This window comes from Pseudopodoces humilis, chromosome 3, assembly GCF_049639895.1.
Source record: "Pseudopodoces humilis isolate 2021_Gansu_Grassland_sample_001 chromosome 3, ASM4963989v1, whole genome shotgun sequence".
NCBI lineage: Eukaryota > Metazoa > Chordata > Aves > Passeriformes > Paridae > Pseudopodoces > Pseudopodoces humilis.
Genome location: NC_142202.1, coordinates 58,334,646 through 58,463,665, shown reverse-complemented (window position 1 = coordinate 58,463,665; position 129,020 = coordinate 58,334,646). Strand labels below are relative to the sequence as shown.

General features: G+C 41.4%; 2 protein-coding genes across 3 annotated transcripts; both read right to left on the bottom strand.

The window, feature by feature from the left end:
* Positions 1-16,028: 16,028 nt before the first annotated feature.
* On the bottom strand, positions 16,029-24,420 carry LOC102101880 (serine/threonine-protein kinase Sgk1). Of its 2 annotated transcripts, none has more exons than XM_014263530.2 (12): positions 24,116-24,420; positions 21,445-21,520; positions 20,937-21,012; positions 20,391-20,495; positions 19,877-19,960; positions 19,644-19,775; positions 19,246-19,358; positions 18,915-19,038; positions 18,477-18,572; positions 18,207-18,362; positions 18,010-18,099; positions 16,029-17,281 (listed from the first exon to the last, which is right to left on the bottom strand). In XM_014263530.2, exons 1-12 carry the CDS (start codon positions 24,351-24,353, stop codon positions 17,114-17,116), a joined length of 1,458 nt encoding a protein of 485 aa, XP_014119005.1. In that variant the 5' UTR covers positions 24,354-24,420; the 3' UTR covers positions 16,029-17,113. The 2 variants fall into 2 exon arrangements, with proteins under 2 accessions (XP_014119005.1, XP_005518422.1); XM_005518365.3 differs by lacking the exon at positions 24,116-24,420 and adding an exon at positions 21,621-21,775.
* Positions 24,421-24,658: 238 nt separating this feature from the next.
* On the bottom strand, positions 24,659-86,253 carry LOC148184658 (uncharacterized). Its single transcript, XM_088052619.1, has 4 exons — positions 86,129-86,253; positions 62,555-62,770; positions 39,664-39,739; positions 24,659-24,945 (listed from the first exon to the last, which is right to left on the bottom strand). Exons 1-4 carry the CDS (start codon positions 86,195-86,197, stop codon positions 24,659-24,661), a joined length of 648 nt encoding a protein of 215 aa, XP_087908745.1. The 5' UTR covers positions 86,198-86,253.
* Between the last annotated feature and the right edge of the window lie 42,767 nt (positions 86,254-129,020).

The window sequence follows — 129,020 nt, the reverse complement described above, 5'->3', positions numbered from 1 at the left end:
TCCTCCCTAGGGAAACACCCGTGCCAGTGGCAAGCTAGAGCAGTGAAGGTTGGGCAACACAGCTGCAGTGGAATTCCCCTTAATTATTTGCCTATGTATTTTTGCAGATGTTGGGAGGTCAGGGCAGGAGCAGAGTAATTTATCAAAATCTTCACCTCTTTATTGGATCCTGGCTCCTCAGAGATAATGAGTGTCATGGAGCAAGTGGGATTTGGAGGGAATGTTTTGGAGAAGCAGAAGTGCTATTGCTGTGCATGGTGACTGCAGCTAGCCAGGTGCTCGCAGCCAACAGATGGGTTTGCACCTCCTGCATGGACTCTGCAGTCTGCTGGAGCTGCACAGGCTGCTCTCAGATTTGGCATGTCTGCTTTCAGGGACTTCCCACATCATTCCAACACTCCAGCTTCATTTCCAAGTCACTGCCAGATCAAACTGAGGTTTGATCTCTGTAGGTTTCTGTGAGTTTAGACAGGAAAGATTTCTGGGCTGCCCAAAAGGCCAGGGACCATTTGGTTCCCTGTAGATGGGGCTCCTGCCTGGACTGTGCCACTCTGGGAAAGAGGAAGCTAGGGAGCAACTCACAACTATCTCAGCAACAGCTTGTGTTGTGCCTCCCTGCTTAACTGAGCAAGGAAAGACACCAAACAGCTTCTTGAAGACAATATAAGATCACAGATATATCACAGTCATATCACAGATAATAAAATATTCTGAGTTGAAAGGAACCCACAAGGATCATCAAGTCCAACTCTAAAGTAAATGGGAGGTATGGGGATCAAACCCAACACTGTGGTGTTAATTTCATCATACTCTGACCCGCTGAGCCAATCTCAGGATCCTATAAATTTGGTTCTTCATGTTTGAGTACTCCATAGGTTGATTTCATGCAAGGGGGCACCTGGAAACACTATTAAAAAAAGGCAGCTATGCACAAGCTGGTAAATCCCAGAAGCAGAGAGTATTCATGCTTCTGTTACTCTGCACCTTTGTGCACATGTACAACAGATTGTTTAAAATCTGTGCAGCGTACAGGTTTTTTCACACACACTCACCTTGTTCAGTACACAAAGAAGAAAATTATTAGCTAATAATATGGTGGAGGTCTGTGGTACATCAGAACTCAATCTGCAAAACCACAGCCATTGCTGCTTCCTTTATAACTTAAAGTGATAGTGAGCATTATGATGTTTGTTTTTCTTCCAGTCTGTGGTACTAACCTTGGAAATGGAGATAATCCTTCATGGAAATATAGCTAACAGTTTCCCCATAAAATGCTAGATGGTACAGTAATATATAAAAATTTCATAAGACTGAATTAATCCACCTTTACAACATGACAAAAAAGATGAATGGATAGCATTAACTCTACATTGGAGTTGAGGAACTAAGATGTGTCATTTTAAAGCCCAAAACATCCTTTATATTTGGATACCCAGTTTGGGAAATCTAGGCTCTGTCCTTGTGATTTAGTAATATCATATTAAAATATATAAAGGCAGTTGCCGTTGACTTTGTTCACACTTGGGAGTCTGGAACACAGATGAAAATGAAGCTTAAGCATTTCAGATCATGCCTAGGGGAAAAACAAGTCTGACAGCGTCCCCTGTAGGCCATCTAGTCCATCGTCCTGCCCTTAGCAAAAGGTCAGCTACCTCGATCTTCGCTGGTTATCTTTATTGCTAATTTTTTCCTGTCTAACCTGCTCTTTAAAAATGCCTGCACACAGAGATTTCACTGTCTTCTGAGGCAGGTCTCTTCCAGTGCCTAATTATGCTCGTTGTTTGACTCATGTTTATCTTAAAGCCTCTGTACAAGTGCTAGTCCATCTTCCCTTGCTTTGTCCCCAGGGGACATGAAGAACTGTGTATTTCTCTGCTCCTTGAAGACGTTGGATGTCTGCTGCTGACTCTGACAAGATTCCTCACTGAATCACACCCTCTTTGGGGAATGTTGCCCAGAATGGGACATGAAGCACCAGTGGATGCCTCAGGGCTGCTGAGTAAGGCAGAAAAATTTCTTCATGACCCTTAAGTGTTACTTTTTCTGCTTATATGTCACAGATGTGATCCTCACATTTCTGCCCCACAGTGTCAACATTATTGCTCATTAATAACATGGGGTATGCTACAACCTCAACTCCCCTTCTGAAGAACTATTAGCCAGCTTGCCACATCCCATTTCAGAATTCTGTAGTAAATTACTCTTACTTAAATGTATAATTTTGTGGTCTAAGTGACTTTTTACCCACACTTTTTTTATTCTCTGCACTAATTTTTCAGTCTTCTGCCCTCCTGTGTGCCTGCAGCTCCCCTCCCAGCTGTGTGTTGTTTGTGGTCTCCCACACAAAGTTAATACACATCTGCTAATGACATGAGGAAGAGGAACCAAGAGAAAATAAGTAAACCCAGGAGAGACCACTGTGGAAGCAATGACAGATTTTTCTCCAACTTGACAATTATTTGTTATTAATTCTTAATATTTATTAAGAATTAGTAACAAATAATTGTAGTGTCCCTAGTGCAATTATTTTCCACACATTTAAGAAACAAGGCATGTACCAATGAACAAACTTGGAGAAGTCAATGACTTGACTTGGAAAGTCTGGTGCAAATTACTTCCCTAAGAATCAGGCACCAAATAGGCAGAGGTTGGAGCTCTACTTTCATCTACCTCCACCATGGGACAATTTCCTTCATGCCGTTCAGTTCAAAACTCCCTGGGGTGGCTGGATAGGGGTAACTCTCTCTTCTTGAGGACAGTGAAGGGCAAGGCACAGCTTCTTGAGCATCAAGAGCTGGGAAGCAAGGACATGACACACTCCCTGAAGATAGCAGCTTCAGAAGATTGCAGCTTTTAAGCTCTAGCAGGCCTGAACATGCCCTAACTCCTGATTTAACCCAATCTAGGGTTTTTTCAGGAAGAGAAAAACATTCTTGGCACAAAGACTAACTGTTAAACTCATTGAGTGTCCACTGAGGGTTGCTCTTAAGAAACCAATTGCCTTTAATACTCTTCACCCTCTGGTGACAGGAAGAACAACAGGAGAGCTGACATGGAATTCATAACCGGTTTGGAGGGAATTATCCATTACAGGTTCCTCGCCTTTTCTCAAAATTCACAGCTAAGTGCATTACACCAATGTCATGTGCCTTCTTTATCAGAATCATATCATAATATTTGCTTTACATAAATCCATCAGAACCGTGAGCTCACAGAAGCAGATTTTGTATGGTTGCTTTCAGCTTTTTGAACACAGACAAGCAAAATAAGCTTCTGCTTTATGGGCTTCAGTTTAATACAGTTTGGAGGGGAGAAAATCCACTGCTTTTAAAGGGCAATTTTTGAATGATCGTTAAAAAAAAAAAAAAAAAAAAGGTCTATTTTTTATTCCACTAGGGGTCACCAGCACTATATTATTCAAGGAATACTGCAGGCAAGAACAAGCAAATTTTACTTCAAGAACTTCACTTGGGACTTAACAATGTGATCTATTTGACCAGCTAATCATTCCAGATTAACTGTACCAAACTACTTTTGAGAAGCATCTCACACAGACTTCTGCTTTGGTAGCTGATAATTTTTCTGGGGAAGAAAAACCCAAACCAACCACCAAAAAAAAAAAAAAAAAAAAAAAATTAAAAAACCACCACCATGCCCCAGCCAACCAAAGAAACCCCAGCACTTTAATTTTGTACTAGCTTGTAGCTTAGAAAAATTAGATCATACCACAATAAGTGCACTGAGTTATTTTGAAGTGCTGAGACCACAACTAAAGACTATTCACTAACAGCAGAGTAAATGAAAATAAGGATTTGAAGTTAGATTCTGTGTTCCTCCTTTCCTGTAGCCAGCTCAGTAAATGAGGACCAGAGAGGATGTTCTATGTCAAGATTCATTAACCCAGACTTGAGACTAGCCCTGTGCTTACTCCAAAGTCTGTAACACTTCACAGCAGGCTGGCTGATACCCCTATCTGTGGCACTTCTGCTGCTTCCTCACTGCAGCCGTACAGGGACCTAGTCTGGGGTCACAGCAATAATTTAACTCATGAGAGACACAGGTCAGACACTGCTTTTGCTGCAGTACTGTGCTCTCAGCTACCTTGCCTCTTCCTGGGGGCTTAGAGCTGAGCTCAACAAGTGGTTGTCACATCTCCATTGTGAGTGGAATCACAGCTGGCTAATATCAAATTTGTTGTGATAAGTTATACAACACCCTCATCAGATCCAAGGGTGGCAGCAACAGTTATTAAATTGTTTCCCAGTCCCTTTTATATCTGGACATAGGAGTAACCCAAAGGGAGCACCCAAACTGCCCTTCGGCTGCAGCAATCTGAGGCTTCTTACAGCTCCCCTCTTGCTTCCCTGCAGCAATCTTGCATCCACTTTTCTTCCCCCTGAGCTGCACTGTGCAGTTTTCTCTCTCCATGTTGTTGCAGCAGTGTCAAATTGAAGCCCTACTTAACCTGTTATCCTAAGGCCTTGGCATGGCCTTGCCTTGACACCTCATCCTTTAAAAAGGGTCAGTCCTACAGCAGAGCCACAGCCTATCTATATTGGTCCACGTTGTATTTTTCCATGGATAATGCAATCACAGGCCTCAGCATGCTTTTCCAGAGGGGAGTAGGGCCATCACACATCCTGCTGCTCCAGGAGATAAGGGTGCACAATAGCCCAGTTCATGGTGCACAGCCCATAGCACACCAAGAGGAACTTCACCTTTGCTGACAGACCAGGTCAAGGGCCAGGCAACGGGAAACAAAAAAAGTCTCTTCCCAGAAAGTCATGCCTTGCTCATGAATCAACAGATATCAATGGCAAATACAGCTGCCAAATACTGTGCAGCTCCATGAGCAGTGGCTTACACATAAACCATTTAATGAGTTCACATGTACCTTTGCAGAAGTCTTTCCTTTCTATGTTCTGCCCACGACATTTTTCAAAGCCTTACCCCGTTATCTCCTTGTTCTCTTGTCCACTTTTGGGTCTACCCACATTCCTAACCTCACCCCTCCATGGACATCACCTTGCCTGTGCTCCACCAAAAGAGGTTGGAGACAAGGGACCATCCTCCTGTGTGAAACTCAGAGCCCCCACAGTCCCATCAGCAATGGAGAAGTTCAACCTCTGCTTGTGAGAGAGCAGCAGGTGTCAGGCAGGGAGCAATTCATGATAGAGCACTAAATGTGTTGGCTGTATTGTTTCTGGGCTTCTTGAGTGCTTGCCAAAACGTGACTCCTTGCAACACCCAGCTGTGGGAGGAACACGGCAGAGAGATAGGGAATGTAGCTGCAGCCTCCTAGTGTTTCTGGCAGAAAGGAGTGGTGTAGAGGTATCAGAGACAGCAAAACCCTCACCTGCTTAGCTTGACCACTTATGTTTGGGATGGCTGGAGCAGGAACTGAAGCAGATCCTTTCCAGTGCTCCACTGTGAACTATGATTTTGGAAGGAACAGCTAAGCCACTGCATATGTAACCAATTTTATTCCACACTTACACCAACATCAGTTGTCTTTATTTCATGGCAGCTACTGCCTCTCAGTAGCATTGTCACCGCAATGAAGTCTGTGTGATTTAAGAAGAACACGGTGCTTCTCCTCTTGGCTAACATCAATTTTGCCCTTTCTTGTTTAGGGTCAAAAAACCAATATGCACAGCTTAAATAAGGCTCTTGGATGGAATAAAATTAGCCTTTCACTAAATTGTGTATGTTCACCTCCCTTACTTTTGCTCTCCTTGAGCTCAGTTATAAATCACAAGTGGCATGGACAGGGTGAACAGGGATTGATCATTCACTGTCCTCTTAACACAGTAATTCTAGGTCATTGGGGAAAAGAGAGGTGGAAGAGAGATCTGGGAGAAGAGATAGTTCACAGCCTCAGTCAAGCACCACAGCTCTTCTCCCACTGCAGAAACTGGCAGGCAAGACATGACCTGTGATGTTTAACTGGACACATTTCTCTCACATCAGGAAATGTGGGAAATCTGTTGCCACGAGAAGGTGTGATGACAGGACAGGAAAATACACTTTGTTGAAACTTCATCTGGTGAGCTGGAATACAAGCGGTAGGGAAGAACATCTTCTGTGGTTTCTGCACAAGCTCTCTGCTGAAGTGAGCACCGTGTGTCCCCTGTGGGCCTGAGAGCCGAGACTGAAAGCCTGGCTGTCTCACCTTGCTCGCTGTTGCTGTCAGAGTTGACCAGGGTAAACATTGATCAAGCTAACGATGTCCCTGCAGCAGAATTGAGTGCAGGCTGTCAAAAGCAGCTAAGAAGCACAGTAAGTACTTGACCTGTCAAGCTCCCTGCTAGCAGCCCCCTGCCTAGGGTTAGGGGTGTTCACGTCATCTTTGCCAGAGCAGCTTACAGGTACCTTAAATTTAGTTGAAAGCTGCCTGTGCATTCATGCAGGCACGCTCTGGTTGCAGGGTGTACGCCCTCCCAAGGCCGGGTTCAACCTAGAGTTTGGGAAAGAGGATTTCCTACTGCTGACATGCAATACCATGCCTCCTCCTAAGCGTGGCAAAATGGTATTTTTGTCATGTGGTTTTGGATTAACCCAAATGGGAAAAGCTTCTTATATCACTTACCTGGAGGTAGAAAACCTGACCTACTGTGCTCTTCATGCTATTGAGGTAAAAAGGATTAAGACAGAAGTAGTATACGTGGAGTGAGAAAATACCAGGATATACCTCTGCTGCTATCAGTGCTTGGGCTTGTGCTTTTACACCTTCTCTTTTGTTATATTTGGAGTGTAAATTAACTTGTCAGGCAAGTCATTAAGGAGATGTCATTAACAAGTTTATTTGCAGAAAATCAGTACAGAATATTTTAAATAAATGCAGTTAAAATGCTCTTTGATGAAGAGTTAGAGAAGTTCTATAATCCTAGCTCTGAAAGATACATTGGCAAACTGACATATTCAAAGGAGTGGAGGGGATTAGATTTTGCACTTGATGTGATCAGCTAGGTTCTGAATTGATTCTTCATTTTAGTAACGGTGCTTTTCCAGCTGCCTTTTCAAAGTGCAGATTTCAATAATAAAAAAAATTTAAATAAAAAAGCCACATTTATAGAGGACTAAGCTTCCTGGAAATAACACAATTGAACTCACAAGCTTCTTAACATCCTTTTTATATCCTGATGGTGTAATCAGTGTATTTTTGTCTTTAGCCAGCAAGTAATTTGGCATTAGCGCTTCACCTTATTTAGGTCAGTTGAAAAAGGCTCCTGATTTATGGTGAACACAAATCTAAAATTGTAAAGACCAATGGCCTAAATTTAGGAAAGGTAACAGAAAGCATTTTACTCAGAGCTAATAGCATTGTGGGAACAGGGTACTGTCAGACGTTTCAGTTCTTAAGTAGGACTCCCCTATTTTGTGATGATAACAACCATGATGGCCAAATTTTGCTTTCAGTTTCAGCTATGAAAACCCATAGGACTCTTCGGCCTTACAGTAACTTATGTTGACATAAATAGCAGCAGATTTTAATCTTTTTTTGTTTTTTTATTATTTAAAATTTTGCCTTCTTTGAAAAGTAGCCTGTTAAAAAAAAAATAAAAATATTTAAACAACATTTTCAGTCTTTCAGATAGAAATAAATTTCTTTTTGGATTTAGAGCCTCCAAGACTAATTTGGAACCTAATTATTCTGCAACAAGTTGTGAGTCTATGAATTAAAAATTTCAGTTAGAATGAAACTTTTCCTGGTAATAAAAAGTGGTCGATAGAGTCAGGAAAAGCTGAAATGTGCAAGGCCTTACTTTTTCGATCTGATAGGATATTGTTAGAGATGTTTATAACTTTAAAAATATTTGGGTCAGTTTGTAGAGGCTTGCTATGCCATGATCAGGGCAGAACCTGAATCAAAAGACCCAGAAAGAAAGCCGTCAAAGGTGCACTACAGAAAATTAAGCTACTATCTATAGAGGGAAAAGGGAAGGTGTGAGATCTCTTTGTTGCAGAGAAAATGTGTCTGAATCTGACAAGGACTCAGAGATGAGGGTGTGACAAAGGGGAGACAAAAAGAGAGGGGTCACAGGCAACTGGGTGAATTTCCACCTGTCATCTTTGTGAAACCGAATCCTAATTACAATTTGCTACTCAGTGGTGGATAAATAGAGAAGTATAATAGATTTATTCTACTTTTAATATGTGGTTACACAAGTAGCTGCAGGATTCTAAACTGTAAGCAATGTGTATCTTATCTCCACGTGTCATGGGTTTGGGTACTGCACGTGGCTGTATGACTAATACAGTGTACCCAAGTGTCATCCATCAGCAGTGAACACTGTGCCAGAAGAATAAGAGCACTGAAAACTGAGTTCTTGAATTCTCATCCAGGGAAGGGTATTGATATCTCTTTTTAAATAGTCTATTCAAAAAGGCAATTCTGGAACTGATGCAGCACTTTCCTTTTTTTTTTTTTTTTTCCCTTTCTCTACTTGAAGAGGACTCTCAGGATGATATGATAACACAAAGGTATATTTGCTGCAAACACATGAAAGAGCTTAGCTGAAATGGAAAAACTGAATAGAGACCATATATTTGGCTACACATGGGAAAAATAGTCACTGCTTGGTTCACGTGCATCCATAAAATGCTAGAGGATAGATGCAAGTAATCTGTTTCCAATTCCTCACGCTTGATAGATATTTGTGGTTTGTCGAATTTAGAACTGTTTTATAAAACTGTCCCTAACAGAAAATGGTAAGTACATATTGCCAAAAAATATTTTATAAAAACCTGCTTGTAATTTTCAAGTGGTCATGGGACTAAATTTTTTAATTGCGCAGGAAGCTCGGACTGATTTCCATAAAGCCAATCTTGGGCCAGAACCAAACTGACAGAAAGAGAGGTAAAAATCAAACTCACTCTGTTTTTTCTTACTTCACAATCAGTGATGTTCCCAAAATAATTTTAGCAATTTATATTTATCAAACTTATCAAGTTAAAAATGGGAGGGGCATTCAGACAGTCAAAATGAGCATTCTTGGATTGCTGAAATGAATACCTGACTACATAATGGGAAGAAGGAAAACTTGGATGCATGAACATCTTTAGAAGATTATCTTCCATCTAAGCTTATGTGGAAGATGACACTGCTTGTCTCAGAGCCTTCATATACACTATATGATATACACTTCATATACGCTATAGTTGAAACATAGGAACTATTTCAAATGGTTGTACAATCCATGAGCATTCCAAGTGTATGCCAGAGCATGGCTGTTGTGGTCCATAGCCTCGGGCCCTCACACACAGGGTTTACACAGACGAAACAGCAACAAAGGTCCTGCTGCCAACTGCCAAAAGCCTGCAGCCTCGGGTCAGCATCTCTAACCTCCAGCTGCAATCACATGACTCAAAGGGATTGATTTTCCATAGCCCAGCTGGGTGACCATCAGTGGCTTTAACACATTTGTGAGAGTGTTGAGACAGTCTCACTTCTGCAAAAATATTGCTGTTCTGCTCCCCTTTACAACTCCACTGCTGTGCTGGACCATTATTCAATGCCTTAATAAGGAAAAGGAGGGGTGTTATGGCACCCTTCTCTTTTGGTTAAATGAAATGCTTTTTCAGCCCAGTGGTCTGTGGAAACACATCGGCATTGTCGGTCTAACCCAGATGTGAAGTAAAACAGCACCTAAGCATCTTGACCTTGTTTTACTTTACAGCCCCCAGCAGGGACAAAAGCCACCTCAGCAAGGTCTCCATAAGGCAAGGGAGGGAATTCACAAGCGCTGTTAGCAGTTTTTGTTACCAGGCTGTTCCAGTCAAGGTGACATGGAAACCAATAAACATTGTACATCTGGCCTGTCCACTGCAACAGAAGCTGCACAGTTGGAGTGAAGGAAAAAAGTAAATACAAAACTCTTTACTATGAGGGTGGCAAGGCACTGGAGGAAGTTGCCCAGAGAAGCTGTGGATGTACCATCCCTGAAAGTGTTCACAGCCAGGTTGGATGGGGCCCAGAGCAACCTGGTCTAGTGGAAGGTGCCCCTGCCCATGGCAGGGGAGTTGGAACTAGATGATCTTTAAGTTCCATTCCAACCCAAAGCATTCTGTGATTCTATGATTATATGAAAAATACACATCAGAATGTATCAGCAAGAGCTATAGTACACACAGCAGTAGAGCAGGTATTTACCAGAATTAACTTTTTTCATGTAAATAGTCCCAATGGAGTGAATATGCTGTGGGCTTTGTGTGTTGCAAGGCTCTAAAATCTGGCTCAGAGTGACTAACTGCAGTATTTTAGCATGAACAGTTGGTGAATTATTTTTGACCCAGATGGTAAAAGGCCCCCATCAAATGTTTTCTTTGATTCATGCCAGCTGAATGGCTCTGTTAATGAAGCTCTCATGTTATATGAAAAAATGGCTTACAGGTTTACATGATTTAGTATAACTCCCTGTAGATCTTGGCAGCATTTCACACACTCTGCTGATTTTCTAATGGAGTATTTCAGTGTCTTATCTATTTTCAGCTCTTTGCCATTACCTGTCATAATATGGTGCATGATGGCAACATGCCAAGAGATGCAATGTCACATTCATAATTTTTAATATATAACAGGGCAGATATCCAAAGTGATAAATATTTTAGAAATAATAAAACTTTTTTTTGTTTTGTTTTGCTTTTCATCTTTCTTTTCCAGCACTTTCCATTTTATAGGCTGCTTGTTCTACTTCTCATGTCCTTGTTGTCAGTTGCTGAAATACTTCTTTGTAGTGGCCACAAAATCAGGAGCAGTATATCATTTGTCATCTGTAAATCTTAATTTAAAAATCCATGCTTTGGAAGCTGTTTGTCAAATCTGCTAAGCCTTCTTCTAGCTTGCAGTCATGTTTTAAACAAATGCAGTTTTTCTCCACTAAATGTTTTTAATTGCTTACAGGGCTTATCAGCATCTGCAGAGGTAAAATACTTCAACTCCCTAGTGAGCTGCATCATTTCCAGTTAGTTCTATGTCTTTTGATATCAATCCCATGTGCCTAGGATGTGATCTGCAAAACACACATAGATGGTGAGCAAAATATGCACATGCTGAATGATCATCTGAGAGGGAGGAGGAATCTGTTTTAAGCAACTGCATTTACAAGTCAGTGAAAACTCCATTTATAGGCAATGGAAAGAAACCATCCCCTCCAGAGCACCCAACATGTCTGTTTAAGACAAGTGAAATCACTTTTTCTCTCTGGGTACCTGGAAAGTTGATGTAAAGAGAGACTAGGTTGCATGCTCAGGTCTGACTCAAACTGATCAAGAGGTATGATTTCATTAACTTAGCCACACACTGTAAACTGACATGTGGCCCAATGTTTCTCAGTCAGATGATATTCCATACTCAGAGTTGAAAAATTAATAACTCAATAATCTCTTATTAAGCAAGAATGGCTCTTACAAGTCTGCGAATTTATCATTCGCAGCACACCAGTAAAATACAACCTTAGTACCAATCTGATGACTGGAAGCCAAAATAATCATGGAATACAAAGAAACTTTGGACCCAAATCTGGAAGGAAACGTAAGTCATATTTGAGACCCTTTTTCACATTAGCCAATTAAGCACATCCCATAGTCTCACGGTCATTACTTAAAAGAAGTATATGGATTATTTTGTCCCTTCAGAAAAGCTAGGTTCCTGTATACCCATACATCATTCTTATTATTTATTTCAATGTTCACTTCATCACAATCAGTCACTAATTGCAGTTGTATGGTATGTATTACTTTTATTCAAATCCATACAAAGGCTATTTTTTGCATCTATAATTGAGTTGATGCAGAGCAGTTCTTAGGAGGAAGCTTCTCTGTATGGCATATATTTTGTACTTAGGGAGACATTAGCTGTGCAGCTGTCTTCAGAGCAGTATGTGCAATTTACCTGAACTAATAAATTTCTTTCCCTGAGAAAAACAAAAATGGTAACTGGCTGACTTAAAATATATTTTTGAATATATTGTTCCAGTCAGGGTGACAAGGAAACCAAACTATAAAGAATATTACTTCTTTACAAAAGTAAAGATGTATTTCTATACGTTTCAGAAGTAAGCATACAGATTTTCTATACCAGTGTAGAAAATCTTAATACCAAACCACTAGAGACCAATCATAAGTATAGACTCTAAAGTGCAGAGGGAAGGGCATTTACAAAAACTGAGAAAGCAGAATTAAGTCTAACAAGGCTTGGGCCTCTCCTCCTCATCAACATGTGAGAGACCATCCACAGTACCAAGCTCTTCACATCCTCAGCCACCAGGAGAGAGAATTCAGTGAACAGATCCCTAACAAATAAACAGGCCAAGGTTGTGGATCGTTTCCTAAATAGTCCAACCTTTCCAAATAAGGAACTGCATGGACACACTGCAGTGTTGGCCTTGCCTGCTGCTGCTGATCCCTCCTGCTGGAGGAGGAGGAGGAGAGAGGCAGCATCCATAGCAGCAGATGGCAATCTAGGCCCCAAAAAATACTCAGGAGGGAGCTCCTGTGTCAGCCTGGTGCTTCTCAGACGCAGATGAGTCCAGACGGGGATGTTACAGGGAAGACTGAATCTGACAAAGAAACCTGGGCTTAATAAGGCCTGCACAACTCCAGGCACGCAACCCCTCTATCACCACGGGCTGACGCCTGTCTGCAAGAGGAACCGGAGCTGTGACATGGCTCCTGCCCTCTCTCAGCATCAGCTTGAACCGCTGGCTCATGCAGGTGCGGGGGGAGGGCACCATTTCCCAGAGGCTCCGTCTCCCACGCCCTGAGCCGGCACAGGCCCCCTCACCGCAGCCTCTCGGTCCCCGACGGAGCCGAGCGCTGCCCGGCGGCACCACAGGGCGTCACCCTCGGCCCGGGCCCAGGGCACCGCGGGCACCGCGGGCAGACAGCGCCGCGGCCGCCGCAGCAGCTCCGCCTGAGGCTCCCGGCCAGCCCGGGCTGCGGCCCTGACCCGCACGGCTGCAGGGCACCGCACACACACGCGTGGGGAGCACACGCTGGCACCGCGGTGCCCCCCGAAACTGAGCTGGGGGGCCAGGAGCTGCCACATTACACTCTCTCAAAGAAGAGGCCTTTCTTTCAGAGCCTGACCTGACTTTCAAGCAATTGCTGGACAAATTGTGGCTGTGCTTATCTGTGTCGTTTGCAACTTTCTTCTTCAGGCTTTTTTTTTTTTTTTTTTTTTTTTCCCTCCCCATTTTTGGAATGTTTTGGAAGCATTTTTGCAGAAATTTTCCATAATCAGGCCTAGCCAGCATGGAAAATTTTATCCTGATCTTGAAATGTAGGCCTTCATAGCAGAAATTACAACTGTGGGGAGCATCAGAAAGCATAAGAAAGCATCTTTACTGTAAGCTGTCATACCTACTAGGGTAACTACAGCCACATGGTATCACATAAACATCTGTAGATCTGGTACTGCAGTTAAATAGGAGCATAATATTGTGCAATATTTTGTTTTTCTTCTTAAAAGAGTCCAGATGGGCCTGGATTCATCTCAGCTACCTTTAGGTACCCCTGGTAAGATGCTGAATTAGGGCCACTAGCCAAAGCTCTTTTCTGAGCAGCATCCCTCATTTTTAGCACCTACCTGTAGAAATGTTTCACTAGAGATGCAAGGCTGTATTAGAATCTTGGGTTTTTTTCCATTAATTTAATTAACTTTCATTAATTTCTCCAAGCTTGTTGTAAGTCTGACACATAGGGTGGCATAAACTACCTTTTAAGAATTTTTGGGGGGAGAGACAAGAACCTTAATTTCCTTATGATCCAGTCTGTCCTCCAGTCCACTGAGTATAAGGAGAACAAGAAAAATAGTTCCTAAGAAGTTTCTCTTATCTCTCTAAGGCTCATGAAACAGTTCATAGGTTTTGGTACACGGAGATAAGTAGCACATACTAAACCACGTGAGATGTCTGCATTTACGTGTTTAAATTTTTTTTGCATGCATTATCAATACACTCCACTCAAAGAGTATATGAAAGCCCAAGCATGCTCGCTATGCAGAGTACAATATCGTGTTTGAAGTTTAGTTGCATTGACCATTTTGCTGAATAAAGCTATCCAAGCTGCTGGTGGTTACAACACTGCCACCAGCAGAAAGTGTGGATGACTACTTCTATTTTACAAATGAGTGAAATTAAACTACAGATCCAGGTCTTAGTCAAAGTAGTTCATAACACCTATGTCACCTGTGATTTCAGGAATCCTAGCCTTTTGCTTCTCAGTGCAGAGACTTTTCTCTTAAGGAAATACAGACCTTATAGACATGGAATTCCACAAAACAAACAAAACAAGAAACCCAGCTGACTTTCACAGATTCCTCCTACAGGCATGACTGCAATACATCAAAATCAGCGAGATTAAAATCATGGACAACTTTTTCTCCTTTTCTACACCAAACAATTGAGGCGGCATGTGTTGAATATTCATTGCTAGCAGTTGCAGACTTCTGCAGAAAGCAGGAACAGCATAATAAGCCTACGCATGGTAGAACAGTTAGAATTACAATCAGACATTGTTTTTTAAAAGGAACCCATTAAAATAATACCCTACATCTTGGCACACATGAAAAGCACACGATGTACACCTTTGAGTTGCTGAAGTTTTATACTTCTTCGTTATTAATTACTCCAGCAGGGTTTTTTTTCCCTATAAAACGAAAGGCGGCATTTAATGTTCTGTTACCCCGGGGCTGCAGTTCTCTGCTCGTGTATCTGCACGCAGCACCTTGCTCATGACTGGGAAATGTGAGGCAAAGATAATGTGTATGCACAGCTTTGTTGCTTGGCAAGTTGTTTCATTTTCTCTAGAGACAGATTAGCACTATGTATTTTAACATCTCTGGCCTACCAAGTCATCGACACAAAAGATGTTTCAGGAGCATTATAGCAGTGGAAGACTTTGCAGAGCCTGTCAGTGCACTATTCAAAGAGTTATTGAATGCATGAATTTGGGAGTTTGTTGGGAGTTTGAGGGGGAGGTGACTGCATCTCTTTCAGATAATAACGAGATCTGAAAGGTTTCTCAGCTGCTATGAATTAGCATTTTCAGCTCTGAGTGTGGTCTCCCAGAAACAGTTTATAGCTAAAGCCATACACGTTTTTCTGTTCCTACATCGAATGGATAATAAAAGCTAGAAAATTACTGCAGGCTTTTATCTCAGAAATGTAATGAACAGAAATACCACCCCTGTTAGAGATTTGCTTACACTGCTGATATCATTGCAGCCTGAGCAACGTTTGACTGTCCAACTTTTCTCAGCAACTGCTCATCTGGATTCCCAGAATTGCTAAGACCACCAACTGAACTACCTGATGGATAATGGGAGCTGTGAAGGAGGTGCAGATGCTCCATTCCTCAGAGAAAAAAAAACATCCATCACCACAGAAGGCTCACCCCAGAAGTGGTTATCTTACTTGGCCAGGAATGCCTCTTGCAGGCCTTCTCAGTAGTACTCAGTAATAAAAAACTATTTAACAGTTTTAGATATATAGGCAGTTTTACCCCAGCTGCAAGCATAGGATCAGTGAGTGAAACCTAGCTCCTGAATCGGAGCACTGAATTTGGAACACTGATAAACTCGGGGTACAGTGCACTGTCCCACATCACAGCAGCAAGATCAGAGCCTCCAGGATGGACTCCCAATAGGGGCTGTTTCCATCAGTCCCGTGATAGCCTGGTTCAAGTGTCTGCAATGCTGTGCTAAAATAGCTCCTGACATAATTCAAGTGTAGCTGTGCTTTGTCCACACCAGAGAGCAGTATCTTCACTTGGCTTGTGGCAGAGAAACTCATTTTGGGGAAATGGGAGCATTTGTACCACAAAAGAACACCCACACTGATACACAGCCACAGTTGGAAGACCAAGTTGTATCCATGGTAAGATTTCTATGGGTGGAGTTTGATGGAATAACCATCACACACCTAGCAAAATTATCTTAGCCGATTGGCAGCTTGGATTTGTTTCTAATTGTTTTTTTTTTTAATCTTGCTAAAACCTTTGTTTTAAAAGAAGACAGTTTATGGAAGTATTTTTCAAGATTTTACTGCAAACCTACAGGTCTGGTCACAGAAAAATATGATACATATAACCATGTTAATTATATTACATTACAATGATGGTATACATTACAAGTAAGTCTGTAAGTTTAAATATACATCTAGAGTTACAACTGAATGTACAGATCTTTTTTACAATACATACAGTCAGGAATGAAAATCCCTCAAACCCCAAGACCATAAATAATGCCCATTTTATAGATGATATCTTTAAAACTAAAAGAGAAAAAAAAAGAAAAAAAAAAAAGAAAAAAAAAGAAACCAACAGCTTTGACCGACTGCAGCTGGGGCATTTTGGTCCATAAAAACCCTTTCTAAAAATAGAAATCTTTTTTCATAGCAGCAATGCTTTCTTCAAGCATTTGGATACAAGTAATTGTGAGCCCATTTCAATAATTTTAGTTGACAGTATAGATTTACAAAAGAAATTTCAAAATTACACTTAATTTATCTTCCAAATATGGAAGAAACAAACAATGCCCCACATTGTGGTATCCTGCAAGTGTCACACTGATGCTTTAAACTAAGTCCATCTGTAGTACGCAGACCACACGCATACCATTTGTTCACATAGTAAACCCACGTAAATGAACTGAGAAACACACTCTGCAACAGGGAAAGCTTTGGAGCTCACAAGATCTCATCAGAATAAAGGCACATTTCATAAAATCCTTATCACGTTCAGATAGATCTTCAGGCAAGGCTTTTCGAGCACGATTACAAAACAGCTTGTTCTTACTCCTATGATCTGCCAGAGCAGTCAATGGCAGCAGTCACTCTGTTTTTTCTTTCCCAAGGAGACAGCACCACTTTGGGGGAAGAACAAATGTAAATGAAAAGCCTGTAAAGCTCATTTAGAGAGTGATGTGCTCTTCAAAAAAGCTTCCAGCAAACAGTGTAGTTGAAATTAAGGCTGCAAAGCTGCCATGGTGGAAATGTGCAAATTCTCTTTCAAGGTGACTGGTCAACTGGCAGTTCCACCAGAAGGCCAAACAAAACAAAACAAAACAAATAATAGTTGTTATTATTATTAAAAAAGAATAAAAGAAAAATGTTCACAAGAAAGAGTCCACGGGTGGGGCATATGAGAAGCCCAAAAAAGCCTCAGCAGCTTCTTTGACACTGGCAGTGATGAGGATGCTGTCTGGGGACTGGCCGATGGAGTTAGGGACTGGCTCATCTGTAAACTCCGGATCAAAGTGTCGCAGATCACTGGGGCCGCTCTGTGGAAAGGGTGGAAAAAAAAATTTAGACCCAAGTATTTTGTGAGTGTGCAATTCAATTCAATATGGAGACAAGCACCCTTGTACGGAGACTCACAGTGTTATCACCTCAGGCCCGCTGTTTAGCAGCCTTTGACAGTTTTAGTTTGACCTTTTTTGTATCCTGTTGCACATTGTCTCACTAAAAACAAGATGATTCAATTTAGTATGGCTACACTCCCACTAAGCTCATGCAACAGAAGCTAAATGCAAACATGCCACTCTGCCACACAACAGCAGTTTGCAGGGGAGGACTTTGATCTTCTTGTTATCAAATAAAGCTTATAAAATGTTCAGGAAATGATAGAGAACAACCTCCAAAACCTAATCCCTCACTTTACATGTTAGTAGTATCTGACAAGCCAATTGTAACTCTGTCCTAGGGAAGCTACTTGTTCTTACACCTTAACTTCCCCTTTGGTAAAATGGGGAAGGCTGGGGATTATTTTTAAATTGCCAAGCAAATGAAGCATGTGAGACAATGAAAAAAAACAGCTCCATTTAGATAGATCATCAGCAAAAAGTCAAATTACCGCCTATTTTAACTTTGTTTGGACAGACAGGGAAGGAAAGCTGCATTTCCCAAACACAGCCATCCGGCCACTTGCCCCTGGCTCCTGGGCACACCACACAAAGAGGAGAGGCAAAAAGGCACTCTCATGCACTCTATAATTAGAAGTGATACGTACCACATTTGGGTTAAAAGGGGGTGTAATCTTCTTATTAATGAGATCATCCCAGTTAATTGGGGAGAAGAAGATGTGATTCTTAATCTCCATCTGTTAAGAGAGAGAAAAATAGATTAATTCAGACCCGAGCTAATGTAAACAGTATGGCCCAGTCATCTTCCCACACTGCATGTGGGCACTGGCCAGTTTGCACTTACAAAGTCCTCCTTGGCACCAAGTCTCTTTGTCCTGTCCTTCTGCAAGAGGCCTTCCAGCAGATGTCTAGCTGAGTTGGTAATATTTGGCTTCAGCTGCAAGGGTTTGTTCAAGATATTGTCATACATTTCTGCGGTGTTCCTGCTGTAGAAGGGTGGCTGTGGGAAGCAGAAAAAGGAGGAGTTAATGAGGCTGACAGGCAGGCATGGGGTTTCTTGTGGGAAAAGGTCAAGTAAGCTAGTTTGGTCTGTCACAAAGGATTTGTTGCTTACCAAGCCATAAAGCATCTCATACAGGACTGCTCCAAGGCACCACCAGTCCACAGTCCGATCATAGGGCTGCTTATGGAGAACTTCAGGAGCAAGATACTGTGTAAGAGAAGAGAAAGAGCCATGTGAGCCATAGGGATTTTTACAATCGAGAAAAAGAAAGCCTCCCCATTCATGGATGAAAGCAGCTTACTGAATCCCAGCAATATCTAAGCTAAAGGAAAGGTACAATGCTTTGTACCAGGCAGATGGCTTGAGAGCTCTCTCTCCTGCTCAGCAAGCTCCATGTGTCCTACATGTCCTCACTGACAGCCCTATATTAGAAGGCCATAATGCCCCCTCTGCTCATGTAACCAGCTTTACATACACATGGGAGAAGTCAGTTTTCACTGATGAAAACAGCTCTTGCTTTGAGAGTGGGGGGCTGAGGGCTAGCCGTACCTCTGGTGTGCCGCAGAAGGTGGAGGTCGTGCCATTGTGCTCTATGTTTTCTTTGCAGAGTCCAAAGTCAGTCAAGACAATGTGCCCCTGTGAATCAAGCAGGATGTTCTCTGGTTTCAAGTCTCTGTAGGACAAGATGAAAGAAGATAAATGTTAGTTTGAGGAGGTACAGTAAGAATATTTTAGGTGCAGCTGTTTACAGAACTGCACTAAGCCACCACAAAATAATACAAGCAATTTCAAGCTCCTACTGAGCTGAACTTCTCAATGCTTATTTAACAAAGCACATGGGGTTTTTTTTCTGTACAGCAAACTGAGTAAGGCTGCTCACCGATAAACGATGTTCAGGGAGTGCAGATAGCCCAGTGCACTGGCAATTTCAGCAGCGTAAAATCGGGCTCTCGGCTCCAGGAAGCAACGCTCCCTCTGGAGATGGTAGAACAACTACAGGAGACAGAGGGAACAAAGTTGTGTAAACACTGCCAAAGCCTGTTAACAATGCACTTAATTAGACTCAATATATATAGCAAGGGAGAACAATAGCAGGAAATGGCCTAACGATCCTTTGGTAGTTCAAAACTTGGCAGGCAGAAACATTCAATCTAGTAACCTCTCCCCCATGACTTTTCCCCTTGCAACTTTTTTTTGTATTTAAAAGGAAGGGTGAAAATGTCTACCCTACCACCATGCACATGACAGGAAATACTATTTAATTTTTTTACTGCATACCTCTCCGCCATTGATGTAGTCCAGGACAAAATACAATTTGTCTGCAGTTTGGAAGGAAAAGTGAAGCCCGACCAGGAAGGGGTGTTTCACATTCTTCAGCAAGACATTACGTTCTGACATAATGTGCTTCTCCTGAAAACATCAGAAATTAATATTCAGTAAGCTTGCTCAATAGTAGTAAAAAAAAACCTGTTTTGATGGACAATGCAATGGCAATGTGAAGGTAAGCTTACCTCCTTTTTCTTCAGGATTGCTTTTTTCTGCAGGACTTTAACAGCATAGAACTGCTCTTCTGCCTTATGCCGTGCAAGGAGGACCTGAAAGTGCACAAAATTCCAGAACTGAGCAATACTGAAATATAACAACTCATAACACAACCAGCAACAAGCCTTTACATTAGCTGCTGAGCACTGCCACATCTCTCTCGTTCAGTGTGCAAGCCCTTCACTGGAAATGCCTGGCACTGTTACCATTTGGGCAGATTAATCTAGCCCAAAGATATCACCTCTAGTTCCCTTCTCTTCCAAAAGCAAAGTATATCCTTCACAGCACTAGTGAACTGAATTTCCTGGCTCTTCTATGACTCATTCAAATGCAGCCTCCCAGCTCCGTTCTCCCTGCACTGGTCAGCAGAATGTGCTCAGGTTTGGTGTAAGTGACCATGGTTCACCAAAGGCAGAACAAACCCCACTCTCCAGAAGAGCTGAAGAGTAAATAAATTTAAATGAAAGAAAAAGTTACACTTACCTTCCCAAAACTGCCTTTTCCAATCACTTTTAAGAAATGGAAGTCTGATGGTTTGGCATGTGGGTTGGATGATGGGCCGAGATTGATCTGCTGTGAAGGACTGGGCTATAAAAATACACAGAAACCACTTTCATTAAAACGGTTCAGCAGTGCAAGTCCCAGCAGATTCTCTTTTAAAAAAACACAAATGAAGTGACCTTGAAAATAAAGATTAACACTCTTACTGCCACTAAAACTTGACCTCTAAGAGATATCTTAAACAAATAGGTACTGCCTAAGAAGAGTCTAACAACTACAGGTTACTTAGAAGTGCTTGTTGAAGTCTTAAGACACATTCCATAATGAAATAACCAGAACACTTTTTAAACATTTCTTCTTCATATTTGAAACATCAGAAATTTTAGTCTAACCCAATTACTCTTTCTTGTTTACATTAGTGTGCTACAAGATGGACTAATGCAATACGCACAATGCTAATTTTGCTACACTTCTATTAGTGGCTGAATTGATGTTCTAAAAACGTCACACTGACTAAAATCTACTTACCGGAGGAGAAGGATTAGCATTCATAAGTTCAGGCTCTTGAGGCTGAGAGATTTTCAAGATAGACTGAACTTCAGGGCTGCAAGGATAAGAGCACACACGATTAGGAGAGTTACCAGGAGCAACAGGCAGATCTTTCCGCCAGAGGGCAAGCATGTAACGCGGAAGAGGAGTTCTGGTTGAGCCCACTACAGAAGGCAACCAAAACAATCTGTTCGATTTATGGAGTAAAAATTTTCTAGGGGCATGGGTTCCGTCTTACAAAGAAACTTATTTATATTCTAAGTACAGCACATAATAGGGACTGGTCACTAGAAATCTCCGACTTATTTGTCCCAAAGCCAGCTCACACAGATCGTTGCGAAGTGAGTAATACCTCAACAAGACAAATAAACTCTTCCGTAACAGTAATGCCGGAGGAATTACAGTAAACAAACATTATTTTTAAACTAGATCTCGCAATATCTAGTGATATTTGTGACTGAAATCCACCCCAAAATTTGATACTTACTGCTTGCATGCATAGGAGTTGGTGGCTATCTTCTGAATGAAGTCGTTTAGTCCCATTCTCCTCTGCTTCATGAAAGCTATAAAGTAAAAGGAAAGGAGAAACAAAATCGTTAAGCCACCCTGACAGAAAAAACACAGCCCCTTGAGCATCTTCAAAGAAGTCCCCACGCCGCTCACCGATGAGGATGGCCACCATCCCCCTCATCTTCGAGTAAGTCAAGGTAGGACCAGACCCCTCAGCTGCCTTCACGGTCATTTTGAAGCGAGAGGGGGATACACAACAAGCGCACAGTACCACCAGCTCCTAGCACCGCACTGACTTGGCGAAGCACCCGACGGCGTTTAAGTGGCGGCGGCGATGGGCGGGACCGGGGCGGGGCGGCCACGATCGCACCCCCCTCGACTTCCTTTGGGGGGCGACCAGTGGCCGCCTCGAGGGTGGGAGGGGAAGGCAATCGTCGCTGCCTTTTCCAGCGCCCAACCTTGGGCGCAACTCTCAGGGGAGCCCCCCCACAGTACCCCCGCAGCACCTTGCCTCAGGATGCGGAGCTTCCACAGGCAAATGCATCAAATCACTTTTTTTTTTTTTTTCTTGGCAGCAAACTCCTGTAACCCCGGCTCTCTCTCTCCCCCTCCCCCCTTTTTTTATCCGGTGCCTTCTTATTTTACGGTTATATAAAGTTGAAATCTATCTCTGTCTTTAGGACGACCACCTCTTCCGAAAGTGTGGGCGTCCCCCCACCACCCCGCAACCTGCGTCCGCTCTCGGTCCCGCAGCACCGGGTGAGCGGCGATAAGGGACGCTGACGTTTCCCTGAAGGAGCCGCAGTGACTCAGAAGAACAAAATTTCCTGCCCGGTTTTCAATAAAACAAACAAATGGCCCTTCTGTGCACTGCCCGGATCCTGGCTGGGACATAACGAAAAGGAAAAAAAAAATGGGGTTTTTTGTTATTTTTTTTTAATACCAATAAGGGAAACAAGGGGGGGAAAAGATAATCCGTTCCCTGAAGCTGGAGGAGAGCAGAAATCTGCTTTTAGAAAAGGTGGGGAGATGACCGAGGGCTGGATAAGTGCCGTAACGGAGGGGGGAAGAAAAAAGAGGGGGGGAGACAGCCCCGCTCTGCAGATTTTGTTTTTACTGTACACGGTCATTTGTGAACACGGTGTACCCGGGATTTAACGGCTCAGTCGCTTCCTTGCGGGCGCGCCGGGGACACACCAGGAGCGCCGGTGCATGCACGAAGCCCAAGGTGAAAGGATGCAGCCGGGGCCCTGCTGCCAGGGGCCGCGGGAAGGCTCGGCGAGGGGTACCACGGCCTCCCGCCAGGCTCCCCCGCCGGGGCGCATCCCCGCTCGCAGCCCTGGCACGGGTCAGGCGCGTCCGGGGGACGCCGAGCTCCTGCGCCCTGCAGGCGGCTGGAACTTTCCACCCGACGGGGTGTTATTCATGCGCATGTTTCGCCTCGCTGTCTGTACGAACGGCGCTGGGTTGCGGCCAGCGGCTCCAGCTGCAACCTGCCCCCGTCCTCCCCCCGCCCGGAGACCGTCTTTTTACTCTTTTTACTCTTTATTTTTTTTCTCTGTACCCGCTGTTGCTGCCTCCCCCCACAACCACTGCCGGCCGCTGGGCGGCATCCCTTGGCAGCTGTCCTGTACCCTCCGCCTCGGGGAGGGGGGGATGGCGAGCGCTGCAGCACAGCAGCCGTCAAAGGCAGCAGCTCACCTTGAGCAGCAAGACGGATGACCCGGAGAAGAGACCCCTGCGAGCTGGGCACAGGTCTTTAAAAAGCGCTGCAAAGGCTTTATAGGGAAAAAGCAAAGAGGGAGGATTGCCGGCTGCGTTCCGAGCCTCCGGTGTCCTTCCCGGAGCAAGGGGCCCTTGCCCGGCCCCGCTGTCCCGGGGAAGTGGAAGGGAGCCGGCGCCAGGGAAGGAAGCGGCGACGGGAGAAGCAAGGAAATGCAGACTGCAGCTGGCGGGGCTCTAGGTTCTCCCACTTGTAGCTTTCCTCACTCTGTTGCACACAGAAATTGCCACTCTCATTAATGTAAGCGGAGAAAAAAAAAATCCCACAATAAAGTATGGGATTTAAAACTATCCTCAAAAAACCCCGCTTGACAGATTGAAAGAGACGCAGTTTTCTCTGCCCCTTCGTACTGCTTTCAGAGTACTGTTGTTAAAAACCATGCGAGTTCCACAGTTTGGAGGGTCACCAGAGTCCCCGTCCCCTGTCCGCTGCCCCCTGGCATCTCTAGGCTACACGACAATGCCCACCGGCACGTTCCTACCAGCTGTGCACAGAGGCAAGCGGCTGCCAGCCCCCGGGCAGTCTCCGGCACAACCCACACGCAGTTCTGCACAGCTTGCCAGAGGCTGCCACCCACTGCCTTTCTCCCGGCTCTGCCTCGGCCTCCCACGCCGCCCGCAAGCGCCCCCGCTCCAGCCGGCTACACCGGCACCCTCGCCCCCGCTCTGAGTCGGTCTTTTTGCAAGGGCTCCGCTGCTCTCGCCAAGTCACCTGGCCTCTACTCGTGCCAAGCGCTGCCTCGGCTGTCCCCCGCACGCACCCGCCTGTATCCTCCGCTGCATCCCTGCTCGGGGACCCCGCTGCTGGGAGGGTTCTTTTCCCAGCGGAGAACAGTTCTCCTGCCAGGGCGGAGCGGCGAACCCACCTTTCAGCGACGACTTCTCCTCTTTGCCCCTCATCTTGCTGCCTGCCGAGACCCCGGGCGCGGCGCGGTGGCGCGGAGGCTGTGCCTGGGCTCCCGCTCCCGGCCGCTGCTGCAATCCCGAATAACTCCCCTTCCTGGCCGGGCGGCCCGCGGGCAGGAGGGAGGCGGCGAGGGCGGCGAGGCCGGCCGGTGCTCCGGCTGACCCCTTTATGGACGCAATATCGAGGGCGGCTGACATGCGGGAGCGTTATAAAGTTCAGCACGGGCCGCCCCGCACACTCTGCCCCGTTGCAACATCACCCTGAAAATTACTGTAATCAGCGCGCACACAAACACACGCACGGGCGGAGCGGGGCGGGGGGGGCGCTCCGGCCCTCCCTGACCTGCCGGCCGCGGCCGGCCCTGCCCCACGGAAGCTTGCGCTGCCCACGCTCCCCCGGCCAGGGCGCGCACCCGCGGCGCGGGTCCTGCGCCCCCTCCCCTCCGGGACGGGCAGAGGCGGGGCGGGAGATGCTGCTGTCCGCGGGGGGCGCGGGGCTGCGGCTACCGGCCGGGCTTCCCCGCCGGCCGGATAGCGCCGGGGCGGGACCGGCGTCCCGCTCCCACCTGGCACCCCGCGCCTTCCGCCGGCAGCGCCCCGGCGGCGCCCCCCGCCCGCGCGGCACCGCTCCCCCGCCGCCCGCCACCGCCCGGCCCGGCGCCGAGCACCCTCGGCCGCGCCCCGCCCGGGAAGCCGCTCTCCCTCCGTCCGGCACCCACCTGCCCGCTCCCGCAGCCGGCAGGACCCTCGCCCCATCCCCGCCTTCGAGGTGCTTCGCAGCAGCGACGTTCTTAACGCGGAAGGGAGGAATGGCACCCAAGGACGAATTATTATTACTTTATTAGTTAAAATTAATGCAGCGTTTTAAGCTGACGGACCGGGTTCTCCAAAGCCCGGGGTGTCCTAAAGTTGCATTTTAAAAACTTTTCCTTAAAATGACGCGGCAAGCTTCAACAGTTGAAAGGCATGAGAGAAAGCAAGACAGGAATAAGTAATCAAAGATCCCGTTTCTCAGATGCCAAGTCTTGCAGGAAAGCATCAGACAACTGTGAATATCTCAGTAAATTGCATCAAAAATTTGTAAAGACGATGGCTTTGGGCTGAATAGCTAAAAAGTAAATACAGGAAAATAATCAGAGAATTCCAGTGATGTTCCACACTCGCATTACTCTTCTACCTCAGCCTAAAAATTGACAAAATACCCTGAAATTCTAAATTGAGAGTTTTTCAAAGCAAAATTAATAGTAGTAAAGAAGGTAGATACTGAAAATAAAAAGGAAAGGGAGACTACACCAGCAGAATATCAAAAGTTTATAAAACTCTTTGCCCCAGGATGTGCACAGTCCTCCAACAGAATGGATGAGTTCAAGAACAGATGGACGAATCAGTAGGAAAAAAATGCCCAAGATTAAACTACACAGGTAGCATGTCTGACCTGAAATGTTTCTGTGCCACAAGTTCCTGTAAACTAGGCATGGGTTGGAGCATAGCACTGAATAGTTGCCTGTTCTTTCCCTCTCATGTAATAATGCAATGTTAGATAATGATAACTGACCAGCTAACCCAGTAACCCAGGCTGACCTGCGTGGACCTTGGGCCCGTACTGACCTTCTGACAATCTTATACTGCACTTCTGAGTGGCATGGTACTGTTTTATTAGTACCGGAGTTTAATCAACTCAGAAAACTCCAGGAGCTGGTTCTCACTGGCAAGAAGGAAGAGAACTGATTTGATTTGCAACTTAATGTTATTAGGCATTTGGCTCTGCCAAGCAGCTGTATTCCATGTAAAAGTAGCACTAGGTAAAGAGGTGCTCATCAATCTTTTCTCCGTGGCAGCATCCAAAGCAGGGCCCCGCATCCAGGCTGTGAGAGATGTAGAAAGATACAGACTCTGTTGGAACCATAAGAGACTTAGGCAGAGACCAGAGCACACACAGCATGCTGGCTTACTGCTGTGGGTCACCCCAGGGTCCTGCTGACACAGAGATTGGGACATACCTGAAGTAAAGCCAGGAGGAATTGTGTACTGATTTATCTTAAAGAACGAACATTAGCTCATCATCAGTGTGGGCCTGTATTGCTCAAAGCAGTTCAAAGCACATTCAGCAGTAGCTGAGCAGTGTAAATTTGTCTCCCTAGAAAAGTTTCACTGTTTGGAGGGTTTATTCATCTGTGGTGGGCGTGGGCAGGCAGAGGTTAGTCCTGGGTGACACTGCTTTCAGGGCACACAGAAACTTCTCCCTCTTGACCTTCAGGAAGGTCACAGGCTTCAGCAGCCCACATGATAACCGGAACCTGTGAGTTCTCATCTGATTTTGTCCTGGTCCTCATTGTCTGATGTGGAATTCAGTGGTTCAGTCCTTCAGGAATTCAATTCTCTGATAGCTTCTGAACTTGAGTTTGGCAATGGATTCAATGCTGAATAAATGAATTCCTGATTACTTATCTTGCTGAATCAAGACCTTAGGATGCAGCAGGTTCCTAGAATTACTTGGCTGACTTTGGAAGGAAATTTCAAATCTTCAAATTCTGCACATATTTTCAGCAGCATTTGGCTTTGGGTTAATTAAACAAAGATGAAGATCAGGCTTTGGACTGCAGGAATGACACAGCCCCCAACTACAGACTAAAGACAATGGTACTTCTTAATAGCATCTGTCTTCTGAAGCAAAATCTCAGAAGCTTTTATTTTTCTCCTGTAAATCCTGAACAAACAAGTCTCCGACCTTGTAATTAAGTTTCATTTGGCTGTTCAATATCCAAAACTTTCAGTCAAGACCTTCAGGCTGCCCCCACAAATGAAGTCTAGGAGTAGCAGCAAACAGATAAGAAACTGAGTAACAGCTTTAATACCAACCCGAACAGAGATTTTAAATCAGGAGCTTTCGAATGCTGTCAACAGGTCTGCTAGACATTATGTTGACAGGAGGTTTATTGACTGAAGCCCCTATTGATCTGGAAACATCTAATTGATTTCAGCATCATATTTTGTCAAATACAAATTTGAAACATCTTTTATTTCTCTTTTCTGATGCTTACAGAGCAGGTTTACTGCATTGTCAATAAGAGGCTTTAGTGCCAAGGGATTATGCTCACAGGATCACAGACTGATGCAGGGCTGTGCTGAGAAAAAAAAATCCCATCCTTGTAGAAACCAGGAAACCAGTGGAAAATTACAGCATTCTTTAGATGAACTGACCTCTAGTTAAAATAGCTGATAAAAAACGCCCTAACCCCCATTTTATTTCCAGCACATGGATTTTAGTCTCACGCAGTTGTTGTCACTGTGACTTTATGAATAAATGTTGCAGGTATTTCTGCCCGTAGCAGCCAGAGAGGGATGACTGCAGAAAAACCGTATTTGTGTGCCTTCCTCTGAGTGTGTCCTCCTGGGAGCGTGCCACCCCAAGGTTAGTAAAAGTCCTTGCAATATTGTGTAGTCTGTCTATCTTAGAGCTCTCGTAAAAACGCATTGGATGACAGATACTTAAATTCATTATTGATATTATGAACTTTAATGTGCCGTGACTGCACAGAATCTGGTCTTATCAGAACTGAATAGGGTTAATATGGAAAAGGAGGTGAAAACATACAATGGAAAAGTGATGAAAAATGAGTCATGAGAAAAATTAACATTCTTAGTGATGCTATGAGCTCAGTCTACAGGTTTCCTTTGGTCACAAGGCAGCCTTATGTGAGGAGCTCCAGAATGAATACTGTAAGCATGTACTGTCAGCTGACTATTGCACTCAGACTTTTTCTTCTAAAACTTTAGTTTTTACAGGATAATAACAACAGGGCATTTAAGCATTTTCTATCAAGGGCATAATCTGAACAAGTTTCCTTGCACGTCTTGCATGAGATAGGTGTACTGAAATATAAATGTCAGCTGAACTAACCTTGCTATAGGGTCATTTATTTTTCCCTTATCTCTTCATCTAGTGTTCCACTAGGTGTTGGCTACCATGATATCTCAGTGTCCTTTATCTGTATAGAAAACCCCCATCATCATGATTGTCATCATCATCAGTTCATTATCTTAAAAGAAAAGATTTCTTTAAGCCTGTAAGTCCTCCAGCTACCTCGGAGATAAAGTACTAAGTGATGTAAATAATGAGAGAATTTGTCAAAGAGAAGAATTTTTGCTAGAGAAAAGTTCAGCTGGGTCCTAACTCAAAACAAGTTCGATTCTTGGCGATGTGAAAACAGAGGCCTGATAAAGATGCACACTTCCAGGCATCAATGCTTTTCTTCTTGATGATACCATTGTGTCTCTTGCGGGTACATTGAGTTTCAATATTCCTTATTATCTGTAGGTTTTCTTTCAGTAAGTGTTAGGTGTCCCAGGCAGAAGGATGCAAAATATGCATGCTGAACAGGGCTTTATCTATAGTGATTTGTGTTTAGTGATTTATAATTTTAGGAGATACTGGGTCCCTTGCAGAGCCCAGATAAATGTGGGGTTATTACAGTATTTCTGAGTGTAGATTAATTAGTCTAAGCTAGAGAGCAAGGGAAGAAGATTTAATTTTGCCCTAGGTAACTGTTCCAAAATAGAGTAAAAATATTTATATATTCATTCATAATATGTTTACCTTCCTTAGGTTTTGGTACTCAAGTTAGGCACAGAGTCACCAAATGTACCCTCCTTGGTCAGAAGAGACAAATAAGCATCCTGAAGGCAACTCATTGCATCTGTGGCCTCAATCAGGCAGTGTCTACTGTTTAGTTGGTCCTGAAACCCACAGATAAGTAGAGGGTGATTTAAATTGCATTTTAAATTGCAATTTAAATTTAAATTATTTTTTTTTCTTATTTCTGAAGCTTTGCATGTAAAAGATGTGGAATCACTTTAGAGAATCATTTTGTCAACATACACTGAGAGAGCTGGTAATTTTATTCCTGATCTATATATATTTACATAAAAGAAAAAAATCCTGTGGCAAGTATAAACACCATATATGTTAGCCAGAGATTCACAGCCTTAGTTCAGTTTAGTTATGGACCTGAAAGAATATTTGTAACATTGTTATAAATCTCAAGTTATAAGTTTGTTCTCCTCAAGGTTGAATTATACACCTTGTCTTCCAGCTAGCAGCCCTGTGTGGTTGTGTGTTGCAGTGGATATACAAGACATACCAGTTTTCTTGAAATTAATTGACATTATCTTGCCTTGCACTGTGCCTGATAGAATCTCAGAGAGATGTGAAAATATTAGTTCTTTTACAAAGGTGGGAATTGAACCACAAGGTAGACAATATGTCTCATCTGAGGGAGATCTGTGGCAGAACCAAAAATTAAATGCAGAACTAACTTTCTCCCGTTCTAGTGTCTGGATTAAGATTACTGTACAGCAATATATATTCCATATCTGCCGACCTTATTTGTGTAATGACATGCATTGTATACAGACAGTTTTGGATGGCAAGAGCTGGATGGAGCAGACACTGCAGGCATTTGCTGTACCTTGGAGGAATGCTACTGAGATATCTGATATTCCTGTAGCCCTGGTTCCCTTCCCAGCAGGATCCACTCATCACAGTGAAAAATGAGGGACTTGGAACACTGGCACCTAAAAGGCTGTTATTCCAGGAATGACCTGAAGCTAGATTTGTGGGGAAGGAAGGAAGTATAACCATACTCACACTGAACTGGCAACTGGTAGCATCACCTGCCACTACACAACATGTTGGAAATGCCAGGAAAGTGCTTTTCCTACAGCACATGATCGCCACAAGGAATATTTCAGTAAGACAAGGTCCCTCACTGCTGTTTCATAGGCTGACGCGGAAAGAAAAAGCCACAAAGATTCCCAGCATTCATTTCTCTTTTTCAATTTCAGATGCCATTTTCAAACCTGTTCAGTCATTCACTGCTCTGTGAATCTCCTTGTCAAATTTTTTAACACCTCAAGCCCTAAAGTGATTTGGAAACCTTTGATACAGCTTTTATTTACTTTGCTAGAAGTTACCTTTAGTTTTTTGTAAATGCTTTGTGTGACTCCACAAAGAAAAGTTCAAGTGTTTTCTCCATAGGTATACTAGACTCCAAGACCAAAGGAAGATGCTGGAACATATAACCTGGCTGTCTGCATAACAGCTCTTGCATTTGCTGCTGTGTAGATCAGGTCCAACCACTTTACCTCTGAGGTTTCTTGTCTCTTCCTCTTAACTCATATTTGACTATCTCCAAATTTTCATCCAATTCAAGGATAAGTATCAGGAGGTTTGACAAGCACAGACACTCACCCATGCACAGTCATGCAGTGGACCACAGGCTGTGAGTATATGACCTTTCCAGCCTTCAGCAAAGGCTTCCTCGCCCCTGTGCATCTGCATCTGCTCATCAGCACCCACATGGTGGGTGTTACCAACCCTTGGACCAGCTGGCAGATCTCCATGTGGGAGCTCCCACTGTCTAGCATTAGTCAGCCAGGTGATGAGCAGCTGGGTACAGCCTCTCCAGTTGGCACAGCTGAAGCTGGAGGCAGACATGTCCCAGCCCACTTAGTGGGCAAGGCATAGTGTCATTGATCTTACACACCTTCACTGCATTGTTCTTTTAAACTTGTGAAAAAAAGAGAAAAAAAAGGAATGCAGATGTGTAGGTGTGCCATGCTCCAAGCAGTTACTTCTGTAATGCTCCTGTCAGAACCTTAAAATATTACATTTTCTTTCAGAAAATGCTTGCATGCAGGAATGGGAAGAGCAGGTCTAGTTTATTGGATTGCTGGTGAATGCAGTGTGGTTGGTACATAATTCTCAGCGTGACACTAATCTCTGTACTCTCAGTGAGTTGACCACAGCACCTCTCTGCCTAGCTGAATATAATGCCTCCATCTTTCACACAAGACAGGCTTAATAACACTATAGAATTTTATTTTAGGGATTTTTTTTTTTTTTATAAAAGAAAGAACATGAGAAAGAGAATAAACCATCTCTATGTATTTTTAATAGAGCATCAGAAAAATTGAGTCCTGGAACCCTGACTTGTTCTGAATGTGCCTTAGCTTGCCACAATATAGGAAACATTACCAAGCAGCTTGTATTTTGTTGACAGTGGAGTTCTTTAGAAAAACAGATAAAGTGCCAGGTGAAGAAATAAAAGCATAAAGAGATTAAGCAAAGTACTGTCCAATGAGATAGAAGGTTGAAAACAGAACTGTCTGCCACTGGTGTTCTAGCACTATGAGGCACTGAGGGCAAATTTAAAGCTTGAATGCAGAAAGGCTAAGCATAATTTAGCTGCCAATGGCAGCATTTAGTCATTTGCAAAGCATAGCGCTGTGGATTTCTCTATAGTTGTAGGGAACTCTCTTACCATTGCTGTTATTCATGATTTTCACTCAGGAAAGATTTTCACTTATGCACACTTTTGTCCTGAGTCCCTTAAACCTTCAAACAGTGACATTTTAAAGAATGAGGAGATGAGGAAGTTGGATGACTTGGGTCACTATCATATGATGAGCTTGAAATAGAATAAACATTTTGTGAGGCTTGTGACTTTCAATCCCATGCTCAACTCATTGGACATATATCCCACCTCCTACAAAGCAAAACTAGACAACAGTTTTGCTCCTTTGGTCATTCACCCAGACTGACTGACTCAAAAGAGTGTTTTAAATCACAACCATTGGAATCAAGATCGAAGTCAAATGCTGTCTTCTCTCAAGTTTCATGAGGTTTGAAAGCAGCACTCTGTGTTTGACCTGATCCATGGTTTTGAGTTCCTTAGTGCTTAGTGGCAGACAAGGGCCACAGAAAGGAAAGACATTCCGCAGAAAAGAAGAAGGTGTTAGTGCCAGTGTTTGAGATGTGAAAATATGAACTACTCAATGATCTGCATACACTAGATTCAGCTGAGTAGTAACTCTGCTCCTATGCCTAATCCCATTTTGATTTCACTGTATCTGTTTCAAAATGGATAGTACAGGGTAGTAAAATATGCTCTGGAGATTGTGAATTTTTTCAGACCACAGTTTTCTCATATTTATTATTATGTATAAATATATATATATATATATATTACATGTTTATTCTATCTTCTTTAACTCTTCTGTGCTGAACAGTATACACAGAACTTAAAACTCTTTCATCTAGTCTCAGGTCACACTGATGAAAAGTCTGTAAGTACTGAAACCCCAGAGCATATGCCTTGATTATTTCAAGTATATTTGTCTTCACGTTCTGCAACCACAACTAGTGAACTTCCAAGCCACTTTGTCTGTGTGAGTTGAATCATAGAATAATACAAAGTTACTCCTATTCATACATTTGTGCTTACTGAAACATACTTACATGTACAGTAGTGACTAATGATCTAGTGAACATATTTGTTAAAAATGTTAATAGGAATGTTAACAGCTAATGTAAATGTTAACAGCTATTAAGCTGTTAACAGCTTAATAGGAAAATGTGTTTTGGTCTTGCAGTGGGAGGAAGTTTATTATGAGGTTAAAAACTGTGAGAACCAACATTATTTCATTAATATAATTAATGTTTTCTCTTTATACACATTTTTATTCTCAGATGTGGTGTTTTTAAATATTGAAGAATATTATGAGACTGATACATCAGGTCCCAGTTTGTTGTATAAGCCTATTTATGGCTGCCAAGAAAAGGCATAAACTCCTTTGAACAATTCTCAGAATCTTGTGCTTTTAATAGTGTTTCTCAAGTCCTGTTAATTCAGGGATTACTTAGTTTTTTTGAAAACTATCAATGGATCACCTTGTGCAGCACAGCTATAAGATTCAAATTCATAAAACACCCTATAATGAAGCTAAGCTTTGGGCGTTCACTTGTCTTTATCAAGAGTGTTTTGAGAAAAAATAATTTCTGTGTTTCTTTTGCTTTTGTGATTATTTAGAAAAATTTTGCAGCTATTGTTTTTGGTCACCAACCAATGTTCAATGGACTTCTAGTACTTTCAAAGACTGTGAGACATCTCTGAATGATATCTAATGTGGACCATTACTGGAGATAAGATCCTGGACCATGAGAACCTTTGCTTGGAACAAGGAGGCAATTTAAATGCTCTTTAAGCAATTTAAGAATGCTAAACTGATTAAAAACTATTTTATCCATATATTACATCTATTGACTTGAAAAAGTCCTGTTTTGTAAGACACCATTATTTTCACAGGAGATCTTAAAATAGATTTCAAAATCACATTTTACTCTGAATTGGCTCCACGGGAAGAAATGCAGGCTTCCAGGATATATGCCATCATCCATGAGCATGGCTCAGCATCCTGACACTTCTGTGGGGCCAGCTTACAAGAAATGTGGAACTGCTGAGATGCTGAATTCTTTTCACAGTGCGAAATGTTTAGACTGCTAAGAAAGGAAAAAAAAAAACGGAACTAATGTGGGAGTGTGTGGGGAACTCCATATAGAAAGAGGAAGTATCGTGTGACTGATCAGGAAATGGGTACAAAGCATGTGTTTTGGTAGTATTTTCACTTGTTTTGGGGGCATTTCCATAGAGAACTGGAATCTGGCCCTGCATTTAGGTATTACTTCACTCCGGAGTGAAAGGCAGGCACTAATTTGGAGCGAAACACACCAGCTGTCAGCCTTTGCACATAGCAACACAGCACAACAGCTGAAGGCAGGTCGCACAAACACAACATCCCACGGAAATAGCAGTGTTGTCGAGCCATTCTGGGCTGCAAGAATCAACAAACAATGCTTTGACTTCTATTAGAACAGAAAGCTATTTTCCAGGCTGTATTTTCCGAGAGGAATTTGTTTTCTTTTACCTCCAAAAGCATTGGGATACATCTGTGCTACAAAAACTCCAGGGAAAGATGCACGGCAGCAAGGTGCGAACATGATGAAAGCCCTTTCTGATCCTGCCTGCCAAGGCATTTCTTTACCATGCACAGCTTTGACAGGATAGAAATTTAGCCTTCATCTTTCCATAAACATTATCTAGTCTGGTGTACACTGCCAACCCTCGTGATATCAGGGCTGTTCGCTCCTTCGGTTTTGTCATGTGATTTTTTTCTTTCCAGAACCAAGAAAAAAGTCCAAAAATGTGACAGTTCTTCATGTGTAAATTTCTGCTTATTCATTTTCTCTTGAACAACTTGCTGTTAGTCAGATGTTTGCAGAGTTGTGGGGAGAGTAGTGTACTGCCCTCAATGCAATGAAGTAATTTTTAGAGGAAGTCCTTGTATGGACAGTTTGTTCATTGTTTTGGAAGACTTCAAATAGCATTTCCAGTAGGGCCAATTCAAATTCCAGATTTGATTCCCCTTATTAAGTCATTCCTCAGTCAGCTGGGAGGCAAAGGCGAGCTTGGGTATGCTGGTGCAAGTGAGCAGAAAGCAGAGACAAAATCCCTGACAGATATTTTGGACCTTCCACTCCAGAACAGAAATGTAATTCTCCTGCAGAGTTATAAAGGGACTGAAATAAATGAAAGATATTTTTCAAGGGCTGTCATCCTAAAGCTCCTGAGCAACATGCTCAGTGATGCAAGACAATTAATTGGAGGATTCTTTCTGCCATTGGCTTTGCCCTCTCTGGAGAATGAAACTTTTTAGTTTAAATGATTTCAAACTTGACCCATCCCCATTTGCTAAGTAGATCATATTAATCTACATTTGTCTGGATCACAGCATAACACACAACAAAAGTGTCATGGTGTAATTTCCTACTGCTCCCTTAGTCTTTGTCATGTCTTCTTTTTCAGCTTTGTTTTTTTTTTTCCTCTGTCTTCTTTACAACCTTTCCATTACTCCTTGGAGTGTTATTTTTACCTTAATCTGCTTCTTCATTTCACCTTTCTTTCTTCCTAGCTGCTTCAAGTTGAAGCCAGCCCTCTAAAAGCAATATCATCAGGGAATTCTGATACATCTATTACATACTAACCGACCTAGGAGGAAAAAGTTTTTGTGCATGGAGAAATATCTCTGTTCCCCAAACAGGCTTGGTCTTGAGCTTAAAGGGTACCTATAGAGCCCAGGCTGTGGTAGGTCACTCTGTATTAGAATGTATACTCTCAATTCTACAAACCAGTACAGACACTGGTTTTTATTTTTAGGTGGACAAGTAGCCTTCTTAATTTTAGTGGGATGATTCACATCCACGTAGTGATGTATATGAATGAACATTCTTTATTTGTTGTTTCAATAGTTGTGTCTTTTCTATGAGTTATTCTAATGAAATCTTTGTTGAATTATATTTTTTTTTTTCACCTGGGGCTGTCTGCAGGCATCCACCACTTTTTATGGAGATGGGTTTCTTTTAAAGTTTCTAATTCCTTGGTATGAATAAAGTCACTTATTTTTACTGGGATGCTGTAAATATTTTGTTTAGGACAGGTTGTAAGCCACAGTCTTGCATTTTCTTTTAACATATTTGCAATCTTATTTTTTCTCCAGCCGTATTAAAAGCAACAGCAATTTTGCATCTGTTTTAATTTGCAGTAAATGAGTTTATGCTTCTGTGTTTTACACAGACAAGGGCTTGTCTTCATCAGTAATTATTTCAAGACAAAGCTGTTCAAATGATATGATAGCCTAAATGAAAATGATGGCATATCTCATGTAAACTAAGCAATTTTGCTAGACCATATTAAGTTCTGATTACAATAAAAGGTTTTAAATTAATTCCCCTCACCACTGAACAGATTTACAAATCACCTCCTGAGAAGTACAGTGACAAGACATATATAAGTATCTGCTTGAGACTACAGAGGGTACCAAAGAGCATTGTGATTGCTGTCATAATTTAATCTCTGCCAGTGACTGAAATCACACCCCTTAGTCCACAAATTCCTGAGAAGTGGGAAGATTCCTGAGGTTTTCCAGCAGTCTTAGACATCAGTCATTACTACAGTTTATGTGGAAAAGTTTAAAACACAGTTTCTTCTCCACATGAACAGAAATGTCTCATCTCCTGTGCAGGAGCTGAAGAAGCAGGTGTCCTTGAAGAGGTTTTCATCTCTTCCCTGAGGCAATCGTCTGGGGACACCTGCTCTCTGCCTAGGGCCTTGAAAGGGAATTAGGGGGTAGTGCTTAGCAAGCCTTAGGTAGCCCTTCTCTCTTCTGAAACAGAGCATTTGCATTGGTGTGGAAAGAATTAAAAGTCTTCTTAGTCTGGCTGTTCTGTTGCTGGATCTGTTTGTGCTGTGTGCTGGGAAAGGCTGATAGATTCCAGCATGCTGCTACATTATATTCTGCCTTGGATAGGGTTCCTCTTTCCTGGACAAACCTCACCCTTTGAGAAGTGCAGTCACACAAATTTCTCTTGCAAAATGTATTGAAGAAAAATATAATACAGAGAAACCTTGGGCTGCCACTACTAAAGAAAAAGTTAGTGGTTTTTCCATGTAAGGAAGCAAAATAAGCACATGCCCACTGTCAAGGTCACTTTTGCAAGCAACATAAAAAAATTAGAAAATTATAACAACTTTTCCTGTGGGATCTTCATTCAGTATGACCTTTTTAATTAGCTGATTTCAATGTCTGTAAAAACCAAAGCAATAGTTCTCCTTGGGCAGGAGCCAATCAATAGAAACGAACAACCAGGAGACCCCAATGCTCAGCTTCTGTTCTGTGCCACTTTTTCCTAGAGCTTTACCCTATCAATCTTGCAACAGCCCATCCAGTTGTTATTTATTGCTTAGCTGTGTCCATAACACACAAAAAGCTTGTAGATGATGGCCCCTGGACTGCTTTTCAAGCATATGATACTCTCTTTTAAGGCCTGGAGGTCTTGCTAAAATGCATGTCCCTGATGGGGAGACAGGACCTCAAACATAATAAAGCCACAGTTTGGATACTGTCTGGAAGGGATACTGTGAAGGAAGTGTTAGGGCAAGAGAAAAGGTCAGATCTGGATATGGTACCTCCTCATCACCTTGCTATTTTCTCCAGTGATGTCTTTTTCATCCTCTTACCTTCCCTTGCCTTCATCCCCCACAACTTTCTAGATCCTCTAGAAACCTCATCTTAACACTCTGGACAAAATCATCCAGAGCTCTGGTCTGGTCAGTTTGGTGCTGATCTCCTTCACCATATGGTATGGTAGGTCAGGTGTCAGATTTATCAATTTCCCATTAACCAATGGGAAAATACGCAATTTAAAAACAAAGTATTAAACCCCACAAGTACTTAGTTCCACGTTATATCCACATGGGCTGCCCAAGAAAATAGACATCGAGGATTCCCCTGACTATCTCCCAGAATAAGTTAAACCCAGCTCATCCAGCCTTTCTTCAGGATCAAGGAAGAGAAGAGGACACAGATAGGGACTGATTCTTTTCCTCCTCAGCCAGTTCTCCTGTAAGTCAGAAGAACAGTGTCTGTTCTTTGTCACAAAAAACAGTGACAACTGTGACAGCACCACCCCCTTTTGCAGAGGTCTGAAGTCAGGGGAAATGATAGTTTTAGTTTTTATTTGAGAAAAATTCAGAGCTACAACTACTGGAGGCTCAATTTTTCCCCCAAAAAATTAGAATGTGGAGTTATCGTAGATATTCCATATTGCAGCATTTCCTGCCTGACACCAGTGGCTGAAGGATCAGCCCAAGGCTGTCCTGCAGGTAAATCCAGAAGGACTTCCCATGTCTTCAATCCAGACTGCTACATTTCTTTTTTAGTGCAAGTTCAGTATGACACATAGAGAGACAAGTATATTAACTGCAATTAAGCTTTATTAGACCTTTGATCTGCTACGTTGTTGTAGTGTATAAATTAATGCATTAAAAGAAAAATCAAATGTAAAATAATTCTCTTCTTTAAGTTGCAAAGCTGAATTTCAGGCTGTGCCTTTAAAGCACTTTCATCACATTTTTAATTGAGCTTGCTTTTTGTCAGGAAATAGGGCTTTACTGGAAAATAAGAGGGGAAAGTAGAAAAAAAGCTGATTTTTCATTAAGCTTAGAAATGCCATGGGCATGAAATTGTAATCTTTACAATTGGCAGTTGTGTCCTGGCAGAAGAGCCCTTAAAACTTCAACTACTCTGGGACTAGGTCCCAGAATAGTAAACCACAGCACTTTTTCTGCTTTAACTGAAATTAGCCTGGATACCCAATTAACGTGGATAAGAAAAAGAACAGCCAGCATCCCCATCTCATCACCACTGCAAAGAAGTGGTGCCTAAATACTGTATTTTTAACTGGGTCATTCCCCAGATGTGCTTTCATGTGCAGCCAGCTGTGGACTTAACTGAGAAGACAAGAACTTGGTGAAGAGAAAACAGGAACAAGCAAAAGGACATTAGGAGCTCTCCCAATGCACACATAGCTCGTAGAGGGGTAATCACTGGCCTAGTGCACTTCAGGCAAAAGAAAACATCACTCAAATTAGTTAAATCAGCTTCCCTGTGTGGACTCCTAGATCTTTGAAAAAAAATTTATTATAGATACAGCTACTACAGCTTAGGCATCAGTGTAATTTGCAAGATTCACACACTACTGTGAGATCTTGACTGACTGAGCGTGTTTAGCTAATTAAATGTATTTCTAAACTTGTTTCATAAAAGTTTATCATCTAGATCAGGATTTAATGTCTATGCATAGAAGGCAAGACTGGTTATAGGTCAGGGGAATTAACCAAGAGCATTAAGCATTCAAAATCAAAGCAAGGAAGTGAAAGATTTCCTCCTAATGGGGACAGAGGCTTCTGGGATTTTTCCCAGGGGGACAGTTGCAAAAATGGCAAAGGAAGCAGGAAGAAAATCCCTCAAACATCCAAGTGAAATCTGCCTCAGGATCAGACATCTACTGTTGTGTTAGGAACAGTTTATGTTTACTGGAACATTTGCACAGCATTTTTAGGGGTAATTTTTTCTTGGCTTAAATGCAATTCTGACATGTCATCTAACCACAGCACCAATAATCCAAGTTAATCTGGTATACTTTCCATTTGTAAATAATATCTAAGTTTATGATTAGGCAAAGGGAAATAAAGACAAACAAAACACACGAAAAAATCCACATCCCTCCAAAAAGCAGAACTCCAAGACAGAAAGGAGACAGAGTAAGAACACATGCAAGCTCAACATACTCAATTTATTCTATCTATGCCAAAACTACTGAGGCTCCCCTTTGTGCACAGCTCAGTTCTCCTGCACACAAACCAGGGGTCACTGAGTGGCCACTTTTGCCCTCAGATGCATTCACAGGACTCTTGCTGCAGCTAATGAGAGCTCTGCTCACATCATGGGTCAATGCTGAAACGTGTCTGACAGCTTATTAAACAGATCTGCTAGAATGCTGTTGTTTCTCCTCATTATGTCATGGCATAATTCCTCTGGAGCCTTTGTGCTGCACGTTGTGCACTGCGGCCGTACACACAAGTGAGGTTGTTGTTTTCACCCTGCAAACACTCAGTGGGTGAGAGCCCGCATCTCACTTTGACATGAAAAACATCCTTCAATTAAGCTTGGCTTGGAGACAAAGCACTTCAGCCCATAATAAAGGCACATCACACACAGAGCACGCTGCCCACTCGGCCCCACTGCCCGCCCTGCGGCACACCACCCGTACCTGTGTCCTCACCACCCCACAGGGTCCTGGGCTCCGGCTTGGGCAGAGAATCTCCTTTGCTCTGGAGCTCCTTCATCTGAAAAACACAGAGGGAATAGATCAGGTCATGAGAGCTTCCTGTTGAGGTGGGGTTTGCTTTACAACAGTTAAGATCAAAATTATTTTCCATCTAAAGTGAGTATTTCAGGCGACAGTGCAAGGCCCTTCTCCAGCTGTTTCTATAATCAGGAGTAAACTTATGAAGTGTGAGGTACTGTGATCTTTCAGAAAAGAAAAGGGCACTGCGTGTGACTGGATTTTGAATTGCATTTTTCCATTCAAAGTGTGTGTGTTGATTTTACACTGTGAACCAGATGGTCCAGCCCCATTCTCCTGCCTTGTCCCTGCAGAGGTAGGGGAAGGGAAAGGAAGGATGGTGGGCAGGATCCCAGAGGGTCTGTCTCCTGGCACGGAATTGTTTGCAGAGAGCTACTTTGCCCACTTTCTTTCACAACAGGGACAACCTTAACTAGGATAGGATTTGGTGCAGGGGATGCACAGGTACAATCCCTTCACATATCCTTGGGATATCTCCAATGTGGGAGCTACAAACGCATGTTCCCCTTCCTGATTAACACTTCATCTTCACCCCTGATATTCCAGTGCCTCTAACTCCTTGCCCTCTAGACCTCTCTTAGTCACACATGAGGTTTCAATCAGAGCTGTGCAAGAATTTTGAGAACTAGAAGTGTGACTGTCCTCTGTCACCCCTTTGATAAAAACTCTGACCTCATTGGCGCTGTTTGTAGGTGATAACCTGAGTTTGAGGGTGAAGCCAGTCAGCAGGTTTACATCATTGCTGACCCTATCTGTCCCACAGTACTTCCCAGGTTCTCCATCCTACTGAAACGCTGCATCCAGCATTAGCATGGGAAGCAGCAGTGAAACAGCAAATAAGGTGCTGCAGAACAAGGTAAAGAATTCCCACTGGAATTTTGGCTTTTGGTAAAGAGTTCTGGTGTCCAAAGACAGGAGAAGTTTTCTTATTAGCATCAAAACTTAAACACGTCTTCATACAAATGCACTTTTCTCAAAGTCTGCAGTCCTGACAGATTGAGGAGTTGTCAGTGTGGGTCTGGAGCTCTGGTGGGTTGCTTATGTAGAGTTTTCAATTGTGCTGTTCTTTGTGTTGTTAGTTTTAGAAATACTTTCATTTAAAAGAATCCCAGCTCAATTGTCACTTCCCCCCCACCATTGCACACACTCTAAACAGGCATGAAGCTGTCTGGAGGATGCACAGAATTGCAAAACACTGAAAAGGTGGCTCGCTCTTCTGATTGCATATTCTTGATTACCTTTATTCATATAAGCACATGACAAATAGTATGGAAGAAATGGGCATTCAGGACAACCACAGTTCTGACTACTGTAAAACTCCTTGATTAAAGAGCCAGAGGGACTGTGGGAAAGAATCAGCACAGGAATAGAAAGTAGGGTCAAGGATGAAGGGAGAGAAGGAGACAAAGTGCTTAGTTTGTTGCATTCCAGTCAGAACTGTGATAAAGCCCAGAAAAACAGAAGGGAAAAGCATTTGGGAAAAGCAAACTCTTAGACCTGGATCTGCCCTTACAGGAAAGCACATCTTTACGTATCTACAAAACAGTGTACATGGGCAGAGCCACTGTGTTAAAGACAGAAGTGTTGTGTCCACAATGCCCATGAGCAATATGATTCAGACTCTGGATGCTAAAAGCTGAAAATCCTGAACTCTGTTACTTAATAGAGTCCAGTAAAAATGGAAACTCTTGGCTGCCCTTCCATGAGACAAGAGGCATCACTGTCAAAATTTGCTAAAGTCTGGAAAGTTGTGCAGATGGGCACATGGAGAGACTCCCATGGAAGCAAACTCATGCTAAGCAGGTACTAAAGAGGAACAGAGCAGAAGGGGAAGAGTGCACTAGAAACAATGACCTCCTGAAGGATCACACACATCTCTCCCTCACCTCATGCACACACAGTGTTCTGCATGTGCAAGCAAAGGCAGTTGGGGCTTTTATCAAGGGACCTGAATCATCAGTGTACCCATCCACTAGGAGCAGCTCTGGGTGTGAGTGAAGGCACACATTTGTCCCTACTGACTGAAGGAGGGCTCACAGCAGACACTGACACTTGCAGCAGCATCACCCTTGTGTGTCTCATCATGGGCTAATGCCAGGAAGTCACAGAGCTGACAACAACCTGACTGCACTCCAGAGCATGCCAGTCTGCAGGGCCAGAGCCAGTAACATCTCTGTATTCCATGGAAGGGATGGAAGGTAAAAGCATTAGATCTTGTGAAATACAGAGAACACCAGGTATGAAAGTGACAAAAACGGGTAGGAAACCTAGTTTTTAATAGCTTGTGGGACTCCTTTAGCACTAAGTGTGCCCACTTTAATTGTGTATGATATTTCTAACAAATACATCAATTTCAATAATTTTGTTAATTTTTTTCTCCTTTAGTTTCCTCATAATTATCTGTATGTACAGTGGCTTTAATCATACTTTCCATTTCTATGTCTATGCTTCCATTTCTACTGAGGTTCTTAAAATCCATGGCTTCCTTGAGAAGAGCCCCTTTGTTATTGTATGCAGAATGTTTCTTTTGTATGTTTTCTTGAATTATTTTCACATACTACCAATTCAGTAGCCCAATTCTATATCAGTTGCACTGAAGAAGTTTTTTTTCTCATTTGTGGCAGTGAAATGCTTACCATGGTGCTTGTAAAATGCTGGACTGAATCTGTTTCCTAGCTAACATTGCTCGAGCCTAAAGTTCAGTGAGGGGAAAGGAGACAAGTAATTTAATGTGAGTGGCCAGGTCTTTGTGCTAGCTGAGCACATATAAGCCACAGCAGATAAGACCCCAGCAGGTCCAATATTTTAAAACAATATCCTTACAATTCAGTATATAAACCAGCAAGTTTTTTCATACCACAAAGCACAACTTCTCCCTTCCCACATTTCTTGTACTCCAGCAACGTGACCCTGAAAGACCAATGGCCCATGTGAGAGGGACTGATCCCACTAAGCCTTGCCCTAGGAATCAGCTATGGAAAACTACATGCTTAGGTTTGCAAGAGGTAAACCATGTTGGAGGCTTTCTCTGAAGCAGAGTTTAACAGCACTAGACTATGTTTTGAGTTTCCTCCAATCTCAGTGTCATTGAAAGAAGACAAAGGCAAGTAGATGTCAGAAGTTCATGTGTCAGTGCAAGCAACACTGAACTTGAAGTACTGATTTTGGCTAACTTTCAGTGCTTTATATGTTTTGGGCAAACATGCCATTAATTTCATGATCCTTCTTTTTCTTGTTTTAGATGTCAGTCTAAAGGATGTCAGTCCTTATAAATGTTTAATAAAATAGCAAATGTATCAATTCCTTCTCTTCTCCTTTTGACCTAGGCGCACAGTTCTCTTCAGCTGTAATGCCTCTTGGTATGTCCTCAGTCTGGAGAAATCCCTAAAATAAAGACTGGGAAAGAAACAAGGTAGGTAGACTGGCAAGGTAGGTAGACACTCTTGGTGTAGGAAAAGGAATGAAATGATGTTAGAATTCAAATGCTTCAGGAGATACTCTGAAAAAGCTCATCTTTCTCATGGCAGCCTGTATGGGAAAGGTTGAGGGCATCCAGACATTCATACAAGCATCTCTGTGGGTATGACATGGTTGGGTTGTTCACTCTGGAGAAGAGAAAGCTCTGAGAAAACCTTATAACAGCTTTGAGTACATAAAGGGGCCCAAGAGGAAGGCTGGAGAAGGACTTTTTGCAATGGTATGTTGTAACAGGACAAGGGGGAAAGGCTTTAAACTGAAAGAGGGTAGGATTAGGTTGGATATTATCTAGAAATTCTTTACTGTGGGGGTAAAGAGACACGAGAACAGGTTGCCCAGAGAAGCTGTGGATGCCTCATCCCTGGAAGTGTTCAAGGCCAGGTTAGCTGGGGCTCCAAGCAACCTGGTCTAGTGGAAAGTGTTCCTGCCCATCATCCAGAGAGTTGGAACTAAATGATCTTTTAAGGTCCATTCCAGCCCAAACCATCCCATGATTCTGTGATTGTGGGAGCCCAGAGCTGAGACCTGGGGAAATTGCTTCCTCCTTTGCTGTGGTGTGGGGTCCGCATTTCTGCACTGCACATAGCAAGGTGCCAGGGAAAAGGTGCTTTGGAAAGCACCAAAAAAGGGAGAAAGAAGATGTTTTAAAGAAGACATGTTACTCTTTGAATAACAATGTTAGCAAGACAGTTAGCACTTCTGCTCTAGAAGTGACCTGCAACTCTAATACGTGTGCTTGTAGAGGGATTACTGCTGTTTAGCATTCAGCCAGTCCTCACCTGCTCTGCTGAACCAAGAGCCAGAAAAATGTGGTTTGCAAAAGCAATTTTAACTCTGAAGCCTAATTTACACATCAACATTGTTAATTATTTCATTGCTGAACATCTTAACAGCAAGAGCTCATTATTGGCTGCATATTCTGTTCACTTGAAAGGACATCAATACCAACAGTGGAAGCAGAATATATTATCTGGACTAAATACCACAGCCACTTTGTGTTAGAAAGAAAAGATATTGCTCATAGATACAAAATGATACTCATTTATTAAACTGTCTGGTTTCACTGCTGTTTTCTGGAGCCCTGTAGAGGATCTACCTTATTCAGCTAGACACAGCCTCAGGATCCAGCATATTTTTTCTGCTGGGATGACAGTGAATATCCTGGTTTTGCTTGAGGTCCTCAATTATACAAATAAGTCACTGAATTTGTTATGACAGTTAATGTGTTCAGATGTACGTCTTCATTCCTGTAGACAATCTCTTCCAACGAGGACAGCATCAGAATGTGACAGGGCCAAGTGTGCATTAGCTCTATGGATTGTGTTTTTGAAATGCTCACTTGTAGTTAAAAGATTCATAAAGTTGGTGGCTAAAATTTCTGCAGTCAGTCATAACAGCCAGTTATCCACTGAAATGAGTGGGAGCCATCCACACTTCTCTTGGCATGGCTGCTTCAGCGCTGCTGAAGTCTCAGTGGTGTTATCTGAGTGAAAGTCCAAAACTTTGTCAAGACCACCACCACTGGGCCTAGAGCCTAGGAAGGGCTGTCATCACTGCTGGTGTCCACAGTCATCTGCAGCTTCTGAAATGAGATTAGACCAGAAGTCCCCATGCTGGTGTCCAAAGCAAGAACCCCACATGAGTATGAAATATGAAGTTGCCTAGATCAGGACATGGCTACAGGAGTTTCTTACTGGCAGATTCTCCCAGCCTGCCTATGAAAGAATACTCAGAAGTTTACATAGCTGTTCTAAAACACGTGAGAAGTCCAAGTTTCCATAAACCAACCATGACTTGGACTGGGTTTGATTCTGCTGCATCACAGGGCCATAATTAACAGAGCTGCAAAGTCGATAGAAAGCCATTTCATGTGCTGCAATGCTGTTTCTCCAAGCTCTGTGTTTCCCCACACAGCAATGCATCCTTGCACAGCATCTCTGCAAAGGGTGCCAGTCCTGGGAACAGTGAGCTGCAGGTGCCCATAGCTGCCAGCACATCTCCCCAGGCTATTACTACCATAAACACACAACACAGAGCAGCAAAGGCAGGAGGTGTCTTTATTTATCTCTCAGGAGAAGAGAGTTTTCTAGCTGTGCAAAATCCATTTTTTTTGTGGGACAGCCACCATATAGATACCCCAGTGGGATCTGAAGAATCCTCTTCCGTGAAGAATCACCAAGACTGAAAACAATAATGTTCTTCAACTGTGTTACTGATTTATTCAAATAAATTCCTATCATATCTTTGCTAAATAACAAAAAAGCATTCAGCATTGCTGTTAGTTATTGGAAAAAGTGTCCTCATTTCATTAAAGCAATATTTAATTCAGAGTCCAACTTTTATTTTCAATAAATGTGGTGCTTTTGCCTTGACAGTTGTTAAATTGTCAGAAACCTTATTATTTGTGGCAATGTTTTGTTCAATTAAGATTATGAGGGAAGGGAGAAACAGATACTATTGGTGGACTAAAAACTCAGTTGAGGCAGAGCACAAAGATCTAATAACATTAATAGATGCATAAAATGTTGCAAAACTTGCAGCTAATCTGTACAAGTCCAAGCTATTTGGAGTAGCTCACATCTAACCTGCAAAAACATAACCATATAACCCTCTTCCAGAGGTTCCTTGACTACTGCCAGGGAACAGAAGATGCATTTTTCTACAGAAGGACAGACTGAGCTAACTGAATTTGGCACCGGGTTAACTGTGTTTTTGAACCAAGGACCTTATCCCAGCCTAAAGCCAAGCTCAGGGACATAACTGAACAACATTCCATGAATCAGAGCTTTTGTGATTCATTGCCTTCAACAGTGCAAACCAGAGCTGTATTTGATGATGCTGGGAACCAGATCAGTTTGAATGGGGCTGGCTGATGTAGCAGGAGGAAGGACTGTGTTGTGGTTCACAGGACAGGGTCCTGGAAACAATGAAACTGAAATTTAAAAAAAAATGAAATTGCATTGCAGTGCAATATAAATGCTGCATCAAACAGCAATTCGTTATGAATGTACAGCATGCTGTAGCTACATCACCTGTTCAGTTAGTGAAAGAATCCTTCCCTTGAGAAAACAAAGGGACAAGCAGTAGTGAAAATCAGCACTTTTCTTACATATATTTACATGAAATTTCACCAATGCTTTTTCTACAGTAGAACTACATAGTCCAAGCAATGCATAAAAATGTTATTTGGATTGATTATTATAAAGCAGCTATCTTTATTTATGTCAGATGGTGGAAATAAAAGCATTGAATAGAACATTTTTTTAGAACTACATTTTTCTCTCTTAGTTTAAAAATTCATTAAAGCCAGGATATGAGATCCAAGGTTTCTAGTCTCAGATTTTGAAAGGGTTCGAATTTGGGTTCAGATTCAGGTCTTGTTTTGTTCCATGGGACTGAATAGGAATCTTGAGACCAGACAATGCTGAATGGAGTGGAAATTCAGGTTCTTAACTGTAGAGAGAGAAGCAGACAGTACAATGATCTTATCTGATATTCTGAATAATGTGGCTACAGAAACTTGTCAGGTTTTTTGCTACCTCACCCTCCTCACCTCTGGCATTTCATGTCTGGTTTGGACTTCAGGATTTCCAGTGATGTAAAATCCACCCTTCCTTATATGAGTTATTTGTTCAAGCTTTTTTTTCACTTTTTTTTCTTATCAATTGCTTTTGCTTGATCTTCCAGTCACAGGATGCTTTAATATCTTTTCTTTGAAGAGCTTTGTGTTACAAGTAGCTGCTTCACCAGGAAGATATTTGTAAGCCACGGTCAAGTTGCCTCTCAAATTAGTTTTTGATGAAGTAATTATGGCCCTCTCAAACAGGGTTAAACAATCTTGCATTTGACACAAGGGAAAAACACACACAGTTCTTATAAAGTAGCAGAGATATAAATCTGAGCCCTTCCAGCTGACTAACAATAACATGCACCTATATCCTAAATCAAGTTCAGAAAAAATTCCCCAACCTTTAATTAACATTGGTTGTATTTTCCAAAATAGACAAGGTATAATAGAAACAGAGATCATGTCTAAACTATCAAAAAATGGGACTTATTGCCATTTTTATCTTTTTATGTAGACTTAAGGAGGTCAAACTACAATTTAACTACCACAAAGAAACAAATGCATTATACCCTATAATAAAAATTATAAAATGTGCCTGAAATAATTTTGAGTGTGGGATTTAACTTTTAAGTAAACAGTGGTGTAAAAAAGTAGCTGTATGTGGAGCTGACACAACACTCACAGTGAACAAGGTTTGTTGATCAGAGTGGGCAGAGCTCCCACGTGTTCACAGGGTCCCTCAGAGCTGTGGATAACTTCCAAGGTTATACTTTCTTTTTTTCCAGGAATCAGACTGTAAGTGTCATAAGACTGTGTTTTCTGGTCCTTGCCGGCTCTAACCAGAGCAAAGTCATTCATTTGTACATTATCCCACTCTCATTTACAAACAGTTAATGCAGGAAAGTGAGTGTTAACTGAATTCACTTCAGGTCTGGTTAAAGGTTTGGGAAAATATTGGAGTCAGTTCCCACTTTGCCTGAACTAATTCCCTGCCCTGTGTTGTAATCCCTCAGGAATAATCAGTGAACCTTTCGTGCTCCCAGCTTGCTTTGAGCTGCTTCTGGCCTGAGCAAGGAGCATTTTTCCATGGATGAGCAAGTGAGAGGTCTCAGCAACAATCACATCTACCTACAGTGATAATTGTTCTCTGGCTGTTCAGCCACATAGCACCTATTGCCAGGGAGAAGATATGACTAGATTTTTGCTTCAGGTACTAAGCGTGCTTGTTGCATGGGTAGTTTGCAGACCTTCTAGACTATATCCTAACTCTGTCCTAGGCACTAGTATAGAAAATTAGTTGCAATATTTTTTTGTGCTTTGTTCTGTATTTTCTGTATGTGGGAAGAAATAAAAGCAGCGACCACTCATGCAGTGATATATGCCTTCCATGAGCTAGGGAAAATTGGTAATATGTGGCATCCTCAAGCACTGAGCCTAAGGATTAATTGGATAATTATCTCAATTTTACAGATGGAAAATCCAAATAACAAAGAGCATGAAGATTTGTTCAAACTCAAATCTCAGTTCAAAGAATCGGGAATAGGTTTTATTTTCCAATCCTCCAATTAATTTTCATGAAGAAGTGATACCCCTAATACATTCTTACATAAATATGACAATCAGTTTACACATACACTGGGCTTTATCCCAGTGGAGAAGCCCTTTTTTTCTGCGTATTTTCTTGATGCTCATCAAGCACTTGGGGATCCTTTTTCCAAGACTTGTGTTTCTGCCATGTATTCAGATACAAAGGGACTGAACTCGGTTAAGTGAGACAGTGGATCTGAAAACCTGCCAGCAGGATTAAGAAGCCCTCAAAACTTCATGTATATAGGATTTGCTCAGAAACAGGGGTGAATTACTCATGAAAAGGGCTAAATTTGTTCCTGGATGATTAGCTCTGTTGTAGCACAGCTCCAGGTCTTGGCAGCTTGGTGAGAGGATGTAATGGATAATGGTTCTGATGTGTGCAGGGTCCACACTGAGTCGGCTGAGATTTACAGCTGTTGAGAAAATCAGAAGCAATTTACCTGAGGGATCCTGTGAGACCTACAAGACTTCCTGGTATTCCCCAGGTTTCTTGTTCCTCCCCAAATGCCACCATAGCCTAAGCCCTTTTATGTCCCCTAGCCCTGTGCAGTATCCATGCTGGCAGTGGTGGGGAGCTCTCTACAGTCATCTTTGTCCCTGTCCAAGGATGAATCCAGAATCTTGTCTGGAACACAAACTTATTCATTCAGGGCAGATATGCTTGACTGAAAAACAGAAAGTGAGGCTGCAGGAGTAGAAATGTCCCTGTCCCTCCACCAGCAGCAAGTGCATGGTGCACTCACCAACTGCCCTGCTGCATCAAGACTTCCATTTCCATTGCCTGAGATGTACATATCCTGAGGAAGCCAAATGTAACTTGTTCTAGGGACAGCTTCAGTGTCCTACTGACGGGGAGCTGTTGATATTTTCATAATACTGCTTTTCGGTCCTGTGACAGCAAGGTCAAGAACATATTACTACAAGAAAAGATTGTCTACTGTACTTTAGTTTGACCCTTTCTTTTTAAATTGCCTGATCATTCTCCCTTTCTTATTCCCTGCTAAGGAATCATTTGACCTCAAAAATGAAAAATAAATGAGACTGATTAGAAGCAAAATGTTTTTGTAGAGTCATTGTCTACCTGCGCTATGCTTGAAATCATATTTCAATTAATTTCTGACAACTCAGGGACATAGTAAAGAAATAGTCTTGTTCTCTCTTTAAAACAATGAAAAATCTCACTCTACCTTCAGGACTGAGACCTCTGTTACAAGTATCTGCAGGGAAAGAAAGTAAATTAGCAAAATCCATACTTTTTTACTTTGGTTAATTTATAGTTGCCATGGTTGTTGCATAAATGCTCAGAGAAAGAAATAAAGCGAAGCTGCATAGGGGATGTAAATGGATGTCTAAATAATGCCATTGTTGTATGCTGAACTTGAAATGGAATCATATGCAGCTATGACAAGTCCATGTTATTCTACACCTCTATTTTGCAAGAGGCGGTGGAGTGCTGCTGGCCCCATAATGAGGGCAGTGATTGTTATTTGCCATTTAGAAACAGGTATAGACACTGAAATTACCTAAATAAATGGTCTACTGCTGTGTCAGGGGTATGATTAGCTCTTATCAGTGGGTTTCTTCTGGCTCTCCTGACAGGAGACAAAAGTGTCTGGGTCACTCATGCGGCTTAGCATGCAACAAATGCCCACTGCATCAGAGCCAGTCACAGAGGTATCCCCCCCTACATAGCAATGGCTCTCACCTGAGGAAGCTCCCAGCACTGGAGAGAGTAATGGCATGGTGGCCACCAAAGCGCTTGTGACACCCTTTCCTGCCCTCAGTAGGGGCTCACCCACTGTCAGCAACAGTGTGATCATTTTCCGACACTTCCCTGAGACTGGCTCTCAAAGCAGCTTAAGTATCCAACATCCTCTCACTCCTTGCTTTTGCTGTCAGCCACCCCAGCTACAATACAACTTGTATGTCAGTATAAACATACATGTCAGCATTCAGACATGATGTTGGGGTAGCGTTGGTGTAGTAAGCTCCAAAACTTCATTCTACCCAAGAAATAAATTTATGGACTTAAGCCATAAATTTCTATTATGAACATCATCATTATCTGTCTGGATGTTTTTTTACACTGGTCAGCCTGCATCAATATCCAGTTTGGTTGAAACCTGGTTTAAATCAGATTTAAACTGAATTTTGCAATCCACAATACAGGTTCTAAGGAATGAATAAGGCCCTTGCAGTCTGGCTTTACATTTGCAAATGGTGTTAGTTCTGAACATTTGGCAGTTTGATACTTGATGCTGTTATCATTAACACTTGATCTTGCACAAAAGGGCTGGCCAGAAGTTCAGCATAAAGCATCCAATTGCTTGTATGACCACTGAGCATGCATGTTGGTCCTTAACCTTTGCTGCTGTGAACTCTAGTCGTGTTTTGAGGAGTAAGGGAAGAACAAGGTATATTTCACTGCTTATTTCAAATCATAAAAGCACCAAAACAGGACTTCTGGATGCTTTAATGTGTTAATACTTCCTCTTCCAATTCACTTTATCTCTAGTCATAGCACCAAAAAAAATGGGATTTGTTAAATAGGAAAATATTTAACACACCTCTAAGTGTCAACAATTATTGCAGCTCCGAAAAGCGGTTGCTCCTGCTTTCAAAGTACAAGTATTTGCTTGCATTCAGTTACTTAATCAGATGTGGGAATGCTGGTTCATAGCTACAGATCTCTCTGAAGAAAATTCCCACTTGTGGTTAGAGGGTCAGAGATTCAGTTTTTCCATTACTCCAAAAGATTTATTCAGCGTGTAGATATTTTCCTTTCCAGTTCTCCACAAAACTTTAAATCAGGTGCAGCATAAGCACTGGTCCATCCTTATCACTAAGACCATCAGCAGGATTAATTGAGTTATGAATTGTGCCTTTGGTCCAAGAAGAGCCTATGCTTCTCCCTCAAAGAAATTGAAGCAGCATTCTTAGTGAAATGACAGCATATGATGCCAAACCAGCCAAAACTGGCAACAATCGCATGACAGCCAAACGGATTTTGAGGCTGTAACAGAATTGAGCAAGTCTGTTACTATCAGCCTCACCACAAGACTGCTGCCAAGACACTGAAAATTCAAAACTAAGCATACACAGCAGTTTCACTGAAAGAAAAATAATATTGACAAATGGTCTGTGAAGGCACCAGACCTTTTTTTTCCACCCTAAAACTTTTGCAAAACTCAATGGAACAACGTCCTCTGAAGATCTGCTGACAGCTCATGAAGGAAGTTGGATAGGCTTATATATCTACAAATATTCCTACAAGTCTTATTTCCACTCTTCTCAGTATTGCTGGAATGAAATGTAAGGAAGAACCAGGCTGCTAATGGCATCCATGGCAGTGATACAATCTGAGTTTTGCAGAAACGGGCTTGGAGAGTGTCCAAATTGCCTTTTCCCTGTGCTCTTCCAGTTACAGACTGGGACAAACCTAGGTTCCATACAGATTTCAGCATGTGCTAATGTGGTGAAAACACAGATTCACTACTGCAGCAATTCCATAAGATGACAAAGGGGACAAAGATTGCAAACATTGCCACCACAGACAAGCCAGAGAGGACAAGGAGGAGCCGGATCTGTGATTAGATTGTCTTCTGAAATGAGGTGTGAAACGCCCCACCAAATGCAGGCAAAGCCTTGGACTGAAACCGTGGCAGTGGCTGTAGCTAGAGCAGGAAATGACAGATTTGCAGTTGAGTTTCGTCTTCCAGCTGTGCCTATAATGCAGGACCCTAGAAGAGGCACATTGTGATGGAGGAACTACCTGAGGCATGAAAATCTTTTATGGTGTATCTTTGTCTTCTAGGGATGAACTCCCAGATCCTGATCTTCAGAGCCCACCCAAAACTATAGAGTGTGGAAAGTATTAAGCAGTGCTTTATCAGGGTGGAACTTCGGCAGTATTAAATCAATCCAAATATTGATATTAAATGCAATTTTGACACATTAGGAATATAATAAGCATAGTTAGCTGACACAATGAATTTGAAAAACAAAAGCCACCCTCAGAGGCAGCTGGAACTGAAAACCTTATAACATTTCAGTGAGGCATATGAAAGCAAAACTAAACAGAAAAACCCTGAACTTCCAATTCTGACAAAAAGACCTGATGATTGAAGTATACAGATGTCTGAAATTCTTCCAGTTACAGTAATCGGATTTTAAAGGCACTTTTCTTTTCAGATATATGATATTTATCTTGACAGAGTTTACTCAACAGTTTCATTGTTCCGTGTGTTTCCCTTTGGTGCTTTGAAAAGAAAGCTAGTTTGTTCTTTTCATCTGTAGCCATTCCCTCAGTAGCTGTCATTTATTATGTAGAAAAAAGGATTGTGTTGTATTTCTGTATGCATTTGGCTTTGCATGTAGCTATATTTTTCTTTCAGTAAGTGTATCTTGGGGCTTGGGGAATTGTTTTGATGAAAGGACAGCTTTTTAAGCCAAAATATCTTTATCTCTCAAAGAGCCTCCGTTCCTGCAGGCTAGATTAAATAAAAATCCTTAAGAAACCAAACACCATCATCTTAATAAATGCTAGCTTTTAGACATCAACCTTCTAGGGTATAATCTGTAATTCTGGGTGTGTAGGAAACTCTGCAGGTACCTCTTCAGCAGCACTAGGTGCTGTAAGACTAACAACAGCCAATATCTTGACAATCGAGGGAGAAGTGTTAGTATCAGCTAACTCCTGCCTTTTAAGAGTGGCTTTGGAAAAGTTCCTCAAGAGCACCAATCCCTGGTTTTATCTAATTGACCAAGCCTCTCAACAAATGCTCCAATTTTGACAGGTCTTTCCAACCTGTAAAAATCAGGTCTGTCTCTCCTGTCTTACATGAATCTCCTTGAAATACAGCTGAACTGCTGATGGCAAAACTTGGCCACTCCCAAGAACGAGATCTTTAGGAAGTAGGCAGGAGCTGTAGTTTTCCTTCCCACCTGCACTTCATCCCGCAACCCCTCAATACCCAAATTAGGGGTTTCAGGAGGGCTGCCCAGACTTCAAGCAAACTATAAGGTTTTGTGTGTGCTCTTATAGAATGATGCAGCTGCAAAAGGTGGCATTCACAGCATCCTCCATTTTCACCTGGCCAAGTTTATTACCGACTGGTAGTTAGAAGATGCTTTGGGAGTAGAGAGGTGTTTGTCCTCCTCACCTAACAGATTTGGCACTTATCTAAATTGTAGTCCTCTTCCACTTCAGCTTTCAGTAATAATATGTGGGAAGTACCCGCTCTCAGCAGCTCTTCTTATCTTTCAAGGGCAAGGGTGGATCCTACCACATCCTCTTCAAGACAATTCTTAACCCTTCCTCATGGCTTAGAGAAATAAATCTAACCTCTTTTTGTCTATTTGCTTGCATAACACTACTCTGAAGCCCTTAAGTGTGTGCAAGATTTAAGCATGTAACTGTAGGCAATAGATTCTGCTCCAGAAGGCAGATGTTATCAGGTGCTACCATACCACTTGTCGAATGTTTGTGTGTTGTCTTGGTTTCACTTCTATCTGTAAGTCCACTTATCTGCAAAAAAATTCTTAGTTTCACAGGAAAGAAAAACCCCACATGTTTTCACATGACAGCTCAAACTTAAGGATTTCTTAATGAGAAGGTTTGGATTCATTCTAAGTTCCTTTAAAATGACATTTCTAATCTATGGAAGTCCCAGGGGCCTGACTCCTTCTTCTTCCAGGCTCATATGCCTTTTATAGACAGCAGATGAGATGACACCTGCCCCACAATCCCCCTGAGTTTTGTCTCAGGAAAAATTGATTCTTTTCCCTATAAAATAAATTCTCTAAATTATTAAAAACTAGCACGGGATGTTAAAAACAATAATGTCTTTTCCAGTAAGGCTCCAAAATAATTTAGAGATAGTGTGACTGTATTGAGCCTGAGCAGAGTTTCTTTTTGTTTTAAAGGTAAATGTTAATATGATGTGATACGGTACAGGCCAAACAGTCTTTGTGCAGCTGCAGTGCTGCTTTGGAAATAATTATATTTCCATTAATGCAAATGGTCAAAAAAGTTGATTTATCATGCATCTGTCAAATCTAGAGAGTGCATTACAGAAACTCTTTTAGAACATCCTGAGCTAACTATTCAGAAGGATGAAAAGATTTCACAAAATGGAAACTCTATAATTAGACTAGGAGCAAGAATGCTGTATTAAGAGAAGAGATATTGAGGAGTCTTGGAGTGTGGATTCCATTAAATTACCTTAAATGAGCAGCAGGCACTGTATTAACTAACATTATAATAGGATTTACAGAATACATGACTTTACAATGGAGTTCTTAGCCAATTATAACCGTTTTGTGCAAAGAGGAAAATTGTACATAAGAGGTTATCTGGAACTTCTAGACAGAAAAATAGTGATACTTATTTATAAACTGCAAAGGAATACAACATCTCCAATGCTAAGATGAGAACAAAATTTTTCACTCTGTTACCAGCACTGACCAAGACACTTCGGGTGTCTTGTCTGGTCTGAGACTTCTAGGAGCAGACACACCAGAGCAGACAGAATAGCCAGAGGAAGAAACAAAGTTTTCTTTAAGAAATATGTTTTGGGGTCAGAGATTAATTTCTTTAGTGAGTAGAGACATACAAGACATCGACAAGTATACTTGTCAATACTCAAAAGCACAGTCTAGGCAGGCCATGGAATGTCCCATGAAGGGGAGGAGTGGACACAAACTGGCCAGGGGATGCACTCAGCTATTTTGCAGATCTGTCTTTAGCTGTCTGTATGTGGTCTTAGCAACACATATATGGAAGAGTTTGTTTTATCTGTAGTGCTGTTACTCTTTAAGAAAGGAGTATCAACTGCCAGTCTGATTGTTTTTATGACCTTGTCACACAATGCAACAGACTCCTTTATCTATCTACTGTGAAGCACAGAATTATCTTCAAAATGAGCTGAAGCAATGATTAGAAGATGGACAATAAACTGATTAAAATCAAACTCTGGTTGAGGAGAGCAACTCCAGTTCCTCCTGCTAAATAGAATCTTTGTAGATCAAAAAGCACAGCATTTGACTGGAAAAAAAAAATTCTTTTCAGAGTGGTTTTTTTTTTATTAACTGGTTTTGCTCACTTTCTTCTTTGATATCAGGTACTAAATATTACCAGAAGCTGAATTCTGGAGAAATTGAAATCTTCAATTGTAGTGAGAAAATCTCTTGGCCTCATGTGGCTGACCACTTGATAATCAGAAATTAGCTTTGTCTGTCTTGCACGACAGAACAAAATTAAACAGAAATTTGTTCTTCTGTATTTTGCCCAGATTCCTCATACTCACCCTTCTGTGTATTTTTGGGTTACTACCACCATTGTAGGAAGCAATACTGTGATCTTTTTGGCTGTCAGCAAAGTAATTTGAATCTCTGACTCAAAAAGGTACTAGATAAAAACTGTATTGAAAGAAAAAATAAGAAAGAGAGAGAAAAGGATGTAATTTCTAGTTCAGGTATAATGGAAACCCCATGGAAAGAATAATAAATAATTTTCCAGCTGTAGATATCCTCAGAGAAAACACTTGACAGTTTCTTTAAAAGAAGAAATATTTTAATTATCTTCAGTAGTGTTGAACCAGCAGCCAAAAAGGAGAACATGTTTTTAGATTTTGATATTGACATGTCCAATTAATTTACTAATTCTGTGGCACTTGAGCAGACCTGTGATGGATGTACAAATGACTGAGTGCCTCACTGCATATTTGTAAAGCAGATGATTGATGTATCACATAATTTCTTTGAGCCATGGAGCTGATTTATATGCTCTGTGCTATATAGACATTCTCTTTGTCAGTTGGGACTGTAAAACTCCCCACAGGCATTTGTCTGCTATTCAGTCTTTCCCATTCACTGAAATTACACATAATTTTAGCCTGTGCATTTGCAAACTATGCTTTGTCATTTCCATTTGAAAATGCCTTTGTGTTAAGCATTTTTGACTTGTCTAAATAAATATTATCCATAATAACCCTATATCAATCCATTGCAAACCCATGTAACTACGTACTGCATTTAGATTTAATCCCTGAAACAAAGCCTGTTCCCACCTCACTCTGCTGCTTTTGCAGCTGATACTCACAGCTGCAGAGAAATCTAAGCAACAGAGAACTCTGTGATTGCTTTCATCTTGCTAAAGCTATAGGATGTGCAATAAAATAATGTTTGAGTCCCTGGTCTTTGGTATATACACACGATCAAATTCCAAAAGGGCAGAGACCTATTGGCAGGTAAGTAAGGCTGTACTTACAGCTGGAGGTAAGTATTCAAATGTACTCAATTCCAAATTCCATCAAACCTCATTAGTGACACATTTATATCATTAGCTGAAAGAGCTTTAGTGCAGTCAGCTAGAGACAACTATTTAGGAAATAGCTATAAGCTCTGCTGGTGAAAAAACAGCATTTTCATTAGAGACTGTCAACTCACAGGATTAAGCTACAACTTTGACTTGTGGTGATCCAGAAAAGACAGACTTTCTACAAGTAGAAACTGCAGAATGAAGAGAAGTACAAAATACCTTCTTTACTGTTCTAATTGCCCATCTTGAACCACTTTATTCTCTAAAACTCTCTTTAATCTTCAGACAGTGCTATGTTTCTGGAGCAGCGTATCATGACTGGATTTATTTGTAAATGAAAAATGGTCAGAGAAAGTTGGAGTTCCAGTGGTTGTGGATTCTGAAGTTAAATTACATGTAGTACAGAGCTATTTCCTTTACTGGTTTTAACATTTTCTTCCTTAGGATTATGTTGCAAGTATCCTTCTCAGTATGGCATGGAGCATTGAAAAAGGGTTATCTGATAGATTATCTCCCTGTGTGTCACTTTAATGAACACAAGGTGCAGTTTCCCATCTCAATGAGATAAGCCCTCATTTTCCAGTCTTAGGTGCCATAGCAAAACATACCCTGAAATCTGGTGTAACCCACTGTAAAGGCAGAAACATTCTATGCAGGATTATATTAAACATCAGCCAGATGTCACTAAGTTTGACTCTTCTGTTTTGGTAGAAAGTTGCATATCCCCATAGCTTTTATATTTAAAGTCTGCACTAATCTTTTGTACAAGATTTTCTTATTGTTTCTGTGCTTAAATGGGAATTTTTAAATTGTTTTTAATTTTCTCTTTCCAGACCTATTTCTACTTTTCAATATTGCTATGGAGCAGGAATATAAAGTGCCATAATTTTTCTGGAATTATGTTAATAATATATATATATATATATATATTTATTTTTTTTCTGCCAGCTCCTTTTCCTGGAAGAAGAACAAGAAGGGACAAAAGAGAAACCAAAACTCATCGAGATAATCTTTATAAGCCTTTCCTAAATCACTGCATGGGACATGCCAGCAAGACAACAAAGCTCAAACCAATGTCAGTCTGAGCTACAGGCTCAGGGACCACTGGCCTCTTTGTCTGTCCTTTGCTCCTTGACAACCTCTTTCCAAAGGATCCTACTTACCAGGGTCTCTGCCAGACACTCCAAAAGTGGATTCCATTATATAGATGAAGAAAAAAAAAGATACAATTTGCTCTGCAAGGCCTTTCAGAGGCATGTGTTGCCCTGGTATTGCTGTTCTCACCACAGTAGATGTATCTATTCCACATCCCTCCCCATGTCACTCCATATGGGACAGAAGTAGATTAAGTGGATGGAGGGTTGTACCCCTAAATGTATGCATAGAGTGTCTGCTTTGCTGAGTGTGGGATTGACCTGAGCCAAGCTACTTTCTGTGGCACCCAGGGCTGCCTTCTAGAATAATCACACTTAATTCGAGGTCCTACAGTGTGTACTGAGTAATTATAATTATTCCATCAAAGTGCATTACTGTGTTTCTGTCTCTATCAAGTGTAATCTGCCATCAGGTTGTTAATTTGCCTAGGTTTGTTAGGGCCTCTCACAGTCCTCTCCAGATTTGATTTCACTGAACAATTCCGTAATTCCATTGGCCAAACTTCCTTTTTTTTTAATCTACTTTTCTTCCAAATTGTCTTTTATTGCAGCACTTTTCACATATGTTGGTTCCAGGAGTATTTTTGTCCCATACTGGGCTTTCAGGATTTTCATTTCCTCTGTTGTGTATGTGCATATGTTAGTGTATTAACTAGCACTTACCAGGGTGTAAATCACAGGGTGCCTCATTACCAAAGCAGATCATTAAATGTAGGAGGGTTATTTATCTAAAATGTGTGAGAAAACCATCTTCCTCTAAAAATCCCACTCAGATCTGTCACCAAACTCTTCCTTTATGGAAAGCTAATCAGGTTTTTTTCATCTCCACATTTTCCTAGTCCCTTAAAAGGCATTTATTTTTATGATGCCCCTTTATGCAAAATATTTCATCTGAAACATACCCTTACCCCATCTCAAATGCAAGTTTCTAGAAGCTGTAAGTTATTTGTAGGAGAGATTTGTAAGTAGAACTATCTTGAATAATTGCCCAGCCTCTGGCTTGGGTACATTTCTTTCCTCATTCCTCATTTCTGAAGCAAGACCTGAAATATGGTAAAGTGCTGAAATCTGGCTGAATTCAAGAGCTCTTCCATACACAGAAGCCTTGAACGACTTTCAATAGCGAAATAAATTCCTGCTATGCATCTAATAACATGATCCAAAAGTGTCTGTGAGAGCAATTATCTTCCACTAAGCAGCAAAGGACTTATCCAAAAAGGTGGCAGCACTGAATTCCCTGCAGCCCTAAGAAGATTCTCCTGGAGCTCCTTCACAGGAGACACTGGGCGTGGGTGGAGGAAGACAAGGCTTCAGGAGCCTCCATCCCTTTCCTATCTCCTGCCCCACAGAAGTGATAAGAGAGGATGAAGAGATCCAAACTTGCCATGTGGCACCTGATCTGGGGACAGGCCCCTCCTGGGGTTGCTGGGGCTGAGCACCCCGCTCTGCACCCAAGAGCTCCCAGTCAGTCACACAGCCATGGCTGCTCCCAGCCATCTGAAGTCATGTTCCCCAAATGTTGTAAAGGCATTAGCTCACCTTTTCCCTCCTCTCACCCCTTAGCTAGGGGCTGCACAGGGCTTTTGTTTAGCTGTGGTAAGAAAAGACAGCTCTAGACATTCAAGGCTTTGGTCTACTAGATAGAGATGTGTCTCTGGTGCTTCAGGATAAATGCCAGCTGATGGATAGGGCAGCAGGAGTTTTTTTAGATAAATAAGAAAGAACAGAACAAGCCTTGAACCTAGCTCTTGGCTCTGAGAAAAAAAGAAAAGGTATTTTGAGCTCACTTACAAAGTCCTATCTTCTGCTTATTTAGAGAAAGGTTTGAAACAAGGGCATAACAACACTGTGCAAGTGAAATACACAGGTCATGCAGAGCATGAAAGAATTTTATGTGTGCGTTGTGCATGTGAGTATGATTTGCTTCTTATAACCCAGCTTGGTAAACCCTCACCTGAGAGATTTTAATCACACCCAATTTTCACCACGTTTGCCTCTCCCTATTTAGCAGACTGCAATGCAACTCTGAGAGGTGGGTTGCCCGCTCTTTCAAAACCAGCTTATTCACACGAGGTATTCATTACGCAGCATGGTAATTTATTTTGAAAGCAAATTTACCCTCCTCATCAGGCCAGTGAGTTATATGCAACCTGAACTATGCAGATAGACATGGAAAAGAGAGGTTTGGTTATTGTAAATCACTACCCTGGCAGTGGTCCAAGCCCTTAGGGCTTCAGCTGTTACACTAGTAGAGCAGATATAAGCTCCAATATAACTAATCCACGTCGGTTACAAAAAACAATAATATACCTATGTAAGTCAGTCATGTGAAAATTAGCATGATTTTCTGGCAATGCTTGATAATTATCTAGTCCATTATAAATGAAGCAGAAAAAAAAGTCACAAAAATGCAGAGATAATACACTATCGGACAAATAACAGAGGAGATTTAGTAGAGGTTACATCAGTAATAACTTTTATAAATTCCAACTGGCACATGCCCTAATAAAAAGGATTGTGGAAGTGGAAATGAGGACATATAATGAGAAAAAAAACATTATTTAAAATTATTTTAGTTTCAAAATAATCTGATTTATGCTAAGTCAATTTTTAAAGACTCCACTACATAATTACAATCACAGTAAACAAGCAGTAATGATTTTTTTTCCCTTGTTCTGTGCTGGAAATAAGAATAGGAATACAGACATGTGTCCCCTTGGGTGATATGTTTTAATCAGGTTTGTTTTTATAAGACCTTTTTTCAAAGTGATCAGAATAGCCTGAAGCCTGTCAGAAAAAGCTTGTTGCCTGGAATAAGCCTTTAATAATATTTCACAGTTGATTTGTTTTTGAGTTAATTTGCCCTTGAGCAAAAGAACAGGGTCAATAGGACCCTTGTATGGGTTGGTGTTGAGCACAGCACAAAGGAGCTACGGTCATTATAACAGTACCTGGTTGCAGTACTGAAAACCAGACAAGGAAGAGCAGTGGAAAAAAAAAACCCAAGAATTATCCAGGAGAGATGACTGGCACAATCCAAGCTCCCTGCTGTTTTAACAGAGATCACGTTCTCTTCTCCTTGAAATACGGAACTGCCTGTTCAAGTTCATTGGTTTAAAGTGAGGGGAGTTATTTCACACTAATGCAGCTTGTGCCATTTGTAACCCTCAAACAGAATCTCACCCAGAAACTCTCTTTAAACCTTGAAAAGGTCGCACACAGAACTCCTTCAGCCTTTATTATTAAAAGCTTCCTGCCTGGTTTTACTGTAGAGAAAAAGGCAGTGACCTTACACTTAATCACATCAAGGACTCTGTGCTTTAACTTACTTAAAAGGCTCCTTACACAGGATAGCTTTATCCAAGAAGTCTTTTGCCAGATAATGATGTTTTTAAAGCAGCGTGCAAAATATCTCTCTTGCTGCAGACTCCAGCTGCTGAGTAAGCAGCCTCTCCACTGCCTGCAGAAAGGAGACTGCAGAGAGAGGTCCAGAGCAATCTGCATTCAGCCAAATCTACCCCATATGCATGTGAAACCTAATGGAAACAAGTTGTGAGGCCCTACAGCTCTACAGGAGTACATGTGATTTACAGCAAGGCAAAGGATTTGCAGAATCCTGCGTCTTTGGTGCTTTCATTTTTTAATGCTTCAGCCTGAGCAAAATTAATCTTCTTAATGAAGTGAAATGGAGGAATAATTAGCTCCTTCACTCGCACATGTTTAGCCACAATGCCTTTGCTGGGTTTCAGAACTGCACAGGACTTCCATTTTTACCTGCTGCTTGGATTACCCTGTTTAAAAATGCAGCAGATGTAGCTTGGGAAAAAAATGTTTCTGCTGTGAGCTGTATGCTAAAGCTCTGATAAATGCCTTGTCACATTTGCTCTGCTTTGTACTTGGAAAGATTCTTATTTGTTTGCTTTTATGTTTCTACAACTCTCTCCTTATTTTTACACACCATTTCCAGGCGAGGGCTAATTCTGTCAGGGACGACAGGCTCTAAGGAAAACTTTCTGTTCTGCATTTGGCTGTTCTCCACAAGGATTATGTGGAGCTGTACAATGACAAAAAGGTCCAAAGTCTGGCTCAGAAAAGCCCTTTCTCGACCATTTAATCTCAGCCTTCACATTTTTGCCACCTTCACATCTGTGTGTAACTGCCCAGCACTAGATGAGGAATGGTGTTATCTATAACATATTAACATGGCTTGAGGCAAAACAGGATTTCCTTTCTGCTAGAAGACCCCATGAATAATTCACGTCCTGTTTGGGAAAACTCCCTGAGACAAATTCTGATTTCTAAAAGGAAAGCTAGGCATGGTTTGGGGGGTGGGGGGGGAAGTCTGGGTCCTTTTCATTACCTTGGAAAGATAATATCACCTGTCCTCACCTCAGTTTCTGTAAAGCAGGGAAATAATTATTATTACTGCTAATCTGTTCAAATACTATGAGAGTACAGCACAGCACTTTAGTGAAGAGTCTTGTTTTCCATGGGTACCAAATTTCAAGGTAGAAAGCAGAGCCCAGGTGTGTCCAGCAGCCTTGGAAAACAGAGTTTCAGAGTTTCAGAATATCGCTTCTCTTGCAGGGGCACACAGTCTCATAAATACAGGCCTATTTTAAGTACAGACTTGTTACCAGTACAAAACGTGGAAACAAAGTTTGTGGGAAGGAAAGAATGGCTTACTTTGCTGTTTCTCTGGCTCTCCCAGGAGCAGGACTCAGCCTCCTGAGTAGCAATCCCTCTCTGGAAAGGGTGGTCGCTCAGGCAGGTCTGGCAGAGCGGAGGCTCGAGCTCTGAATCCCCTGCAGGTAAATTCATCACAGTGGACCCCGGGTATTTGAGGCTGGCATGTGGATGCTTTTCAACGTTGACCATCGGGCTCTTAATCCACCTTCGTACCTGCCAACACAGAAGCAGATTATGGACTCTGCTTTACAGCAGTTGGGATGGCACAACAGGGTTTTCAGAGAGGACAGTAGCACAGGTTGGGGAAAATAATCAGATATGAGGATCAGGATCAATTTTCTGTAGGAAAAAGTACCAGGTGAAGTCAGGGTGAACTCACATCATCATAGCCAGGGTCTTTATGCCGAGAAATTTTTGCTGCATTGTGCAAGTCTGCCATAAGTTTATCTGCAAAATAAAGGCTTTATAAATATACTGAAATACACAGTAGACTGCTAAGAAGAGAGCGATAACTACCCAAAGCAAGTACTTCCAGCCTAAACAGCTCAATTTCCCCATGAGAAAAAGCAGACTGGTTTTGCAGGAATAGAATTGTAAGACTTGCTTTCTGCAGTCCTTTCTTTCATCAGCAATATCTCCTGTATCATCTCTGACTTCATAAACCTCAGCCTTTTCTGTGCCCCCTATCACTCCATTCAAGAGTCAGTTTCTCTTGCTGACCTGCCCCAAATTTTAACCCTGACTCCTCTAGCCTGTCTTCCCCTGCCTCTCTGCAGCTTCCCAGACAGGACCCAGTGCACTAGAGTAGGAAGGACACTGGTTACAAGCATAAGACACTGCACTGGCAGGGCACTGTGCCAGCCTTGTGCACTTTGCTCTTCCTTTCACTTCTGTGACTGTCACTTTTCTGCCATGTGAATCAAAAGTATTGGATTTTATGAGAAGTGAGGAGTGAGAGACCTTTCTGAGCTCTTTTTCCAAGTTTTTTTGCACCGAGAAAGCAAAAAGGCCACTATGTGAGCTGTGGTATATTTGTAGTGAATCTGATCAGAGCTCTGCCATTTGAATGCAAAGGATGGACAGGGATGTTTCAGGACACTCTCCCATCCTGGAGGGGGAAGGCTGAGACAGCCAGGGCTGACAACCCAACTGTCCTATTGAGAGGGTGCAATCTCTTCCCTCTGTGATCTCGGTGTCCCTGGCCTCTGCATCTCCGTTTTTCATTAGGAGATGATATTTGCCATTAGAGGATGCTTTACATCAGGAAAAAAACCACTTTATGTTACATTAGTCATGAGCAGGATGGCAAGTGCATGATTAACAGTGGAAGTCTCTATCACAGCAACTGGTAACCAGGATCACATAGGATAAACAAACAGGATGAGACATCTCTAACTAGCCTTCTGCTGGTGACTCCTCCATGAGCAAAGTGCCTGCAATTGCCCCGCTGAGCTGACCTGCCAGAAATCTCAAGATTAGAAAAATTTCTCTTTCCTCCCTATGGAAACCAAGCAAACAGATTTCCTTCTGTGGGCAAATGAGCCACTTTCCAGTGCATTTCCTATTTGCATTTTTTTAGTGTCAGTTGGTGTGGATAATATTACCCTCTACTTCCATGCTCTGGAGTATCCACACAAAATATCCAGACTGCTTTAGCTTCAGGTTGATGGGTTGAAGTTGTAGGGGAGAGGAATTTTTTTTTTCAGATTCAATTTCAACAAATATATATTGAAACTCATCTTTCAACTTGGGAAGATTTAAAAAAAAAAAAAAGTTTTTAGCCAAGCGTAATTGATTCTATGATTGTTAAGCACATCATTAAATACATTATTCTCCCCACAAGAGTACATGGTTTTGTGTCTTGATCTAATTTCAGATTTTGGTGTATGGAAACTAATAATTATATTTATGGTAAAAAAAACTCAAAAAAAACCAAACAAAAAAACCCTTGATTTTCCAGTGTAGTTTTATTACAGGAAACATTCAATGTATTTAATGTGATTCTGAAAGAAGTAAATGTCTTTTGAATTTGTTCTTCTTAAGTTATATCTGGTGATCAATTAAGTGTTTTCTGACCTGGTTCTGCCTTTCTTCCTCAACATCCTGCAACTTCAGTCATTTCCCTATGGATGCACACAGTGTGCAGAAATGTGCATGAATAAAGAAGCAAACTGGCAGCAGAAAAGAACCAGGGCTGCACTGAGGTGCAGGTTCAGTTTTCTTTAAAAATTTAGAAAACATAGGAAAGTCTTGTGCTTGAGACTTCTCAGTTGCATATGGAATTCACATGTAAATGTGGATTTGTTTCATAAAGACCCTATGATGCTTAGTTTTGTGATATCAGATTAATGTCATTTGCAGTGATGCAGTTAAACAATAATTTCTATTGTAACTTCACCTGTTTTTTCACTGTCTTGTGTTCCCATTTACATATCTCTAGACTTCCTGTGCATGAAAAATGGGTACTTCGGACACACCAAAATCTGTTGCTATTTAATGATCCTGTAGCTATAGCTTTTAAGGGCAAATATACATTCTGCAGTATAATGATCATAAATTAAAAATTAACCACCGGTGCTTTAATGATGAGGGAAAGTAACACAGAGTGCATTTTATGAAGCTGCACACACCAGAGTGTAGATGGCATTTCTCTCTCTAGCATCAGCAAGTGGTTCCTGAGTTCATGCTGAATTTTAAAGAATTTTTCTTTATTCATTATCTATTCCAAGCTGACACCTGATTTTAAGTCAGATGCACATCTTTTTTTATGGATTACTTATTGCTGTTTAAAACTGTTGGGCTAAGCCAAAGTTTTCACATGATAGATCCATATTATTTATACATTATAGCCTGTACTGAAAGATGAAAAATAAGCATGATCATGAACACTGCTCTGGTCATATTGTTGTGCTGTTGAATGAAGCAGAGTTTTGGGGAAACCAAGGTGAAAAAGTTTCAGGAGCATCCAGTTTTGATGTTGAATGGACCAGCAGGACTTTTTTTTTTTTTAAAAGGGTTGGAAAATTTTCAAATAAGTTAGCACACCCCCAATGCACTGTCAAAGGAGAGCTTCAAAAGCAGATTTTCTTCATGAGGTCGGACAAAGTCCAGGTTCACGTACATCCAGCCACGTCAGCTCAGTCCAGGTCGCTGTGCTGACTCAGCAAGACACACGTAATTTTTCAATAAACTTAACTGAGTCACTCAGAAAAGTAATATATAATCAACAAATGTCAATAGAAACCCAAGGCCTGCATAGCTAAGCCCAGGGAAGTTGTTTTTCTTTCCTCTGAAGCCTTTGCCCCTGAGTGAGGCGCCGAGCCGGGGCCCTTGGTGCTTGCCCACGCGCCCAGACCTGCCTGGCAGCCGCCCGCGGGGAGCTGCGCTGGGGCTGGGCTGCAGCCGCTGCCAAGGAGCTCTGCCAACGCCTGGCATGTTGGGCTGCTTCTAGGGCTTGCCTGCATGGATGTGCTAAAGTCTGCTCTCCAGTCACAAGCTATTTAAATACGCATCCAGCCCTTGTGTGGACAGCGTGGTTCAGAATTATGGTGGGTTTTATTAGTTCTGCAGCCATTTACTTCATTTATCTTAGTTAAAATTTCGGGGTTTATTCTGAATTGAGATGTTAAAGGAGGGCTTTAATAACATCCAGCTCCTCTAATTTCACTTCTTCAGCTGATTCAGACTAATGCCCCCCAGTTTCCCTTTGCAAGCAAACCCTACATTTACATTTTGAAATTCATAGATAACACAGAGTAAAATGCACAGAAGAGTGTAGAAAACTCAGTGACTCACCACTGACTTTCAACATATATCCATGTCCAAAAGCATTGAAAATACTGATTTGAAAGTAGGAATTGGCAGCAGCTTCATAGCAGCAAGGTTAAGATCAGACTTTGGAAGAAAACCAATTTCCCTGGCCATTGCTATGCAAGTCTTGTGTTTATATTGATGCTTGTAGACGATATATTACTTTTCAGAGGGCCTCAGTTAAGTTTATTGAAATGTTATATATATATATTAGTCACCAAATTGTTAGTCTACACTATAGCCTTTTGTCTAGCTTTAACCTTAATAGACTTCAAAGATCTTTTGAGGTTTTAATATTTACATTTAGATTAGACAAGTGCCTTAGATCTATGGCTCTGTTTGACTTGGGCTATCTTAAATGTCACAAAAGGATTCAAAGTGCAAAGGTTCCTTTCTTTTGAGTTCACTTCCACTAAAAAAACTTCCTACACTGAATTGCATAAAAGCAAAAAAGAATTTTGAAGAAATTTCTCAGTGTTTCTTCCCTGATTTGACAAATTAACAAGCAGCAGATGATAGTTTGTTATTTAGGGCATTATATGGTTATAGGATCATGGAATGATTTGGGTTGGATTAAAGATCATCTAGTTCCAATCTCCCTGCTGTAAGCAGGGACACCTTCCATAACACCAGGTTGCTCCAGGCCCCATCCTGCTTGGCCTTGAACACTTGCAGGGATGGGGCATTCATAACTTCTCTGGGCAATCTGTTCCAGAGCCTCACTACTGTCATACTGAAAATTTTCTTGCTAATACCTAATTTAAATCTCTTTCTGTTCAAATTCACTCCTTCTCCTGTCACTACATGCCCTTGTAAAAGTCTCTCTTTAGATTTCCTGTAGGGCCCCTTCAGGTGCTTGAAGGTCCTATAATGTCTCCCCAGAGCTTAAATACTAACTAGGTGCTAGGTGCATAATTCTTCATGGCACTCTAAGGAGTATTTTATTATTCAGATACATTATTTTTTTTATTCTTATCATGACATTCCCCTACCAGTAAATAAACTACAGAGCCTGCCCCTAATTGTGGGAAGCAATCATCTTCTGAACTTCCTCTGAAGACTTCTGTACTTCTGTTTCCAAGGCAAAGCCCTTAATCTCACCCAGCGATTTCATCCACCACTATAGAGTATAAACAGCAGACTCTAAACGTGTCTGAGATAATCCAAGTGGGATTGAGCAGAACAGAAAGAACTCACAGTGTCTTTTGCCCCATAACTAATAATTTCTTTCATCAACAAATCCTGTCTGCTAGAAATAGCTTCTTCTACATGACTGTTGTGGAGCACCCAGCAGTTTGTGGTTAAACTACAACTGCATGCCTGAGAATGGCTGCTCTCACACCAATTCTGTGAAGGGACAGCCTCGTAGGTGCGTGCAGATGGGCAGTGGTGTGCTTGGCTGGTGGAGGGCGCGGAGCAGCGGCCGGTCAGCCACCGTACGGAAGGTGCACGTCAGCACTCTGTCACGCTCTGGGCTGCTGTCTCTTGATGATTTCTGAGGCTGACCAAGAGACCAACAGTACCCATCTGTGCAGACAGGCTTGAGATCTGACAAATATTGCCTTACTGCTATTAGCTGGAAGTTAATTTAAAATGCTTCAGAGAACCCTTTTCTTGCCTTGCTTGGAGAGGATGAAAAATGCGACACAAGAAAATGAAAGTTTACCAAAATTATCTGTGAAACCTAATCAGCTTTAATGTAACTACTCATCTGAATAATTTCTTAAAGAGTTTTGAGGTTGTCAAAGCAAATAATTTAAACTTTTCCAAAATCAAAAATGTCACATTTTCAAGTCAAAATGACATTTTTTTACTTTTTATTATTATTTACTATTGAGATGGAACAAATTATTTGGAACAAATGCAGTTAACTTCACACTCACAGACTTTCATGATTGGGAATAAACAGTTCTCCATCCTGTCACATTTTAGAATTTTTTTCTATTGGTGGTTTTGTTGGACCACCAAAGGAGCTCTGGAACTAGCCAAAGTTGTTTGGTATTTCTGGCATTTCTTGCAATGGCAACAAACAAAATTGATGAAAATTTTCTCTGTCCTTTCAAGACAAGTGATTTCAAAGGAGTGTTGTGCACCCTTCTAATATGTATCCATGTTTCACTAATCCTAAACTAAATTGAAATGTGACTGTTGTTAGAGAACAGCTCTAAATATCCTTTTCCCAAGCACGACCTGTAGCACTGCTGAAAGGTGCACAAGTATTTTTTTAAAGGCTCTTTATTTTTGGAGCCTTGTTTGCTCAAGTTTCTTTATTTGCTTTACTTTCTAAAAACATGATATCCAACAGCGATAATCTCAGACTTGAAAATTGCCAGATGTGATTAAATGAGATTTGCCAAGTTCCAGGGTTTTTTTTTCACTCCTGTTTTTTCCTGTTATGTAATAGCAAACAGATAAAGCTTTTAATTTCATATGGCTCAGTTGTCAATGGCATCAGTCGACTGAGCACATTTTGCACTTTAATCGGTTATCCATAAGCCAGTCCCCATCACTGAATCATGAGCAACATTTTCCATGAGAGAAACACCAGCCTGTTCTCTGGGGCAGCTACTGATGCAGGGCTGGCTCTTGCTCAGAGGAAAAAGGATTCTGGTGGCACCTCTGACCATCCTGGAGCATCCTCCCTATCTCTGGAGACTCTGAAAAACCTGCTGCTTCTCAGGATAAGACAAGCTTCTTTTCTGGCTTCACAGCTGAACACTTGACCTTCAAAACTGATGAATGCACAGGAAAGGAAAAGTCAGGTTATGCTGGGACATAATGTCTTGGAGGATTAGGCCCTTTGTGGATGTGGCAGTCACTTCAGTGCACTAAGCCCCGGTGTCTGATACAGACCATGGATTTTAGTAGGATTTGGCAATAGGGCGGGAAGATACGTATCCTGGAGTAATACTTGTGTGAAAGAAAAAAGGCATAAGTTTGTAGACAAATTTGATAGGCCATTAGATGTTTAAAATTGCAGACATTTGCTGAAGATTGAGCGTAAACTGAATGATGGAATGGCTTCAGGGACACTGTAGAAAAAACGCTCGGAGGTCCAGCATTATCAGGCATCTCTCAATGAAACATCACACCCATCAACACAATAGTATCAAATGTAATCTGACAGCCTGTGCAACCACGTGCTCTGTACAGCAGCATTTTCTCCTTCTGAAATTTTGGACAGGCTTTTTTTCATGTTTTTTATATGAAATTGGAATAAACTACCCTGTGCCCTTGAACTTTTCTGTACTTACTTGTCCATTTTTCATGAATGTTTGTTTGCATCAGTTATGGGTTATTTTGGCTCTCAGTCAGCTCCTTTACTCTGCATGTTCAATTTCCAAGTCTCTGGATATTCTTTTTCTACCAGCCAATACTAAACGCCTCGACTGTGATCTAGGTCAGTGTATGTGCCTGTGTTTGGGTTCTGCCTCCCTCCAATATCAAATGTACATTTCTTCTCCAGTTGCTGTTCATCTGATCCCTTCTTTCCTTTTCTTGACATTATCTAATTGCACCCTGGACAAGGATTTGAATTTTCATCCATTATGTAAACCCGAGGTGGACACGGAGCTCTTGGAATCGTCTCCCTTGCAGTAGTCTTGAGAGCGACTGTCAGGAAACCTATTTAAATTACAATTAGGGAGATTAGGGAATGAAAAGCTCCATTGTTCAAACTGTATACAGTCATCTGCTTAAGTGCAAAGTGGTAAAGAGAGGCAGGCTGATTAATGTCCCGACTGAGATCCAGCACTGCTCTCTAACTGACTCTGACATTTAATTTGTCATGTCCCATGGGAAATGCGGCACAGCAAAAGAATCAGTTTGTCAAATCACCTCGAGCTATTTTTTTCCCCTGCAGATCCCCGAAACACATCACTTTGTTGATTAATAATCACGTTTTATTTTAAAAGGGTAGGTGAAGGGCAACTCGCTGCAAAGTCATCATTTGCTGCTTTCCCTGCAAAGCCGAGAAGCTGCTCACTAAAAAGCAGCCGGTTCCAAATAGCAAAGCACATTGTTCCTGTCCAAGCCTGGATGGATGTACACGGCCTGGATTCATGGAGAGCTTGGTCCTTCAACTGTGCCAGGAGAAAGGTTACCTGCATGTGAGGGGTATCTGGGGAAGGACAAATTTGCCACAGCTCGGGGTGGAGAAGTGGGGGAATGACAATGTTCTTCACAGGAGCCCCAGCACCCTTTGGTATTGCAGGGGAATATACAGCATCTGGCAGAAATCAGATCTATCCAAGGGAAGGCACAGCAAATTTTTCAGTATTTGTTGTCATCGCTTGCAATGTTAACACATCAAGTAAATAAGGCAGATTTTTATGATCTTAAGTGTGAATGACATGTCTGCAGGCCGCAGAAGAAAGTCAGCAAAGGCAAGATTCTTAAAAAAAATGTCAACATGTGACTGCATTCAGGCACTAATCCCAGGAGTTGTTGGGTACCAAAATGACTCAAGGAATTTGGAATCCTCTAAATATGGGTTAAAATATTTCTGCTGAACAAGTTGTAAATCATATAAGTCAAGGCATGAAGAGCAGCAGAAAGTTTAGGCACACCAGTGTTGTAAATAACTAGTGTCACTGGGCACACAGCAAATTGCCTGGTTGATTTTCCTGCTTCAGTAAATGGGAAATCTCTTGCCAGCTCCAGCAGTGCAGGTGAAAGCTTGTAAAACCTATATCTCACATTAATAGCTAAATTAACTTTTGCTGTGTCTTCACACTTTTTCTTTTGTGGCACCAAAAAAATCTGAACAGCAGAATAGGCACCACTTAAGATTTTCCTCTCTTGCTTCCTCCTATGTTGTCCTTGATAACAATTGTTAGTGTCATGGGACTCTTTTCTCTGTGAATAAATAAATAGCTGATCTGCTGGAATCAGGTAAGAGCTCTTGGATCAATTGCAAGCACTGATGGCACTTGTTACTACATGAGATGAGACAACAGATTCATTGTCTGTTCTGGTGTATAAACACCCTCTGCGTATTATGTCAAAGAGGAAAACAAAACAAAATGGGGTTTATTGTGTATGTGCAAGTGTAATCTTTCCAGGCTACCAAGTTAAAAGTGCTTTTCATCTAGATCAATTAAAAACAACATGAACAATACAACCCAAAATCCTATCCAAATAGTCCGAGGCTGCTCGCTGGTACCTTCTCTTCTCCATTCTCTGCTTTGTGTGAGCAAAGCCAATTGTCAGTAAACCTAGGCAACGTTTATTTTAACTCCTGCTCTGATAAACACCACATCCCACATCTATTACTCAAAGCCTCAAAGCAGAGTACTGTGAGCATCTGATCCAGGCACAGGAGCCAGGGAATGAATGTTTGGATGTGAATGGGCAACAAAGGCAGGTGAATGAAAAAATTTAGGCCAAACAAAGATACCTCAGTGTACTTTTTCTCCATCTCAGTTTCCTGATACAACGGTTATTTTGCATCCTTCAGTAATCTGGGCTGAAATAACCCAGCATTATAAAGTTTAACTGAAGTGCAAGAATAATGACTGCAGTGGCAGAACACTATGGATGGCTGGTTGCAGCACCAAGTCCCATTCAGTAGTCATCCTTAACTATTCAAAAGCTTCATACCGTCAGAGCAGGGAAGCATATTTTGTGTGGCCTGAAATTAATAACTTTCCTATTTCAAATTTGAGCCTAACACTGCACTTCACTAATCTCCTTTGGATTTGGCAGAAGGTGACCCTTCTAATTTGTTATATAACTTTGCACAGCATCCTAATTTTTTGTCAATCTTTAAAGCAACCAGGACCACTAGGTGAGCTGATTTAGGATGCCTGGTCCTTCTGGCCCTGTGAGAGAGATGACCTGCCAAAACATTCACAGAGCTGTGAGACAGACCATATACCTTAGAAAGCTGCAGTATTCCCAGAGGGGCTCCCAGTGAAAGATGACAGAATTTTTTTACAGATCAGCTCCTTTGCCAGGCAAGGCTGGGCTGGGACCTGGCAGCAGGGACTTCAGCAGCCCGTGCAGACCCATGTGAAGAGTGGCATGGCAGTGCCATGGGGAAGGCTTGGTCAAGCCCCACTTGAGCACTCTGGGCTGGTCCTGTCATCTATCAGACTGGATAACACAGACAAGGAAAATAAATGTCTTTGCTTTTCTGTTCCAAGTCAAATTAGACATTGAATGATAGAACCATAGAATAGGTTTGGGTTGGAAAGAAACTTAAAGTTCCTCTAATTATCAGCCCTCTGCCATGGGCAGGGACACCTTCCACCTGACCAGGTTGCTTAAAATCCCATGCAATGTGTTTGCTCAAAGGCACATCTTTCAGGAAAATATTTCCATTTCTTTTCCTAGCTTTTTCAAGTGACAAATTTGCCTTTGCTAAGAATAGTATTTGAGAAGAAATAGAAATTCTACATCACTCAAATTAGCTATTTCTAAATGGCATCCCAGCTGAGATGCAGTGTGCAAAACACCAATGAATTTCCATCAGGCTCTAAAGAATTCTTTTATTCTGAACTATACAAGAACTTATGACTTAAAACACCATCATCAGCAGGGATTTAAGCTAGGAGGAGGAATAATTGTTCAAGTGTTTTGACATATTAATTCATTGCCAAACGTGAGCAATTCTTATAAGGCCATTCACTGATTTTCATCACTGATTTTTTCTCCACTAGGATGATAAAATGGACTTATGGAAAGCAGACCACTTGATACATACTCTGTCACTGTAGGAGAACATATGGTCCTGAATAATTTGAAAATAAAACATACATCTTTGTCTAGCAATTCCACAAACTGAAAATAAACCTCCTTGAGGCAAGAGACTCTTTTGAGGTTAAAATTTGTAGGTTAATGATTCAAAATTTTCTGTGGATGATATTCTTTAGAGATATGTAATGAAATCTTAGCTCAGGCTATCTGAAAGGTGGACCAAATATTTATAGCATGTCCTGCTCCAAAACCTACAAGCAACATTTATTTTTAATCCCATGAGGAGAAAACTATTATTTTCTAGTTACATTTCAATCTACTCTGAAATCTGTTTGAATTTTACCAAGCTTCCCATCATTCTGTGGTGACTAGATACCTCCTCCATTTGAGAAATAGGTCTTACAAGTACTCCTTGGAGAGGGGGAAGTGCCTGAACACTTCAAAAACAAAAGAGCAAACACAAGATGAACTAACAAATCTAAAACCCCATCCCACTGCAATTTCATCACCTATAAAACTGCAGCTGTTTCAATTTGTGAAACTAAGCAATTTCTCCTGCACCTGTCAAACCTGCCTGGCATTTCAATAAATTGTTCCATGTGTTGTTTTTGCTCATGCTTTAAAATAGAAATATGTTTTTAAAAAGGGCTAAGTACAGACAAAAAGTACAGTTAATCGAAGTAAAGCCACATTTTCAAACTGCCAGTCAAAACCAGTCATTCATATGTATTAAAGAAATAAATGTTCCTGAGTGAAAAACAGAGAAACAGATGCAAACCAGACACACTCAAGAAGTATGAAACAAGGGAGGCTTTCTTTCTGTCGTTTACATTATTTCTTTTCTTAGCTTAGTATTTTTCCAGGGGCACACTCACACACACAAGAAACATATTACCCAGCACTTTTATTCCTTGTGGTCTTCACTTTATTTACAAGATGACGGCAATAAAGAGCTTTGTTTTAGAAACACGAGCTAAAGTGTAAGTCACCAGTGCTGACTTATCAGCTTGTGGGTTGGAGTCTCCTACATGTGTAGGCTGTTGGTTTTGGGAAGACTGTGACTGAGGCAGCTTGGTTTGAGTCTCTTATTCCATATGCTTGGTTATGTGTGGATTTTCTTTTGCTTAACTCTTGCAAATAGAAAATAAATATTCTAAAGTCATTTCAGGCAAAAGATACTGAAAGCTAACACATTTTTCCTCTGAGAGTGCCAACATTTTTTGAGGGTTCAATGCCAAACAGGTTTAACAATAATTATGACATCAGCAAAAATGTTAAAAATACCCTGCAGGTAGGATAATTTACATGGTTTCAATTTGGTGTGCAAATCCTTTTACAGGACTCCTAGTCACCTGTACAAATTACTGTACCAGAGAATAAGTGAAATGGAGAAAACAAACAGAAATTGAAGAAGGTAAGCAGAAGGAGAAAATACCTGAGACAGATAGGTTTTTAAATGGACTGAATCATTTTCCTAGTAATGTGACCATGAAATAAGGGAAATCAGATGATGGCCTAGCATTGTGGACTTGGCCAGTAACTTCTTCAGTAAAGAAAACATTTGGAAAAGCAGCAAATGCACTAATCTCAGCTGTTTCCATCCCTGCAAATAATTTCTCTTGCTGGCAAAGCACCTGGGGATGTGGCACACCTGCTTTTCATTCACATGCTGAGCAAGTGAACCAATTTTTAGGTGGCATACCTACAGTAGAGAAACCCAGTGTGGTTGTCTGGATCCCATATAAATACACAGATGTGCAAAGATATTAGGGTGCAGAAGCTGCTGGAGTTTTCCAAGGCTCACACAATTTACTCCAAGAGCTTCGTGGAGCACACTGCTAAGCTGAAGTCTCTAGCAGCTTGCAATGGAGAAGCAGCTCTGTATGGGCCTATTCAGTGTGCAGGCTACTATATGGGAAAGGTCCAGGCTGGTTAGTCCTTGGAGAGATAAAAGGGAGAAGTATGATGAACAGAAGAAATTTGGTGAAGAGAAGATGATTTATTTATATATATAATTTCTGGAGGGCTGCCAGTGTGCTTGGAACTGCACAGAAAGAGAACCTCATCAGGCTTGTCTCTATCTAATTACAGCTCTTTCAGGCTTAGTATATACAGAATAATTGGGGAATGGAATGAACAATCTCAGAGTAGCTCTGACCTTCCTTCCCTTCAACATTTCTTAATTAATCTTAAATAGAGAAGGAAATAATTTATTTAATCCAAGCAAGATATCCCAGAGCAGTCACCTTTGGTCTCTTATCACTGTGTCAAAAAAGAAAAAAAAATGCAGCACAAAAGAGACAGAATAAAGGACAAAAATAAAGGAAGTTTTGAATCGAAAACGAGACCTCTTCCTCTCATAGGGAGCTGGTGGAAGGTGCGTGCATGGACACCATATGCTTAGGAAAGAAAGGACACAAATGAATGCTTCTTTCTGACTAGGTGAATCAAATCTCACAATCTCCTTACCGAAAATATACATCTCCCATCTCCACCACATGCATTGTAACTTCTGATATTATGCATTGGGGAGACATTGTCAAACTGAAATGCAGGAGCTAAAAGAGAAGTGTCAGGGCCAAGATATTGGAGACTCCTCTCTCTTCAGTAAAATATAATATAATATAATATAATATAATATAATATAATATAATATAATATAATATAATATAATATAATATAATATAATATAATATATAATATTCAAGATATTGAAAATTGCCTCCTGATGACTGTGTTGTTTCTTGCCTCTCCACCTCTCTAAAGGTCTTGGTAGTGTTAAAGATACCTCTGGATGATGGCTGCATCTTTAGGATGCTAAAGTATCTTTAGAGCAGCTAAGCTTTAGGTATAAGCATTTATGTTCATCTTTTTTTTTTTAAGAGTTCAAGACCATCCCTGACTAGTAGTCCTAATTAAAAAGGCTTGGTTGTTAATTAACTTTGTCTACCAGTTTCTGAGATGAACAAGAAATCAGTCTGAAGTCAGTGATATCGCTGTACAAAGGGACAGGGAGTCCATGGAGCAGGAGAGAAGATGACACGGAGCCTGGATGTGAACTGAACACAAAACTTGGAGGCACAGCAGCTGTGGTTTTAATCACACCTCCAGTCTGTTGGCATAAGAAGAAAAGGTAACACTACTGAGCTAAAGGTTGCTTTGGTTTGTATATCACAGTCTGTCCTCCTCCAGCATTACCTTCCATTATCTTCTCTTCACATGAGTTTTCTTATAGTTATTCTTTGTATCGCAGCTGAACAGTCAGAAAGGTTTTGCACAGAGGATTCCCACAGTGACTTTTTCCCACAGCACAGAAGTTTAGTCCAACACTCCAACCAGAAAAGGGCAAGGAGCCCTTCTTTGAGTTGACCCTCAAGGAATGTGGGAACCAAAGTTTTGCATGAATCAGAATATGTCAAACAATGTCAATGTGCTTCAAAATATCATTAATTTTAAAGCAAGAAATAAATTATCATTATTCAAATTCCAACCTACCTACAGTTTAGGCCATTAAAGCCTAACAGTCTTTCATTAGAATAATGCAGGGATCTTTTCAGAAAACAAAAGACACTGAAAGAACTGTATGTTTTTTTCACTAATCTTAATTAATTAACATGGAAAGAATTTCAAGCCATTTTATGGACCTATTCTTGGGTAAATTTTTGCAATATAAAACATTTGTAATACAAGTAATACGAAAATTTGTATTGTTGACCTGCAGTTCAAGCATTTTTCTTAATAACTTTTTTTACTTATTTCTGCTACACACTTGAAAACTTTTAACAGCCCCTGTAAAAAGCATACATATGGACTGACTGAATCAAGACAAATATGTAATAAAAACAGAGCACAAAATAAAATAAAAGATATCTTTCCCATCTGTAAGTACAAAAGCCCCCAACTCTTCCCCAATCATATAAAGTCATATAAAAATAATTTTGATGGCAACAGTAGCCAGTGATTTTGACTATTGTATTTATGTCCATGAAGTCTCAACTGAGATTTGAAACTGAATTATTTAGGCGCTGTCAGTCTCTTTTTCTCTGCCCTGAAGAGCTTACATTCTAGACAGCTGGCCAAATGATGTCTCTAGGATAGTTGAGGTAGATTCCCAGGGTCAAATATTACACAGGAGTCTGAGTTGCAATGAGTTTGTTTTCCTGCATACTCTTTTAGCACCCAGTACTGGTGCAAGGTAGCTCCTTAAAAATACCTCCTGAAAAGGTCCCAGCCCACAGGGATGCTGAAAGAGTGCTGATGTGGGTAGGTGTGAATTGAGCCTTTCCAGAAGGGGAACCCCAAGGTCATGTTCCATCCCCATATCACACGTGTAGCCAGCTGGCAGTGGGGCAGTGGACACAGGGTTCCACTTCCTTTTGAATATTGAGTGTTTTCAGAAAAGATGTAATGTGTACTGCCTGACTGACAGGGATTTTTACCATGTGTAGTCCTCTGGATCTTTTCAGAAGACAACTGAATGTCCATGGCATGGTTTGCACAGTGTACAAATATATGTGGCCCAGAAGAGCTCAAGCAGACAGGGTGGCATCTGGAAAAGGGCCCCTTGACTACTGGGCTGCAGCATCTGACTGTACACACAGCTCCTCCTTCACTGGAGTTGAGACATTAAATGGTTTGCTGCTGCTGCTGTTTCACACCAAACCAGTGTCTGTGCACACCTACAGCAAAAAGAGGCTGTCCCTGTGCCGTGCACAGCTCACCATCTGTGCTCCTGATGTTGTGAAGTGCTCCTGATGTTGTGAAGAAACTTGGTTATTGGGGTTTGCTTGTGGGAGACACAAAAGCAGTGAAATAAACCCTGGATTATGGAGCACAGCAGGCTCCAGGCTCAGGCTGTCACCTCTTCAGCCATTTCCTGATGTGCCACAGTATGGGAACAGGCTTGGTCATGCTGGAAGACACTTAAAACGCAAACATACCCCTTGGCACTCTTGACTTTGCAGGGCAGGCAGAATATCAATTTGTGACACTTTTTCCTTTTGCAATTCTTTAAATGAGCTGCGTAGACTGGAAATAATAACTTTTCAACTTAGCACAGCATCTAGCATCTTCTGATGCCACTGCCACGTCAGCAAGACTGTATTAAACACTTCTGACCACTTGAAAAAAAATTATTTTGGTGCTGCTGTTTTTCAGCTGCTTAAGATGCCTACATGAATTTCAGCCACACAAACCTGAGCAGATGTTTGCTGCTGTTCTTTCAAGAGAAGGAAATTTTTATTTTAGTGGTGGAAACTTAGAGCAAGGGTCAGGAAAGAAAGAATAACTTTTGTCTCGTATAGGAATTTGTCTGAGTTACCTATTTTCTCTTTGTGCACTTATCTGTGAAATGGGTATGATTATTCTACCTTGTAACAATATTTTGAGTCTTGGTTAATTGCTTGTGAGCTGATCTGGAAATCTCTCAGAGCAGTCTTCAACAAACATTAAGATTTATTACTTTTGGAGATATTGTTTTCTTACTCCCTACATTTAATTGTCTTGCTATAAAAGCAACTGTTGTAAATAACAACCACCAGAAATTATTTTGTGATAATGTGCTATTAAGAAAAAAACCCAAACAACATTCTGTGTTATTGATTTGATTTTGCAGCACTATTTCATATGTTTAGGTCTAGCTTGGGTTTCCACTGCTTTAGCATCTCCATTTACATGGTTTTCTGCAGAGATTGTTCCTGTCCTGTTTTCTTCTTCTTTACATCAGCCAATTTGTTAGAAAGATATAAGCTTTCCCCTTGCTTTCAATTCTCTGATTCCTTTCTCTATGGACACAACCTTTGACCTCCCCTGAGCTTGTAACCCTCATCAAAGCCATGTCTTTAATTAGCAGATAGGATAACATACACACAGAGTTGCTCCAAACTCAGTCCTTCCCAGCCCCTGCAGATCATATTTATCAGTCTCCCCATTTGGCAGAAGAATCACATTGATTTTTCAGCAGACACAGCTGTCTGCTTTCTTAGTATCTCAGTTTGCATCACCAGTTACCACACAGCTAAGGGTGTCCAAAACCCTCTGTTCTGCTCTCTTTGCTGACATTTTCTTGCATGACAATGTTTTTCAGACAATTTGGACGTTTAGACTAAGGGTAAATGATACTGAGGCTGCTGAGCTGATTTATGACAGGAGTGACAACATTGTGTCTGGGGTAGAATTGCTCTAGGAATTTGACTCCAGACTCTGTGGCATTTAAAACACTGTTAATATGCACTTGGCAGAAGACTGGGAGATCTCACAGCTGGCCCTTCCCCAAACAGGAGCCAAGCTCAACTCTGAAGGCATGTAATGAAGGCAGACCAAAGCACTCTTCAGGCTCAAGCAATATCTAATCTGATCTTGAAAGGAATGAGCCAGAGCAGGCTCTCAAAGGAGCCTCCCCACACTGCTATTTGATTTTAGTGATGGTGGATAATGAGTAGCAAAAGAGCTGAGAGTCTGTTTGGAAACATCCAGTCAGAATCTGAAATTAAAAAAATAAAGAAATCCATTTCTCAGGAAGAGTGAGATAAAGAGTGAATCTTTAGATGAATCCTGTATTCTGAGTTTTCCAGGAGGACACCGCTGTACAGCATAGAAGAAAAAAACTTATGTGACTACATGAACAGAAACAAAACTTATCACATCTGAAGGGAGAGCAAATTTTATAGAGTTCAGTAGAAAATGAGATAACATGCAACATGCATTTACCAGTATGCCAAACTTGCCTGGTGTCTTCCTTTGATGAGGCAAATGCGGATAATCTAATCCATATGGTCCTTGGTAACTCAGTAACACAGTGATAACACAGGGGAAATAAGTTAAAATGGAGAATAAGAACAGTCTTAAAAATATAATCATGAGATAAAGGAACAAGCTAAAAGTGTATTGTCAAGAGGAACATTTCTACTGGGGATGGTTTGATACAGAACCTAGGCTTGTACTCAGAAAATTTGCCACTGACACATAGATCTGCTTAGCAAAAGGGGACTAGAGTGGGAGGAGAAGAGTGGGATGGAGGTTAGAAGTGTGTAGCAGACTCCATGAGATAGAACTTTAAAAGAGGATTATATGGATGCTTTGGTAACCCCTAACAGATCTCTTGGCCAGCAAATATGACAGCTGACTCTGTCTGCCAGAGTTACTGAGCAATGGGTAGTCTACCCTAAAGGAAGTGTCTAAAGGAAGTTGTCTTCTTTAGCCTAGACAAATACAGCTGAAAAAGAAACCCCTGCTGTCTATAAATACACCAGTGGTTGTATGTATGAGGGAAGGGCAAGATCTTCATAAGTTATTGCTTCATGTTAGCAAAAGAGCAAATGGGAATAAATTGGTCATGTGTAAAACTAGGCTAAAAATTAAAGGAGGATTTCTAAATTTTCAAGGAGACTGATTTTTCCAAAACTGGAAGAGAACTTCAGCAGCTTCAAGCATTAGCTTGACAAATTTGTGACAGGAATTACGAGATGTGTTCAGTAAAGAAGATCAAGCTTAAGCTTAAGGAATATGGATGTGATAATAGTATTACATTTTTTATGAAAGAGAAAGGAATAGGTTTGAGGAAGGAGAAAGGAATAAGAAATAAGAAGACTTTCCTCTCTCTTGATCCTTTTTCTTTCTTTCCTTTTCTCTCATTCTGCTGTCCTTTCTCTATTCTTCCCTATTTCTTTTTCCTTTTATTAATTTTATTCCAGGCTATTATACTGTTAACACTCTCACATTTTTGTTTTGAACATGGATACTTTCTTGTCTAGATGTTGCCAGTTTTGTCTCATAAATCTTTTCCTGCATATTAGCTGAAAAACAAAACATTAGCAGTGATCGCAACCCAAAGCTCATCTTGGTTTAGTGGGAAGACAGAATTAAACAGAGATCGTTTTTAATGGAAAACCAGTCCTGGGGCCTTACATTGTTTCTCACCCATTCTCATATTTCTTCCCATGTGTTTACTTAATAGTAAAAAATATATTTCATCCCATGTGCTTCTTCAGGAAACAGTTGATAGACACGATGATGGGAAAACCATTGGTCAGCTCAATGACTGTAGCAGGTTTGAAGCCTGGTGGAGATATAAGGCCACCTTCATCCCTGTTACCTTAAAGTTCCATGGTAGTTGTGGTCTGCAAGGCTCAGAGTGACGAAGGCATTTGGGGCTGTGGTGGACAAGGCTGAGTGCTTACAGCTTTGGCTGATGCTAAGAAGAGCCACGGATGCTCTGCACCTCTTTACACAGAACTAGTGAGATGGGAAAAAATTTCTCTGCTGCAAGTCTCTGTCTTACTTGCAGTCAGCCAGGATCCTTGTCGCTGGAAATCAGCTGTAAAATATATGTACTTTTGTGACATTGACCCAAGCAGCTGAGAAAATCAGAAGTGTAATCAGTCATACCATATAAAGCTGAGATTTTTCCACAGTACAGACGTCTTGTCTCTCATTTTCTTCTACGTAAGCTCCCAATTACCCTAAATAAAAGGTAACTCCAGCCCTGAAATTATTTTCTAGACTTGTTAAACTGGCAGAGCAGAGAGCAGACCCCCCACAGCACAATCTACCTGAGGGACCATAATCTGTAGGAACTCAGCTGGAAGTACTGCAGTCAAGGGCTTTCTGTATCACTAAATTACCGTGGTCCTAAAAATGGTATTCAGGTAATTCTGCAGTCCCCTCAGCCATGTATTGCCTTGAGCTCTAATGCAGCCTGAGCTGTCATCTTCATGCATGATGATGTTTATGAGTTAGTCTCTTCATCTTGTATATGGAGGGAACTGCTGGTATGTAGTGCCATAAAATATCAACCTAGAAAGGAGAAGGGCATGGCTTCCACAAACTATTTGTTTGAAAAAACTGCATAGAAACAAAGGTTGCTATTTTCTCTTCATTCTTGCGCGTTCACTTTGGCTTGACCTAAATTGCTAATTAATGTAAATTTTCTCAGTGGAAAAGGATTATGGATATTCTTTCTTTTATCAGGTTTCAGACTAGCAAATCCTTAATCCCTGCAATAAACTTCCTCTCTAAGATATGCTGTTTCTTTTTTTTTTTTTTTCCTTTTATGGAAGAAGCTATTTCTTTCCCCATTTATCAGTCATTTATCTTCTTCACATTCTGAATAAATTTCTATTTGGTCTTGGTCCAGACCTAAGAGGATAATGAATTCCCATGTTCACTGAGGTTACCACATCATGAGTACAGTATTTAAGTGACAGGAACAGTTCATCATCACTCATCCCAGTTTAACCATGTTGGGTTGTGTTGTGATATATATGACATGTTATTTTGATATGAAGGAGGTCATACATTGTAAAATATCATCCAAAATCTTTATAAGGTAGGCCAATGCTACAGAAGAGGCAGTGCAAATACCACAAACATCTACTTGCCAGAAAACATCTGGCAGGGATGGCAGTAGGTGAAAATGAAAGACCCCTCTGCCCTGGGATATCCCTTAGTTGAAAAGGAATAGCATATTTGTCGGTTTACCACATTCAATGATCTTCTGAATTGTTAGCATCCTGTGGGCAATCCTGCACAGCTCTGAAGGATGAGACCTGCAAGCCCCTCCCAGCAGAGGGATGTGACTTCTGCCAATTAACAAACCATTTTTACTTAACTTTGGAAAAGTTACACTGCTGCTAGTGTATGAAAAAGAGAGATTTCCCAGCCATTTATAGTCAAAACTGTTTAATGGGCTATTTGTATCAGTACCCAGTATGCAATGTCAGTGGACAGGGAAAAGAATGGTAGTAAAGATGAGAGTAATTGTATGCCATCAGATGACCATGTCTTTTAACCACTCAGACTTGTCAGGAGATAATCCTTTTATGCCATGACCCAATATTATTTCAACAATGGTGTTTATCTTCATTGGATTAACTTCAGATTTCCCCCTTGTACCTATATATGACCCATCCTCTTCTCTGCCCTCTTCTTTTTTAGATTTATGCCATCTTCAATCAAAACCCAATATTTACTAATTAAAACTTCTAATTCTAGGCACAATTACTTGTTATACCTCTTGCAATTAAAAAAAAGACAGGCATGGTAAATCCACTGGTTTTCTTCCAAACTGCACCCATTTTAAATGGATGAAGTCCCTATTTTGTTGTTCCAACCCCGCCAAAAGTGAGTGCTACAGGCTATTTTGCAAAACATAGTTTCAATTTCCCCTCTCTTTTTAATTAAGTGTGCTGCCCTTTAATTTCAGCCTTTCCTTCCTGTTCTCTGACCTCTGGACATGATTAGCCCATACCTCGAATCATCTGACACAGCGGACAACATCCCAGAGGGTCAGTACTTTGTCATCAGAGAATATGACAGGCTTAGGAAAAATCTGTTCCTCAAATTCAAGTCAGTGTCTGAATGTACTTTCAGCCTAGTCTAAATCCACACAGCTCTGACAGTCTTTTCTGCACTCTTGGACACAGCAACAAACAGGATTGCAATTTAATGAAAGCATAAGGCTCATTGGGAAATGACAACAATGAAGATACGCCTGGCACTTTCTTCCAAAAAAAAATCTGAGTTAAAAAAATAGCAGCATTTCCCAAAATTCAGTGTGTTTTACTCTGTAGTGATTTGGATTTTCTAGAATTAGACTTGGAAAGCACCTCTACTAGAAATGTGTAATTTTGAGGAGTCTGTGATTTCAAACTGGAGAGATCGGAGCCCCATCCCTTGTTTCATCGTAAACCCTGCTGGCAACCTGGGACAAGCCTGCACAGTACCCAGATAACAAATCTCCTTCTCTGGGTTTCAGGCATCTGTCAGGAGAGAGGGATAGCCATCCCTCACCCAGCAGCCAGGACTTCCAGGCTCTGCAGTGTGAGACCTGCCTCTCACTCTGGATGGAGGATGCATTCCCTGGGCTGCTGCTTGTGGAGCGCTGGTGCTGTGGGGATGCAAACTGTCTAACAACTCTACCACACACTACACTCAGACCAAGAAACCTCACAAGTATGCTTCTGTACATGCAGGATTCTGATGGTTGTTCAGCCAGGGTGTCCAGATCACCGGCAGGGACCAAATCAACTCTTGAACCATCTCTCCCTGTTCTCCCAGTAGTAACATGCAACACGTCACCGGTCCAGCACATGCAGGATGTATTTCTGGGAGCCAGCAACACATTATGAACATGAAGGTTTTTTTGTTTGTGTATATTTCAAACACTGACATTGGACAATGGGGATTTTCTGCAATGAAGGTAAGAGGGGTGAGAGACACATCAACGAACACATATATCTATTAACAGAAAAGTATAGGGAGAGAATTCCCTTCTTTGTGTCTCTAAATTGGTTTTACTGATTTCATCTATCTTCATCACAGTAGCGAAAAGGCAACATCTGTTAAAATTAAAGCCTTCAGAAACCAAAGACAGCTATTTGTCCTGATCCACTCTCCAGGACTGCATCAGTATTCCAGTTTCTTCAATTATGACTTCAATTAACAATCTCTTTTAACCAAAAATTCACTGGTTATCAGTGTAACTCTGAAAATAACCCCACAAACCACAATTTTCCTTTCTTCTAGAACAAAATTAGGTAGAGGTTTCCGGTGGTAACTTCTCAGTGGTTCTAAACAGAGATAGAAGACAGTTGCCAATACAGGAACCTTATACACGAATTGCAAGCTACTTTCCTCTATAAAAATATAATTATATTAAAATCTTCAAGCAGTTAAAAAAAAACCTCAAAAAACAACAAGCAGATAAACCTTGCTGGTAAGCTGAGCATCAGACATGCATGTGCCAATAGTAATGTACTTAAATGAGAAGCATGTTGGGATGAGAACCATTTTTATGGGCTGAATTTACCTGCAGTTTGAATTATCAGTCTGAGGCTTCTACAAACAACAATTTTGGCTAACATTGCACTTTTTTCCTCTGAGTGACACAGTTAGTATTTTCCACATCTGCCCTTAAATGTGGTATCTTGGTGCCCAAAAGGGTTTGGTTCCAGCTTACAAATTAATTACTGGTGTAGGCTTAATTTTCTTTGCCTGAAGGGTTAAAGGGACTGACCATATTCTTGGCATAATGGAGAGAGAGAGAGAGAATGAATGGGGATGAATGAATGAATGAACTAATGAGTGAATGGAGCAGCTTATCTGCTCCTACTCCAGCCTGTTTAAAGAGAGGGCTGTCGTTTTAATCACTCAGGAAATCCTTTCCATAGTGTAGTCCCTGCTAACCATCTTTTTCTGATGCTTTGCTTCTCCTGCCTGGGTCTGCCCAGACTTACTCAGGATACCTGTTCTGCTGTGCCATGGAAATGACTTTGTTGCTCAAGTTAAATAAAGAGTGTGCAATATTGTCACTATAAAAGAGTCAAAAAAACAGAAAGGACTTAACTAAAATGATGAGATAGAGTTACATTTGCATTTCCTGAGGAAAACATAAAATAAAATGCATAACAAATATTTTCCAAATCCTGATATATCTAAGTTAAAGAATATTAAAAAAAAAAAAAAAAGCTATCCAGGTGTATCTCAGTCTTACTCTTTTCTCCTGCATTAATTACAATTACAGGAAAATTACAAGCTGTGAAGTATTTTCCTGAGCTCACAAATGTTTCTTTGTTCTCTTTTTTTCCCTACTTTGGAGATGATGAATGGATGTGGGTAATGCCACACTTCAGAAAAGTAAATGGAAGGTGTGGAGGGAATCATAGCCCAAGGTGTGGATATGGAGGAGAAAGTCAGAGACAAGCTGCAACATCCCTGCACTCTGCTTTGGAGTGCATTATCCCAGCCTGAATAGCTGCCTGTATTGCGTCAAGCCCTGGGGTCAGCTGTGACAGAGACACACATTCCACAGCAAAGAGTGCTGATGTAATGCCTTCCAGCCCCCAGCCTCTCATCTCTGCCCAGCTCCTCTTACCGACACTGCTATTGCCCTTGGTGTTCATAGAGCAGCCCGTGCCATGGACTCCAGAAAGTAGGAGGCCCACGTAAAACACTTCCCTTCTTCTGTGACTTTCTCTCTGCTCTGGCTAAGTAAGACATGCAGCAATAATAAAAGAAAATTAAAAGGAAGGAAGGGAGAAAGAAAGAATTAAAGGCAAATCTTACCCTCTTTTTAAAAAACTGAAAGGCTGAGCACTTCTTGACTGGAAATCCATTCATGTCTTTGTTGACCATTTTCCACAGTGACGGGTACACAGTGATAGATCCAGTGTGCCAGTGTGGCACTTGCTTAGTGCATCTGTTTTCCTCTGTATCCTTTCAGCTGATGAAGACAGAGCAGGGCAGGAGGCTCACCGGCACGGCTCGGGCAGCTGTCCTTTACACGTTCATCCTGCTGCACCAGCTACTGCAGCAGCAGCAGCAGCAGCAGCCTTTTCCAGCTTTCAGATGCAGCTCTCTATTAGCTTCTTGAAAACATCCCCTAAATACATATACTCCTGTAAAACCCCGTGACAGCTCTCAGATCACAGGCAGCAGACCTCAGGCTAAGCGGGTTTCACATGAACCCAGTCCATCCATCCTGTGAGAGTTACTGGTACCACATGCTGTATAAGCATAGAGGATACCGTGCTCAATTTGCTATTCTCCTTCTTCAGGTGCTGTGATTCACTGCTGTTTCAGATGAGAGCTGGTTTTGATTGTGCAAATTTCAGTGGGAGCTGCAGTTCAGCAACAGCAGAGAGAGAGAGAGAGAGAGAGAGGGAGGGAGGGAGGGAGGGAGGGAGGGGAAGGGGGGGGAACAAGAGAGAGGGAGAGATGCACAGGCAGAGCAGCCGAACACAAATAACCATACAAAGGATAGTAGGAAGGCTCAGGGAAAGGAGTGCTGAAAGGCAATATCTTTCCCTTGGGAGAGTGACAGGGGTAGCTGTCATTTTATATGTGAACAGTCTTTGAGTAAGGTGAAAAGAAACACAGATCAATTAAAAAAAATGTTTTTCCTATATTGCTCTGATTTAAACAGTGGTACTTTGGAAAAAAGCCCATCCAATGATCAATGCAACACTAGGTTATGTGACAGGACATGCTGTAGAGAGGTCAATCAGTTTAAAGGAAACCCACAGCTCCTATAAAGTACATTTTCTATATGTGATGCAGATAAATGTGAACCAAGCAGACACAGACACATTTGTTCAGATATTTCCGTAGAAACATAGATATATAGATTTTAAAACCAGAAAGGTTTTCATTACGTAAAAATGGGACTGAAAGAGTCTTGAAAGGACACCTTTTTTAGCTTCCTTTATATTAAATTCAATTGAGTTAAATTTCACCAAGCCCCATGAATCCAATGATATGTGTTTAACTAAACTGTAAAGTATCTTTTAATTAAGCTACATTTTCCAGCAAGGTTTGGAAAATAAAATAGGGTTTTCATGACCTAATATCAGCCTATGTTCTAGGATAATAAACCTCAGTTTCAAGAAAGGACCTAATTTCTAATATTGATCTGCCTTCTGGTTCTAGCCATAACTTCCAAGATTGGTCAGCCCTATATAAAGTACATTTCATATACTGTATAAAGTATATTTTTAAAGTATATCCTCAAATGTAAAGTATATTTGAGGATACTGGTCTAATGTAAATCATCTCTATGTTTAGATAAATAGACTGAGCATTTCACATTTTTCAGTGGAAGCCATTTTCAGTAGTCTTTGAAGATATTGTGTCACTCTTCCCTGTCCCTTTTATTCCCTCTTTTGAAGATCCTTTAATAATAAGAGCTGTATAACCTATCCCAGTACAAGCTTCCCCTTATTGCATGTAGAGGTGAAACTGTGAACTTACATCTACTATCATGGCTGTTCCCCAGAGAATCTCACAGGTCTTTGGACCTGTGCAACTTTCTGCAGTTGCAGCTTGTAGGCTATGAGCTTTTTACAACTCAACAACATGTATTTTCCCACCTTGTACCTTTAGGTCTCCATCACTGTTTGTAAACAGTTTGGCTGCACTCATCTTAGACTTGGAATTTCTTAAGGAAGTAGTACCATAGCATTCATTCAAAACCTCTTTTCCTCATATCTATTTCTCCATTTTTTCCCTTTTTTTTCCCCATCCTTTCCCATCCTTTTTCTGTCCTTCCTTATCCTTTTCTTGTCTTTCCCCATTGTATTTAATTTCAGCAGTCACAGTGGTCACAATAATAATCTGAGAAATATTTCTTGGGCTCAGGTTAAGAATTCTGGTCACAAATAGGAGGGGAAGGTACAGCCTGTTTCCAGGTCACAAATGAGAACACTCATGGGGAAACTACAGTTCAAGGTCCAAGCAGCACAAATGACATAATTTTGTTTTTGTATGTCCTTACAGGACTGTCTGAAGCAAGGGGCTAAAAAGCCAATATCTCCTCAGAGTTGTTTCACTTTATATAACTAATTGTCACTGGAGCAAGGACAGAGGGAATTTTCCACTCTGCTCCTCTGTCTGGGGCTAATGGATTTTACCAAGGAGCAATTCAACTCAGCCCTTGAAAACTGATCAGCAATTCAGAGTGCCCAGATAGAGGAGCATTGAGGAGATTTTTAGAAAATATGGAATTCTCAATATGTCTCAGCCAGGCTTCCCTGAAGTGGGCACCACCCTCCTCCACCTTGCAGCCAGTCCCTCAGTCTCACTGATCTCTCATTAATCCTCTGCTGTGCTTTAGAGCTGTCAGAGATATATTCTGGTGCTTATAAATAGAGAAATAGACAATGGCAAGTGCCCAATTTCTACTACTCAATTCTGAGCACCACGTGCTTTGTTGGCTAATCTGAAATGCAAGAAAACAATTGTCAAAAGAATTACTTTCACACAGGCAAACCAGGCAGCTTGCTGTGCACGTACATTTATTTTTGAGATCTTTGATCTATTCAGCCACAGCTTTGATCTGTCTCTCAGCCTCAGATATTTCTCCTGCGGGCACTGTCTTCTCTTTCACAAAAGCATTTGTGTTGTCTCTACCTCCTCCATAAGATTTCCAGACTGCTGACTGAAACACCATTCCCCTTCCAGCCTTCTAAACCTGGCTCCCTGCAGGCTGCTGGGGGTGGTGACTGCCCCTGTGAAGACATGTGAGTCCTGGTGCCAGGGCCTTGACCTCCAGACCTTTTTTGCTGTTTATTTTGTTTGGGTGTTTGCCTCTTTTCAGCTGAACAAACTGTGCATTCAAGTTAAGCATATGTCTATTGGAGAGAAAAAGCTCCAGCTGCTTTTAAAGTAGCCTGATAGTTTTAAAGTACTGTAGGAGTTATTTTTCGATGCAGGTGCGTTGCTGCAAGGGGAATGACCTAGGACACTATCCCTGAATCACACAGAGCCCTCCTTGGCCTCTCCAGGATATCCATATTTTGATTAGAATTCCTCTCAGTTGAAATCTTGTTTCTCTCGCTCTGTGGCCTCCAAGGATTTTATTTGCAAATTTTTTTTTTTACTACAGATATAAGAGGGCAACTCAGTGCCTGCAGAGCCTGTATCTTGCACAGGAGATCAAAAATCTGAAAGAGAAGGAAAAGGGGAATGCCACATATTTGTTTTTACACCAGAAGCCAAAGATTTAAAACCAGAGATATTTTTCCAAGAAAAAGTGTTTCACTTTTTTATGATGCCAAAAGCATGGCTTCATAATTAAACCTAAAAATGAGCATAAAACTCCATGTTCACTGCATTTAACTTCAATCAAAAGACATAAAAATTGAGTAGGAAAATAAGAACTTCAGCCAAGCCAACCCACTCAGCTGTGCTTTATTGTGATTGTCACGAAACATCAAGGGCTTTCATCAGCTTGGTGGACTGCCAGATATACCAAACACTTTGAGCAAGTCCTACAGGTACTTCATGCTTTAACAGCCTTTAGCTATTCCCATTAAATTGTCATATACTCCCCCAACGATAAAATAAGTTTTTTACTAGGGCAGTCAGGAGAGAAATACACATTTATTCCAGCTACAAAATTTTGGAGAGCTGCAAAACACAGGGTAGCATTTGAATCCCTGTGAGGCAGCCCCACAGGGAGAGCATGGAGGTGTTTTTGTTGAAGATCTTCTTGAAGAAATAATATAAACTTAAGCTGACACAGCACACAAAGGGCACTAAGCCTGGACCAGAATTCTCATTCTGTTGTGCCTCTTATGAACACTGCATACCAATAATTTGCCTTGCTTTTAAATGCTTACAAGTGTAATGTCACGGATAACAGGTGGTAAATCAGTCCAGGGTTTATCATGGAACAAGTAGATTACATTGACGAGTTTAATTAGCTGCGACCTTAAAAGACTAAATCTTTTTCTCCCACTGACTAAGAAGAATGCTCAGTGTGAAGCCACAGTTTTTAGTACCACAGTCCTTTTTCGTGGTTCCCTTTGCTGTGATTTCAAAGCTGCTTACGTCTCTGGCAGGGGCCAAAACCACATGTGGCAAATCATTTCTAGAATATTATAGGTTCTCACACAGCTGCTCAGTCTGTGAGTGCTGTTTCCCTCACTTCCTTTGTGGGCAGGGAAAGGTGGATGGCTGCCAGCACCCATGACTGAAGTTTTACCCTGGTATCCAATGATGAAGAAGGGCACAGCTCGTTTGCCCGCATACCCCAGGACCAGCTCAGAAAGTAAGAACAATTACTGAAGACAGAAGAATGTGTGTTTGAACATTTTCTAGTCTTTATGCTGTCTCCAGAAATAAGACTAGCTGAGTGTCCATACGGCTTTCATCTCAGCTCTGCTTAGAGCAGTTCTGGACACTTCTGTGGTTGCTTCTCTAGCTATTGGCCTTGTCAGCATCCACCTTGAAATCCTGTTGTGTGGACACGACCCTTAGGCCAGCTCTCACGTGTTCTTCATCTTGTATTGCCCACAAGCATCACTAGCCCCCCAGCTTCTGCTTCTATTTGCCAACCCTGTCCCTGCCCTTATGCAGCTCAAAAGACCTCATGGACTGCATGGTGCAGCTTGTCAGCCAGATTTTCCCACAGTTCTTGCTCTGTGCCTGCTCCATGCTCTCCCAGTCACTGCGAGGAACAGGGCACTGAGTGACCCTGTGACAGCCCCAACAGCCACCACATGCACACACCAGAACTTAAAGCTGGCAATACAATGCCTGGCAATAAAAGACTACCATTAATAAAGTTGTTGGGAAGAAAGAAAAGCATTTTAGCACTTTGGAAGCTTGCTCAAAACTAGCACTAGTTTTTTTAGGGGAAAACTAACGTTAGGATTCTAAGGAAGCTGTGGTACTTTCCTGTAGTAAGATAACACTCACAGTATTGTAGGAAGACAGAAGAAAGTGGGTAGGGGTGTTTCCTCAGCTGGGAGAAAAGAAGGATGAAGATTCTGCTGTCCACAAATATGGCACAGCTAGAGGTCCTGAGCTGGGCCCTGCCAGAGCACTCCAGTCTTTCTTTCACCTGACCCAGTTGACTGTGCCATTCTTTCACAGCTTGTGCTGGTTGAATAGAAAAGGAAATCTAGCTCCTCCCCAGCACTTCAAACTTCTTAAAAATGGCTTACAACAGTTCCTATTCACATACAATATCAGAAGCAATTTGAAGGTCTGATAGTCTGAAATCCTTCCAGTCCTGGAAGCAATTTTTCATAGGGGAGCTGAAATCCCCTTCTGTCCAGCTGTATGTAGTTCCCATTTCTAGCCTACAGAGAGCAGGGGATATAAAACCTATTCCACAGGAAGAAACCATCAATCTATATCCTATAGGCCAGAAAACAATCACCTGAAAATAATGAACTTTGCTTGCTGCTGACCTGAGCAGAATTTAAACTGTGAAAATTTCCATGTCCAAGATCAGTCAGCTTAGCTAAAGTGCCTAAGTGAGTTTAATTTTTGCATACTTGACTTTCACTGTTTGACTATTTCAAGCATCTCATTTCCTCGAGTATTACTTAGAGGAGGAAAGAAAATAAAATGATACATGAAACCATGAAATGAAATAAAACTGACATTCACAAAAGAGAGAGAGAGGAGGTCTGGTTATAAAGCAAGGAAAACTTCACTGGAATAAACAGAGATGCTTTGCTTGTGCCAGGACTCTGTTTTTCCCAGAGAAGTCCAATATAGGAAAAACAAAACAAAACAAAACCAGGATAGAGGAAGGTCATCATTATTACTGTAGGCCCTTAATTAGATTTCCTAACCGTATCTTGATTGATCTGTAAGGTTTTTAGAGATAGGGAGCCAAAAAGCACTAGGGGGAAAAATTGAATTTTGTGGAAGCCCTATTGAGTCCATAATTTTCCTTGGCCTCTTTTTTTCCACTCCTTGAAGCCATTCAGGGAGCAAAACCTCCCTCCAACCCCTGTGAAGCGGTGCCTTCACAGCAGCGCCTGCCAGAGCTGGGGCTGGGGCTGAATGAGCTCTGTGTGCCCTCTGTCCCTGCAGCTCTCCCTGCTTCACCCACGGCACCCAGGCATTCCTGTGCCACAGCCCAGCAGCACTGGGATTTTCCCAGCTGCCCACAGGCTGCTGCTGCTGGATGTGTTATCCCAGCCAACAGATAGAGCTTCTCAGGTAGAAGGAAACCTGCAGGGAAGTAAAAGCCCTATAAAATACTTTCATAAATGACAAATAAAAAAAAAAAGCATTAAATTTGATACAGAGGTCTTCCCATGAGAATATTTCACTTACTTCCCCTGCTATCCACCAGGATAGGGCTGTGTCATCACATTTACAGGGATGGGGATTTATGAACCATACAGCTTCTGAGCAGGCAGAAATTGGTAAAGGTCCAAGCTGTGACAGATTTAAACAAATCCATGGTGTTTTGAGAGTGGATTAGCAGCTGCCCTGGACTGAAATCCAAGACTGAAAATCATTAATAATACCTAGTTACCCACAGCAGACTTGGTCTCAGTCCTCCACCACTGACAACTTAAATGTGGAGTCATTGCTGGGTTTAGATGACATTACAAATAAGCATGCTTTGTGGAGGACATGGCCATTTTGTAAGGATTTGGTAGTCTAAGCTTCCTACTGCAGGTTCATTTAAATATGTGTATTTTGCTTAGAAAAGAAAAAAGCAATCACATCTAGGACACACACTTCTCTAGGACATTTGCCACTGCTGTCAAGGTGGAGATACTGTTCATTTTCCTCAGCAGGCACAGCATGCATGCTTGAGTTCTCATGCTGTGGAAATCTGCTCACTCTGACTAGCAGGTGGGGAAATGAATTACAGCCACCATCCCTCCAGGCAAAGAAAAAAAAAAATCTATTGGTTGTCACAGCAGTTAGGTGTGAGCTCTCATTGTCCTTCATTTTTGGGGGAATTCTTTTTGCCTGCAGATCAGCTACTATTACTATCTACTCACTTCCCAGGGTGTTGTTTTATCTCAGCTGCCTTTTTCACTCATATCACAGAGCCATTAGATACAAACTGTACTGGATTGCCTAATGAAACCCAGTGATTGCCACTCTCAGCTTCTGCTTCCTCTCCCTAGCCAGCTGGCCCTTGGGGGAGTACCTCTAAACATCCCCCTCTTGATTTCTTTTCACCTATTCCAGGTCAGTGCCTCAACACTCCCTAAATTATAGCAATTTCCCTCTGTTTCTTTAAAAAAACAATTCAGTAGAATGTAAGATTTCCAGCTACTTCGGTCAAGTAAATAACTACATTTAATTTGGGACCTGAAATTCCTTTGGTTCACTCTGCCTTGCCATGTAGAAGCAGAAGTAAAACACAATGGCACAAAATCAGCATTTGTAGACAGTAGTACATAGTCCATCTAAAGTGGGCTGGCTTATGACTCTCTGGCACAGGGATGAGAAAAGGATTTTGGTTTGGCCAACATCAACTTAGAAATATTGTGAAGAAACCTGATCTCTCAGAAGTATCAGATGAATCACAATTACTCATTTGCTTCTTCAGTTGGTTGGGGAGGGGGAAACAGAGAAATAGCTTATTAATGCTGGCTCATAATATCCAAAAAATTTCAACCCACGTGCAGTGGGTTACAGTGGCTGTCATGTAGGGGAGACAGAGCCAAGATCCACCCAGTCTGCACTGCTTCTCTCCCAATCTTGCAGCTCCTCTGTTTCCCGTAGCAGTCAGACCCAAGGTATGAGCTGTCTGTGTAGGAGTGTTTGTAAGTGGTATTTCTCCAAGGCAATGTAACACTGACACATTCTGATGAGCCACATCATCATCCATCCCTGCAAAAGGGCAACTGAGGATGGCTGATTTTTTGCATTATAGCTCCAGAGCTGCCAACCAATCTTTGCCTGCTAGTAAGACCTGGGCTAAACAGTGGTGTGACATATTCTCGGGAGGAAAAAGGGATAAGTTGCCTGTCCAGAGGACGATGCTTTTGGTGATTTGAAGACAAAAGAGGTTACTATCAGAAAATATCTGTCTGCAGATCATTTGAAAACATTCAAGTAATGTTACGACTGAATTACTTGATTCTATTTTCACAGTAAACTCTGCTATAGCAAAACTCCCTTTATAGGAAGGCAAATTAAAGTCACTAATTGTTTCATATGTGCAATGTGGGGATTGCAGTTTTATTTATAATGAAACTTTGATTATACTGTAATTGTTCTAGCAGAAAAATTATTCCATTTTCTGAGGCTTCTGCTGTGTTTTCAGACTCTGTGCCTGCAGTAATTTTTATACTTCTTGACTAGCATCATGTAATCACACATCTTTAGGCTTCCCCAGAACTGTGACTCATATTGCCTGATTCTGAAATTCTGGATAAACTCAATGGAAACACTCTCCTTTAGTTGTAAAAACTAACAGAAATGCAGTGTTTTGGATGGCCTGGTAAGTCCTGACCACTCTGTGCAGAATCCCAGGGGAAATAACAAGTCATGCTTTTTATTTTTCTCAAAAGTATTCTGCACTTGACATGTCCTCTAGTGCTTTCCCTGTTACAGAAATCCACTCTTCCATTCCAGAAGGTGCTTCCATGACTTCCTACTGGAGTTAATTTAGTAATTGCCTACAAAGTGTGAGAATGCCTACTCTGAACATCTGGAATGAGAAGGCATCATTGAAAAGACCTCCATGAACTTATTCCTGAGGTAATTAAATGCACGAATCACATTCCTCACGACCTTCTCCCCACTGTAATATGTTTTCCTTCATGCTCATCCATGAAGGTCACCTCCAGGTGGTTATTGGCATAACTTTGAATGTTACAGTTGTTGATAGTTCTCCTATATGTTTGCACTGGCAAGAGTGGTTTAGGATTCTGAACTGTTTGTAGCAGGGATCTAATTTTCTTGGATTTCTATGTTCAGTGCCTACAGGTCTGAGAGCTTTATAGAATAATACATAGTAATAAGCTGATGTTTATAACTTCTGCTTCTTTTACAGCTTTGCAAGTGTCCTCTCCTATTACAAAGGAATATTGTAGCTATCAGGTGGCATAGGAGGGAAGCAACTCTACACCTTTAGTTCCTTAGAAACCCTAGGGTAATTACACATTTTACAGTGAAGGAAGAAGTATTTGTAATTAATGTCAACAGATATGGGCATGAAGTGACTGACAACAGTGGCAATTGTGGCCCAAAGCCCGGGGTACTTGCAGCTGAGACCAAGGGTGTTGTTTCCATGTCACTGATATCAGGATCTAGCCGTGAAGTGGATATTCACATCACTGGTGTGAGAAGTATTCAATTTCCTCAAGATAAACTCTCTGTAATCTGAAAGTGTGAAGAAAATGTGTCAGGTCACTTTCTGGGCATCCTTTTGTGAAAATGAAACAGGTTTTCAAGATATGAGAAAATTAACACCCCAGATAAAGCTGTTTTGCCAGATGACTTCAGCCTTTTCATATTAAACACTCTTCCACAATAAGACTTGAATTCCTCTGAATAACAGTTGTGAGCCTCAGCAGTGATGTCTTTTAGCACTTAGCTGGCATTACTAATGAATTTTTATGTGTGACATACCTCTGGGTGGGAAAGCTACTATATGAACCATTGAAAAGTGAAACCATTTTAACCTGGATTATGTAGAGGCTTTTCCTATGCTCCCATTTTATAGATACTAATAACATGTTCCACTACTCATGTGCTATAAATTGTCCATGTGACACAGGCATTCACTTATAAATATTTGAGTTCTGCTCTGAACTAGATGTGTCACTCTTTTAGACCTCAGTGCTCTCAGCTGGAGAAACTGGTACTTCTGTTCATCCCTCCGTAGGACTTGCAATCTTCTGAAAATCTCAGTGATAGAAGTCTGGTGCCATTAAAAATCTGTCTTCAAATTTCTTCTTGTGATTTGTATTTTATTCTGAAGGTTTGTTGTTAGTCTTATATCTATCCCCTTGAAATTTCAGTAGTTCTGCATACACAAAGGCTGAATTTTGAGTAAATACATCTGCATCTTTCAGTACGTCGTAAAGTGACAGGTAGGCTAAAGAAATCCTTTGATCAGTTATAAAAAATGTCTTGGTTCAGATAATGTCAAAAATATCCATTTACAAATAACATTAGTGCTGAAATACACATCATAATGGATTATGTCCAACTGTATTCTTGATCAAACACAGACATCTGATGATGCTGGAAAAATATAATTAGCAAATTTGATTTTAATAAATCATAAACAAAATTAACATATGGAAAATGATTCAGATAATGCTTTAGGAATCTAAAGAGAATTCTTATTATATTACAATGTCATATGTCAGACATTGTCATGAAAGGAAAGAAAGCTAAAACTCATTAGAGCATTTCCAGTAAAAAGCACTTTTCATCACAAAGTTCCATATGTCAAAACTGAACCTGCTCACAGAAGGGGGTTGGTTTTAGGAAGTCCCAGGATAATTTAAATTTGAAATTGTCAAAATACCTCTTTATGGTTCTTTAAAATAAAAGTCTCCTTTTCTGACATAAGATTTTTTTTTTCTTCAGCAATTTTTATTACTCTATCATGACAAAGTTAAAAAATCGAAGTCAGTTATCAGGAAAAAAAATCATGTTTTGACTAAAACAGTCTTTTTTATTATTATAACATCACAAATAATTTCTTTTCCTTTTCTCTTTGTCCTGAGTGAGCTTTGAAATCTCAAAAATTCCTAGAGATCAGAGACCTACTTTGCATTCAGCCCTTGCACAGATGCTAGCATTTGATTATCTCAGCATACTGTACCATTGGTTTTAGTTTGGAGTCATGAGACAATGTCAGTGCTGTGAAACCTATCCAAACTCACAAATTCTTTGAGGGCATATTTTTTTAGCATTTTTCAGACAGATGTGAGTTTAAAATGGTTAACATTTTGCGCTTTTTTTTTCTCCCTAGACCAGACTTTATTACATTATGAAAATAGCTGTTTTGTGATATTAGGCCTTTCTTTGTCATCCAGCAATAGACAGTTGATCCATCAGTGTGTATTTCATGTGCAAATCCTTTGATTTTCTGTTACACAGTTCCATTGCTTGTTCCATTATTTTTTAACTGTCATTCCTTTGATCTTAAATAAATTAATTTTGAATCACAAATAATTGACTGATTTTCCTACAAAAAAACCATTTAATATATTACTTTTTGGCCTCTTGTCTCTCACATGCTAAGAGGAATGTTGAAATTCATACCACATTTAGCAGAACAGAAAATCTGGGCTTCTCAACTACTCACTGCTTAACTGGGCATTTTTAGTTAAGACTACAGTGTTGTCATGGCCAAAAAGAAACTGCCTCTTCAGTAACAGCTCTGAAATCAGTGCAGGGATTACATGATAAAAGCAAAACTTTGACCTTCACACAGATCCTTATCATGAACCAAACCTAAGCATCAAAGCATTAGTTCAATGCACAACTGGGACTTGAGCCAGAGGCAGCTCTGTGCTGTATCAGCTTCAATTTTGCAGGATTTTGCCATGAGCAGGAGAGCTGCCTTTTCTCAAAGTGACTAAGGCTTTAGGTCAAGAGTGAGGCTGCACCTGTGCTGTGTGTTGAGGCAAGACAACCAGGGCCAGGGCTCTTGGCTGGCAGATGCCAGGATGCCCTGAACCAGCACTGTTATCCAGTGCTACATCTTGGCTTTGAGCTCCATGAGTCTATGGTTGTTCTGTGCTCGTTTTACTCAAAGTGCAGCCAAAACAATCTCCCTGTATGCTGTGCAGACCTAACCAAAGTGACTGCAAGGAAGGCTTGTACCTCTTCCACCAGCTGCAGATGGAAAGGTCCTCACAAGTGTAGGAGAACCAAACGCAAACAGCTGATGTCTCTGGGCCAGTGGCACAGTGAAACTCTTGACAGTTGTTCTGCCAGCCCTATAATGTAAACTCATTCTTTGTGTGTTTGTCATCTAATTACTGCTGGCAGGACAGTCACTGAATTGTGCAGGCACCATGTCACTGGTTTTGGTGTGAGGCATGGCTCAGAGCAGATGGACATGTGGAGCCAGGAGTCATTAGCATACTGATATGTATCTATCACTTATTAATGGAGTAAGACTCTTACGCATGTTTAACAGGACAGTTAAGAGGTCACAATGCCACACAATAATGCTGTTAGGCCAAATTCTGATCCTCTCAGGCATCTAGCAAGGAAAGGAACAAAGGCTTCAAATCACCAAAGAACCAATTAGGGTCAGCTTGTCAGTGGCTGACAGATTCTGCTGATGTCTACACTTAGCTGAATTAACCTAACTTTGACTTGGACCAAGCTCTCTGTTTCTATGACCCATCTAGGAAACCTCAGACTTTATCTCTAAATAAGCAAATCTGATAGAGTTTTCTGCAGGATCTGGGCAGGCTTGAGCTGGGACTACATAGAATTTAGGTTAAAATACTTCCCCACACTAAATAACCTTTCAAATCTCCCTTCAAGGCCCTTCTGAGGGAGAGAAATGCTCTCTTGGCACTGTGATAGCTGATGAGAGCTATTAGCAAAATCAGTTACTGGTAAACTTCATCTCTTCTGAGTGCAGATGGACAAGTGAAGGGCAGGGAGGACACAGGATGAGGTGTAATTGTGGGGGATGTTCATGTCCAAGTCAATGTAAGTGCTCAGAGTCTGGCAGTTGGCACACAGGATAAACTAAAACCTGGCAAGTCCCTATCTTGCTTCACTTTTCTGAGAAATAAACTAGAAACAAGTCAGCTACAACCCATAGATTGTATGTAGCATACAATAGCATATGCAAGAAAGAAATCAAACAGTTGCTTAACCTGTCATTAAAAGAGCAACCATCCACTTCATTATCTGATAGCCTGTAGAGGGACCCTGAACTGTCCTGAATACCACCTGGTCTTATGCAAATAACTTCTCAGAAAAGGAATGGCTCTATCTAAAAAGACTCACACTTTCAGGCTACCCTTTCTAGAGAGGGGCACCACAACAGCCTCCTTCAGGCTGCAAGCATCCAATTTGTGGCCAAAAACATTCTAATGCCTTCTTCACCTCCATAATTGCTGTTTTTAACATTCCCTGTCTGATCAGCTGGGAAATCAGGTGAAAAATAAAATCAAAATACACAGTTATCTACCTTATTGGAATATCTTAATGGTATGGAACTGCGTGCGAAGAACACACGGTTATAAAGGCATCTTCATGACAGAGTTAAAAACAACAATAATTTAGCAGCAACACATTAACAACTAAATCCAAAGGCAATATCTTCAGCTTTGTAGCCTTAGTGTATACCATGGCTCACCTCCAGCCAGCCATCCTGCTATTACAGGAGATGAGATTTTGCACCCTTGCACTCAAATTGCTCTCAGCACTAATGCCTCTCTTACACAGGTTTTGCTTCTGCCCTTGAGATGTCACATATGAGTATTTATAAATATAAATATGTTAAATATGAGAAAATTCTAACAAACAGGTAGCATAACAGGAGGTGTAGCATGTTAGAGGCTTAGCATGCACATCCATGTGTCACTGTCCAAGAGTGCCCATTTGAAACACGTTGAAGCAGAGAGGGTGAGTTCTGACTGGAAGTTGTCATCCACCTTCTACCCCTGAATTTTGACACAGATTGATCTGGCCTTTTCTCAGTGCTGCCTCCTCTGAGATACAAGGTCAAGAGGTAAGAAGGTTTGGTATATTTGAGGTTAATGCCGTGTGACCCTCTAGCATTAGACAGTGCTCACCGTTAAAAGGTGAAACCTTATCACACCAGCTTCAGGACCATGCATACAAATTTGGATCAGTTAAAGCCAGATCAACTTTGAAATGAAAAAGGAGTTTCAAACTTGATACAAATCTAGATGTGATGACAAGCAGAAACCATAAAGATGGCAAAAGCAATAGCACAAAATATCAGCATCTGCTCAGGCTTCATCCAGAACAGGCATTATGTTAGCTGTGTTATGTTTAATAGAATCCAAATTCTATCTGTGACTGGGTGAAATATGCTGAAGTTTGACTGCTTCCTGTCATTATGCATGGGAATTCCACTTAGTGATGATAAATACTGAGCCATAAACCTCTTCAGAGTTCAAAAGAGATTTCACGTTTTCAGAATGTTCTTCTGATGTTACAACAATGTGACTCAGGACTTACTATGTACAGCTGTTTCTTTTAATCTACTGTACTTAGCTTCAATGTCAATTTTAGGTATTCCCCCTGGAGCTACATGAAAAATAAAGTTCTTCATCATTGCCCAGGCTTATGGAAATTCAATGCAAACAATCAAGAGCTGAACCCTGAGCAGGTCACACTTACAAGAGTGAATGAAGGAGCTCAGTGAGAATGACTGCTCAGAGTACTGAGCAGCACAGCTGAAATGAAGTCTAGGTGTGCTCAGGGTGCTCACTGACTCCGTGGTGCATGCTGGCCTGATACCAACCATCCCTTCCCCTCACCACTGCCCAGCTTTTGAAAAGTTTGGAGCAGGGTTACTTTTTCTGAGGGATCTTTGGCTGCAACTTAAAAAAAAACAAATTTCAGTGCTTAGGTCATATTGAATTATTTTGGCAGGGAAGGACTTAATGTGTCTCCTACTTTATGTTATCTTTATTTAACACCAAATGAAATAAAAAAGTACAGATTAAAAAAAAAAAAGCTTGTTTGTATTTTACTTTATTGCTTTTCCTTTTTGGCTTTCTACACCGAATCTTGAAATTTTTCCACTGGTCTTTGAGAAGTTGCCTAAAGGTAGCAAGTGAAACAGGGCATTGCAGTGCTGCACTAAATCAATTCATTTCAAATGAATACCTTTGTTATGGAATGTTTTTCAAATAAATCCTTTTTAATTCTGCTGGCAATATTATTCAGTTTCTAGACTTGAAATTAAATAGGTGTATACTGTTCTATCAGTCCTGAGTGACTTCTGAAGAATTAGGATGACTTGTATTTTTTTTAATTTTATTTCATCAGTCTTTAAGGAGTATTTTGGGAACTGTTAAGTGTCTGTAATTTATTACAAGAAAGAACTGCTGAAAGAGCAGAGATATCATTTATCTCTTCTAGCCTACAGCAGAACTGCTGTATTACTATATTTTAAATATACTGAGATAATTGCAAATTGTGAGTGACAGAACACTCAACAATTTGCTTATGGACAAGCTCACTTTGGGTATCGCTGACACTGAGAAGCCAAAGAAAATATTGTATCTTTATGGACTTACAACATCAAGTTACATTCTTATACAAGCTGCAAAGGCAGAGAAGGTCTCTTATAGTATTTAAGGTGTTCAATTCACAGGGTTTCGTTTGGGTGGTTTTTTTGGTCCTTATAGCCTTGTATTTGAGCTAAAAGAGATGTAAATTGCTACTCTTCTGCTCTCATAGTGTTTCAGATACTAATTTCGAAAGAGAAAAACCAAGTAATTAAGCAGCTTATTATTATTTGTGAGGTGATTGGTAAAAGTGCTGCAAAAGGTGGGGCAGTATAGGCTGGGAGCCACAGCGTGTTTACAAGACACATGACATTGTAAGAATTATGTCATGTATTTTCTGGTTATATTTCATAAGAATCTATTCTACAGATCTGCTAACTTACTACAAACAGTATATCAGCCTGCCGTTCCTCATTCTTTTCTTCTGGCACATAAAATTTCTACAGTTCCTATATATTTTGGCAATCACAGGGATGATATTGAAAAACAGGGAAAAGTTTCTTTTTGTATCACTGCTTCATACCAGGAGACTTGCCATCTAATATTAGACAGCTGATTTCACACTTGATACAGATTAGTAGTCCCTTAGACCTAGCATCTCTAGACCCATGTTTGTCCATTTGTCTTTGAATCTTGTATAGTACAAACTAGCTAGATGATAGTTTCCAGGCATACAGAATTGCTCATTATGTTAGCCTCAGTGTTTGATTTGTGCTTTTGGCTCTGGCAGTAAATGGACCTGCATCTCCCATTTGTGCTAGATGAGTCTTCCTTGTAGGGGGAAAAGGGAAGATTTTGGGGTTTTTTTGCTTCCTTTAGTCTTTATCTTTGTTGTCGCTAAATAGTAGCTTCTACCTCCAGATAATAACATGGAAATGCAGGTAATTAAATCAAAGGATTGTAAAATATTCAGTGCTGAAAACAAAGCTGCCACAAAATCCATTTGCACAGCATATGGAAAGAAAAAGAACAAGTGCAACTGGAGAGATTAATAAAACTTGACCATTGGAATCTCAGAGAGAAGACTCTTGAGAAATGAGTCTGCATGGGCCTCATGAGGCTCAACAAAGCCAAGTATGGGTTCTGCAAATGGGTCAGGCCAACCCCTGGCATCAACACAGGTGGGGGGTGAAGAGATTGAGAGCAGCCCTGATGGAAAAAATTTGGAGTACTGGTGATTGAAAAGCTGCACATGAGCCAGCAATGTGACTTGCAGCCCAGAAGACCAACCCTGCCCTGGGCTAATTTGAGAGCAGCGTGGCCAGCAGGGTGAGGGAGGGGATTCTGCAGCTCTGCTCCACTCTGGTGAGACCCCACATGGGGTGCTGTGTCCAGCACTGGAGCCACCAATGTAAGAACAACAGTGTAAGAATTTGTTGAAGTGGGACAAAAGGAGGGCTGTGAAACCTCACTGTGGCCTTCCAGTACCTAAAGAGGGCTACAAAAAGGCTGGAGAGGGACTTTTCACAAGGACATGAAGCGACAGAACTAGCAGAAATGGCTTTAAACTGAAAGAGGGTAAGTTTAGGTTAGGGAGCAGGAACAAATTCTTCACTAGGAGAGGATGGTGGCACACTAGAACATGCTGCCCAGAGAAGATGTGGATGACTCACCCTGTTTCAAAGCCAGACTGGATGGGGCTTTAAACAATCTGATCTAGCTGAAGATGTCCCTGCACATTGCAGGGGGGTTGGAACCAGGTGACCTTTACAAGTCCCTTCCAACCCAAGCTGTTCTATGATGTAAAATGCTACGGAAATTCTCTAGGATCTGATGTACAAAGTCAACTTCTTAGATTATGGCTTGGTCCTAAACACATAGGATTTTTAAAATTATGATGATATTATTCAACTTGATTAATTTAAATTGAAACAGACACCATTCATAAGTACTGTGAAGTGAGAGCTGCTGGATGTGATTTGATAAGCTAGAGCTCAGTGATTTTTGTGTTTCTTTTCAACTGCTAAGATGTTCATCCTCCTGACTGCACACTGGGTGTGCAGGATGGATTCAACACAGATTGCACAGATAACAGTGGGCAGCCATGAGATCTGCATCAGTGCACACCTGCAGCTGCCAACTTTGTGCCAAAGCTGCAGGCACATTCAGCACATGGCTAGGAGCTTCTAGGGCATGACGGAGCACATGGAGTATTGTCCACACCTAGACACAGGCAAGTAAGAGAGATTTTCCCTCTCGTACACACACACAGTCTATTTGGGGAAATAAAATGCAAATTTAAAAAATAATCCAACCCAAATTTGATAGAAAAAATAGACACCAGAAATGAAGCTACCACGGGAGTTTTGTAGCAAATGTTACCACTAAATAGCTCCAAGTTGCATTAATATTTTCAAGGTTGTATTCATAGTCCTCTAAAAGTCTTACTGCTTTTTTTTCTTCTTTAGCTTCAGACTGTCACATGCCTGTGAAATGTTTTGCTTTACTTGGGAGGGAGGTACACTCTTCTGCTTTTCTATGCTAGATTATGTTAAAGGCTTTTCTGCTTACTAATGAGAGAAGGAGAGGATGAGCTTTCACTGAGAACTTTTCTTTGAAGCTGGAAATATTTGGTAGAGCCCTCTCATTTCTAAGGACACTGTAATCATCTTGATGGGAGGAAAAAAGAATTCTGGCTCTGTATCTATCTTTCTCCCACTCTCCCCCTCATCTTCTCTCTCCCTCTCCTTCATGCACACGCACACGTCCACGCACACACACAATCTCTCTCTATGGGGTACAGAAACTGCAACCTACAAGGCAAATATTTTTTTAACTGCACATTTGCATCTATGCAGGTACAGATATTTTTTATAAATGGCTCTTACCAGTAGCACATGCACACCAACACTCACACACCGTACTTCAAGGACTTTACTTTTATCCTTTTTAGTACACTTTTATGGTTTTGACCTTTATTTTCTGCGCACATCCTGTTAAATCTTTAGCAAATGAATTTTACAGACACAAATATTTGCTCTAAAGGAATCTGGAATTATAAACACCCACACTCAAGGAGACTTCACTTTAAACATGAATACTTTGCTATGGAAATACTTGCATTCTTCACTCAGGGAATAAAATCTGCATCTTGTGTGACTGCTTCCAACCAGACACCACAGCTTCAGTTACAATTATGCACCATCGTTCCCTGCAATACAAGGACAGTGACAATAATCAATTCAAATGCATTCAGATAAATAATTTTAAAGTAAATGCATATTGCTGGAGGATGTTCAGCAAGCAGAGAAAAAAAGCCCAGTAGCCTAATATGTTATTTCTTGGGAATAGCTCTGTCTGCCCCGAGGCTGATATATTCTTTGGGAACACTTTAATGCAGTTCCTATAATGAGCGAGTACTTCATAATCACCTTCTCGAGAATGAAATCTCTCTGTAACACTCGGGTGTGCTTTGAAGGCATCTAAAGATACATGGCTTTTGTATCAGCAGAAGGAAAGTTGCTGGGCAGGATGGGGTGGGGGGGCTTTAAAACGTTGCCAGGAGGCATCAACATCGTTTCACTGTAGTAGACTATATCTGTCCTCTTTGAGAAATACTAGTGAAAGCCTGGTCTCACTGAAGCCTCTGGGCATTTTGACAGCTGCTCCCGCAGCAATCCAGCTCGGGGAATGGCTTCATTTGCATTGTGCAGGGGTGGGGGAGAGGTATGTGGGGACAGAGTCAGGTGCTCCTTTCCTCGCCTGGATAAGGAGGTCACACGTGGGCTGGCTCCCTGGGGAGGCAGCTGGCAGCTCTCTCCTGGTCATTTCCCTGCTCTGCCCTCTCCTGCTCACACCCCGGGGCTATGATGTCTACAGGCAAAATGTGTTCCTTCAAGTACGATTAACTGCCTGTGATAGTACGGAAAGATTGCCATGTGGTTTTTAACTCTTTGAGTGTCCTGGGACAAGCTCTGTCTATGAGGGTGCCACTGCTGCTCGGCGCTGCATCTTCTGTTGGATTGGCATGCCAAGAGATGTAGAAATCACGTCTGAATATCAAGCTGATATACTATCATGCTTGGTAATTATTCTGTCAAGTGTCTTATGGGAGGCAAGAGCAGAAACAGCTGTAGAAAACCAGGCAAGGCCTGTTGTTCTCGTAAATATCTTTGAGCTTGTTGTTGAGTAATTGCATAGTTGTAGAAAGGACCGGAGTTTGTATGACATATTTCATTTTGAGTGTAAAATTGGCCTGGTGAAGGAAAAGTCTAGGAAAGAAATTGTGTGAATATTTTACTTCTGATGCTGATTGCCAGGTGTCTGAGAACTTAAAAAGAATAAACGTAAAAAAAAAATCCCCAAACACTTTTAATGCCATTTATTCCCTTGTTTTTTTGTTTTTTCTCTGCAGACTTGAATTTGATAAGAGAGGGTTGCACATTTACATAATGAATTAGTTGATTACAGATCTATCCCTGGACCCCATGGATCCCTGTACCTCCTCATGTCAGTAAGCACTCCCAAAAAATTCCCTATTTCTCATTTTGAACCAAAGAAGGCTTTTATGACATTTCATGTTAAAACATATTTACCTAAAATAATATCCCAGAAGTGATCTACAGGATTAGAATTTATACTTCTCAGGAGTATTCTGTGTGATTTAGACAGTGATAGTGCTCTTTGTCTCAAAAAAGCAGAGAAAAAAACTTAAAAGTAAATGTCTCTGTGGCAATCTGATTAGACCAAGCCTTCACCTTATGTGTAATATAACACAGCTCTTTGATATCCTGTAGAATTGCTAATGCACTCATGTTACTGTGGTTCCACAATTACTGGAATACTTGGAACAAAAAGTTGAAGACAACTGATCAAACACTAGGCAGTATTTTTGAGACGTTCAATTAACATGTTTAAAGTTTCTATGTTTTTCAAATACCTGAAAGCAGCAACTTAATAGGGTGATTTATTCACTGTCGGAAGTTGAGGGGAAGAGCATTTGTAAGACTAACCCCTCTTGCAAGGATAAGTTAGATTAATGGTTTACAAAATGTTCTGGATAAGGTAGCTCTTTTACCTGCAGGGTTTTATGTAGGCAGGCATGTGAGAAGTCTGCAGTTCTGCAGGGTTGGCATGCACTGCTCATTTAGTTCCATACCTGAAAAGCCGGTAGTGATTTCATGCCATCAGAATGAATCTGGAACGGAATTCATTGCTTTGTCCAAGGGAGAATTTTTGAAAAGCCCTCCTGGTGCAGGTTAGATTTGTTCTTTCTTTAACCTTCACCCCTTTTGAATCATATGCCTCTGGGGAGGATGATATAAGGACACTGAAAGATTTTGGTCAAAGCGTAAGACCATATTTCTAAGTCCTAGATTCTTTGTAAACAGTACAGACATCCTGTGGGGCCTGGAGCTTGTCATCTAATTTTTTATGTGCCTTAAATTAATTTTCTCTGAAACTGTAAAATTTGTCCATCTCCCAAATAGGTAGCTGTTATTAAAACTTATTTTTACTCTAGGACATGACATATAGTGTGGACAAGAAGCGGCTGGGAGTTTCATTTCATCTCTGCTTCTATCCCACTTTCAAATTATCAGTTCCTAAGGTGTAAGCTGAGATGGACACAGCTCTGGGAGCTGCCAAGCCACATATTTCACTAACTGAGGTGCCAGGAGAGAGAACTGAAAATCTCCCACAAAAGCCCAGAGAATTAAATCCTACTATAGAGCAGAGTCAATGTAGATGCACATGCACACATAGATATCAATCAATTAGCCTGATAAACCTGAAACATTCTGTGATTCTATAATATAAAAGTAGAGCAGAATTGTTTTAGCTATGGGTTAAAATGGCTATGTAGATCAGACATTCCCCTTTGCAATCCCAGCCACTGTCAGAGAAGGTATCTGGAATTTATTCTCTTAAGTACTTCAGGCGTAAAGAACAGCCAGGCCTTTCCCTGCCCTCCATTTCCAGGACTTTACCAGAGTTTTTCAGTAAGAAGGTCTGACTTTCCACCCCAGTTGAAGGTGACTATGCTTTTCTTACCATGTTTACTTCTTTCACAGCTTTCAAGAGGTGCAAGGACCATAAGCCTTTGTTGTGGACAGTGTTTGCCTTGTGACAAATTGCCTGGGGCAGCAAGTTCTAGAAAGTCCCATTTTCTCTTCCTACAAAGGGCTGTCATTGTCTCTTCCCTCAGCCATAAATGTGACTTGCACATGTGGCAGGGAGGAACACAGTCTCTAGCTGTATGGCAATGAAATTGTCTTCAGAGGGGAACTTGATAGGCTATAATACTTTGTCTGTCCTGCATCAATAAGCTTGACACAAGCATCAAATATTCATTAAAATGTACTCTTAACCCTTTCAAAAAGAAGGCTCAAACAGGATGGGGAGCCATTAAAGAGGAAGCCATGCAATACTGTAGCCTCTGAATATATGTAACCCGAATTCATTAAATTCCATACAACTTTGTAAAACTTCCCCTTCTAACTGAGGAAGAAACATGTTCCCTGTTCTTTTTTCCTACTAGAATAATTGCAGTATATTAAGACACACCAGGTAAGCCAGAGTAAAGCTTGTTTGGAGTTCTTATTTCAACTGCACATTATGCACTTGCATTGTAATATATTCAAACTGACAGCTTCATTATGGAGAATTAATCTAAATTATGTCTAGACATATATTTGCAAGAACAAGCATCACAGAGACTGTTTGGTGGCTGACTGTTCAGAGGAATTAAACAAGAAACTCCCAGGGCTAAACCTCACAAATAAATGGTTAAATTGATAAACAAAGGAATAAACAAGTTTAGGTCCTGCTTCAGGAGCAATACCAAAACTTTCTCCCAAGAATTTTACTAGTTTACACATTCCTTCACCAGTTTACCATTTTAATTATCGTCCCCTCTGCTGCAGGGATGCAACCCTGCTGTAAAGGTACCACAGAAACCCACACAGCAAGAGTGTAGGGAAGTCACAGCAAGCCTTAGAAAGAATTACACAATTCCTGATTCTGTGCAGTAAAAGTGCCTCAATATACTTTGAAAGATTATTGTGAATCTCGTATGGCTACCTTATATCATGTGTGTTGAGAGGCTTAGTTATCATTTTAACATTTGTGAAGCTGCAGGCATAAATTTAGCACTGCTCCACCATTAATGGTGATGGGGGAAAGGAGACTTGTAGCTCACGATACAATAATTTATTATTTGTAAAGACAAAGGCTTTAGGACTTTCCATCTGGAGATAATGATTTTATTACCCAGCTGCAAAAAATCCACAACAGTACCAGCGGATCATACAGTTAATAGTAAGCTTAAAGTCTCACTGTACACAGTTCTTCAGACTAAACTCACTGCAAGCTAAAAGCTTGCAACTCCAGGGCAAGGGACAGCGTATGGGAGGTTTGGTAGCTGTAGCTGGGGCAGAATCAGATGCTGGACAGGAGAAATGTGAGACCTGAGACTGCTTCAACAGCAAGACTCTCTATTTACAACAGTAAATTCAACTCCTTGGCATGCCTCTTTTCTCCAGGGGGAAGCAGGAAAAACTAGCATGGGCACAGCCCTCAGTAACACGTCCTAACAGCTTCCAGCCTGGAAAAGGCTTTCACTCGTCTGACTCAGAGGGAAGGCAGAGCTACCGTCTGTGCAGATGTGCCTGCAGATACACCAGTGGGAAAGGTGCAGTGCAAGTCCTGTACATGTCCTACAGAAATGGGAATGAGGTAACAATGACGGCAGCACAGGAAGGTCCAATTAATGTCTTAAGATTGCCCAAAGGGCCTGTGCCAAAAACAGTGTTTGAGCTCCGGCATCTCCCGAATCCTGAGTGAGTAACTGCGAGTGCAGTGGAGTTTTACTTTCAGGAAGACTATTGCTGCTACCTTTAATAAGAGCTTTAAATGCTCTTTGAAAACTGTACAACAGCTGCTTAGAAAGCAGAAGCAGAGAATTGGGAGTATGGAATTAGTTAGCCACTGCTGTGTGCTGGGTTGTCTTTCTGGTCCCTGCTGTTAAGGGAGGCTGAAGAAAGACTGCAGAAGCTTCAAAGGGGAGCCACAAAGCTGGACTGGGAGCTGCCAAGCAGACTGCAGGAGAGGAGACATAAAGACCACAATTTATTAAAAAAAAAAAGAAACCTGAAGTGATTTGGGTGTTTTGTACAAGTGTTAGCACACAGGATGAATATCTGAGAGTAGAGAGCTTTTAAACTTTTACTGACAAAGACGTGACAAGATCCAATCACTGATAAATGTCCTTTGGTGAAAGAAACTCCAAATCACAGCCTGCAATCAGCAGTGAGTACCTGACATGATTGCCTTCAGGCTATGAAAGGATTCCTTCTCCCTGCCTCCAAGATATATTTTGATTATTTCCCTATCCACCTACCACTTTCTGAAGTGTCAGAACCTGGTGACCAGTTCGAAATAGGACTATGACAGGGTAGACCACTGGCAGAAAGCAGTAAACATTCTCAGCAATCTGCTTTGTGTATCTTCCCCTGGTGCTCAGGGTCACAGCAATGGCCAGATTTGGGGTGGGAAAAACGTTTTTCTCCTAAAGATAGCCAAGCAAGATCCTGAGAGGTTTTTTCTTTATCTTCAGCAAGAATTGTAGTTTTCAGGGTGTAATTCCTCATTGTTAGGGGTATTCAGGGTGCAGTACTTGGTTGTTTCTTTTTTGTACCTGGTACAGAGCTTTTCCTCCAAAAATCTGAAACACTTATTATAACCAACACTTAGTATAACTGTAACCTTTGGATCACGCAGGAATTCAAACAATTCTCTTGGGCTATTAAGAGAACATCACAACCCAAGTAAACTTTTAAAACAAAGTCACACAAAATCCTTCTCAGCCCTTAGCCCACCCTGACAATGATCCATTGCCTCATGCTAGTCCCCTGGTAGAGATGGGCAACCTCAAGCCCATCTCATTTCTGTTCCCTATCAGAATAAAGAAAACTGAACTCCTTCTGCTCATCTCCCTTTAATAACTTAATCTAGCTTGAATTCCAAGAATGTCCCATGGTGAGCACACTGCATTCAAAATGTAATTTAAAACATAGCTGGAGAAGAACAGCATCTTTATGTTTCTGGTAAAGGGTTAAAATGTCCAGCTGAGTTGTGGTCAGTTGACACAGGTTAAATTGTCCTTTTTTTGCCGGGGGGGTGAGGGAGGGTGGGTGGAATTTGAACTTCAGAGGAAGAAATCTTTGCTTCTGGCACTCCCCTGAGCACTAGTTAAAAGAACATTTTACAACCCGATAAATTCCAACATCAATCATGGTACTGAAGAAAAGTTTAATATCCACTCAGTGTGTTTGAAGGAAGAGTACTGACACAGCCTTTCTAATGTAAATTGAAGCCTGGGAGTACTAAGTGACAGTACTCAGATACCTGCCTGTAAGTAGATTTGGAATACAGGAGTTTTGGCCTGGTTGTGATGGTGCTCCACCAGTTTGTCTTCCCTTCTTCTGTTCTTTGCTGCTGCTTTCAGGGCTCCCCTCTGCACCATGTGAGGAGCCAGGACTATCAAACAAGTTTGTGCGTGGTAGCCCTTCTGTGAACATGAAGTTTTCAGAGAGTTACAGCTGGATAAGAAAGAAACAGAGAAAGGCTATGCCAGAAGAAGAAACTTAAAATGATTTTCAGTATATGGTCACTTCTATAAGCTGCCCATGAGAAATACCTAGGTTTTTGCAAAATCTTTTGTCACAAATGAAGTTATTCAGTGAGAAGGAAAAAAACTAAAACCTTAGGAGTAAGTCAAGAATTATTGGAATGTTTCTGTCAGTCATTTTTAGCCTTCTTTTTCAAAGGGCTGTATCTAAGTGAGCTATATGCATATACTCTGTTTCTCCTTAGCTTTTGAACCTATTCCTTAATTTGAAGCGAATTCAAGACGTGAATGAAACCCTCAAAGGTTTTTTACTGCTAGAACATTATTCTGGAGGGGAGCTGAAAGGTGAAAAAGTACAAGGATAGGGGACAGAAAATCTTAATATTGTTCTGTTAAATCAGCCAAGAAACTAATCTCTGTAAGAAGACTGACTTGATGTTCTGTACTCATTGCTTTTATTTGACTTTCTCTTCCTTTCTGCAGCTAATATCCAGAATTTCTGTAGGTCTGAGCCTCACTCATAGACTCCTCCAATAGCTGTCTGTTCTTGTGACCCTTGCAGGAACTTTTCAGGAACAATATATCCAAAGGTTGTCAAATTTGGTTCAAATCAGCCAACAAGTTCTGTGACTACTGAAGGGGAAAATGTATTCAGAGTGCAGTTCAGATGGAAATAGGAAAGCTTGTCAGCCCTGAAGCCATGAGCAAACCACCTGATACCAGCCAGAGTTAATGAAAGGAGAAGGAGGGCTCAAGCTACTTTACCCACTCCAACATATTCCCCTTAAAATTGCAGGTTGAAACACAGGCTGGTAGAAACTGGTTTATTGGTTTTAGGTGCTCCAACTTCTCCATGTGATTCATCAATAGAAGAGCGGGCTACAGCATGCAGGGAGGCTTGTTTGGCCAGCTGTGAGCCAGAGCAAGTCCAGACTCGTGTAACCAGTCATCACTTTCTCACTGCTAATATGCAGAGCTCTCTGTTGTTTTTCTTGGAAAGAGTGGGTAAGGATGGAGGGAACATGTGGATGAAATCTAGTTCCAGGACAGCAAACATCATTTGATCAGCATGTGGAAAGACATGGGAGAGGATCATCTGCACTGTGCTATCATACAAAGAAATCGCTGTGTCCTGGCTGCCTGAATATTACAGACATATTTAAGTTGCAAATAATGAACTCTCATATTCAACATTACAGGGTAAGAATCTTACTGAGCACTCATGATGGTCAATGTGCATTCATTTAATAAGGCACATTTTTTCTTTTTATGCATTTTTCTTATGTGCCCTTATGTATTTCAAAAATACTTAGAAGAAGAAGGAATGAAAACATCATTTTCTAGGCAATTCAATCTAAATAATTATTGTAATAATTATGTTTGGTGTCTGCTTCTGTGGTATAAATATAACCCATCCTACCATGTAATAGAAGTTAATTTTAAACAGTGCACATTTACACAGCTCATGTGAGGTTTGATTCTATTTTCAGTTATTAGCCATGAAAGCTACCACTGTACAAGCTCTCAGTTCAGTGACAACCATTTGGAGGGTAATTGCATGACTTGCATTAGCTCAGTGCCACATGTCAGCTGAGGCATGAAGCCATTGCTCAGGAGTAGCTCTGTGGCTGATTGCAGTGTTCTATTAGACTTCTGCTGAGGAAATTTCTGCTGGCCCTGTTTGTGTTTACACTAATGACTATGCACTGTCAAAGAAGAGAAAAGGAGCCTTAAACAACATACAGTTTTCTTGTATTTCCTGCCCTGGATTCCTTCACACTTCATGAGCTATGTATTATTATTAATAATAATAATAGTAATCTGGATATGAAGGAAGCCTACAAGGAAGGATACAGGGACCTTTCTACAAGAGCAGCATGTAGTTAAAGGATGCGGGGAAGTGGATTCAAGCTAAAAGATAGTAGGTTTAGATTAGGTATTAGGAAATAATACTTTACAGTTAAGGTGATGTGACACTAGAACAGGTTGCCCAGAAAAACTGTGGATGCCCCATCCCTGAAAATGTTCAAGGCCAGGCTGGAGAACTGAAACCCAGAGCAACCAGGTCTAGTGGAAGGGGGTTGGAACTAGGTGATTTTTAAGTTCCCTTCCTAACCAAACCATTCTATCATTCTACACAGAGCAAGTAAGCAAACCCAGCAGACGGATCAGGCTCTGCACGGATGCTTTGCGATGCTGTATTCCTGTCTGGGAAATCACTGACCCCGCCAGGGATCCTCAGTGCTGCAGCAAGAGGTATGGGTTGGGACCAAGTATGAAGAAAGGTGAGTGTGTCAGTGTAGCACCTTCACCACTCAATATAATTTAAATCAATTTAACATTTCCCTCCAAACTTATTAAATATTTCCTTTGGCACAATGTACCCACACTTCCCTCTGTCTTTGCAGCCAGCCTGAATTCCCAGTGATGTTGAATTGACTGCATGTTTGACAGCCATGTCACCTTCTCTGACATCTAGGTAGGCATTTCCTTTGCTCCCTGACCAGCAGCTTGACAAGCAGAGCATCAGGAAGATGAAAAAGCAGTGTTTTTATGAGTAAAGGACAGAGAAATGCAATAAAAGCTGTCTCTTTTGCTGATCACGAGCCTCTCTGGCAGACTCAGCTTATAATGTTGCAATGCTGAAAGGCTGGAAATTACCAAAAGAGAGGCACCATGCTGCTGATCGGCTGCAAACAGCCTGGGAAGTCAGTGGCTAGCTGCCGGACTGGCTGGTGGGGCTACTGGGGCTGTTGCGCTGATGGGGTTCATGCGGTGCTGGGGAAGGATGGACCAGAGAAATGGGAGGGGAAGGGAAAGGAAACCCCCATGGTAGCACCAGCCTGCTCCAATAAAACCCAGAGCTGTGATGCCTGGGCAGAGGTTTGTTTTTCAGAGAGTGTGGCACATGGAGGGGCTGTTGATGGTGCTGCCTGGCTGAGTACAAAGAGCTCCTTGTAGGGCTGCCGGTGACTTGTCCTGGAGTGCTGCCACTCTGGCTGTGTTTTCTGGTCTCAATCACTTGGTAACTTGCTTCTGAGTTTACCCCTGCCTCTGGCCACTGTGATTTTAGCTAGAATCTCACTACATCAGCTATTAAAAGGAAGGGTTTGGGAGAGGGGCATGAGCAGTGGCTTGAGGCTGTTCAGGCCCTGTGCCTCCCAAGGGGTCCAGGAGGCACTGCTGGGCTCTCAGAGAGGCCACAGGGCTGTATTCCAGCTGTGTGTCTGGCCTGTGCCAGTGCCAGCTGCTCTTGTGATAGAATTCTGGTAGCCCCAGCATCCCCATGGCAGGGACAGTGGGCAGCATGGGATCTGCCAGTGATGGGTGGTGGTGGTGGGAGAACAGGGAAACAAATGAGTACTGCCCCACGAACCACTGTGGGAACTGGTGGCCTTCTTAAAAACCTTGTCTCTGCTGCTGCTATGATCCAGGGACAGTTAGTGGCTAGAATTTGTCAAGGGGCTGAGCTCACGTGCTCCCGCTGCCCTGCCAGGGCTTCTGCAAGGGTGGGGTAGGGACACCTGAGCAGCCACTGTCAACTCATCCCACTACAGCCTTTTACCTGGGGCAAAATGAAGTCATGTCCTGGGAGCACCTGTTTCTTGGCCTTACAGATGAGTTACAGCAACTCTGAAGGGCTATCTTGGATGCAGAGGCGTGCAAGACCAGAGGGCAAATCTGCAAGACAGATCCAGGCTCTAATTTTCATCTGTTAGCTTAACTGTGTCTTCCCAGCAAAATGATTTATGGAACCTTAAAAGTGGTAGCCCCGAAGCAGAATGCTTTACTTCAGTATGGAGCACCCCCAGCTCCTGATGAACTCATCAAAGCTTGACCAAGGGCAGCACTCCTGGAAACAGGTGGCTTGTAAAAAGTTGCCTGACTGCCAGCATTGTGTCAGGAAACACTGTCCTGTGTGTAGGTCACCTCCACAGGCACAGCTGCTCAGGGTGGCCAGGCTTTACAGTACGCAGCACCACACCTTTGTGTGTGCTTAATCTGTGAAGCTGTCATCAGGAATGATGGGCAAGGCAAACAGAAGACTCAAGTGCATGTAGCAGCCTGCTTTTCTGTCCAGCTGTATTCTTTGTCCTTGACCTCTCTGTCCATGACTGCACAAGCTGTCCTGGTTTGCACATCCCCCTGCACACCAAATTTGAAGCAAGTCACACCAATGTGGTCTTTCACATGTCAAACTCCCAGGTGTTCAAGCCTCTCCTACATATCCCAGCTCCCTAAAGTCTAGCTATCTGGTCAGCCTGATCTGTGACCCACTGAGCAGCTGCAGCTGGTGAAAGCTCAGCAGCAAGGTGCAGCTCTGAAGGTGTTTGTGGTACTGGGCATTTGGGAGAAGAGAGGGGAAGGGTGAGAAAAAGCAAGACATTCATCATCTATTTCCCTAGTCTTATGGTCAGCCTTTGAGACCTGACTCTTGTTGCCAGTATGACTACATAGGGACTGAGTATGGTGATAGAGCTACTGCAGGTAGAATCAGGAGAGTCCTGAATCTCCCTTCACCCTGTGCATGTGACCTGTTTTACTGGGAGTAGCTCTGGCATTTAATGAAATCAGGTGGTGAAAGCAGACTACAGGGATTTGGAAATGCATAGTTAAATGGAGAAATTACGCCCTCTTACATTAAAAATAATTTTGTTATGCTGACCTAAAGGCTAGGTTTCGTTCATCAGATCATTTAATCAGAACTATAGTCCATAGGATAATTAAACTTTAATAGTTAATTAAACCAGAAATGATCTAAGAATAAGTCTATAAGGAAGGCAGGGAATTCAGATACCTTCTATCCCCCCTTAGAAGTCATGACTTCTATCACATATAATTACTCTCCCCTGTGGTGTGCATGGGAAAGATCTGTTTCTAAATGAGGACATTTTCTATTAAAAACAGCAGGAGAAAAGTTCAGACACCAAGGGCTTAATCTGTAAGGGTGCTTTTTGAATGAAATCAGCCCCATTCTGGCCAAGCAGTGGCACAAATGTTTATTTATGATTGTATGAATAGCTCTGTTGCCTTTAATGCCATCACTTCTCCTAACTCAGGCATGTCTTTCAATACTTTGTTCAAGCAGCCCCAGAACATTCACTGGAGGCTTGTTTAATTGGCAACACACAAACCAAACACCTAGGAATTATAATCTTCAAAAATATGCCAGATCCCAAGAACCCAGCACCTTGTTGTTGCTCTAGCAATGACGTGACTGGCAAGTGAGCTGTGAAGGAGGTAGGACTTGGGGAACAGCTCTGTAGAGAGTTGAGTGTGCATTGAAGGGAAAATATGCTAAGGATGAATTCCATAGTTAAGCTGACCTATAGGGTTGTTCCAAAATGGGCTGTAGATCTGTGTGGAAAAGGGGTGAATACTTCAGAGATGGGCTAAGCCTGGGGTTGGGAGAAAGGTGGTGTGAGATTGGATGAAAGTCTGTGGTGCTACACAGTATGAAAGTCCATCTCAAGCTATGGGGAAGTAAACTGAGGCCTGTACAGAAAATTCCCCAGCTAGCAGCTGTAGAGAACACTTGGGGATTGTTTCTCTTTCCATAAACACTGCCAATTTTTCTTTCTGTTCTCTGCAAGGTGAGATTCTGCACATATTACAAGCTGACCTAAGTAATTTCGGTAGCATGGATTAATAATGCGTAATCCCACTATAAATGCAGGTAGTTTCTACAGCCACTTGAGTTTTGTAAATGTAGCTGACATCATGATCAGCGAATGAGATTGTTGTGGAAACTGCTTCAAGAAGCTCTTGCACCTCAGATGAGGCAATGACCTAAATGCTCTTAAAGGGTACAGGGAGCGGCTTGTGCTGTAAACAAATCCGTCAGTGAAACTGCACTTGAAGACAGACCTAAGGAACCAATACACATTTTTTCTTAAGTTGTCATTCTTTGATTCTCTATAAATGAATAAATGGCATTTCCTCTTTCTTAAAATCGTCAGTTTCTCACACTTCAATTTTCCCCCAGCCTACCTGGCAACAGGGATTGGCAGTCCCTATTTGTTTCCTCGTGTCTCAAGGCAGAGATTGTCTTCACTGTCTGATTCTGGATTTGAGAAAGCAAGCAGAAGATTGCATAGGAAAATGGCCTCAATGAGCATCAGTTTAAACTAGTCTCTGACTTCCACATTAAAGCATTTCCTCCTTCTGCAGGCAGCCTTACTGTCTGGAGTCTTGGCAATTTGTCTGCCTCCTTTTCTTTTTGGTTCAGAGGATGTGTGGATAGCTTGTCCAAGCAGCTCCAAAATAGTAGCACGATTTCATTGTTGATCACTTGTCTAAGTACTGAAGAACCTGGGAAACACAGCAAAGGCATTAATGGGCAAGCAGTGTACAGAAGATAACAATAATACTCACTGCAAAGCACTTAGTGCAGGTGATTTGCTGAGCTCTGTTTGCAGGAAATACAGAGTTTAGACAGATGTATATACACATATGTGTGTATATCAACACCTCTGAAGAGGTGTCTGCCTGTTCACCTGTGTGTCAGCCTATCCAGAGAGTAGCAGCAAGAATATTGCATGAATTTCATGTCACTGAATTAGTATCTTTGGGCACACTTGATCTCTTGCTAATTCCTGGCTGTAGCAGAAGTGTATTTCAGAGGTCTAAGTACTTCAAGCTCTTTCTGTCTTCTTTTGCTGACTTAGAAGGGCAAGAGTAAGTGCTGCCAGGACACCTGCTTGGGATCACTTAGCCAAAAGCAATCAGCCAGCATCATCTGAGCTTTTTCAGTCCTGCTGTTGCATGCAGGTGTACTTTGCTTTGCAGCTTTGAGAAGCCAGGCTCATTGTGCAGGCCTTCACAATCATTTTGGTATCTACCCCTAGAAGGAACTGCCTGCCCATAGACTATAGCTGGAGCTATAAATCAGCTCCAGCTGAAATCAGCTAAACTCTGAGCTTGTATGAAAAGTCACCAAAGGTGACAGTGACATGTAACCAGATGATTGCCCTATCCTCTTGGGAGACAGACTGACCTGAGCTCTGCAGAGCCCCCATTTTATATTATTATATAAGTGAGCTGGTTTCTGACTACCACTGTAGCTCAACTTGCATTTTTTTCAGCCTTCATAACCTGGTGGAGGTAGAGGTTACAGAGATGGGTGAAACCTGAGTGTGGATGTGCGGGAGAAGAAAGGCTTTGCAGTCACAAGACTGCAGCATCATATGACAGGGAATGTGTGTACGAAGCAGGGAGGGTGGTGGCAGGAAAGGGCAAGAGCCCTCATGTTTGTGTTACAGATCTGCATCGTAGTACTGTTCAGTATCACAATGACTCCAGCTCCCCTGGGGACAGCCCCTCCTTTCAAAGCAGTCTCCCTCATATTCCAGTGATGACTATATTTCAAACAACCCTGTTGAGCTACTGGAATGAACTTCTCACCAAGTAGAGGTCACAAATGTTTGCCTTCTTGTTGAAATACTGGGTCTCCTACAAGTGCTTACTCAATGCATAGGCGTATACACACCAGAAACCAAGCAATGTTTTAGTTTTGTGAGAAAAAGAACTGCAGAGGTTTGGTGAGCAGGAAAGAGTCCCCATGGTGTGGAAGTTGTGACTGGATCCTTCCAGGGTCCTGACATTGGCAGATAGCTTGAAGAATTATTCTTCCCTGTCTATCGTCTTCTGCCCTTTGATTGCATACTACTGGCTCTCATTATATGCCAGCAAAATCCCTATGGATCCATGTCCAACTAGATAGAAAGATGGAGTTGGGAGGGAGAGACTGGCTCCCTTTCTTATTCTGCAAATTAGCTTTAGCCCATATCACCGATGGGACCTGGTTTTGTGCATGCTGCATGTGGGCAGGTGCAGTAAAAAGGAATAAATGTGGTAACGAGACATTGAATGTGAGAGTGGATTTCTTTTTCTCCTATAAATGTCAGGTTTTCTTATGAGTTCCTGATAAGTAGACAGAGAATAGCACGAGTCTATGAATTTTCTTTCTCAGTTGTTGTTATGCTCTTAATGTAGAAAAACAAAGGTGGTCATAGAAAAGGAGTAAGTGATGCTGAGCCCAGCATTTCAGCAATGCCCTTGAGTTCATGTTTTACCTGTTCATCTGTAATTGTAGCTTATCAGAAGCACATCAGAACCCTCAGGTAGAAATAGACAGATCACTGGGCTAGAAAAAAATGAAGCCATGGGCTCACAAGGAGCACAAGGCAAGAGACAATGCTATGCTTTCTTGAGAACATAATGAAATGCATGAAAGTGAGATTAATCCTTAAGTTATGCAGAAGAATGTATTAGAAACTTTCAGTGTGCTTCTCTCCTCAACTCAAAAATTTATTTCTAAAAGTGGAAAAGAAAGACTTTCTCTGTTTTCATCCACTTCTCTGGCTTATGGCTAAAACACTTGCTGGGATATGCCCCTAGGCCCTAATCCTCAGTTTTATGAAGGTAAACTCATCATTGCTTTTGGGGGTCTGGGCTTCAGCATGAACTTGGAAGGTGAATTTTCAAGTAGAGTATCTGCTTAGTCTACAGGAGTACCACTAAAATTACGTCAATGATTTCTCCTTAATGAGATGCATTGAGATGAGCACATACAATTCTGTCAGTGCCTGAGAAATGCAGTCATAAGGTCAAAATGAGCACTAGTTTTATTTAATCAGGAAAAACCGTAAAGGATATGAGTATCAGAAATTCAGGCAAATTCTCACAAAGCATTCACTTAGAGCACTGGAAGGGAAAATGCATGATAGAAAACAGTACAGTTACTACAGATGGCTTTTCAAATCTCCTGCAAACCTGACATGATTCAGAACTGCAGATTTGTGCTTTCTCAACAGGAAAAATATGCAGAAAATCTGAAAATATCTGGAAGTCTCTTAAACAATCCTCACTTCTCCATCAAATATTTACTTACAGAGATATTGCTCTAGAGATAGACCATTCAGGAAAACAAATGAAAAAGAAAAGAAGTAAATATTTTACCTGACAAAATAGCAGTCTTATGATTTCTCATACTTGCTTATCTTGCAGAGTTTTTAAGTAATAATCAGTATATGAAAGACAGAACCTTCACATTTTTTGTGCTGTAGATCTCAACATGCCAAGACACTAGTGTGCAGCAATATAAACCATTATCACACGAAGATCTTGTTCCCATGTCTTTAGTGGCATGTATTATTCAAACCATGAAAGGTACATGACTACACTTGGTTCATTTGAGGACAAGAGCTCATTTTATCAGACTGGAAATAAGAATAAATGATCCATATGGATGCCACAAAACCATACAAAACACTATATAAATTAATCCTGATTCAGTCTTAATTAATATGTAATTCTGTATAATATCCTGAAAGAGATTCAGTTAAGAACTGTGATCAGAGCATCCCCTCTTTCCATAACTGTTCTAGGCTGGAAGCAGAGACTGTGAATAAGTGGAAGCAGATGTCCTTTTGGAAAGGCCTGCAACCACAGAGTAGAGGCATTCCTTTCCAAAATCTTAAAATTCACAAATGAAATGAGAACTTTACTGGAATACTATGCATTCAATAAAGTCTAGAAAATATCATATTACCACTGCCACCACACTGCAGATTTTTAGGCTGTACTTCAGTGCATCATAGAGATGCTCTTCCAGTTTTAGAGACTTTGCATGTTCAATCCAAACATTCCAGCTCTGAAGAAGTGCATCTCATACCTTCCTTTGCTGAAATCACCTGGGAAAATGCACATTGTCATGACACTGCATGAACCTATTTGGCTGCAGACTGAGTTTTGCAAGAATGCTGGTTGTGACAGGATAGCAAAAGCCCAGGTTTGAGAAAAGCAAAATAGAAAATAATTTTTATCCTGCCTAGAATGACAAAATTCATAGATTTACCAGGAAGGTTTAGAGACAACAGAAATGGTGGCTTGTCTCCAAGTGGCACTGCCTGGGGTGGCAAATGTGTCTTTCATGGGGTCAGAGGAGACATCTTGCAGGCCCCCACCCCCTCCTTCAGGTCAGTGTCCTGCTCTGCTCAAAGCTCTGATAAGAAGCAGATTTCCAGACCTCTAGAAGCCAGGGATATCACCTGGGTGTGGTACCGTAACACTTCTTATTTAATACTGTCATGACCTTGTATACAGTAACTGCGTTAAGATAATTGGTTACATAGACACAAAGTCCAAACTGTACATGCTCAAAGAAACATTTCCTCTGATTTCTGATAAATTAATAAGTCTGTCATTCACTCAGATTGTCTTGTTTTCCCTCTCTTCTGTCCTCTGAGACTTTTAGTTCATGGCCAGCGCTTGCAACATGGTGGTTGCCTGGAGAATTATAATTGCTTGTAGATAAGATTATTTAGAATGAAGCCTCCAAGGCAGAAATGAAATGGGAATATGTACCAAATGTACATACGTTCCTATTGCAAGGTTTTTGCCTAGCTGATATTCTAACAAACTGGATGTTTTGTCATGAGCACAAAGAATCTAATCCAATTTTCACAAAAGGCAATGGAAAAAATTCCTTTTGTTTTTCATGGGGCTCAGATTCTGCACTAATTGTGTTTCCTCTCTCAGCCTAGCAGATATATGAATAAAAAGCTGCAGATGTGGTTTTGATTGTCATTAGATGTTCTTTAGATCATGTTATTCCTCTAATGAGCCCAGTTATATTATTAGAACTTCTTTTTATTCCAGATTTTTTTCATTTTGGATACCTTTTCATCTTCATTTTGAACAACTAAAAGTTTTTCTCCTGGGGAAAAAAAGGAAGAAGTATAATTTTTAACACTGTAGAGATACAGCAGAGAAAAAAAAAAGAAAAAAGAATAGCAGCACCATGTCAGGGATAAACTATTTCTGTGTCTGAAACATGGAAGAAAATTTTTTTTTTCAAGACACCATGCCTCTCTCTTGTATTTAAAATTTAAGTGTCTAGTGTCTTAGCTATTATATCCTCTCTTGTCTCTTGACTGGTCTCCCTGTTCTTCCCTTTTCAGTCAGTGTAAGAAAGGAGCCCTTTCCTTTCCTGTTCTCAAGGATAGCATGCATCTGGCTTCTTTTAGAAATCTGGGTATGGATGAAGGAATACAGGTCCTGGCATTGCCTATTCCTCACCGTTAACAAATTGAGCTAAAACAGCAGAACTAGATGCCGAAGACATGGAAAAGCTCAATCACAGAATCACAGATTATGTTGAGCTGGAAGTGAAGTCCATGAAGTCCATCATGAGTCATGAAGTCCAACTCCTGGTCCTGCCCAGCACCATTCCCAGGAGTCACCACATACCCAAGAACATTGTCCAAACACCTCTTGAACTCTGTCAGGCTGGTGCTGTGACCACTTCCCTGGGGAGCCTGTTCCAGTGCCCAGCCACCCTCTGAGTGAAGAACCTTTTTCTTATACCCGACTTAAACTTCCCTTGACACAACTTCAGGCCATTCCCTTTGGCCCTGTCACTGTTACCATGGAGAAGAAATAATTTTCTGCCCCGTCTCTTCCCCTCATGAGGAAGTTTTAGCTGCATTGGGGTCTCCTCTCAGTCTTCTCCAGGCTGAACAGACCAAGTGACCTCACCACTCCTCATGCAGCTTCCCCTCCAGGCTGTTCATCATCCTCATTGCACTCTTTGGATGCTCTCTAACAGCTCAATGTCTTTCTGACATTGTGATACCCAGAACTCCCCCAGCACTCGAGGTGAGGCCACCCCAGCTCAGAGTAGAGCAGGACAATCCCCTCCCTTGCCTGGCTCTGATGCTGTGTCTGATGTCCCCCAGGGCAGGGTTGGCCCTCCTGGCTGCCAGGGCACTGCTGGCTCGTGTTCAACTTGTCATGGACCAGGACCCCCAGGTCCCTTTCTATGGCACTGCTCTCCAGCCTCTCATTCCTGTCTGAATGTACCTCCAGGGTTCTTCCACCCCAGGTGCAGAATCTGACACTTTCCCTTGCTGACCTCCACTTGGCTGGTGACTGCTCAACCCTCCAATTTATTGAGGTCTCTCTGCAGGGCCTCCCTGCCCTCAAGGGAGTCAGCAGCTGCTCCCCGTTTTGTATCATCTGGGAAATTGCTAATTATCACTTCCAGTACTGTGTCCAAGTAATTTATGAAGATTTTGAAGAGCACAGGGCCAAGGATGGAGCCCTGTGGAACCCCACTAGTGACACATTGCCAGGTTGATGTCACCCCATCCTCTACAACCCTCTGTGCCTGATCCATGAGCCAGCTGCTCACCCATGCCACGATGCGTTTATCTAACTGCATGCTGAACATGCAGTCCAGAAGGATCCTGTGAGAGACAGTATTGAAAGCTTTACTGAAATCCAAGAAGATTAATCAACTGGCCTGCCTTGATCACCTAGGTGGGTTACCTTGTCATAAAAATAAATTGAGTCTGGTAAGCTGGGTATTCCCCTCATGAAGCCATACTGGCTGTAACCAATGACTGCATTGCTCTCCAGGTGTTTTTCAATTCCTCCCAGAATAATAGCAATGGGTAGTATCTATTTGGCAGTATGCAATTGTGTTGTACATTGCACTCGTATTTGCCATAATTTTAATTTTAATAATTTGATTCATTTTCAGCTGCAATTTTGAACATTCGCCTGCTGTGAAGTCACAAGTAGCATTTTATTTAAGTTGATCTTCTGAAGCTGCAAAACATGAGCAGAATCAATAGAATGAATCTGTACATAATTTGTTCATTTTCTCCAACCATTTTCCACCTTCCTGTGTGTTTTATACTAAAGATTTCAGTATTCTGAAAGTGAGTGGGCAGAAGTGTGTGCATACCACTGATAAGTTAGAGAGTTATATATGCACCTCAAGCAGCAATTCTGAAAAGTCACCAGGGAAGTGTGTTTGGAGCTTGTGCAGCATCTCTTTTTGTCACTTTATTGGACCCCTCTCATGCAAAGAATATTGGCAAATTCTGTAAAAATTCCTGCAGAAGTCAAAACAGGTTTTTTTGGTTTTGTTTGCCCTCTTTCTGTAGCAAGCAGAGCAAGATCCAAGCTTCTTCTCCAGGCCCATATTTCAAAAGGGGCATTTGCTGTGGAGCCACTCTGATTAGACTGTGCAAGGAACCCGGGCTGGATATGGTGCAGGAATGTGTGGGTGGTTGGATGATTACTGCAGTGGTTTCCGCTGTGGTCTTCTTCATTGTTCCCTCTTGGTTTGCCAAAAAAAAAGATGTCTTTTATTCAAGCTTCTCTTCCCTTTAAACCCTTCATTGGTTTCCTAATGAACTACATATCACATTCACCCTCTTTCTACTGCAAAACTTCCTGTAGCTCTCCAGACTGCAACTTTAAGTGCCTCTTATGCTTGTTCAGCCTTATGTCATATTCTTCACCTGGGCCTGGGTAACCTCTTCTACCCATCCCAATGCTGTTCATAGTGAAAGGGCTCTTGAAGTCTTACTCACAGAGGTGTTGTGCCCCTCTTTCCACATCTCGGTAAAGTTTGCTTCTATTGTGATGAAACCCAAGTTTATTCAACAATACCTTTAAAATTAATGGAAGTATCAACAAAACATTACTTGCATCATACCTAAGCAATTACCTTTTGAGGTGAAGGCCATGATTTTCATATTCCCTTAGTCCATAACGACCATGATGCTTGTTCTCATTGTGGCAGCACATCTAAATTTAGTGTGCAAATTCTTTGCCCATTAGATTGGTTGTTTGCTGTGCCAAGTGCAGAGCAGAGTTTAGGCCCTGCATAGTTTGGCTGTGGATTGGGATTGCTTACAGCTGGGGTGGCATGCTGGCCAGGCATGGGTTGGCTAAAGGATGCAGTCTGTGCTATGCTCTGCTTCCATTTCATTCCTGGGTGCAAATTAGGGTATTGTCTTTCACCATTAAACTTGCACCAAATCTGGAAATGGCTCCTTAAAGGCTTGGTTGTGTGAGACCATGGAATGTGAGGACTCTGAGATGTTCCATAGGAACCCCTCATTTCCTATGTAAAAACCCTTCTGGAGAATTAATTTCCACAGAAAGAGATGGACGCCAGAGCTCCTTTATCTTTCACCTTGAAATGGTTAATCTACAGAATAACATGTAGCTGGTTCTGGTTTCTCCAGTGTTTGAGTGGAAAAGTCTAGTGTCTGAAAAGCTGAAAGTAAGCTCTATTTTGTTTTGAGATCAGGGTAAGTAAGCATTGCTGGTGATGAGCAAGCAGAATTTTCTGGATCAACTAATCAGGTGTACATTTGTCTAGATCACCTTAAAAAAGAAAGAGAAGAGTAGTGCAGTATAGAAACATTTGTTAAGAGCTATAATGCTAATCACAGCATTAATGATAAATTCTGACTTCTTAGTACAGCCACAAACTTTTCATTGCATTCTTTAATTTGATGTCAAATAACACTAGGCTTATGTTGCATATAGGACACTATTTAGTGTCTTTCCTGGCTTAGTCAGTATTTTAAACAAAACATTTAAGGCCCAATAAAATGAAAGTATAGTTTAATCCAATTAAATCAAAATTAAATCCAGGTAATATTTGTTGAAAAATTTCAAAGTAAAACATTTGAACTTAAATAAGCACATTCCTTTATTTTTTCCCTTGCTGAATCAATTTCAAGGACTTGCTAAGGATTTCCATTCAATTTTTCCTGATCCAACAGCCCCTTTTTGCAGAACAAGATTCAGACAGAGATGTTTCCAATTCTTTCCATATTTAGAAACACGCAAGCAAAAAATTATATCTGTCAATAGGTCTGGGAATTCTTGTCTTTCCAGAAGCATGGCCTTCAGGGACATGACTGGCCATTTGTGCCAAGAGCCACAGAAAATGTGAGATGAGCCTCACAGACACTGATAATGTTTTCTACAGCTTTGACTAGCTGGTGCCAAGCAGCTGTTCACTGAGATCCACACGCCTTATCCAATGCTCTTCATCTCTAGTCTGCCCTGAACTTGCCTCTGATGGTTCCACTGTCTGTCCTGCTTGCCCTCCTCTCTCTCCTTCCTTTGCTTTGTCTTCTCTTGTCACTTATCATGGTCTTGTCCCTGCCCCCAGTGAAACCAATGGGTACTTTGGTGTTTGCTGGTGTGGATCTCTGTTTTATCATCTTTTTCTATTTCTTGTCTGTTTTGACTAAGAAATTCAAGGTGAGACTGTCCTGTCCTCCTCGCCCACGCAATGCCTAGGACAGTAGACCTCCACTCCCAGTTTACTCTTAACAACATGTAAAATAAGTATGTAAATAGAATGGACAACAGTCTTACCCACTTAGATAGGAAATGGTAAAAAACATGATCCTTGCCCCAAATATTCCCCTAATATGAAGCAAAATAATTCTCTCTTCCTATATTGAGTTGTTTACATGCCTATTTTACTTTAAGTGTGTTTTGTCTGTTTATCTTCCACTGTCAGTCTTATGTGGCTCTGCACAGAAATCTTTCTAGCACAATAATTTCTCACTCATGTTTTTCTTCCCTTTCTCCTGCAGACTAAATTCAAACTCCTCAATCTCCATATCCAGAGCCTTCCATAAATTCTCTCTTCTATCTTACTCTGCAAACCTAATTAACAGCAGAGTCCTGCAAGAAGTCAGCACGTGGAAAAGCTGGGGTAGGCTCCTGCACTGCAATTTCGTTCTAAGTAGTGAATAAACCAAGGTGATAGAGCTATTCAATGTTCCCTTATCTCCTGTGAGGTAGTCTCTCGCACAGCTTCTTGGCAGCCTTTCTCTGACTCACCCCAGCAGGGATTAGAACAAAATGAAAGGAGCACAATTTCCAAACTACACCTAGGTCCAAACCTGCACTTAAAAGGATTGCTTACATCCTTCCTCCTCGATCCACAAAGTCTCTTACATAAAATGTTTTCTTAGGTCACTCAAAAATCCTTTCATGATGACTCAGTGGTCCATAATCTTTAATGAGCTTTTGGCAGTTGTCAGTGACTGCTTGGAAATTTCAGGAGTGCAAGTGTAAGTTGCCACTGCTTAAGCGTGTGAGGGAAAATACTTCTTCGGTGCTCATAATTTATAGCTCAGCAAAGATCAAGCATGAAACTAGTACATTCTCAATTAGCTGCTGGTCTGCATGGTGCTGGGAAGCTGTAAATAAAACCTGTCTGTGTTTTGCTGGACTGTGAATAGGCTGCTTTGAGGAATGCCTTGAGATGGCTGGCTGTGACAGGCTGCTGCTCTGCTCAGCTGTTGGCAGTTACCTCATGGTTTGGGTTTGGTTTTCTTCTTCTTTTAAATCAGCTTGTAATAAAATTCAAGTTAACCTTAAACTGAGGTCAGTCTGAGGCTAGGTGGGTGATATATACGTGCCTGATGCTAAAAGTATCTAAAGGGTTCTGATTACTTTAACTCCTGTCAGTCTAGTTATAGACCTTAATATAAGATAGAAAGTATTCTGGTCCCACAAATCTCTAGTCTTCCTAGCAATAGGATAAGAATAGGCCTCTTGGCTATTTTTTAGATCCTGTTTGTTTTTTGGATTTTTTTAGCATTAGTGATCAACACATGGTGTTCATTTCCCTCCTAAAGTGGAACAACCAGAGCTGAATGCAAACATAAATGAAGCATGTTTGCTGTAGACTAAAAGCTCCTGGACAATGAAACTTTCTTCCCTTACAGGGAAAAAAAAAAAAAAAAAAGGCAAAAAGGGAAAAAAATGAGATTGCCTGACTTTCCTACATATTTCTAAGGTCCACTTTTATAGAAGAGCCAAAAACTATCTGCAAGACTTTGGATGATGTAAACTGCTTCAGTGAGGACTGCGATGTAACTGATTTTCTCAAAACTTTATCAAAAGTTGTTTTCCTAGGGTTTGTTGGAGCAGGGTTGTCCTGATGAGAAGCCTTTTACTGAACATTAAAAAAAAGGTGATATCAAAATTAGTCATGGGCATCAGCTGATTTAATTGAGTTTCCAATTTGGAAAAGCATTAGAAGAATGTTTTTAAACTACTCAAGTACCCACTTGTGTCAAAATATTTTTCTGGGTAAAAAAATTAGCTTGGTTTACAACAAAAATACTTGGTCTTTATAAAATGGTTAGAAGTAAAGTTTGTTTAAAATTTACATTCATGGAATATTTAGATTTACCAAATCAAAGCTTTTTTGAACTTCTCAAAAACAGTTACGTATTCTGCTTTTCTCTGAGTAAGGTTATTCAAATCTAGAATGTTCTTGTAGAAGCACTGAGTGTGAATAATGGCTTTTTAGGTGACATAATTTCATTTTGCAGATCTGCCAAATCTATTCTTCTATCCCCTGAAGTGGTCAGGTGTTAATCAACATTTCCCTATTAACTATAGAGTTCTCTGTTTTGATTGCCTAGGGATGGCATTTTTTGCACAGGTGCCCTAGCTGGGGAACTGAATTAATATCCATTTTCCTTGGCTAAAAGGTTTGTTTTTCTTGTCTTGTTTGTCTTTTTCCAAACATAAATGCAGAATCTCTTATGGTCTTGCATTTACAATTAGCTGTTTCCACATTACAGGCTTTCTCTCCTGCTGATGCTGCTTTGTTAGTACGCAGATACATTTTCATGCCTTCACCTAAAGCCCCAGTCCTTTCCTCACGGAAATAATTAAATGTCTTGCCACTGATATCAGTGGAAGCAGTTTCTGACCTTACCTCAGTACTCCTCTTTCCCTGAAGAGGTTGTGGGCTTTCCCAAAATTAGTGATTAGACAGCAGATCACTCTTCATTAAACACAATGTTAAGGTATGCAGCTTTTCCTAGTTCCTGGAGTTTTCAACTGAGTGTGCTCCCCCAGTTGACAGTACTCAGTCTGTCACAGTCCCCATGTGTCCCTTTCACTTGAATTTGGATACACACTTCCAAAGTGGAAATGTTTCCTGTCAGATTACCTGGTTCTCTAACAGTCTGCCACCGCTTAATATGCTAGTTTATTTCATTTTCCTATGAGCTAAGAGTTTTTAAAAACAAATCCTATATTTCTCATTTGGAGTCTTTGTTTCTAG

What these genes read in the sequence shown, in the direction of transcription:
- LOC102101880 (XM_014263530.2), bottom strand. Translation starts at nt 24,353, where the DNA reads ATGTCAGCCGCCCTCGATATTGCGTCCATAAAGGGGTCAGCCGGAGCA. An exon ending in AACTCCTATGCATGCAAGCA is followed by an intron (nt 21,013 to 21,444) that starts GTAAGTATCAAA and finishes TTATCCTTGCAG; the next exon opens with CCCTGAAGTTCAGTCTATCT. An exon ending in ACTACATCAATGGCGGAGAG is followed by an intron (nt 19,359 to 19,643) that starts GTATGCAGTAAA and finishes TGTCTCCTGTAG; the next exon opens with TTGTTCTACCATCTCCAGAG.
- LOC148184658 (XM_088052619.1), bottom strand. Translation starts at nt 86,197, where the DNA reads ATGGTCAACAAAGACATGAATGGATTTCCAGTCAAGAAGTGCTCAGCC. An exon ending in TTCAGTTTTTTAAAAAGAGG is followed by an intron (nt 62,771 to 86,128) that starts GTAAGATTTGCC and finishes CTGTGTTGGCAG; the next exon opens with GTACGAAGGTGGATTAAGAG. An exon ending in GTGGGGTGGTGAGGACACAG is followed by an intron (nt 24,946 to 39,663) that starts GTACGGGTGGTG and finishes TTCCGCGTTAAG; the next exon opens with AACGTCGCTGCTGCGAAGCA.